Source organism: Drosophila bipectinata, chromosome 2L (assembly GCF_030179905.1).
Source record: "Drosophila bipectinata strain 14024-0381.07 chromosome 2L, DbipHiC1v2, whole genome shotgun sequence".
Classification (NCBI taxonomy): Eukaryota; Metazoa; Arthropoda; class Insecta; order Diptera; family Drosophilidae; genus Drosophila; species Drosophila bipectinata.
In genome coordinates, this window is record NC_091736.1 from 23,535,833 (window position 1) to 23,680,011 (window position 144,179).

Here is a 144,179-nt window from a genome sequence, read left to right on the forward strand (position 1 = left end):
TCTTTGACTGCTCCGAGCCTATTGTGAAGCGGACGAAGAAAGAGCTAGATTGCGATGCGCATTTCGCGCAACATGTTGCTCGGCTGGATTCCGGCGCTTACGCTGTGAGGCTTCCGTTAAAATGCGGTTTTAAGTTGCTGAGAGAGTCTTACCCCCAAGCCGTTCGACGATTTCTTTCCCTCGAAAGGAAGCTCTGTCGCCGTCCTCAATTGAAGGAGCAATATGCTGCCTTCATAAAGGAGTATTTGGAGTTGGGTCACATGTCTCCAGTCCCTGCTGATGCGAGCGTCACTGGTCAATACTTTCTACCACACCATTGTGTTTTAAAGGAGGACAGTGCAACAACCAAGCTCAGGGTTGTCTTTGATGGATCTGTTGTCACCACTTCTGGATATTCATTGAATGACGTGTTATTCCCAGTTATTCAGCCAAAGTTACTGCATATTCTGTTAAGGTTCCGATGCCATCGGGCGGCCATTACTGGAGATATTTGTAAAATGTGTCGTTCCGTCAGGGTTTTTCCTGAGGACAGCTATCTTCAGTGTATTCTTTGGCGGGATTCCACCCAGGATGAGTTACAGGTTTTTAAGCTGGATACTGTCACCTATGGAACGAAGCCTGCTTCATTTTTAGCAGTTCGGACATTCCATCAGTTGGCAGATAATGAGCAATTAATGTTTCCAAAAGGGGCCGAAATTCTGCGTCGCGACTTTTATGTTGGTGATCTACTTTCCGGAGGTGACTCTATAGATGAAGCTATTAGCATAATGCAGCAAACATCCGGGATCCTTGCCAAAAGCCAATTTCCTGTAATTTCAGAGACAAAGATCTTTCTCCAGAAACTGTGCCGTGAGAAGTTGTCCTGGGATGAAAGTCTTCCTCAAGCTCTTTACTGCGACTGGAATATGAGTTGTAGTAGCTTCGTTAGTACCCAGCGCGCCGAATTCGCGCCTAGATGTAGCGCGCCTAGATGGGCGTTAACATCGAAATCCGAGGTGGAGGTCCATGGATTCTGTGACGCCAGCATTGAGCCGTATGGGGCATGCGTCGACTTATGTCGGAAGTAGCCCAGTTGTAGGTCTATGTTGAAAAGTATTTTTGCTGGTGCGATTCTGATGTGGGTCTGTCTTGGATTCGATAAGAACCCTCTTGGTTTAATGTTTTCGTCGCCAATCGAGTTTCGACCATTCAGAGGCTAAATAGAGAAATGGAGTGGCGGTATGTTCCCACTTCTTTGAACCCAGCAGATATCCTGTCGCGTGGTGCCCTTCCCAATGAATTGGTAAAGAACAAGCTGTGGTCTCACGGTCCTCCGTTTCTCATTGGATCCCAAGAGGCGTGGCCAACCGCGGTCCCATCTGAGAGATCGACCCTGGAGTTATGTGCAAGGGTCCTGCTTAATCAGTCTCCGTACGTGAATGTAACAGCGGTTTCTCAGTACGCTAATTCGTTTCCAGCACTGCAGAGGGTATTCGCTTACGTATACAAGTTTTTTAAAGGAATTCGCCACAACGGTGTCACGGCTAGCGTTATAAAATCTGGAACACAACTGTTATTGCGACTAGTGCAGCATGTGCATTTTTGAGAGGACATAAAGGCGCTTCAAAATGGAAAAGAGATAGCGGCATCCTGTGCCCTTGCCTCATCCTCTCACTTCTTGGATAAATTTGGTCTGTTGCGCGTAGACGGTCGGCTAAAAAATTCGTCGTTGAATTTTGATAGTCAGCATCCAATTATACTTCCAAGGCTATAGTTGTTGACTTCCATGAGCCCCAATATTGGTCCAAATATTGGCCAATTGGGGGGAGAAAAACGGTGACGAAGGCAATAAACAAATGCATCCGATGCACCGGACTAAGCCTCGGTTGTTGGAACACATGGCTGATCTCCCGGAGCAAAGAGTCAGCGGCTCCCAGGTCTTTGGAGTCACTTGTGTGCCGGAAGTGCGTAATAAGGCTCCAGTAAAATGTTACGTCAGTGTTTTCATTTGTTTTGCTACCAAAGCCGTCCACCTGGAGCTTGTAAGGGATCTGTCCACAATTTCTTTTCTAAAGGCTTTGAAGCGGCTTATATGCACCCACCGAAGGCCTCAACATATTTGGTCTGACAACGCAACCAACTTTGTCGGAGCCAAAAACGAGCTTAAGGAGCTGCTTCGATTATTTCTAAGCGATGAGCATCAACGGGCACTGCTGGAGTTTTGCTCTATGGAGTCCAGCTGGTTGGACAGCTGGCACCGCGTGTCTTTCCTGCAGCAGTCTTTCTGGTCCCGATGGAAGGAGGAGTACCTAGCGCTCCAAATGGCGTGCCTCCGGTCCTGCCTTGGCCCCGAACGATGTGGTGCTAGTAAAGGACGAGAACCTACCTCCGATGAAATGGCCGCTTGCGAGCATAATAGATTTTATCCCTGGTCGAGATGGAATCTTTCGAGTGGCGGTGATAAAAACCTCATTTGGAGTCACCAAGCGAGCAGTGTGTAAGCTGTGCCTGTTGCCCTTTAAGGATGAAGTTGGAGTAGAAGCCCCAACTGGGGGGAGAATGTCGGGTCAAGCAGCAAGCAACTAGTTTAAATATAATAATTAATTATTAACTGATGTATTGTTCGTCGCAATGCGATTCCCTTTTGGCTGCTCGGCTTTACTAATCCGGCATCTAAAGCCAGCGAGCATCCGCTCAGCCTATCCTGGAAGGTTGGCGTCACTCTCGTTCGTCTTCTTATTGCGCTCGCACCCTAAATTGGATTTCCCATATTGTACATAGATCCCAATTTCATATGCGGCCAAATAAAGGTTTATAACGTTTAACTTAATACAAGTTGATTTTTATTTACAGGCATTGAAAATTATCAATGACCAAACAATTAGAAAATGTCACATCTGCCTTCCTTCCGACAAATCACATTGGAGGAAACAAAAAACATAGATAACAAGAAAGGAAAGCTAACTTCGGGCGGAGCCGAAGTTTATATACCCTTGAAGCTAAAACCGGATATGTATCGCAAGCATCGGATATAGTTGGCCGATCCTTATGGGAATATGAATATATAATCCAATTTATTATAATAAAAAATCTAAAAAAAGTCCCCAACCTCTATCTTCAAACATACCAAAGTTGGTATATCTACCAAAAACCATTTCCGATCGTTCAGTTATATGGCAGCTATAAGATATAGTCGGTCGATCGTTATGAAATTTGGTAGGTCGGATTAACTGACCAAAAATATAATCTGTACCAAGTTCCAGCTTTCTGTCTTCAAAAAAACGAAAGTTGGGTCATTTCCGATCGTTCAGTTATATGGCAGCTATAGGATATAGTCGGCCGATACTTACGCAATTTGGTATGTCGTATTATTTTGCCAAAAATAACGCTCATTTTAACTCTCTAACTTAAAAAACACCAAAGTTATTCCATTTCCGATCAATCAGTTATATGGCAGCTATAGGATATAGTCAGCCGATCCGGGCCGTTCCGACTTATATACTGCGTGCAAAGGAGAGAAGGGTGTGTGCAAAGTTTCAAGTTGATAGCTTTGAAATTGAGAGACTAGTTTGCGTAGAAACAGACAGACGGACAGACAGACAGACGGACATGCTCATATCAACTCAGAAGGTGATCCTGATTAAGAATATATATACTTTATAGGGTCGGATATGTCTCTTTCACTGCGTTGCACACTTTTGACCAAAATTATAATACCCTCTGCAAGGGTATAAAAATATAACGTACAGAAATGCTATCCAGATAGACTTACAAATCAGCTAGTACAAATCCTACCTCAACGATGCTAGTTGTTCCTTCTATGCGTATTCTTTCTGCCGCATCTTTACTTTGTCATAACATTTCGGACTCAATTATTTTTTAGGTTGACCACGACTGCTTTTTTTTACGGCTGAGTCTTTTATTCAGAGGGTCAGAATATCTAATGCTCCTTAAAGCCTATGTCTGACATGGTATTTAGGCGACTTATGTTCCTTGGCGCCTTTTAATAAACCTGTTTGTCAGAACCTGTGACTTTCCAATTTTTTGGGTCAAGTCTGTTCGATACTTTTAATACAAACTTGGAGAAGTAACGAACAGTCAACCTTATGAAGTGGCTTCAAAGCAGCTGGACCATCGGGTGAGAAAAGGGGATTGCACGCAGGTTGCATATCTACTAATTAGTTGCTAGGTTAAACCAATAAAAAAATGGGAAACTTAAAAAAAAAAGTGCGGGTACGCAAAACTCCAATAGGTTATTCTTAAAGCTAGCTTAAATTAGGAAACTATCAATTTACTTCATTTTATCATTGCTTAATCATTTATCTTTTTCTTTTCGCTTCAAATACAAATTACACTTTAAGCTCCTTTATACCGCTCCGTGGTGAAAGGCTATCTGCGGTTAGCGCATTTGGTATTGCTACGTATCTGCGGGATTTTCTATAAGAGACTCGGCCGACTTTATCCACGGGCTAACTTTGCATAATCCCGGTTTGGCGAAGCTCTTATTTCACTTCTGGATCGAAATTTTGCTTTAACTGCTCGCTCTCGGTCTCTAGGTGAGGGCAATCGTTCACTTGGTGGACCCCCTTCGGCTGGTAATCGGACGACGCGGTAGATTAATGACCGGAATATTCCGCGACGAGCTCGTTGAAGCGCTTCCTCTTGCTCGATGCTGGAAAGGTGATTTTCGGGTGGGCTCCAACGGCTTTGTGCGCTTTTCGCGTAAAAATCAGCTTCTTTACTGGATGAACCTTCTTCGACCAGAACTGCAAAGAATATGCTATTTCCACGCGGATTCCTATGTCTAGCTTCCAGCTTCCAATAACCGCAGACTATTGTTTTAAATCTTTGGCGTGGTAAGTATCTATTGCTCTTCCCTGCATGTCCTCTAGCTCGTAGGTGGAATTACCCGTTTTCTTACAAAATGTTTAATGAGATTAGTTTATCTCACTCTATAAAAAAATAACAAATAAGGGTGGCTGCTGAATATTTAAAAATGTCGAAAAAACGAAAACAAAAAAACGATCGGTCCTCTTCAACTTTATAATTCCGATTGTATTTTCTCTAATCTAAAGCCTAACTTATCTATTGCGGAGAAGCGGGGCCAAGGCCTCCATCCGGTTTCAACCCACTGGCAGCCGCGCTAGCTTGTGGACTACTCTCCTAAACTCCACTCCCGGACGTACTCCCGGAACCATCGCTGCCAAAACATTTGCTTGATTGACGAGACTGCTGGTCCGGGGTCCGTGGTGCTGGTGGGGCGATGAGCGGCCCGCCTGTCAACAGGTGCCCGGGAGTAAGCGCCTCGCCGTCGCTTGGGTCCTGACTCAGAGCCCTCAGGGGTCGTGAGTTCAGGACGGCATCGACTTCAACGAGGACGGTCTGCGTTTAGTTTGGTGTTCCCTACCGCTCGTAGGAGTAGGTGCTTGGCAGACTTAATACGCATCCTTTTCTTGGTGCGAATTGCGTGACTGCGTCGACCTCGTCCTCGATTCTTCGACGAAGCTCCGCGAAGTGGCGACTCGCTCTGACGAAGTTCGTCGCGTTGTCGCAGTGCACGATTTGCGGACATCCTCGGCGCCCAACGAACCTTTGAAAAGCCAACAAAAAGGAATCAGTTGAAAGGTCGGAAACTACTTCCAAATGAACTGCCTTGGACGCAAAACAAGCAAAAAAGGCAATGTAGGACTTATAGGGTGGCCTACCACGAATTTTCAATGTCGTATCAATAGGGCCACAAAAATCAATACTACATATGGAGAATGGGCGGAGAGCTCGAATTCTGTCTAAGGGTAAATCACCCATGATTTGAGTCATCAGGCGAGGCTTGCATTTAAAGCAGCGTATGCATGACCATACTGTCTGACTGCAGACTTCCTGCGCATTTACGATCCATATGCGTTGTCGCAAAAGACCACAAGTGCTCGTGGACCCACATGAAAATTCGACTCGTGCAAGTATCGGACGTAGCACTGAACAAATTGAGAGCGTTTTGTCAACAATACTGGAAAATTGGCGTCATACGATATAGGAGCATTAGCTAGTCGCCCCCAACCTGCAACAACCAAAAGGTAAGCCCAGCCTCTGATGATTCGTGTAGAAATGGATTTAGCTTTTGTAGACTAGGGCTAACCCTTAAATTTTTCCGGATCTTTTCTATTTTATCTTGATACTCGTGCTCTTGGACTATTTCGACTATTTTTTTAAAGGCTTCATTGTATTCGACAGGTGAGGGAACAATATCAGAATTCACTACTAATTCTTCGATTTCCTTATAAAGCGGAACATATAAACTCGTGTTAGTGTTCACGAGTCATAAAGTGTTCACTCGCAGCAGTTTTAGGTGAGAGGAATATCCTTCTATACCTTCAAATAAATTTGAGGTAGATACGATTGCGGTAAATCCGACCGCATTCTTTTTCGCTTCCATCTGTAGAAGTTCTGGTGACAGATCAAACCGGGGGCTCGTCGGCCACTTATCTTCCGGTTCCTTTAAAAACGATGGACCTGTAAACTCTTTAATTTCAGCTACTCTATTCGATGCAAACGTTGACAACGACGATGGGTGGGAACGAATCCAATGAAGAGTTACTTCTGAATTCGACCAAAATACACTTCGTTCGATCGGAACTTTTATTAGAGGCTTTATCTTGCGGCAGAGATCTGCGAGAAGGTGAGCGACACATAACTCAAGACGGACTTTGGACTTCCTTTGGACGGACTTCAACAATGAAACTTTAATACCTTATGCAGATTCGCAACGAATATAGAAAAGGCATGAATCTGAATCGGTGACATCGGCTTGGTAAACACGAATCTCAGAATTGAGATGTCCTCTAATTGCGACAAGGCAATTTGTATTTTGTTCCACGCTGTTTCTAAATGCAGTGGAATTGACTCTTCCTAATCTACCTTACTTACCCAAAGTTCCTGCAATAGGATCTTTCCTTTTATAAGTAAAGTCCTATACTAGGGCCAAGGGACCAAGGGGATCAAACAGCTTCGATGTCACCGAAAGGATGTTCCGCTTGGTCGCCCTTTGACCCATGACTGAAGTATCAATTTCAAATTTAGACACATCTTTTTTAGGAACCCAAGTGATTCCTAATGCTTTAGTCAGTTCTGAGTCACAAAGTGTTATTGGCTTAACCGTGCTCTCGGATGCAGTAACTTTAGGCAAGTTTGAAAACAACTTGCTCACTTCAAACCCAGCGTTTCGAAGAACCTGAGTTACTTCAGACTTAATTGTCGAACCTGAGTTACAAACATGTCGTCGACATAAAAGTCGGACCCAATAACTTCGGCAGGTCGGTGAAATGTATTTTTCGCAGATTCACTCAACCTCTTCAAACACCTTGTGGCCAGGAATGGGGCTGTCGCAGTGCCACATGTAACGGTGTTGAGCTTGCACAGTTTCAAGGACTCTAATGGGCCTTTGCTCCACACTATCAACTGGTATCGCCTATCGGCTGCATTTACCATTACTTGGCGATACATTTTTTTTATGTCGGCTAACAGAGCGATTCTTTTCAGCCGGAACTTAAAAAGAATTGAATACAACTCTTCCTGGTTGGAAGGACCAACCATCAACAGATCGTTAAGGCACTTATGTGTTGATGTCTTACAGGACGCATTAAACACGACTCGTAATTTGGACGATGTGTTTTGAAACCGTAAGACACACTGATGGGGTATGACGTAGTGTGGAGTAGCAAGAACATCATTGCTTGTAGGGGACATATGACCTAAGGATTTGTATTCTTCCATAAATTCCACATACATTTTCTTTAAATTTGGATCTCGAGATAAACTTCTCTCGAGCGACAAAAAACGGTGTTTGGCTACCTCGAAAGAGTTTTCCAAAACTCTTGGATCCGATTTAAATGGAAGCCTGACTTCAAATCGATCTAAAGGCAGTACAACTGTATTTTTCTGATAATGTTGCTCACATAGCTCTTGTTCAGGTGACAAAAGCTTTTAAGAAGTTGGTACTTCTTCCAACGACCAGAATTTTTTCATATTGCCATCTATCGACTCGAGTTATTCTTCTTGGCAATTCAGGCTAGAGACAGGCTGTTGAGGAGTTGAGGTATTTGCCTTATATTTTCCCGATACTATACATCCAAGGAGAGTTTTTTGGAGGATGGGATGGTTTGATCCTTGTTTTATTTGACCAACGGACAACAGTTCGAAAAATGACTCAGCTCCAATTAACATATCTATCCGCTGAGGTTTATAGAAATATGGGTCTGCCAGCGGCAAGTTCTTTGGTAGGTCCCAATCTTTTACGTTCACTGACTGGTCAGGGTGATAACCCGAGATAGTTCTCAAAATCCAAAAGTCGAACGGAAACTTATTACCATTAATTGTTGACTTCACCACAGTGTGTATCTTTTTCTTAACCTGGGAATTAGCTTGACCAATTCCAAGCAAGTTGACACACGATTCCTCCCTACGGATCTGTAAGCGTTGAGCAAGTTCTTCAGTAATGAAGTTCATTTGTGACCCAGAGTCAAGTAATGCTCGGGCCAATATGCTCGCCATTTTTAGTTCTAACGCTTACGATCGACGTCGCTAACAAAACCCTTTCTAGAGATGACGAATGCAAAGCATGTGACGTAGAAGGGCCAACAAGATGTAGCGCTGGAGGAGGATGTTCATTTGGTGGTGGTAATACCAAGTTATTTTAGGTCACAGTAAATCGGTGCAGAAGTTTGTGGTGCGATTTGCACAAATTTGACACCTAGTCTTGACCTTTTCGCAGACAATTTAAACATAATGAGGCTGACTTGACAAACTCAAACCGTTTCATTACAGCAAGGCGAGCGCACGAACTACACTGGGCAAGACTGTGGTCTTGTGCGTTGCAATAACTGCAAGCTTGAAAGCTGAATAATTTGCTTACTTGGTTCGCAAAGATGAGACATTCGTTATCGTAAACTCTTTTTCATAATTACTTACGGTGACTTGGAATGCCTTGATAGTTCCTAAGGCTTCACCAGAGAAGCAAAAAATTAAATGGTTAAATTTCTCGATAACAGGAATGTTCACATCCTTGTCTACTAATGTCTCAAAGAGACTCATACAATTTTTAAACTCCGAATAGCTTTCACTGAATTTTGGCAATGCCAAACTGGGAAGTCGAGCTCGAGTTGGGGCTGCAGAAATTGCAGTAGCTGGTGGGGACTCTTCAGCTAAAGTGAAGGCATTTAATAATGACAACACCTTTGCCTTAGTTGTTATCTCTAATTCTTTTAACTCGGCTCCAAATTCATCTTCCTCATCTAATTGCTCGATCTGGTCTTGCAACTCATTTGCCCTAAAAATTGACTTATTTAAGACCTGAGGCCTGCACTCTATCTCGGTCTTCACTAAAGGAACTGACCCAGCTTCCAAACGTTCCTTTTACCGGCGAATGCTTTTTACCCTGACATTTAATCTTCTTCTTAAGTCATCAAGAGTCGTGGATTTTAGTTTCTGTTTATTACTTTCCATTTTCTGATTTTATTTATTTTTTAAAAACAGACAATGTTTAGGTGAGGGGCCGTGGTGCCGCTCACCTGAAGAGCGCATCTGCGCTGAAGAGCGCACCCGCGCTAAAGAGCGCACCCGCGCTGAAGAACGCATCCACACTCGCCCCTCTATGTCGTCTCTTCTCGCTCGTTGGTTGTCGTCGATCTCTTTTTGTACTAGTTTTTAAGTTGGCAATTCGATGTACGCAGCCAATAAAGCTGAACGTGTTTTTTACTTGAACTGAAGTCGCCCCCGACTTTCAACCCCAATTCCGGAGTCTTTTTGCGGAACCAACGCCCCCCTACACATTTTGGTCCTTCGAGCCGGATAATCTGGATATTCAGGATATTTTGGATACTAGGATATCGTCCACCAGCAGTCCAGGCATTGTTCCGCCAAAAGATAAGTACGAAATTTTTTCCGTCTCCGTCTCTGCCGGTCTTCAGCAGTGGTCCGAACATTAATTTTCGTTCACACTGCTGCAAGATTGTTTTTCCCTCCGTGTCAACTCCAAGTCCGAGTTTTCCGACACCACGGCAGCTTGAGACTTTTCTAAGACAAAAAAAATCTACAAAATTTTCCATCCATCTCCGTTGTGTGTGCCTCGCCATATTCCTCGCCATATTCCTCGCCATATTCCTCGCCGTTTTTGGCCTTTCCGTTATCCGTTCGCTCGCCAACGGTCGAGTCATATGTACATGCATACACACATACATTGTGTTTGGTGACATTAATCCGCAAGTGAAAAGTGTGGTGAAAAAAAAATAAAAATAAAATAAAAGGGCATAATTAATATTGGCCAGCCGGTGTGAAGTGGTTCCGGGAATCTCCAAGTTCACCGAACAGTCCGTCGCTGTCGTAATATTGGTTTTTCATCCCCAATTTTTTTACACCACATAACTTTTCCGTTTCCGCAGTTACATATTATCGACGCTCCACTGTGCCAACATATGCCCACATGCCCTTACATATATCCGTACCTGCATGCATGTCCACATATCTCCAAATATTTTCTGCCTCCGATTTCAGGAAATATATAACCGATAAAATTTAACCTATACAGTCCACTTATCGACGTTCCACTGTGCCATCATATGCCCCACATGCCCTTGCCCTACTTGCATGTATGCCCATATATTTCTCAATATTTTCTGCCTCCAATAGCAGGAAATATATAATCAAACAAATTTAAAAAAAAAAAAAATCAATTATAAATTTATTTATTTATATTTATAACTACAAAAATTTATTTAATTCGTATTTTCTGTCCAAGAAAAGGGCCAGGGTTTTTTAATTCACCTTTCCGGCCTCTCAATAATTAAAGTCGAAAATTTAATTATCGAAAAAAAAAAAAATTATAATTAAATAATTTAATTGTCGATCTTCTTTCTGAACCTAGTCGCGGTTTCAATTCCACCGTTCCAGCTTCGGGTTACTTAACCTTGTGAGGAGATTTAGTCTCCCCACACGCGAAGACAGATAGCCGGGGGCAAAGGGGGGGGGGGGGCCGAGCAGGCGGAAAAAGGGGGTCATCCACCGGTCAACAACCCGGGCAGCCCAAGGGAACGTCGCCAGGATCAGTACGGGGGGTTGGGGGGAAAGGTGAAAGCCAGTTACCGTGGGTTCTGGCGAAGGGCTACCCGTGGGAGGACGGAATCTACGTGGAACGTAACGGTGGCGGGTGAAAGGGTAAACGGCGCCACCCGGGGGAAGAAGGAATCGACGTGGAACGTAACGGGTCCTGGGGCAACGTTGGGAAAGTAGTCCAGTGGGGAATCAGCACGATGTGCAGGCGTGCCTTAGAAAGTGTGGCGGGGTGAGCGGCAAGGAGCAGAGGGGGGGGTTGCGACGAAGAGTGCATCGGGCCCTGGAAACCCACCGGTGCACCACGCACCAGCAGCCGAGATCCGTGGCCGGGGGAGACGAGGGGCCACGGACAGCGACCCGCCAACGGGAAAGTGGCGTGATTCTGGAAGCAGGATTAACGGCAGGAGCAGAATCCAGGAGGATTAACGGGCGCTCCAGTCAGTATAAAAGGAGGCCCACTGGAGCGGCTCGAGACGAGTCTTTTTAGGAAGCTTGTAGCGTTGAGTTGGAGGACCGCCTGTGGAGAGTCCGCCATTCAAGTGTTAGAGCGTTTCTAAAAAGGATTCGGGTTTTGTTTGAGTTGAAGGACCGCCTTTGGAGAGTCCGACAGCCAAGCGCAAGGAGAGCGAATAAGAAAATAAGGAAAGGATCCATTGCTGGACCTTCCTCCGGAAACCCAGGGTCGTGTAGTCGAGTTGGTTCATTCCCGAACACGGCAGGTAGCCTTGCAAAGAAGTGAGGAAAGGATAAAGTCTGGCGTATGCCTTACCGACTCCTGAAATCATAACCAACAGGCGTGGTCCTGCGAGACAAGGATAGACCGACTCGAGATCGCACCCCGGTGTACACGAGACGTAAAGGACGAGACACAAGACAGAACCAGGGTGGGGAGACCGAGTTGAGCCACTCCCGAACACGGCAGGTAGCCTTGCAAGGAAGTGAGGAAGGGATAAAGTCTGGCGTATGCCTTACCGACTCCTAAAATCGTAACCAACAGGCGTGGTCCTGCGAAACAAGGAGGCCTACTTGGGATCACACGCCCGGTAACCACGAGACGTACAGAACTAGGGAGACAAGGACCCGTTGTTGGACGGTTTCCTCTACAAGCCCGAGGCGTCAGAGTCGAGTTGAGCCATTCCCGAACACGGCAGGTAGCCTTGCAAGGAAGTGAAGAAAGGATAAGTCTGGCGAACGCCTTACCGACTCCTGGAATCGCAACCAACAGGCGTGGTCCTGCGAAACACGGATCGGCCGACTCAAGAACTCGCGTCCAAGTCACAGACCAAGTGAGAACACCCTGGTCACCAGCCCCGCCACTACCAACTCGGGTCCGCCGGAGCGTATGCACGGTGTCCCGGTGTAGCGGGAGCGCGACAATACGATCAGGCACACGGCGGCTTCCAAACCTGGCCCCGGAGCGTATGCACGGTGTCCCGGTGTAGCGGAGACGTCACACGGCAACTTCCAAACCTGGCGCCGGAGCGTATGCACGGTGTCCCGGTGTAGCGAAGGCGGCAGTCAGCAAACAAACTCCCAAACCTGGCACCGGAGCGTATGCACGGTGTCCCGGTGTAGCGGAGGCGACCGACCGCAGCCAACCGTCAGATCAGTCGTAGTCGACCCAAGGGGGTGTTTTCTCAAGGCCAAAGGGCAGAAGGTAGCGGAATCGCTGGCAGCGCGGCGACAGGAGTACCATCGGCGGCGACGGAAAAGCGGCGGCGTATCCCGGACAACCCGCATAGGACGCCGACGACGGAGCCAACAGGAACGGAAGGAGCAACGAGTAAAAGAGAAAGAAAGCCTTTTGAAACTTCAAGCTATTTGTATTACTTTCTGGGCTTGGGCAATCACGTCGAATCTATAAATTCGGTGGAACGGATCCGCGAAACTCTGTGAGCTAGCCGCGGCAAATTGTGGCGATCGGCAGCAGAAAGACAGTTCGTTACACCTGGCGCCCAAACTTCGTGATTGCATTTAGCCTAGAAAATAACATAGCAGAAAGATGGGAAGAAAGAATTGGATCTACACATTGAGAAAGGAGGAGCTGAGCGAAGTGTGTAGAGAGCTCGGTCTACCAGCAGACGGGACTGTGGAAGCAATGAGATCCTCAGTGGCGAGGTGGGTCGACGAATCCAAGGAAGAGGAGGTACTGGCGCTAACGCACGGCCTAGAGGAAAGGTTTGGACAAAGATCAACCCCCAGGCAGAGAGCAGCCAGCGAAACAGAGAAGTTTATAGAGAGCCTGGCGGTACCAGATCCAAGAATGGCAAGGAGCATAGAGCCGCAGTCAAGGAAGTATGTTCCGGACCCGGTGGATAACGCCAAAGTAGCCAGACAGGTGCGAGACTGGTCGTTTCGTTTCGACGGCACAGGGGACCCGTTAGAGTTCCTGGACCGAGTAACGTGGTCCGCAAAGACATACGGATTAGACATAAACACGATCCCCAAAGCCATGCCAGAACTACTGCAGGGCAGGGCCCAAAGATGGTTCATCATGAACGACGAAGAATGGCCAACATGGGCGAGGTTCAAGGCAAGCTTCGAGAATTTTTTTCTGCCGAAAGGATACTTCGAAAAGTTGGCGGACCAAGTTCGCCAACGGAAGCAGCGTCGCGGAGAGCCTTTCAAAGAGTACATGGTGGACCTTCAGTCACTAATGAAACCATTAGGGAAAACCACGAAAGAAGTAATCGAGAGGCTCGTCGAAAACTGCATGCCAAGGATGAAGATGTTCATAAGGCCATACGCCTGCGCGTCTTTAGAGGAGGTGATGGGCCTAGCAGAGGAGTTTGAGGAATTAGCGCAGGAGGAAGAGGCCTTTAACAGGCAAGTGGCCACAGAACAAAGGTGGAGCCACAGTCAGCCGGCCGTAAACGAGAGGTGGCAGAGAGAAGAACCGCAGCATAGTGAAGCGGCAAGGTACCAGAGGGACCAATGGACCCAGAAAGGGCAACGGGACGAGTTCCACCACCAGGCCGTCCAAAACACACAATGGGCACCAAGGTGGCAAAGAGAGGAACCGCGCCAAGGCCCACCGGAGCGACAGAACAGCACGAACCAAAGTTGGATGCCGAGATGGCAGCCTGAGACCCAGCATAGGTCGGCTCCGCAACAGCCTAATCAGCAGTGGGCAGCAGGGCCAAGGCAGGGTCCGGTCGAGAACCCAGCCCAGGCATGCAACAGATGCGGTGGCATGGGCCATTGGGCCAGCGGGTGCAGGAACCCAAGGCTGCTTTTCTGCAAAATGTGCGGCGCGACAGGAGTTAGAAGCACAGAATGCTGCCAGAGGGCGGGAAATGCGCAGCGGTCCCAGCAACAGGGAGGAGAGCAGGGATCGCACGGTGCTGCCTCTCAAAACTAATAGGAGGACTAGCCGGAGAAGAGCAGCAGTTGACGGCAACCATCGAGGTCGAGGGCACGGAGGTGAAAGCCATGCTGGATACAGGAGCGACGGCGAGTTTTATATCAGAGGACCTAGCAGAGAGCCAGGAAATAGCCGGGAAACGAGTCGCGATAAAGAGGCGGGTAAAGTTAGCCAATGGAAGCCATACAGAAACACGCGCCGCATTACAGGCTCGGATAAGCTTCGGCAACAGGACAAAGACCCTGAACCTGCTGGTGATGCCAGGCATGGAGGACAGTCTGGTGCTGGGATGGGATTTCCTCAGCGAGTTTGGCGCAACGGTGACATGCGCAGGCCACCGCGTTACCATACCCAAAAGGGAGAGATGGGGCGGATGTCTGGAGGATAGACTGTCCGTAGCAGTGTCCGGATGTCCAGAGGTATGGGAAGACGAACGCAATAAGAGATTTATCGAGAGAGAGCTAGAAGCGTTCGCCGGCCAAAGAGGATGCTCGAACATAACTCAGCACAGGATCACCATGAAGGACGACATTCCCATAAAGCAGCGATATTACCCCAAAAACCCGAAAATACAGGGGGAAATAAACGCAAAAGTGGAGGAGCTGTTGGAAAAGGGATGCATTGAGCCCTCGAATAGCGCATACAGCTCACCCATTGTAATGGTGAAGAAAAAGACGGGTCAGTGGAGAATGTGCGTGGACTTCCGGCAAATCAACGCAAAATCAGTAAAAGATGCGTACCCAATGCCACGAATAAATTTCATATTGGAGCAACTAAGGGAGGCCAGATTCTTCAGCAGCCTCGACTTGAAGGACGGGTATTGGCAGATCCCTCTGGAGGAAGGAAGCAGAAAGTACACCGCCTTTACCGTTCCAGGGAAGGGTCTGTACCAATGGAAGGTGATGCCGTTCGGATTGCACTCAGCATCGGCAACATTTCAAAGGGCCCTGGACCAGGTCATAGGGCCGGACATGGCCCCACATGCCTTTGCGTATCAGGACGATATCATCGTGATCGGACGCACCAAGGAAGAACACATGGCGAACCTAAGAGAAGTGTTCAGAAGGTTGAAAGCAGCAAACCTGCGGATAAACACGGAGAAATGCCATTTTTTCAGGCAGGAACTGCTATACTTGGGACATAGAATAACGAGCCAAGGGATCGGCATGGATCCGGGGAAGGTCGCTGCCATTACAGAGCTGCAACCCCCGACAAACGTCAAGGGAGTACGACAGTTCATAGGGATGGCGTCATGGTATCGGCGGTTCGTCCCAGATTTCGCAGGAATCGCGAAGCCCTTGAACGATCTGCTACGAAAGGGGACGAAATGGGAATGGACCCCCAAGCACCAGGAGGCGTTCGAGACCCTAAAAGCACGGCTGGCGGAAGACCCAGTACTGGCGTGTCCAGACTTTGAGAAAAGGTTCGTGCTACAAACGGACGCAAGCGACTACGGCGTCGGAGCGGTCCTGACCCAGGACACCGAGGAGGGCGAACGAGTGATCGCATACGCCAGTCGAACGCTGATTGGAGCTGAAAAAAATTACTCGGCAACGGAGAAGGAGTGCCTAGCCATAGTATGGGCGATCAGGCAAATGAGGCCCTACCTGGAAGGATATTATTATTATGATTATTATTATATGGCCATGACAACCTTTTATCGGGTCTCGGCCTGAAGCGCAATGTGCCTCCACGCGACTCTGTCCTGGGCGCGCCTTCGCCAGTTGGTAACACCAAGTGTGGAAAGGGTTTCCATCACCTGGTCTTGCCATCGCGTTCGGGGTCGTCCTCTCCTTCGTGTCCCAACAATCACCGCATCAAACACCTTACGGGCCAGAGCGTCTTCATCCATACGGGCAACGTGGCCCAGCCAGCGAAGTCTTTGAGATTTCACTCGACTGGCTACGTCAACATCACTGTACAGCTCATACAGCTCGTGGTTGTATCTGATGCGATAAACATCGTCCACGCAGATTGGGCCAAAGATTTTACGAAGAATTTTCCTCTCGAACACTCCAAGAGCAGCTGCATCTGATTGCGTCACTGTCCAGCACTCCGCACCATATAGGAGTACTGGAAGAATGAGCGTCTTGTAGAGTGTGATTTATGTGCGTCGAGAGAGAGCTCTACTATTAAACTGCCTACTGAGCCCAAAGTAACACCTGTTGGCAGTGTTATTCTCCGCTTAATCTCCAGACTGACATCATTTGTGCTTGTTATAGCAGTGCCTAGGTAGATAAACTCCTTGACGGACCCAAAGCTATAGTTTTCTGCAGTCAGCTGAGAATCAAGACGCCGCGATTCTCTGCTAGAGCACACCATAAACTTTGTTTTCTCCATATTCACTGCTAGTCCTATTTTTGCTGATTCCTTTTCAATAGCCCCGAAGGCTCCTGTGACATCACGCTTGGTGCGGCCAATGATATCAATATCATTAGCGTAACCAAGGAGCTGGACACATCTGTTGGTTAATATCGTGCCCGACCGATGTACACCAGCCTTTCTTATAATACTCTCCATTAAAATATTGAAGAGTATACAAGACAGCGAGTCACCTTGTCTGAGGCCACACTTGGTAATAAAGGTTTCGGATTGGCCACTTCCTACCTTGACAGAGCTGATGGTGTTGCTCAATGTCATTCTGCAAAGTCTAGTCAGCTTTGCTGGTATACCAAGCTCAGACATGGCGGCATATAGGCGATCTCGCCGGGGGCTATCAAATGCAGCTTTGTAGTCGACGAAGAGATGGTACGTGTCGATCTGGTTTTCGTAAGACTTCTCCAGGATTTGGCGCAAGGTGAAAATCTGGTCAACAGTGGACTTGCCAGGCCTGAACCCGCACTGATAAGGTCCAATCAGTGCTTCAGCATGGGGTTTCAGTCTTTCACACAATACGCTCGTTAGGACCTTGTATGCAACTGGAAGAAGACTAATTCCGCGGTAGTTGGTGCGCACCGTGGCATCACCCTTCTTCAGGATGGGACAGATCATGCTGAGGTTCCAGTCTTCGGGCATGCTCTCCGTGAGCCATATCTTACTGATTAGTTGGTGCATGCTCCCTACCAACATATCACCAGCTGCCTTAAACAATTCTGCCGGTAGGCCGTCAGCACCTGCAGACTTGTTGTTTTTAAGCCGTTGGATTGCATCCTTGACTTCGATATGACTTGGGATTGGCACTTCAATATCAGTGCCATAGATTGGGGTTCGTGGATCATAGTCTTCAGAGTCTGTGCTTGAACCTGGAAGGATATCAGTTCGACGTAATCACGGACCATATGGCACTGAAATGGCTCAACAACCTCGAGAGCCCGCTTGGAAGAATAGCGAGGTGGGTCTTCGAGTTGCAGCAGTATGACTACGTCATCAGCTACAGGAAGGGTAAGCTGAACGTGGTCGCCGACGCGCTATCTCGCCAGCCGGTGTTGGAGCAGTTAAGAAGAGTCGTGGATCTGGAAGTCCAAGAGTGCGTGTGGATAAACGCGTTAAAGGAGAAAATGAAGGCAAGCCCGCAAAAATTTACCGCCACGTTCCGCATAGAGCAGGAAGCGAGAAAGTGGCGTCATGGAAGTTGTGCGTGCCCACGGAGTCGAGGCAGCAGGTCCTCAAAAAGAACCATGACGCACCGGCGGCAGGACACCTAGGCGTGAGGAAGACGATAGCCAGAGTGGCCGCCAGGTACTTCTGGCCAGGGATTCAAAGAGACATCCGGAAATATGTCAGGAGATGCGAAACTTGCCTAAAATACAAACCATGCCAGATGCAAGCAGCAGGACAAATGCTGACACAGGTCCCGGAAGAGCCATGGGCAACGGTGTGTGCGGACTTCGTGGGTCCATTGCCAAGATCTAAACACGGGAATACAATGGTTTTGGTAATGATGGACCGGTTTTCGAAGTGGACGGAGATAGTGCCACTGCGGAAAGCAACTACCGAGGCACTGCAAAAGGCAATCAGAGAAAGGATTGTCGCTCGGTATGGAGTTCCGAAGGTGATGGTAACGGATAACGGCGTACAATTCACCAGCCGCAGCTTTAAGAAGTTCCTCGGGGAGCTTGGTGTGCGCCACCAGTTCACCGCACCATATTCGCCCCAAGAAAACCCAACAGAAAGGTCGAATAGAACGATCAAAACGATGATCGCCCAGTTCGCTGGGGAGGACCAGAGGACTTGGGACGAGCACTGGCCAGAGCTCATGCTGGCAGTGAACTCGGCAGTGTCAGAGTCGACAGGATATTCGCCTTGCTTTGTAACGCAGGGCAGGGAGCCCAGGATGCCAAGAGCGTTGTTCGACGAAAACGCGTTAGGCACCGGAGTTGGGCAAGGAACGCCCACGGAGAACGCGACGAAGTTGAAGGAAGTCTTCGAAATAGTGCGGAGGAACATGGAGCGGGCGGCCCAGGACCAGGCGAGGCATTACAATTTACGGAGACGGAAGTGGAGCCCAAAAGTCGGCGAAACAGTGTGGGCAAAAGAGCACCATTTATCGAAGGCGGCAGAGGGATTCGCAGCAAAACTAGCGCCGCGGTACGATGGGCCCTACACGGTCGTCAACTTCGTGTCGCCGGTAATTGTCATCATACGGCACGGAAGAACCAACAAAGAGAAGAGGGCACACGTGAGTGAGCTGAAGTGCTAAGACATGGGATCACCGGCGAAGGAGGAATAGAACGGCAACACTAAACCTGCACAAGAGGACTGCACATTGGAAAACGGGACATGTCCAGTAACGGGAGCTTTAACAGGTCCAGTCACGGAACAGTAACGGGGCATATCCAGTAGCGGGAGTTGGATGTGCTATAAAAGGCGGCGGCTGGGAGGAGCACGGTCTATTCAAAAAAATCTAATCAACGAAGCAACATGAGCAACAGGTCAGAAGCAACGATGATCGTCTCGTCTGACGAGAGCGATTTGGAAATAGTCGGCGATCCCACATGGAGCGGAAGAAGGATGAGGACGGAGTGGGCGATCCAACGGGCAGCAGGAGGACGGAAACACATACCGGTCGGTCGCGCCACTGTGGAGGAGCGGCGCCGGAGCGAGGCGCTGGAGCACAGGAGGAGATCGGAGAGGTGCCGCCAGCGGAAGGAGGCGATAGTCACCATCTCGGACATGGCGAGGAAGAGGGCCCAAAGAGCCCAGGAGATGTGCGAGGAGATCGACAGTCGACAGATCGAGTGGAGAGACGTCAGGAGAGATGGACGGGAGAGAGCAATGAGGAGGGCGATGTCAAGTAGGATGCGGCTGCGACGGGCGAGGCGGCTGGTGGAGGCCGCGAAAAGGAGGGAAGCCACGAAGAGGACCCGGCCAGCAATGCGGTGGCCCGCGGTGCCACCAACACCACGCCCACGAACGGAACGACCGGAGGAAAGGGAGGTGGCAACGGCCGCCAGAATGAGGCAGCAGGAGTCAACGTGGCCTGCGGCACCACCTACGCCACGCCCAAGGAAGGAGGACGAGGAGGAGGAGCCGTGGACGAAGGGGCCGTGGGTGTGGCCAACACCACGGAAGCCGGCGCTGGGCCGGCAGCACTCGTGCCCGGAGCAGCGGCCAACGAGGCCGGTGCTGATGAGGTCAGCGTCGGATGGAGGCGACAAGGAGGTCCCAGAAGCAGACTGGCCGCCGGAGCTCTGTGTGAGGGTGGCGGCGGAGGTGGAGAGGAGGCGCGGACGCACCGGAAGGTGGTGTGTCATGGCGCAGGTTGGAGCCGTATGCTTCCGAGTGCGAGGAGGAGCCAACGGCGTGAAGATATTGAGGAAGGTTTAAAAGTAAAAGTCAAGAAAAAATTTATAAATAAAAAAAAAAAAAAAAAACCAATTAATTTAAAAAAAAAAAAAATTAAGCTTAGGGTAAAAATGAGGGGGGTATAGAAAAAAAAAAAAACACAAAAAAAATTTAAAATAGAAAAGAAGAAATATAGATACATATATGTACACAAAAAAAATATAATATAGAAAAAAGAAAAAAAAGGGTTATATATAAAAAATAAAAAGTAAAAAAAAAAAAAAAAAATTAATTAAAATAAAATAAAACTCTAACTGGAAACAAAGATAAAGAAAAAATAATTATATGGAAAGGAAAAAACAAATAAAAAAAAAATATATATAAATAAAAGATTATTAAGAAAAAAATATATATATAAAAAAAAAACATATTTATTTAAAAAGAAAAAAAAAAAAAAAAAAAAAAAACAGAAAAAAAAAACAAAAAAATTATTAAAAAAAAATAATAAAAAAAAAAAGGAAAAAAAATTATTAAAAAATTAAGTAAATTAAAAAAAAAAAAGAAAAAAAAGGGGAAAAAAAACATGGAATAGGGTACATAGGCTAGGGTCCCAGGGGAGCGCACAGTCGTTTTCCGAAGGAGGGGGGAAGTGGATGGGTATCCACACCAAAATAAGAGGGTAACCGAGAATGTAATTTTTTTTTGGGGCCCATGTTCAGCACAGCGCATCAACACCGATGTCCAAACGGCTCTGTCGTTTCCCGAAGAAGGGGGGAAGTGTGAGGAGATTTAGTCTCCCCACACGCGAAGACAGATAGCCGGGGGCAAAGGGGGGGGCCGAGGAGGCGGAAAAAGGGGGTCAACCACCGGTCAACAACCGGTCAACAACCCGGGCAGCCCAAGGGAACGTCGCCAGGATCAGTACGGGGGGTTGGGGGGAAAGGTGAAAGCCAGTTACCGTGGGTTCTGGCGAAGGGCTACCCGTGGGAGGACGGAATCTACGTGGAACGTAACGGTGGCGGGTGAAAGGGTAAACGGCGCCACCCGGGGGAAGAAGGAATCGACGTGGAACGTAACGGGTCCTGGGGCAACGTTGGGAAAGTAGTCCAGTGGGGAATCAGCACGATGTGCAGGCGTGCCTTAGAAAGTGTGGCGGGGTGAGCGGCAAGGAGCAGAGGGGGGGGTTGCGACGACCCACCGGTGCACCACGCACCAGCAGCCGAGATCCGTGGCCGGGGGAGACGAGGGGCCACGGACAGCGACCCGCCAACGGGAAAGTGGCGTGATTCTGGAAGCAGGATTAACGGCAGGAGCAGAATCCAGGAGGATTAACGGGCGCTCCAGTCAGTATAAAAGGAGGCCCACTGGAGCGGCTCGAGACGAGTCTTTTTAGGAAGCTTGTAGCGTTGAGTTGGAGGACCGCCTGTGGAGAGTCCGCCATTCAAGTGTTAGAGCGTTTCTAAAAAGGATTCGGGTTTTGTTTGAGTTGAAGGACCGCCTTTGGAGAGTCCGACAGCCAAGCGCAAGGAGAGCGAATAAGAAAATAAGGAAAGGATCCATTGCTGGACCTTCCTCCGGAAACCCAGGGTCGTGTAGTCGAGTTGGTTCATTCCCGAACACGACAGGTAGCCTTGCAAGGAAGTGAGGAAAGGATAAAGTCTGGCGTATGCCTTACCGACTCCTGAAATCATAACCAACAGGCGTGGTCCTGCGAGACAAGGATAGACCGACTCGAGATCGCACGCCCGGTGTACACGAGACGTAAAGGACGAGACAAGACAGAACCAGGGTGGGGAGACCGAGTTGAGCCACTCCCGAACACGGCAGGTACCCTTGCAAGGAAGTGAGGAAGGGATAAAGTCTGGCGTATGCCTTACCGACTCCTAAAATCGTAACCAACAGGCGTGGTCCTGCGAAACAAGGAGGCCTACTTGGGATCACACGCCCGGTAACCACGAGACGTACAGAACTAGGGAGGCAAGGATCCGTTGATGGACGGTTTCCTCTACAAGCCCGAGGCGTCAGAGTCGAGTTGAGCCATTCCCGAACACGGCAGGTAGCCTTGCAAGGAAGTGAAGAAAGGATAAGTCTGGCGTACGCCTTACCGACTCCTGGAATCGCAACCAACAGGCGTGGTCCTGCGAAACACGGATCGGCCGACTCAAGAACTCGCGTCCAAATCACAGACCAAGTGAGAACACCCTGGTCACCAGCCCCGCCACTACCAACTCGGGTCCGCCGGAGCGTATGCACGGTGTCCCGGTGTAGCGGGAGCGCGACAATACGATCAGGCACACGGCGGCTTCCAAACCTGGCCCCGGAGCGTATGCACGGTGTCCCGGTGTAGCGGAGACGTCACACGGCAACTTCCAAACCTGGCGCCGGAGCGTATGCACGGTGTCCCGGTGTAGCGAAGGCGGCAGTCAGCAAACAAACTCCCAAACCTGGCACCGGAGCGTATGCACGGTGTCCCGGTGTAGCGGAGGCGACCGACCGCAGCCAACCGTCAGATCAGTCGTAGTCGACCCAAGGGGGTGTTTTCTCAAGGCCAAAGGGCAGAAGGTAGCGGAATCGCTGGCAGCGCGGCGACAGGAGTACCATCGGCGACGGAGTAACGGCGGCGACGGAACAGCGGCGGCGTATCCCGGACAACCCGCATAGGACGCCGACGACGGAGCCAACAGGAACGGAAGGAGCAACGAGTAAAAGAGAAAGAAAGCCTTTTGTAGTATAAAGAGGTCTCAAAATAAAGAGTGTGGAAACTTCAAGCTATTTGTATTACTTTCTGGGCTTGGGCAATCACGTCGAATCTATAAATTCGGTGGAACGGATCCGCGAAACTCTGTGAGCTAGCCGCGGCAAATTGTGGCGATCGGCAGCAGAAAGACAGTTCGTTACAACCTCCATTGATTAAAAATTGAAATTTTCAACTCCACCCGTCTGTTTCCATAATAATTAAATCCAACAATTAGGCAAAAATTAATTATTTTTTTTTTCTCTGTGTTCAACCCAAGCCAAGGTCAAGTCCACCTTTCCGGCTCCGCAAATTCGAAAATAGTTAGGAATTGAATATTTACGTACGAGCCATACTGGTCGAAATATACATACACATATAGACAGTCATCAATTATTTTTCCGAACTATCACGAATTTTCCGGGCCTTGTCAATTTTCCGTTCCGTCATTTTCCTAACGCTGCTTCTACTCCGCATCTGGCAACATCCGCCTAGAATCTGAACAAACCTTGGCCCTTCTGGTTTTTTTTGGCTTCCTGAAGTTTCTCCCACATCCGAATTGTGCCGCATCCGACGTTCCTCTCGACATCGGCGCTTCTAATTCCCACTTGGCCTTGCAATCGCAATTCGTCCGCGATCTCACCGGTCTCATCACATTAGTGACCGGCTACCGCTTCGTACGAGGCACCCATTGCGCGCGTCAGTCGACAAGTTCTGACCAACGAATTGGTGTCTGAGAATGCCCACGGGAGACGACAAAAAGCCGCGTCCGATCCCAACCATCCGTTTGGACAGATCTCAATCCGCATCTCCGCGGACGCCTCTGTTGAAGCCTAAGGCGTACAGTGCCATTCCAAGGGCAAAAAGTGACGAATCCGTCAATACAACCCCCGGTCCTTCACAGAGGCAGACTCGTTACGTTGCAAAAATGGCTCAAAGTGCGGTCGACGTGGCGCTAAAAAAGTTCATCGCCACAACGGATCGAATTAGCCAATTTGAGGCTAACATAAATACTCCGGGCGCTAGAGAAACGGAAGGAGGCTCCCAATACATTTGCGAGGTCAGACTCCAAAACTGAAGCCCAAGCTTCGATTCGGGAGCTGAAAAGGGCCCTAGAGTCAGCAGGGTACCCACTTAGGAAATGGACGTCGAATAACAAGGCAATCCTGGCCGACATTCCGATCGACCACCGTCTCCGTGCTGACTTTCTCGACATCGATGCAGAGAGCACGGCCAAGACACTCGGCGTGCGGTGGAATGCGACGACTGATGAATTCTTTTTTGTCCCGCCAGAATTGACTTCCGGCTCGGTTTTCACGAATCGTCAAGTCCTCTCCCAAATTGCCAAATTGTACGATCCAGCAGGTTGGCTCGCTCCTTTCATTGTTCGGGCAAAAATGTTCATGCAAGACATTTGGCTTCTGGATCTAGGGTGGGATGACGCCCTCCCTCAAGATTTCTGTCAGCGATGGGTTGACTTCCTAAAGAATTACTCGTTCCGACCACACCTAAAGGTCGAACACCACGGGTTCTGCGACGCTTCACAGAAGGCGTACGGCGCTGACGCATTGCTGACTGCAAAGACTCGAGTGGCCCCAGTTAAGACGGTGTCGCTCCCTCGACTAGAACTGTGCGGTGCCTTGTTGTTGTCCGAGATGGCCACCGCCATTCTGCCACAAATGCCAGGGGCCGCGTTTGCCCTATACTGTTGGACTGACTCGACTATTGTCCTCGCGTGGCTGCATAAGCCAGCGTGCCAGTGGACAACGTTCGTGGCCAACCGGGTGACCAAGATCACTCAGCTCACCGAAGTGCAGAAATGGGCACATGTCCGCTCCGAGCAGAACCCTGCGGATCTCGCTAGCCGAGGCGTAGCTCTCTGGCAGCGACTGGCCCACTCAAGGCAATGATGCCCCCGTGACTGAACTCGAGAAGCGAGCAGTCAAGGTCCATGTCGCGAAAGTACCCCCCGAAGATCTCCTTGCCTATGTTAATCGCTTCATCCAGCGCGCGCGGAAGATTCGACCCTCGTTTGAAGAGCACCTGACCGCTAATGAGGTTACGTCGGCTGAACGTCTTCTCGTTTCCCTCACTCAGCGCAGACACTTCGTCTCTGAGATGGGCTGCTTAAGCGAAAAGCGTCCAATATCGGCATCCAGTCCGATTCAAAATCTGAACCGTGGGTTCGCAAGGCCTTATGAGAGCCTGTGGCCGGGTCACGTCCTCTGAGCTTCTCCAATATGACGAACGGCACCCTATTATCCTTCCGTACGACTGTCATCTGTCTCGACTCCTGGTTCATTTTACACATCGCATCACGCTGCACGGTGGCAGTCAGATGATGATCGTCTGATCCGGGCCAAATTCTGGATTCCAAGGGTGAGGAATTTGGTCAAGTCCGTCGTCTATTCTTGTAAGGTATGTGTCATACACAAGAAGAAGTTGCAGACGCAACTCATGGGAGAGCTACCCAAGGAACGGACGTCCTTCTCGCGCACATTCACGCACACCCGTGTGGATTATGCCGGTCCCTTCGAGATAAAAAACTATACGGGGAGGGCCTGTCTCATCACAAAGGGTTATGTGTTGGTGTTTGTGTGCTTCTCCACCAAGGCCATCCATTTAGAGTCTACGTCGGACCTTACGACCGAGAAATTTCTGGCGGCTTTCGCACGGTTCGTGTCCCGGAGAGGATGCCCCCGTCAAGTGCAGTCCGACAACGGGAAGACCTTTGTGGGAGCAGCTGCTCTACAATCCCGCGATTTTCTCCAGAGCCTAAAGGGGGCTGTGACCGGTGCCTATAGTCACCAGCAGCTTCTCTGGCATTTCATTCCTCCGGGAGCTCCCCACATGGGGGGCCTTTGGGAAGCAGGGGTCAAGAGCTTCAAGACCTTGTTCTACAAGTCCGCCGCCACGCGAAAATACACCTTTGAGGAGCTGGCTACTCTCCTGGCGAAGATCGAGGCGTGCCTGAATTCGCGGCTACTCGCGCCAATGTCCGAAGACCCTGCTGACCTGCTAGCTCTTACACCCGGGCACTTTCTTGTGGGAGGGCCACTTCTCGCCACGGTCGAGCCCGAGATAAAGGGGGACACCAATTCCATCATCAATCGTTGGCAACACCTCAAGGCGCTCCAGCAGCAATTTCAGCTCCGATGGAAGGAGGAGTACCTCAAGGAGCTCCATAAGAGAAACAAGTGGCGAGCCCCTACGAGGGACCTCCGCGTTGGGGATATGGTCGTCATCAAGGAAGACAACCTTCCGTCCAATGAGTGGCGTTTAGGCAGGGTTGACGCGGTGTATCCCGGCTCTGATGGCCATGTCCGCGTGATCGACATCCGCACCGCGCGAGGGCTCGTAAAGCGGCCCGTTGTTAAGGTCGTGCTTCTTCCGTTGGAAGCGTCCGCCTACCCAAAGTAATCAACATTTCTTCCGCTCCAATGTTCCTGTCCGTTGTGCTGTCCCGTAGCTCTGCCCGTAGTTCCGAACCTTCATTTACACCGATTCTGATCATGTTATTTGTTCCTTCATCATATTTCCGTCAGCCATAGCCAACACGATGTCGCCACGTCCACGCAACACCCACGCATCGCTGGAGAGCAGATGTACTCGAGGTATTCAATCCCACCGTTGCCGAGTCTGCAATGGAATCCACGCCTTAAAGAAGTGTCGGCGCTTCCTACGCCTTAGCGCCGAGAAGCGGCTCCGAGCGGTTCTCGTGAACCGGTATTGCTCGAGCTGCCTGGCCCACGAGCACTCCGACGGATCCTGTCGGCGGGGTGACGGTTGTAAGACGTGTGGTCAGGATCACCACACGCTGCTGCACCTCGTGGAGAAGCCGCGGGCTCGGCGCAAGGCACGCCGAGAGGAGCACCGGTCACGAAGCGCGGGAGTCAGGACACAGAGTGTCTCGTCTGGCGCCCGGCCGTGATCCGCCAACTCCCGGCGCGGTTCGGGTGCTCCTCGGCCTGGGTCCGCCACTTTCCGGCAATCCCAACCCGATCCACGGCCACCGACGTCCCGGCACTCGTCGATACATCCTCAGCCTTCTTCCGCCACTCCACGGTTGCCGACCACCGCTCATCCCCCCACGTCACCCGCACCTAGGCAAAGTTCCGCCTCTCGTCGAGGGCCCCCGCTGGACGCGGTCGCTGCGCCCACCCTCTCGTCGCTGCTGCAACGGAACAGCGTCAACGTGCTGCCGACTGCACTAGTGCGGATCGCCACCGGGACCCGGAGCTTTGACACGGGGGCCCTCATCGACCCATGCACGCCCTCGAGCTGCATCGACGCCTCGCTCGCTGCGTGTTTCCGGCTGCCCACTACCAGCGTGGGGGACGAACAGGTGTGTTTCGCCACCGTGGGGTCAACGACCGATGATAGCGTTCGGCTGGAGGTCATGTTTAAGATCGAGCCTCACGTGCGAGTTCGTACGCCGTCCCGGGAGCTAAGCGAGGCGGTGCGTGCCCACTTCCGAGGCGTGACCCTGGCGGATGAGCGATTCCATCTGCCAGCGACAATCTCCGTCGTCCTGGGCGCAGATATGTACCCACGGATTATCCAACCGGGCTTCCTGAAGATCCAGGACGGACTGCCAGTGGCCCAGAGCACCGTGTTTGGATGGGTAGTGTCCAGAGCCTGCCACCAGCCATAACACCGAGGGAGCTATTGCAACCCGAGCGATTGCAAGGGGGGCGGAATGTTTAGGTGAGGGGCCGTGGTGCCGCTCACCTGAAGAGCGCATCCGCGCTGAAGAGCGCACCCGCGCTAAAGAGCACACCCGCGCTGAAGAACGCATCCACACTCGCCCCTCTATGCCCTCTCTTCTCGCTCGTTGGTTGTCGTCGATCACTTTTTGTACTAGTTTTTAAGTTGGCAATTCGATGTACGCAGACAATAAAGCTGAACGCGTTTTTTACTTGAACTGAAGATGCCCCCGACTTGTTATTTTTCAACCCCCATTCCGGAGTCTTTTTGCGGAACCAACGCCTCCCTGCACAGACAACGATAAAAAATTTAAAAATTTTTTGTTTTTATATTTAAATAAAAATTTTTTTTTTTTATCTAAAAAAAATAGTTGGTTGCCAATGACACCGAAAAAGGTGTATGTGGATATGTATGTATGTTGTTTATAAATTTTACACACAGGCAATTTTTTAATTATTTTAACCAAACTATTCAAATTGTTAGCTATACTAATTTTAAGTACGTATGCGCCAAGAATTGAAAGGAGGGTGCAATATTCCACGACGGTTTCACGACGCGGTGCATTTTTTTTAAATTTAAATTGCATTTTACGGACGCGTCGCGAGCAGCTCTTTGAGTTTTTGTATTTTTGGTCTTTGATGTGTGTTAAAACACAGTGTCACTGTCTCTTTATGGTCAATTTAAAAAAACTAGAGTCCACCCGGGGGCGCCAAAATTTTTAATGAGACTAGTTTATCTCACACTATAAAAAAAACAAATAAGGGTGGCTGCTGAATGATTAAATGTGGCGAAAATTATAATTCCGATTATATTTTTCACTAATCTTAAGCCTAACTTATCTATTGCGGCGAAGCGGGGCGAATTCGCACAACAGCGCATATGAGCTTTCGCTCCCGCTCCGCCCTTAGCTATCTTAGACTAGATTTAGAGAACAACTTCAAATAATTTCAAATCTAATCAAATGTATTAACACTCGCCTTAACGTATCTTGGGCCAAGCTTGGCATTGTAACCCGCCGCGAAATTGCTTTGCTTGAAATTTTTACGGAAAATCTCTCGTCCGTCTCAATACGTCACCTCTCTGGACCGTGCATTGTATCGTCTTTCATTCTTCTCTGTCTGCTTTGCTAATGCCTTCTGCGCCTGGGCCCGTACCAAATCCAACGAATCCTCCCGGGATAACCGAACCCCTCTGTCCTCCATATGCCCTAGTTCCCTCATGAGCTTGTACGATCCCCCCGATACCCCGAATGGACTGAGGTTCTCAACCACAGCAGATCTCACTGAGGTGTTCCTCCCAATTCCTTTGGTCTTCTCTCACGTAGGATCTATCCTATCAGATGCATTAGCCTGCGGCGAATAGACCGCCGTAAAAATCTGCGTCACCCGATTCTCCCAAATTAGGCTTCTAAACGCTTTGCCCTTGAATTGTATCCCATTGTCCGAGAACACCGTCTCCGGAACTCCAAATGGATGGAGTTCACTACTACTTCACTACTACATCGGCCGATTGCCTTTTTACCGCCTTGAGGAAAACGAATTTAGTGTAGTGGTCAAGTGCGATAAATATCCCGATGTTACCACTCTTGGATCTCGGATACGGCCCTAAAAAGTACACATAAATTCTCTGGAAGAATCTCTGCGTCTCTGCTGGCCTTCTCATCGCGGGTCTCGTTATTTGGTTGGGTACCTTGCACGCTTAGCAAACCTCACAGTTGCCTACGTAGTCCTTCACATAACATAATCGTTTATGGATCCCTTCATGGATCCCTCATGCTGTGGTACTATCGTGGGCTTTCTTCATCACCTCCGGAATCATCTTCATCTTCTCCTTCACCCATAACTTCCCCGCGAAACTGTCGCCTAGCCCTACTCCCTGGTCTTGTTTCGCCCGCCGGAAAATCTTCCTTCCGATCTAGGTCGATCGGATCCTCCTTCGAAATCCCTTCCGGTCGATCTGTGGTAGTGGATAAGCATCGCCTTGGGTGAAGCTATTCACTTTACTACAGTCCAAACATAATTGGACTTCGCCTGGCTTCTGCACCAGCACCACCGGCGACGACCAAGCACTTTGTGATTCTTCGATCATCCCCTAGCCTTATCATCCTCTCGCCCTCTCCGTAGAGCAGTTTCTCTACTGCTGGAGACACCGGATCTGTTTCACCACTTTCCTCTCCCCGACGTCGATACTATGGGTAATCAAATTAGTCTTGCCCGAACCTAACTGGATGGAAAGATGGAAATAGCTGTATCAGCGCCTGTTAACTCGTTTGCTGGGTTTCGGACAACTCCTGTCTAATCGAAATTTCGTCGACCCGGAACTCCGAGAGCAAAAGTTCGAAACTCTTCCAAAAATCAATACCTAGATACACATCTTGGCTTAAAATGGGCCAGGTTAAATGTATGAGTCTTACTTAGGCCTTTGAACTCCACATCTGTCGTCAGCTGTCCCACAACCTGTTGTCGTTGACCATCCGCCGTGCTCACCTTTGTTCCTTTCCTCTTGAAGTCTGCGTTTATGAACCTTTCTGACCCCTGACCCCTGCCCCTGTGTCAAGCAGACTCAGGACTACTTCTCCTAGCAATCTAACTTCTGCAATTGCAGAAGTTTGCTTCTATTTTCCTTAACGAATCCCAATACTTCCTTAACCTGTTAGTGTTTCTAGACCTAATCATATCGTCTACCTTAGCCTTACTATGCTCTCCTTCGCGATGCTCGGTGTCGCTCTCTTCCTTCTCTTCTACGTGTCCTTGTTTGAGCCTAATGGAATGCGCTGGGTTGGACGGTCCGGTGCATTCGCTTTCCCGTTTTTTTGGACAAGATGGCTTATACACATTAGGTGACCCGCATCCAACACAGACGACCTTGCGCTTTCCTGCGCAGTCGTTAAACCTGTGACCCTCCTTCTTGCAATTCCAGCAGATGAGAGCCACAGCCTCCACTAAGTCTGCTTCTTCGTCCGTGAAATCTTGGGCCTCTTCCCATTCCAGATCACTGCCTAATTCCGCTACAGCTTTGCCGGACGCATAGCCCCTATGCGAGCCTTTGTCTTCTCGTCTCTGGGTTTCCCCATATGCCTTATTTATCCAACCTGGCTTTGACGTGCTGCTATCTCGACGCACTTCCTCTAAAAATCGTTCACGAAGCCTGCAAACTTCTCGTAAGTGGCCTATCGAACGTATTGATACATTCAGCAACTCGTGGCAGATCTCGGACCTGAGATTTCTTCTAACCATTTCTACTAGGGCGGCTTCTCTCAAGGGAATACTCAACCCATCCATCAGTTGCTCTACCGCCTCGTAAATTTTTTTTTTTTTTTTGCATTAGCAGGATAACGTTTATTTAAAACTGTCCTTTAGGGACAACAATTAAATGTTATCACATAAACTTCACTTATAGATAAATTTTAAATATTAATATGGTAGAAATAAATTAGAGTAGTAAGGGGAGGTCCAGCGGGTGTGTGCTTTTTAGTCTTCTGGGCTGCTCGTTGTTGTCCAGCAGGGAGCTGGCCAACAGGTTCGGGTGATTATGAAGCCTCTGCATGTAACGTGCGCTGCTTCTTTGTATCTAGTCCTTGACCCAAGGGATATTGAGAACCTTGTGGATGGTGCGATTGGCATGATAGACGTGGGCCCCAGTGTCGATTTGAAGGGCTCTATTTTCGAAAGCTTGTATAGTTCGGACATTCGTCTTGCTCGCAGTGCCCCAGAGCTGTATGCCGTACGTCCAGATTGGGCGTATTATGGACTTGTAAATGAGGAGTTTAGTGGAAGTTCTCAGCTTCGATCTCCTACCCATAAGCCAGTAGAAGGATCGAAGTCTTCGATTAGCCTGTTTCCTCTTCTTAATCAGATGGGGCTTCCAGGTGAGCCTCCTGTCTAGGGTGATTCCAAGGTACTTGGGATTGTCTTCCTGTGGGATTGGAGAGCCGTTAAGGTTAACTGGAGGGCAGTTGCCTTTGCAGAGAGAAAATGTGGTGGCAGTGGACTTCTCATTATTGACGGCAATGTTCCATCGCTTTTGCCAGTCGCCGAGCAAGTCAAGCTGCAATTGCATCGTTTCGGCTGCCCCCATGGCGCTATCGGCGGTGGTAAGGAAGGCGGTGTCGTCTGCATAGGTTGCTGCGAGCAGGTCAGGCCTCTGAAGAACAGGGCGGTCGGCCGTGTAAGCATTGTACATCAACGGGCCAAGAACGCTGCCTTGGGGTACACCAGCGTGAGCTTCTCTTATACCGGAGATGGCCTCGCCACATCTAACAGCAAATTTACGGTCTTCCAAGAACGACTTTAGGAACTGGAAGTATGGTCGGGGTAGGCCAGTCTTTAATTTATTTAGAAGACCGGGATGCCAGACTCGGTCGAACGCCTGCTTCACGTCCAGCATGACGGCCATGCAGTACTTCCTGGTTTCAAACGCGTCCAGGATGCACTGCACTACCCGATGGCACTGCTCTGGCGTACCGTGTCGCCGCCTGAAGCCAAACTGGTGGTCAGGGATCAGTCCAGCCTCGTCAAATACTGGCAGTGCTCTGCTTAAAAACACTCGTTCAAGTATTTTGGAGAGCATTGGTAACAAACTTATTGGTCGGTAGGACGAAAGGTTTGCTTCGGGTTTCCCGGGCTTAGGTATCATAGTTACCTGGGCACGTTTCCATGTGGACGGAAAGTACCCTATCTCCAAGCATCTATTATAGATCCTCGTAATTAGCTGTATGCTTGGAGGTGGTAACATTTTTAATGCAATTGCATTGATACCATCATCGCCCGGGGCCTTGTTGTTGCTCATGATGGTTATGAGCTCAGCTGTTTCCTCCTCAGTCACTGGTGGTATTGGATCGGCGTCCCTGGAAGGCTCGGCTAGCAGACGGGCAGTTTCAGCAGCATCCTCCGGTGAGCAGCGATCGAAAGGCGTAAAGACACCTTCGAGGTGTTCGGCGAAAGCGTTGGCCCTGTACATCTCCGATCTGCACCAGCTGCCGTCGGTTCTTTGTACAGGTGGGATGCTTTTCAGCGGCTGTCTGATAGATTTGGTGACTCGCCATAAGTAATGTTGAGAATCGCCTGGCTCAAGTTGTTCGACGAACCCGTCAAAGGCCTGCTTTCTTACTCTTGCCAGCGTTTCTGTCAGACATTTGGTCGCTCTATTGAAGGCGGTTTTGTCCAAAAGATTCCTCGAGAGTATCCACACTCTTCGGAGTTGTCGTTTTTCAAGTTTGATTTCTTCGACTTCTGGGCTCCAAAAATGGATGTCCCTGTCAGTGGCTCTTGGGCGGTTGGAGGGCCTTGGTGCTGCTTCAGAAGCTGCCGCCTGAATATGGGCTGTTAACTCTTCTACAATGGTGTCGGTGTCAAACGGGGAGTCAAATGTCGGGCTGGGGTCGGTAACGTTGTTCAGGTAAGATTGGTACTTGTGAACGTCTGTTGTCTTGTAGATCAGCTTTTTGCGGGCTGACCTGAGCAAGGCTGGGTGAAAAGTGACACGGCAAAGGCTCTGTGGTCCGAGAAGAGGTCTTCTACTTCTCTCGCCTGAATTCCGGCAGAATCCAGTCCTCCGGAGATGGCGAAGTCTAGGACATCTGGGATTTTGTGAGGATCCGTAGGCCAGTATGTGGGTGCACCGGTCGCGTGACAGCTCAAGTTTCGGGACTGAATCTGCCTGTATAGGGCCGAGCCCTTTGGGTTCGTAATCCTGGAGCCCCACCAGGGGTGTTTAGCATTAAAGTCCCCTCCGATTATGAACTTGGGGCCGAGGCAATCCAGTAGCAAGCCGAATTCCTGTTCGTGGATGTTGTGCCTGGGGGGGCAATATGCTGCAGCGATTGTTATGTCACCGTTGGTAGTGGAGATTTTAATTTGGGCACATTGCACCCAGTCTTGGCACATGGCTGGAAGTGCCTCATACTTGATGCAGCTGCGAATAAGGATGGCCGCGCCCCCGCGACCTCTACCGTTCGGGTGGTTAGCTGCAATGAGGTCGTATCCTCTAATAGTGATATGAGGAGAACGTCTGCTTGGTGGGTCTTGCAATATAGCTCGACCTCTGGCCTTCTTTTTACCAGGCCGTTAGCATTCCATATGGTTATATCTAATCGCGTATGCATAAGAATTTGCAAACGGTGGCCATAATTTGGGCTATTTCTTGATGATGGAGAAGGTCTTGACCTTCTCCATCATGCGCTCAAACATAGATTCCATCCTAGCCACTAAGGCTTCCATTGGATTACTTGGAAGACTGGGATCAGGATTGGGGTTGGAGTCAAACTGTGGTGCTCCGTTTTTGGCTGCGCTAGCATAGCTGATGTTAGGGTTAATTTTGCTAAATTGAGGTTGCTGGCTTCTTGGGGCAGTCTGCTCTTTGCCTTTTTGTAGGCTGGACAGCCCTTGTAAGAGGCCGCGTGTGGTCCGTCGCAGTGGAGGCAAACGACTGGTTCACTGGCGATTTTGGTGCATTCGGACGATTGGTGCCTATCTCCACACTTTACGCATCTATACTCCAGATGGCAATACCGTTTCGTGTGACCGAAGCACAGTGGAGGATTGGAGGCCTTTAACGACGATCCGATAAGCGCGCAGAGTTGAGTAAGTATCCTTGTCTGGAGTCATGACGCGAATTGTGTTGTTAGTGCTTGCCTTGTGGGTCACTTTAACATCCCCGCCTAAGAGGCGGGAAATGTCTTTGGAGAGGCCCTTGATGCTGGATTCGTCCGGGATAAAAATTGGCGGCGGTTTGATGATGAATCAAAAATATGAATCAAAATCCTCTCTTTCGCGTTGTTTTCGGTCTCTTATTGCTTCGCGTATGTCCTCATCCGTTCTATTGTCCCTGAAATGATTTCTAAGCGCATCGCACAACTTGCCCCATCTCATCCCTCTTTTAAACTTATGGAAACGCCAGTAAAATTCTCCCGCTTTACCGTCGAATAGGAAGCTCGATAGATGAAATTATCGACAGTCATCCCCTCCGGATGTCCGCTAACCCGAAACTTCCAATTGTTTATAATGTGGCCCACCTTATCTGGTCTGTTATCCCGTTCCTAAAACTGTAACTTTGATCTGAAATCGCCCCTTCATTATCGCAAATCCCACTGGGTTGTTCGTGGACTCCATCTCTCACTTCTTCATCCCTTTTTGGATGCTCCCTTTGATGGAATAGTCTGTCCACCAGTGCCGACAGCTGTTCCAGTAATGTCGCCTGCATGGCGCTCACTGATTGAAACACAATTGAATGCAGCTCCGATTTGCTTCCTAAAGATTCTGCCTGAGAGCCTGCTTGGCTAGTCCCGCAGGGTGAGTCTGGCCGGCGAATCTGCTGGCTCGTACTCGCAGCGGTCGTGTCACTTGCCGTTTGGACTTTCTCAAAGCACACAACCTTGCACGTCGGGCATGACGACTTCGACCTGGCATGTGTTGTTATGCATGTCTTATGGAACTTGTGCCCGCACTTAGTCCTCGCTCTGCCAGTTGCCATTTCTTTGTTACATATCATGCAGATGGGCATTGGTGTCATTGGTGTCGCTGCCCCCTTCTCTGCCTCTGCCGGATTCATCCTTTCCTATTTTACTTTCTAAATCTGAAGATACACTAACAAATGCTCTCTCTTCGACTTCCACTACTCTGATTACTATTAATATATTAATATTATATTCATCCTGTACACCATGTACACAGCCGACATGCCTGTCGCTGAAGAGGAGGGCCTTCTAGTTGCTACATATGCCGACGACACGGCATTTTTGGCCTCTTCAATCTTGCCAGAGGAGGCTTCTGCACGACTCCAACGCCAGCTGGACATTCTCGACCCGTGGCTTTGAAGGTGGAACATCGCCGTCAACCATGAGAAGTCAGGCCAAACGACGTTTACAATGAGGAGAGGCGACTGTCCTGGAGTCAGTCTCGGAGGCACCCCAATTCCAGCCAGCCCTACACCCAAATATCTGGGTATGACCCTGGGTAGAAGGCTCACCTGGAAAACTCACTTGCTGCGCAAACGGACGCAAATCCGGATCAAGCTACGTCAGCTCTACGTCGGCTCATTGGAAGGAGGTCCAGGCTGAAGCAAAGGGTCAATCTTCTTATATATAAAGCCATTGTAAAGCCGGTCTGGACCTATGGTATCCAGCTATGGGGAACGGCGTGTCTAAGCAGCCAAAATATCATCCAGATCGCCCAAACAAAGCTTTAAGAGCTATAACCGGAGCTCACCTGTACCACGATAACGCAACAATTTACGCCCAACTGGGAGTCCCATTCGTGAAAGCAGAAGTTCAGCGATTCGCCAACAGATACGTGGAGAGACTGGATCGACATCCCAACCCTGAGGCCATCAACCTGTTAGACAACAGCTACACCACTAGGAGGCTGAAACGGACTCACCCACTGGACCTTTGCCACTCGAACGAATGGGACTGAGCTGCATTTCTAGATTTATCCACGCCCACTAAAGGGTTCACCATAAAATTTCAATTGAAACGTCAAGGCTTAAACAAAAATTAAAGTTAAAAGTAGTTCGTAGGACCAGCAAAAATCATATTTGTACATTATAACATATTACTCAATATTCCACTAAGCTAAGGTATCATTAAAAAATTTAATTATTGTTCATAATTCCGGACAGATTTTAAATGTAACTTTTGAATGATTGATAATAAAAAAAAAAAAAAAAAAAAAATAAAATAAAAACAAGAAAGGAAAGCTAACTTCGGGCGGAGCCGAAGTTTATATACCCTTGCAGTTAAAACCGGATATATATCGCAAATATCGGATATAGTTGGCAGATCCTTATGATTACATCATAATAAAACCAATTTACTAAAATACAAAATCTAAAATAAGTCCCAAACTTCTATCTTCAAAAATACGAAAGTTGATATTTCTACCAAGTACCATTTCCGATCGTTCAGTTATATGGCAGCTATAGGATATAGTCGACCGATCCTTATGAAATTTGGTAGGTCGGATCAACTGGCCAATAATAGAATCTGTATTAAGTTTCAGCTTTCTATCTTCAAAAACACAAAAGTTAGGTCATTTCCGATCGTTCAGTTATATGGCAGCTATAAGATATAGTCGGCCGATCCTTATGAAATTTGGCATGTCACAATGATTTGCCAAAAATAGCTCTCATGTCAAATTTGAACTCTCTAACTCTAAAAACACCAAAGTTATACCATTTCCGATCAATCAGTTATATGGCAGCTATAGGATATAGTCGGCCGATCCGGGCCGTTCCGACTTATATACTGCGTGCAAAGAAAAGAAGGGTGTGTGCAAAGTTTCAAGACGATAGCTTCAAAACTGAGAGACTAGTTCGCGTAGAAACGGACAGACAGACAGACAGACAGACGGACAGACGGACAGACGGACAGACGGACAGACGGACAGACGGACATGCTCATATCAACTCAGGAGGTGATCCTGATCAAGAATATATATACTTTATAGGGTCGGAGATGTCTCCTTCACTGCGTTGCACACTTTTGGACAAAATTATAATACCCTCTGCAAGGGTATAAAAACTATTAAAAAACACTACTATGAAACTGCTATTCCCAGGCACCGCGAGTCAACAACTATATGTCTTAAGTCGTGGTCATTCGTAGCTCCTACGACTGAATTCCAAGTGTCCATCTTCTCTACTAGGAGTCGACGGGTTCTAACTGCCAATCTACAGGCGTGGTCAGACATCAGTTTGCTGACTGATCCTGCTCTCCAAGCGACTGTAGCGCCAGTTTTCCCGTCCCTAGCGGCAAGGCGGCAGCGAATTAAGCGAGGCGAATTATTTTTTTAATACTTCGTTATAAAATTCATGTTTATTAGGTTAAACTTTACTTAAATGTCTACGATATCCCCATCCCTACTTCCCCTTACTTTCGCTAACAATTCAGTTTTCCCTCTTGACTTATATATCTATTAATTAGTTGCTAGGTTAAAACCTTAAAAAAATGAGAAAATTAAACAAAAGTTCGGGTACGCTAAACTTCAATGGTGTAGTTCTTAAAGCTAGCTTAAATTAGGAAATTATCAATTTACTTCATTTCATCATTGCTTAATCATTTATCTTTTTCTTTTCGCTGACCTAACCTAACACACTCACCGCCACTGCGACCTGCCTCACTTTGGCGGCGACCCTTTGGCGTGTCTGCAACAAGCTGCCGCTTTGGCCTCGCTGTTGTCCCCTGTTGCCAAATTCTGGTGATCTCCGAGTGGGCTCAATTTTCAACTTGCTTGTGCGCTTTTCGCGTAAAAATCTGCTTCTTTACAGGATGAACCTTCTTGGACCGCGCCAGAAATGAAAAGAAAATTCCATTTCTACGCGGATTCCTACGTCTAGCTTCCAGCTTCCAATAACCGCTTTAACCCGATCCCCGGGGCTGCCATCGACGCCGATCTAACGCCGACGTTACAAAGTCGTATCCATGCATGCAGAAGGTTGAATTAAACTATAGATCTGCGAGTTTATTGAAACAATATCTTTAGTCTAAGCTAACTGTCGCGTCTTTTTTGTGCGCACTGCGTTTTTATAAAAATGATTCCTGTAAACCGGTACACACAAGATTCAATTTTAAGAAACTTTTTACTCAATACAACAAAATTTTTACAGCTTCGCGTTTGATGTGATATAATTGATATATATTCTTCAGTGCACTATGGGGAAATTCAAATTTTTTTTATTTAATATTAAAACTAAATCAATGGAAATGTTTCATTGCGTTTTTCTTTCATTGTATTGATTGACGCCCTTAGGAGCTATTTTAAAAAAGTGGTCGGGGTGGTTAAAAGAAACATACGGCGCTATCGATACTATCGATTTTTTTTTTGCAAGATAAGAAATTAACGAATTATACCACTAGTTCATTTATAAATTAGCGAAATAGTTACTTGGTGTTGGCGCTGTATAACAAAGATGGCAACGCTTTCGTTTATGAATTAGAAATTTACTTTTGTGTATGTGTAGGTGTGCATGCAGAAAACCACAAGGCGAATGATTCGGATCAAGAAGAGAGCAACAAAAAATGGAAAAAATCGAAATTCTGGAAATTTTTTATATATTAAAAAATAACAAAAATATTTTTTTATATTTAACAATATTAAATATTAAGACAACAAAAAAAAAACAATAAATTGATAATAATAAAATAAAAAATGGATACTATCTATGTTTTTTCTTCAAAAACATCGAAAACATCGATAGTGGCAAACATCATCATCATTCACCGCATTTAAGCTAAACCTCCCAAATTGTATAAGTAACATATGTATATATATTTTTTTTTAAATAAATTGAATATTTCTACGTCCTTTTCCGCCCCTAAAAATGCAAAAACACTTCAAATTGTTAACAATTTTTAATTTTGCCGCGATTGGATAAAAAACACTAAAGTTATTTTCTGGAGTTTTTACGGGCGCTAACAGAGGCGACTGTTGGACAGAGAAATCCAATACTCACTATTTTTTTATTTAATATTTAATAAACTAATAATAACCTTAAATTAACTTTTTCAATCAACTCAACTCACTTAACAAAACGTAAAAGTAATGTAAAGTAAAGTTATAAGTAAAAATCAACTAATTTTTCCGTACACATCATTCCGATTATTTTGAGTCTTCAGTTCAAAATTTCTTGCTTAATTCAACTAACCGAACGAAACACAGTGTTGAGTGAAAATCAACTCATTTTGCCGTACACATCATTCTGATAAAAAAAACAAGAAGGAAAAGCTTACTTCGGGCGGAGCCGAAGTTGATATACCCTTGCAGTTAAAACCGGATTAATATCGCAAACATCGGATATAAATGGTCGATCCTTAAAAGAATATCATAATATCTAAAAAAAAATCCCAAGCTTCTATCTTCAGAAATATCAAAGTTGGTATATCTACCAAAAACCATTTCCGATCGTTCAATTATACGGCAGCTATAGGATAATATATTCGGCCGGTCCTTATGAATATTGTTAGGTTGGATCAACTGACCAAAAATAGACCAAATGTACTAAATTCCAACTTTCTATCTTCAAAAACACGAAAGTTGGGTCATTTCCGATCGTTCAGTTATATGCCAGCTATAGGATATAGTCGGCCGATCCTTATGAAATTTGGCATGTCGTGAACTCTCTAACTCTAAAAACACCATACCAGTTATACCAAAACACCAAGTTATACCATTTTCGCTCAATCAGTTATATGGCAGCTATAGGATAGTCGGCCGATCCCTGCCGTTTCGATTATATACTGCGTGCAAAGGAAAGAAAGGTGTGTGCAAAGTTTCAACTGAGGGACTAGTTTGCGTAGAAACATACAGACGGACATGCTCATCTCAACTCAGGAGGTGATCCTGTTCAAGAATATATATTTATAGGGTCGGAGATGTCTCCTTCCCCTTTCTACCACTGCTCGCCAGAAGAGGCAGCCGAAACGGAACAACTCTTGGCAGAGCCCGCACGAGGCGACGACAGAATACCACCTGTGACGGAAGAGGAGACAGCCGCCCAGATTTTAGTGTTGAGCAACAACAAGGCCCCGGGCGATGATGGAATAAAGTCAGCCGCATTAAGACTGCTGCCACCTCCAAGCATCAAGAAATTGGGTACTTTCCGACCAACTGGAAACATGCTCTGGTAACCAAAATACCCAAGCCCGGAAAACCCGAAGCAGATCTTGCCTCTTATCGTCCGATTAGTCTCCTATCGATACTCTCCAAAATACTCGAAAGAGTGTTTTTTAGAGCATTGCCAGTACTGGACGAGGCTCGTCTGATCCCCAATCACCAGTTTGGCTTCAGGCGGTCCGACGGAACCCCGGAACAATGCCACAGAGTGGTGCAGTATACCCTGGACGCCTTCGAAACCAAGAAGTACTGTCTGGCTGTAATGCTGGATGTCAAACAAGCCTTCGACCGGGTCTTAAATTGAAAACTAACCTGCCCAGACCTTACTACCTCTTTCTGGAGTCGTTCCTGAAGGACCGCAAATTTGCGGTCAGATGCGGAAAGGCCACTTCCGGACTCAGGAAGGTCCGTGCCGGAGTCCCCCAAGGAAGCGTGCTGGGCCCTTTATTATACAATGTCTACACGGCCGATCTCCCAGTTTTGCGGAGCCCCAACATAATGGCAGCGACCTATGCGAAGATACCGCCTTCCTGACCGCTGCTGACAACGCTACAGAAACAGTAGCTGTCAAGCAGGAGCAACTAGATCTTCTCGGCGATTGGCAGAAAAGGTGGAATATTCAAGTGAATAATGATAAATCCACCGCCACCATATTTTCTCTCCGTCGGGGAAATTGCCCACCGGTGGTCAACCTCAACAGCCCCCCACAGGGCCGTCGAGAGCCATGACGGGCCCCGGGGCATGGATTCCTCACGGGCCCTTTTTCGTTTTCGTCTCTCATTTAAATTACACTGAAGCGTTGCACATTACAGGCTAGTTGGATGATAAAGATAAAAATGACATTTTGAGACGGTTACTAATCAAATCACCTGGCTGGTTCCGATATTTATAGTCCGTTTATTTACATATCAGAACGTATTTGGTACATTTTGGTTGAACTTTGGTTGAATATCTCCTTTGATAGATTGATTCAATATAAACGACTAAAAAAACCTTACGAGCTTTCTGTTCAGCGCCCATCGAAATGATTGCATTGAAATCGAGATTACGGGCAAGTCCTGATTCGAGTGCTAGTGTGCCAAGGTTCGTTAGATGTTTTTGACTCATGTTCGCTATATAAATGACGTTTGTCAATTAGTTTTGTTAATATAAAATGACTTGTTAGTGAGATCAACCAATATCATTTTCAATATTTATTCACTCTAATTAAACATTCAAATTTTTCTTTCTCAATTTTGGCCATCTAAATTTTGAAAAAAAAGTTAGACCCCGCTGCCGGGTCCCTGTCCATTGCGGGCTCCGGGACAATTACCCAGGTGATGTATCGAATGTCCTTAAAGGACATAATCAAGGATTCCTCAATTATTCAATTTATTTAGTTATATTTCTAGTGTGGGTCAACAGGGGTAAATTGGGAATCAATGTCCAATACTATCGAGACCACCGCATTGAAGTAAAGACGCTTGGCGTCTTTGAAAGGTATTTGAAAGGTACTGCGCCACAGATCATAAAAATGTAAGCGGTTTTTTAATAGTCCACTCGGTTCAGAAGTTATTCGCATTCAATTTTTATTTTCAATTCTTATAATAAAAATTGAATCGTAACACTTATTTTCCATTTTTTTTATAAAAATTGAATCATAATTTTAATTTTTATTTTTTTTATAAAAATTGAAAAATAATTCTTATTCTTAATTATTATTATAAAAATTGAAAATAAGAGATATATTTTAATTTTTGTCATAAAAATCAACAAATAATTTTTATTTTAAAAATTATAACAATTACGGTCCCTGATTCGGACTATCCAGACATTTGAAAATAGAGCGCTCCGTATCGCCACTGGGGCCCACGTCTACCACGAACACCACACAGAAACAGACAGACCTGCTCACTTCAACTGAGGAGGTGATCCTGATCAAAAATTTATATACCTTATAGGGGGGGACATCTCTGACCCTATAAAGTATATAAATATAATAAAGTATATAAATTATAATATAAGTCCTTTATGGGAAAAATAACCACAATAAATGTATAAAATCGGAGATTTTAAATTTGGAGGAGTATTCCAAAGACATGGTTACTGCCAGAAGCCATTTTGTTAATTTAAGGCTTAATAATGTAATTATTTGTATACATACATTTAAAAAATAATATTCACTTAAAACAATGATGGTCAACGCAATTGCACGGCCTAGATTAATAAATATACATTAAAATTTCATAATTTTTTAAAGGAATCAATCAACTTTATGCGATTTTTGACATTTAAATCCGATCCGATAAATATCACAATATATAAATTTCCATTTAACTGCAAGGGTAGAAGATGATAGGCTGCGCCCGAAGCTAGCTATTCTTTCTTGCTTAAATAAAATAATTTTCTGATCCCCTTCTGGTTCATGGTGCGTCCAGATAATATTACCTTAATAATATAATATTACCTTATTATTTAATAGTATTTAGTGTTTATGTGGCTTATTATAAGTTTTTTTTTAAATCTGCATCGTTTTATAATTAATAAGACATTGTAATAAAAATATTTAAAAAATACTTGCCGGAAAGCGCACCTTTTATATCAAAAATATTTAATATTTTTATTTGTACAAATATAATGAAAAAAAAAAACTATTATTATTTATTGGTTTATGGGAAAACCCATTAACCCAAGAACCCATCATTGTTATTACCCATTATTAGTATAATTAATTTATTAGCTTTTCTGAAGCTAAATTTACAATCAAATTTTAACATATATAATAATTATACACGAGAAATTTGTGTCATATATTTTGTACTTTATTTCTTGTGTCAAGAATACCTTCGATTTTGATGATTATTTTGTGCAATTTGGATTAACTAAAATTTTTTTCTAGTCCCAATAAATGTGTCTCCAAAAATTAGTTTACTCATAATTGTAGTATGCAAAAGTATTTATCCGCTTGAAGGGATCCAAAAACGGTTCCAATTGACGTGGGCTACATTGCAGGACATCTTAGCCAGAAATACCTTTGCCCACGCTAACGCTTCCTCTAATGTGTGGTGCTGATCTTCTTTTACGGTGTGTTGAATTCTCGCTTGAAAGATTCTTTGAAAGGAAATAGCTGGTATGTAGTATTTAATCTAGAATGTAAAGATTTGCTTTGGGTCTACTGCACCAATGGCTAGGCGCGACGACGAATCTCATGATGCGAGCCATAGCGCTGATTACGCAGTTGCACGCGAAAGCGCCGATTATTCTCCGAGCCTCTCTCTTCCATTAATCGACTAAGGTGCGGGGCAGCAGTCGCTTGTGTTTGTCCTTGACCTTGGACTGCGGCTAAAGCGGCAAGCCCAGGAGCAAGTCCGGGAGCCGTATTGGCAGCTGCGGCAACAGCCACAGCAGGTACAGGTGGACCCAATGGAAGCGGCATTACTTGCTGGTGCTGCACCGGTTGCTGATGCTCCTCTGTTTCTTCATCATCATTGGGACTTTCGTAGTCATCCATGGCGGCGTTGTTAGTCTCTACAAGCGTGTTTGATGGGTTACCATGTCCGACGTCTTCTCGAGCCATGGCCGTTGCCATAAGTCTCTGTCGCCGCTCCTCCATAAGACGATCACGTTCTTTATGTATATAATCCCGTTTGTTCGGTAGACCTGCAACGTTATTTGCGGACAGGGCAGATCGAACGATGTTCATATCGGTAGCTTCCATCCATTCATCTGTCTCCGCTACGTAACATTCAGTGTGCGAAATAGTGGAGACGCCATTAAAGCCTCCGATAGCAAAAATCATATCATCAATAATCTCCAGGCCGAAATTGCTGCGCGAGTGATTCATTTCTCTAATAAAGTGCCATGTCTGTGACTCTGGGTCAAAACGCTCACCAGTGGACAGCCGTGCTGTACCATTGAAACCTCCAATAACATATAATTGACCACGAAATGAGACGCAACTGACACCAGACCGGCGATGGTTCATGTTTGCTATGCGCATCCAAGCATTGGTGATCGGATCGTAGTACTCAGCGCTGTCTAGGCACTCTTGTCCATTGAATCCGCCAGTTGCATAGATACGACCGTTCAAAGTGCATGCGCTTGCATCGGAGCGTTGCATGTTCATCGGTGGTATTATGGACCACTGGTTTGTAGTTGGGTTGTACCGCTCGACAGTATTGAGACGATTGTGGCCATCATACCCACCAATTGCATATATCATACCATTCAGCTCTGTCACGCTAACGTAACAACGGCGGCAGTGCATCGGCGCGATTTCGCTCCACTTCTTCTTTACTGCGTCAAAGACACGGCATGTGTTAAAATATTCTACGCCATCATAACCTCCAATCGAATATATTTTAAAGCCCAAAACGGCAGTTCCATGGTAGGCACGTGGTCCCGCAGGGTCTTCTGCATTAATGTTTACCCAGCGGTCAGCTCGTGTATCATAAGTTTCAATACATCCTTTTGATGTTCCGCCGCTCCAGCCGCCTATCGCAAAAATTACCTCGTGGGGTAGCCGAGGCATTGCCAGTGGTGGTGTGGTAAGCTTGGGTTGAAAGGGTAGATTGAAAGGCACATATAAATTGGTGCTGCTGAAGAAAGAAAAAGCTATTACCATTACCTCATCAGCCTGTGGGTTTAGAAAGTCCAGATCATACATGAATTTAAAAGTGTCTACTATAAGAGGCTTAGCGGCTTCACACTGGATAACGTACGGGTGTTCCTTCACTTCCTCCATGAAGCACTACAGGGGGTAAATTTAAAATAGTTAATGCTTTTAAGTTAAAAATTACAATGTTTTTACAAACAGGTATATTTGCGGTTTTATTGAGTTTTACTAAGGGGTTATATACAGTTGTGATAGATGAAAAAATCAATTTTTTTTTTATTTCATATTCTTTAAGTATATACTGTTGAGAATACTATTCATAACGATCGGAGCATTAGAACCGAAGTTGTAGCTATTTATAGCGCACTACCTTCACATAAAACTTCAACAAATGTGAAACTTTAAACGCGATTATCTCAGAATCTTGATTTTTCGAAATTACCTTTGCGGTGGACACGATTACTAAAAATCCGATCAACACCAAATTTTGACCACTTATTTATTATGATTATTATTATTATATTTATTATTATTAGCTAGTCCGTGAACGAGGGATTTTCAATTTTTTTGAAAACTCCTTTTTTAAAGCATAAAAATCGAAAACCGTCGCCATTTTTTTTTCATCAAAATTTTTAAAAATCTCTCGTTCACGGACTAGACAATACAATATACTAACTAAATTTTTTTGAATTTTGGGTTTCGGATGAACCGTTTTCGGGATATCATATCCACCGCAAGACACCTTCGAAAAAAGACGATCCGGGAATTCGGCTATAACATTTTTATTATGTTATATTTTTTAATAAAAAAATATAACTAAGAACCCAGAAACATGTACTAAACAACGTCGGTAAAACATTTTTCATAAATATTTTCTATAGTGTCAAAAAAAATCGATAAAATTCCATTTTTTTGCGCGGTACAACTGTATATAACCCCTTAAAAACACACAAAAAAATGATTTTTTTGTTCAGAATTATAATTATTTAAAAAAAACCAATATATATATATGTCTTATGATACCCGGTAATCATCAATTCAATCCACACTTTAATAAAATTGAATCCAATCCAAAATTGAATTTTATAAATGGAAAACAAGTCGTAAGAAATAAGAATCTATCATCCTCACACAACATTGAATATAGTAGCAGGAAACAACAAAGCTTTCTGAAAAATTGGATAGCGTGTAGCGTACTAACCGGGAAGACGGTTTTTCCAATGTCTCAAAAATGTTTAGAGATTATTGAGAGTTTATCCAGGTATATAAAAGAGATTAAAGTAAGTGCTAGTAAAAATATGACCTTTAATTATAATGAGCTGGGATTCTGATTAGAAATCGCATCAAGCACTGCACAGTGGTTCCGTCAGAGGCCAAAAATCAAAAAATTGGATGACATATTTTTTAAGCAAAATGTATCAAAATTGTCTCTTAAAAGTCCAAACTCTCTTTGGCATACCGGATTTTACTAGAAGTCTAACGGTACTTTCTAAAAATAGATTTGCAATCGTGAACACGTGTTCATTTTGGCAACGCAGCTGCGCTTTGGAAGTTATTTCTCTCTTTCAATTCGCCCTTTAAAGTGATCAGACGTACGCTGCAGTGCTCCGATTTGAATAATTTAACATGAATTATGAAATTGGGCAATTTCCGTTTTTTCAGTTGTATAGCAGCTATAGGATATAGTCGGCTGATCCTTATGAAATTTAGCATGTTGTATTACTTTGCCAAAAATAGCATTCGTACCAAATCAGAATTCTCTAGCTTTAAAAACACCCAAGTTATAGCATTTTCGATCAATCAGTTATATGGCAGCTATATGATATAGTTGCCCGATCTGGCTGATTTTAACATATTATTTTAGAATACGAATATAAATATTTTGTGCCAAGTTTCCAGTCCCTACCTCAACTAGAAGTATTTTTGGCCGTTCTCTTCATACAAGCCGGACCACTGTGCACTGCTTCCACAATAGCTTCGCCACTAACTTCATGCAAGCTACATCAATAGATGTGCAAATGGATTTCCGATCTTTAAAGCTTGCCGCCGTATACTGTCCTCCTCGGTTTACAATATCAGAATCCCAATTCATGGAATATTTGAACTCTCTGAGCGAACAATTTATAGCAGCAGGAGACTTCAATGCCAAGCATACGCACTGGGGATATCGACTTGTGACTCCTAAGGGAAGGCAGTTGTACAATGCAATAATAAAATCAAGCAACAAGCTAGACTGTGTGTCACCTGGGACACCTACATATTGGCCAACAGATCCTAGAAAACTGCCAGACTTGATAGATTTTGCAGTCACAAAAAACATTCCTCGCGACCTGATAAGTGCCAACTCCTTATCAGATCTATCATCTGATCACTCGCCTGTACTTCTTCATCTAAATCTATATCCAGTTGCGGTAGATAAACCATTCAGACTAACAACGAATAAAACCAATTGGCTTAAATACCAAAAATATATAAGTTCGCACATTGAATTGAATCCACGTTTGAATGACGAAGCTGATATCAACTTATCCACAAACACTATTGAATCCGTCTTGGTCGCAGCAGCTCGCGTATCAACTCCACAAACGCAAGAAACATCGTACAATAATAGATACACGAACGTTGAAATAGAGCAGCTCGTTCTAGCAAAGCGACGCTCACGGCGAGAATGCCAATCCAACAGATCACCATCCGCAAAACAAAGGTTAAAAGACGCTACACAGAGGCTCTCAGCTGCACTTCGTCATGAAGAAGAAAGGTCCCAAAAACATTACATAGAACAGTTATCCCCAATGAGCTCCAAGTTCCCACTTTGGAGAGCACACTCATCGCTCTGCGCACCAATCGAATCTGCAATGCCAATAAGGACATCCACAGGCAACTGGGCTCGAAGCGACGAAGAAGGAGCCGTCAGATTTGCAGAGCATCTTCAAAATGTATTTCAGCCCAACACATCATCAAACGGGATCTCACTGCCAGCAACATCAGATATCGACACATCAACGTATGAACCTATTGTATTTAGGCCCCATGAGTTACTCAAAATCATAAACGAACAACTCAACCCAAAAATCTCCAGGATGCGACCTAATATCACCAAAAATGATTATTGAACTTCCTTTCTGTGCTGTTCGAGCTATTTGCCAGCTCTTCAATGCAATAACGACACGGACACTTTCCAGAGAGATGGAAAATGATACCAAAACCTGGCAAAGACCGCACAATCGCTTCATCATATAGACCAATTAGTTTACTAACGTGTCTATCAAAACTCTTTGAAAAATGCTTCTTGGCACACATTACCCCATATCTCAGAACACACAACAAAATCCCGATTCATCAATTTGGCTTTCGAGAAAAACACGGAACCATTGAGCAAGTCAACCGCATAACCTCAGAAATCCGAAATACATTCGAACAAAGGGAGTACTGCACTGCGATATTTCTGGACGTATCACAAGCTTTCGACAGAGTATGGTTAGAAGGTCTAATGCACAAAATTATAGAAATGCTCCCAACCAACACTCACAAACTTCTGAAGTCATACCTATGCAACAGGAAATTCAGTATGTAAGATGTAATTAAGCCATGTCCGATGACTACATCATTAGAGCCGGAATTCCTCAAGGCAGCGTGCTTGGACCAACACTCTACCTTATCTACACTGCGGACATCCCAGCGAGCAGGAATCTAACCACATCCACTTTTGCAGATGATACAGCGATTCTAAGCCGCTCGAGATGCCCCAAGCAAGCAACGGCGCAACTTGCTATACACCTGGTGGCAGTGGAGAAACGGCTATCCGACTGGCGAATCAAAGTTAACGAACAAAAATGCAAACACGTAACGTTCACTCTTAACAGGCAAGACTGCCCTCCACTTATTCTAAACAACACCGATAGCAATGTAGTAACATATCTTGGCGTACACCTCGATAGACGGCTGCCACATTGAAGCCAAAAGAACGCATTTAAAACTCAAAGCCAAAAGCCTCCACTGGCTTATCAATAGCCGCTCGCCCCTTAGCTTAGACTACAAGGTACTCCTATATAACACCGTCTTGTAACCAATCTGGATGTACGGCTCCCAGTTGTGGGGGAATGCCAGTAACAGCAGTGTGGATATAATGCAACGAACTCAATCAAAAATTCTCAGAACCATCACCGGGGCCCCGTGGTACGTTCGGAATGAAAACATTCACAGGGACCTAGCACAAATCAAAACAAAGTACTACAACAGGCTATCAGTACATCCAAATCATCTCGCGATTGCCCTCACGCGAGTTTCCAGCAGTTCTCGTCTTCGCCGTAACGACCTCCCAATCCAGCGCTAATTAATTTGACCACGTAGTCTCTATTCAGTTCAAAACAAACTGTTAGATATTGTATTATTTTAAGATTTGCAACCTTATTGTTAGACTCATAAAGAGAAGATCCAATAAAACAAACAAACAAAGCTTAAAAAAAAAAGGATCAGGAAAAAAAAGAAGACCAACTACCACAAGGATCGAATCCTTTCACGATTAGGCATGACTGATCGTTTCGAATCAGCAAAAAATGTAAGAATTAAGTTTTTCTAGTTGAAAGGAGTCGAAATAAGCACTCGAACCGTTCGAAGGAACATTGAGGAGGCAGGACTTCATGGCCGGCAAACACCGAAAGACCCAGTCTTGACCGCAAAAATGCTCCAGAAAAGGCTACGTCATTTTTTGTAACGACACCAAATAATCCATTTGTCTTACAATTTTATGAGCTAGGTGCGCCCCAAACGCGACAAACGCTTCAAAAATAATTGCTTACGGCGAAAGGTCAGGCAAGGAGCATGCCGAATGGTTCAGGGATGCTTTTCTTACTATGGCGTTGGTAATCTGACATTAATTGATGGAACTGGGAATACTGAAAAGTTCCAAGTTGTTCTGAGTCACTTATTTTGGTTGTTTGCCTACATTTTTGTTAATTCTATCGAATATTGATGTATACGTTTTATTTCTAAATAAAACCCAATAACATTTAAAAGAACACGTTTTGAATTACATTTATATTAATTTTATCGATTTGAAACAAATTTACTTCATAAAGTAAACGCTGTCTGAAAAATATCTAAAAAAGTAGTATTTTCTGCCTGTCCGGATTTCATTGTCCGCTACTGTATATACAGTGCAAGTTAAATTGTTTGTAGTTCGGTGAATTAAAAAAATGAAAATTTTATTTTTTAATTTCACAACTTGGTGTTAAACCTTTATTTATTAAACGCAAAATTACAAGACACTTTTGGTTTTTTCTTAAATACTTTTGTCAACCGTTCGCGGTCTCGGTCAAAATAGGACTGCCTTCTTAATTCTAAATCTGATCCAAAGAACCTCGGCCATCAGTTGTGTTTAGATTAGAGGCTTAAGATGAAACTGTCGCATCTTATTGTGAAATTCGATTAAGCTGATCGATGCAATTTGGTGGGTACTTGAAACGCAAAAGGCGTAATTGATTGGGCTTCGGAGTGAAGCTGATGTTTACTTTTGATTTTGATTTGTTTATGGGGAACCGAGATCGCGCCTCAGAGCCAAAGACAAAGCCGAAGGCAAATGCAGAGTTTGAAAATATTGTTTATAAAATTCATAAGTGGAAAGCCATAAGTGGCCTGGATTTATGGGTTGGATAATTGAGCCAAAGATCAAGCCAAAGGCAAATGCAGAGATTGAAAATATTGTTTATAAAAGCCATATGTGGCCTGTATTTAGGGGTTGGATAACTCTCCCCCTTCTAAAATGGATCGTCCCGATTCAATATGAAACTCGTTTAAATGATCTCTTAATTCTGTTAAAAAAATTTCTTGGTTAATACATTTTTCTGGTTCAGGCCGATGTTTTTTGGTTACAAATAATATAGCATTTTTGTATTTTATAATAAGTGAAAGAATCAAAAATATAATGATTAAAATTAATAATATAAAGGTAAGTGATATTTTAGTATTCTTAATTTTAACGAATGGGTTTAAAATGTTTATATTATCTAAAGAAAGATCAGAGTTATTTGATAATATGTAATCGGATATTTCATAATTTTTAAAGTGGTTCGTAGTTACGTATTCAAGAATTTTATTTTGCAAATTGGTATATGAGATATTATTAATTTTTATACCCTTGCAAAGGGTATTATAATTTTGTCCAAAAGTGTGCAACGCAGTGAAGGAGACATCTCCGACCCTATAAAGTATATATATTCTTGATCAGGATCACCTCCTGAGTTGATATGAGCATGTCCGTCTGTCCGTCTGTCCGTCGGTCCGTCTGTCCGTCTGTCTGTCTGTTTCTACGCGAACTAGTCTCCCAGTTTTAAAGCTATCGTCTTGAAACTTTGCACACACCCTTCTTTCCTTTGCACGCAGTATATAAGTCGGAACGGCCCGGATCGGCCGACTATATCCTATAGCTGCCATATAACTGATTGATCGGAAATGGTATAACTTTGGTGTTTTTAAAGTTAGAGAGTTCAAATTTGACATGAGAGTTACTTTTGGCAAAATAATACGACATGCCAAATTTCATAAGGATCGGCCGACTATATCCCATAGCTGCCATATAACTGAACGATCGGAAATAACCCAACTTTCGTGTTTTTGAAGATAGAAATCTTAAACTTCGTACAAATACTACTTTTGGTCAGATAATCAGACCTACCAAATTTCATAAGGATCGGCCGACTATATCCTATAGCTGCCATACAACTGACCGATCGGAATTGACCCAACTTTTGTGTTTTTGAATATAGAAAGCTGGAACTTGGTACAGATTATATTTTTGGTCAGTTAATCCGACCTACCAAATTTTATAACGACCGGCTTATCTTATAGCTGCCATGTAATTGAACGATCGGAAATGGTTTTTGGTAGAAATACCAACTCTGGTATTTTGGAAATAGAAATTTGGGGTTTTTTTTAGATTCTATATAATAATAACTTGAGTTATATTATCATATTCTCATAAGGATCGGCCAACTATATACGATGTTTGCGATATATATCCGGTTTTACCTGCAAGGGTATATTAACTTCGGCTCCGCCCGAAGTTAGCTTTCCTTTCTTGTTTTAGTTGTACCATTAAATGTTATTAAAAACGAACCGTTTAAATGGGAGTTGTTAACAATATTGTTCCCATTTATAAGGATGGCACCATCTTGTATGATGTCTATTTTTTTATTTTTTTCTCTTATTTTTTTACAGGTTGATTTCTCACCATTTAATAATCGGGTAAAACACGTTTTTTGGTTACTTAGAGTGCAATAATTATTAAAAAGTTCGTTCTTAAAATTAGACATTTCGTAAAAAATATTTTCGCATTTTGCGACTTGATCGCTTAATACTAGTTTTCCATCGATTTGGGAAATCGCTCTAGCGTGATATATTTCACATCTGTTTTTTATTATTGGGTATTTTATATAAATTATTAAAAGTTCTTTATGCAATGCGATTTTAAAAGAAGAGATGTCCATTAAATCAGCTATAATTACTGGTTTTTGTTCATGTTTTAATATTTCCAAGATGTCATCATTGTTTAAAATTTTGGTATTAAAAACGTCTATTTTTGCTAGAGTGATTGTGTCAATTAAATTTTGCAGATCAAATGTTAATAATCGCAAGCGATGTTTTCGAAGTGGTAGATCTTGATCAATAAATACTTTTTTAAAATCATCGGAAAGAGATTCTATTTCTTTGAATAACCGGGAATTGATAATTGACTGCTTATTATTGTTTTCAATTAATTCATTAATTTTATTCTGAGCTGTAATAAAATCATCATGGTCCGGAGTTCCAGCTAACCATTTCCACACGGTGCCTAACTCATTTATCCCTCTTTTTGATCTAGTTGATACTAATTGCGATAAAATTAGTTCGATTACTTTTATGTCATATTTAATTTCCCATTGTGACCTTTTATTAGTATCCCTTTTAATATTATCTGATTCCAAATTTATTATTTCTTTATAAAAGCTTAAGTTAGTTACATGGAATAAATCTGCGTATGAATCGTACGTCAATACGTCTTTATTGTCCTTAAATAGAAGATATTCGCGACTTGTATAGTCAATTATTTCTGATTTTGTTAATAAAATAAGGTGTAGTATGAGCACCTGATAAAACATTTTCTGGGAAAGGAAAGAAAAAAGGATAATATATAAATACTTAGAATTTTATATTATCTTTGTGAATAATTCTATTTCTATTGTTGATTATTATTTTGTTGGGTAAATTTTCCTTAACTATTTGTTTTTTATATCTGGTTTTAAGTTTATTTCTTTCCCCGTATTTCTTTTCATAGACTACCTGTCCTACATGATATTCTTTTTCTTTTCTGTTTTCATTATGTGTTTCCAACATTTTCTCTTGAGTATTTTTCAAAAGTTCAGGAATGTTATCGTGTTCTTTTTTATTATATAGTACGTCAAAAGGTTTTTGGTTCGTTGTAGAATGAATGCTCTGATTATATTCTTGAGCGGCTCTTATTATTATTTCGGAAAAGTCAGTTAAATTAAATTCTTCTTTAATGCATCGAGCTAATTCTGTTAATGTAGAATGTGCCCTTTCAACCTGTCCGTTTGACGTGCTGTGCCTCGGGACTGCGTAATGTAAAGTTAAATTGCACCTTTGTGCGAAAGATTTAAATTGGGCCGAGGTAAAGGTCGGTTCATTATCGGCCATTATTACTTTTGCTTGTGGAAAATGCTGAAGAAGTTCCATTACTTTATTTTCGATATTTAATTTATTTTGGATTTCTTTTACTACTAGAAATTTTGAGTAAGCGTCAATACAAGTTATGAAAGTAAGACCTTGCGCGTAATATATATCAATGTGTAAATTTTCTCCTTCTTTACTTGGAATTGGGGCTTCCCCAATTGGAATTCTTATTGGGTGCCTGTTATATTTATTTTCGTTACAAATCACGCAATTTTTAATATACTCTTTTAATTTTTTAAAACAGTTTGGCCAATAATATAATTTACTGATCTGTTTGTAATTCTCTTCTAGCCCCCTATGAGCACGGCTGTGCGTTTCTTCTATTATTATAGATTTATCTTCCTCGTTTTCCACGTCTTGTAGAAAGATTCTTGTAAAAAGGAATGTTCTTGTGAAATTATTTTTTAAAGGTAATTGAATTTTAAATAAGTCCTCTAAGGTACAATGAATTCCTACCGTAATGTTAGGTGGAAGATACTCTCTTAATATAGTTATTAAATTTTCTGGTGTGTCATATTCAATTAAATGTCGTGTCCTGTCAAAAATTTTCAGTGACTCATGTATTGTATACCTCCCCGTTGTTAATAACAGTTGTTGTTTAAATTGATTTAACGGTTTACGGGTCTCTTGTATTACATTTTCAAAACTACTTTCAGCTGAATGCTGTGTGTTCTGATCTGAGTCTGACTGGTCTGTTTGTTCTATATCGCTGTCTGTAATATTATTTATCTGAATTCGAGATAATGCGTCTGCAACTACATTTGTTGTACCGGGCTTAAATGTTATTTTCGGTGTAGAACTTTGTATGAAAGAATACCATCCTTTCATATCTACATTGGGATTTTTATCCGAAATTGTGTAAGATAAAGTTTGATGGTCGGTTTGAATTTCAATTCCAATTACTCCGTATAAGTAATTTCTTAGATTTTTAAGAGCCCACACTATCGCTAAAAGTTCCTTCTTATTAGTCGCATAAGCTTGTTCTGTTTTAGACAAGGTTTTTGAAATAAAAGTAATTGGTTTTCCTTCTTGAGATAAAACTGCACCAATTGCGACGTCTGAAGCGTCGGTGGTCAAGGTAAATTTTTTATTATAGTCCGGTTGAACTAGTTCTACCTGAGCAATGAGATTTTCTTTTAGCTCGTTAAAAGCTTTAATTGCTGGTTCATCCAGCTGAATCAATATTTTTGTTGACATTCTTTTCGAGATTTTGCCATTATGACCTCCAAGATATTTTGTTAGAGGTTTGGCTATGTAGGCGTAGTTCGAAACAAATTTTCTATAATAGCCCGTAAAACCTAGGAAACTTCTTAGTTCCCGAATATTTTCTGGAAGCGGATATTTTCTAATGGTTTCAATTTTCTCTGGGTCTGTCTTGATGACGTTATAGGATACCATGTATCCTAGAAAACGGGTTTCGCGTTTGAAAAACTTAGATTTTTCTAAAGAGATTTTCATGTTTGCCCTCAATAATATATTTATAATTTTGTTTAAATCTGTATAGTGTTGTTCGATTGAGTTTGAGAATATTATGATGTCGTCCATATAGACATGACACGTTTTCCCTATTTGTTCCCTTAGAATATCGTCCATTGCTCTCTGAAAGATTCTTGGTGCATTTGTTAATCCGAATGGCATTCTTAAAAATTCGTATTTTCCATTATTTATTGAAAAGGCTGTTTTTTCGACATCAGATTCTTTCATTAGTAACTGATGAAATCCTGACTCTAAATCTATTGTTGAAAAATATCTTGCTTTTCCCAAATTTGATAGAATTACTGATGGGTCTTGCATTGGGTACCTGTCAGGTATAGTACTTTCATTCAATTTTTTGTAATCAATGACGAGTCTTAATTTACGGCTTCCGTCTTGATTCTCTCCTTTCTTTGGGACTACCAGAAGTGGTGAATTGTAAGGGCTTCTGCTAGGCCTTATTATTTTTTCTGATAACATTCTTTTGATTTCGCTATTCACGAAATCGTTGACAGTTAGAGCATACGGATATTGCTTCCCGTATATTGGCCTATCATGGATTAGATTTATTTCCCCCTTTATGTCTGTTCTAAAAGGAATTTGCATATTTATCTTTGAATGCTCCTTTTCAATATAGTGAACTATCTTTTCCCTCAGTCCGCCTAATTGGTCGGTACCTATATTATTTATTTGATTTTTGACGGTATTTACTTCGTCGGCACTCTCAGGATTTTTAATTCCCGAGATATTTTTATTTTTATTGACGGATATTTCCACGTCGGCGTTCTCAGGATTTTTAATTCCCAAGATATTTTTATTTTTATTGACGGATATTTCTACGTCGGCGTTCTCAGGATTTTTTGTTCCCAAGACATTTGTATTTTTGTTGACGGATATTTCTACGTCGGCGTTCTCGGGATTTTTAACTCCCAAGCTTTTCTCACTATTTTCAACAAATAATGAATCTGGGTTTTTGCTACCATTATCATCAAAATACTTTTTTATAATAAATTCTTTTAACGGAAGAATATTATTTTCTTCAATTAAACGTATTTCGTTTTTCTCCTCATTATCATAATATTTTAACTTCTCCTGTTTCCCATTATATTCCAAGATTCCCTTATCTATATTTATTATAGCTCCAATTTTTCTTAATAGATTGAATCCAATTAGAATATCAGATTCTAAACCTTCGATTTCATAAAATAATTGTTTTGTTTCAAATATATTTATAATATGGTAATACCTAATAATTGAGTAGCCATGAACTGTTGTTACCTTTTTGTATATTGGTAGCTCGTTTTTATTTTCAAAAATTCCCCTTTTTATGTAACAAGCAGTGGCTCCTGTATCTATTAAAACTTTTAGCTGCTTCTTGGTTTTTCGATCTATCCTATTTAAATAAGGCATTCCTCTGTAGGGGTCTGGTCTAAATAATGGTCTTCATTAATATTATTTAATCTGGTTACTTTATTAGCTGGCTGACTTTCTGTTCCATCTGATTCCCTTTTTTGAGCTTGAGTTTGCTCTCTATTTTGATTTGTGTTATACAAATTTGAACGATTTTTATTTTGATGATAATTATTATTATATCTACCTTGATTATCGTTTGCCTGCCAATTATTATATCTTCCCTGGTTATTATTTGGCTGCCAATTTTGGCTCGGCTGCCGATTGTTATTAGATTTATTCTGGAGTTGAATCGGTGGATCAACATCCATTGGCTCGATAGCTTGTTGCTTATGATTATTATTTTGATTATTATTTTGCCAAAAATTTCCCTTTTGTGGCCAATTGTAATTTTGGTTATGATTAAAATTATTTCCCATTTTAGTGGTATTATTATTTTGCCGTATTTGATCAAATCGTAAGTTGTTTCCCCGATATTTACTTTCATTTTTAAATCCATTAAACCTATTTGCGAATTGAGCACGGAAGTTGTTTGATTCTAATTCTTGGGCCTTTGCCAAAGCATTGGGCAAATCTGGTGGATTTAATGAGAAAAGAGTTTCTGAAATAGATCCATTAAGTCCGGATATAAATACTCGTAGAGCATTTCCCCTTATTGAATTGTTTGTTTCTTTGGTAATTACACTGTCCTTTCCGTATTATGGTTTTGTTTATTAGTAAGGTCATTTTTTTATTGACTTCGTTATAGTACTCAGTAATTGTCATTCGTCCTTGCCTGAGGATACTTAGTTCTGACTTGAGAACATGTATTGGTCGTTTGTCACTATATATAAAGTCCAATCGGGATAAGATTGCTTTAAAGTTTAAAACTGTGCCATGATTGGTAAGAGCATCATGGGCAGCTCCCATAATTTTATTTCGTAAAATTGTTAGGGCGATAAAATATTGTTCACTTTCAATTTTATAGAGACTCATTGCAGTTTCTGCAGCTTCCCTCCAACCTACATATTGTGTTGCTTCCCCTGTGAAATTTGGTAAGGATTTTACCACTTCAAGTGTTGTATCGCATTTTATAGCTGGGTCAATTGTTTGTACTTTATAATCTTCCACAGTGTTTGCATCTGTGGCAAGCCTTCCTTCTAAATATTCTACTTTCCTGCTAACTTCATTCAATTGAGCGTTTATTAATCTGTTTATCAATTCTACTGTTAAACTGCCGGCTGTGGCTACACTACCTGCAGAAAAATTTGATGCTGAACCTCCGGTTGCCATTGTTAGATTTAATTCACAAAAGCTATTTATCAAATCTTCCAGAATTATTCTTTATATTGTTTTTTAAATCGCGAATCTTACTTTTTGCAATATATAAATCTTATATTATTTTTCTCGAATTTACAAGTCTTAAATTTTAGTCTTTAATTTTTATACCCTTGCAAAGGGTATTATAATTTTGTCCAAAAGTGTGCAACGCAGTGAAGGAGACATCTCCGACCCTATAAAGTATATATATTCTTGATCAGGATCACCTCCTGAGTTGATATGAGCATGTCCGTCTGTCCGTCTGTCCGTCGGTCCGTCTGTCCGTCTGTCTGTCTGTTTCTACGCGAACTAGTCTCCCAGTTTTAAAGCTATCGTCTTGAAACTTTGCACACACCCTTCTTTCCTTTGCACGCAGTATATAAGTCGGAACGGCCGGGATCGGCCGACTATATCCTATAGCTGCCATATAACTGATTGATCGGAAATGGTATAACTTTGGTGTTTTTAAAGTTAGAGAGTTCAAATTTGACATGAGAGTTACTTTTGGCAAAATAATACGACATGCCAAATTTCATAAGGATCGGCCGACTATATCCCATAGCTGCCATATAACTGAACGATCGGAAATAACCCAACTTTCGTGTTTTTGAAGATAGAAATCTTAAACTTCGTACAAATACTACTTTTGGTCAGATAATCAGACCTACCAAATTTCATAAGGATCGGCCGACTATATCCTATAGCTGCCATACAACTGACCGATCGGAATTGACCCAACTTTTGTGTTTTTGAATATAGAAAGCTGGAACTTGGTACAGATTATATTTTTGGTCAGTTAATCCGACCTACCAAATTTTATAACGACCGGCTTATCTTATAGCTGCCATGTAATTGAACGATCGGAAATGGTTTTTGGTAGAAATACCAACTCTGGTATTTTGGAAATAGAAATTTGGGGTTTTTTTTAGATTCTATATAATAATAACTTGAGTTATATTATCATATTCTCATAAGGATCGGCCAACTATATACGATGTTTGCGATATATATCCGGTTTTACCTGCAAGGGTATATTAACTTCGGCTCCGCCCGAAGTTAGCTTTCCTTTCTTGTTTTATTTTAAATTAATTCCTCACGATATTGTCCCGTTGGGGTCTTCCTTCTGTGTGGTTGGTGGTTAATAGAGAATGTCCTGTCTTCCTTCCTTGGGTTTTTTTGTTGGAGCGAGTTGTCGTTTTTATTTGAGAATGTCCTGCCTTCCTTTCCTGGTTTTTCTTGTTGGAGTTGTCGTTTTATTTGTTTTTGTTGTTCTTGTTTGTTTTTTTTTTTTTTTTGTGCGTTGATTTTTTTTTTAGTTTTTGGGTTCTTGTAATTGTTTGGTTTAAAATTTCGGTCCACCTTTGTTTTAATTCACTCTTTATGGATTATTTCATTAATTAATTTCCATTTACTTTATTGTTAACGATCACTGTCACTTGGTAGTGTCGTTTGGTGGATGTTTTAATTTTTCCACTAAAAATGTTCAGTTGTTGACCGCGCGAGTTCCGTTTATGTTTAACTTATTTTTCATTAAACTATTTTTTGGAGCTTTATGTGACGCGGCCCCTTGAGTTGGGCGCCAGTTAAATTGTTTGTAGTTCGGTGAATTAAAAAAATGAAAATTTTATTTTTTAATTTCACAACTTGGTGTTAAACCTTTATTTATTAAACGCAAAATTACAAGACACTTTTGGTTTTTTCTTAAATACTTTTGTCAACCGTTCGCGGTCTCGGTCAAAATAGGACTGCCTTCTTAATTCTAAATCTGATCCAAAGAACCTCGGCCATCAGTTGTGTTTAGATTAGAGGCTTAAGATGAAACTGTCGCATCTTATTGTGAAATTCGATTAAGCTGATCGATGCAATTTGGTGGGTACTTGAAACGCAAAAGGCGTAATTGATTGGGCTTCGGAGGGAAGCTGATGCTTACTTTTGATTTTGATTTGTTTATGGGGAACCGAGATCGCGCCTCAGAGCCAAAGACAAAGCCGAAGGCAAATGCAGAGTTTGAAAATATTGTTTATAAAATTCATAAGTGGAAAGCCATAAGTGGCCTGGATTTATGGGTTGGATAATTGAGCCAAAGATCAAGCCAAAGGCAAATGCAGAGATTGAAAATATTGTTTATAAAAGCCATATGTGGCCTGTATTTAGGGGTTGGATAACTTGTACACTGCAGTGTAACTGGCGCCCTACGAAAAATCTAAATAAGTTAAATAATTTAACTGTAAATTATTGTCTGCACAGATAAAGGCCAAAACACAAAGTAAACAATATCTGCGGTTTTCTTTAAAAAAAAAATATAAATGTATATAAATATATATAAAATATATACAAAAATATATAAATAATTATAAAATATATAAAAAGTAAAATAGTTCGAGCTAAATTTATAATAACTAATATAAAACCAAAGAAAGTACATAGATGGGACATCAGGGCCTAAAACGGTCATTTTTTTGCGTCGAGCTTGTTGGTGAGGGGGGAACGCACATGCATACGATTCTATTTTTACGGCACGACGGCGCAAAAAGGTTTTGGCTTCCAAATTTCAATTTCAATTTCTCGTTTCTGTTTTCAATGCGCCGATGCGGTAGTTACAACAAATAGTAAAACAAATAGTATTTTTAATCGCCGCAGATCGAGACAGGACGGTAGCGTAATGCATAGAGTAGTTACTCTATGTGTAATTTTTCTGTGTTCAAATCCTCGTAAGGACTTTCAACTTTTTCTTTCTTTTATAATTAAAATTTTGTCATTTTGTCATCCGACACGTCCGTCACTTATTTTTACAATAATTGTAATAGAATGCAGTTAAAAATAATAACAATAACGTAAAAAGTAAAAGTAAAAAAAAAAAAATAAAAAAAAATAAAAGTAAATATGTATAAAAAGAATCAAAACTAAAACTTTATCAAAATTGGAAAAACCGCCCGCTAATGTAATCGATCCCAGGACCCCTTGAATAAGGACCGCGCACTATACATCTAGGCTACCCTCGAAGTTGATTTTATGATACTTAAAATTGATGTTAAAGGAGGCGCTAGAAACTATACCAAAAAAGGAGCTGACGAGTAAGGATAGTAGAAGATATTTCTGATCTCTTTACACTTACATTGGTTCGATTACAACGTTTCAAACTTTCATCGTTCCAAAGATGTTACGATCTAAAAATAGAATTCTCTCTCTCCCTCTCTCATCTGCCAGCCGTTTGTCGTTTTATAAATTTAGGAAAACATATTGTCGGGTCAGGCAGCAGCTCACCGGTGTAATTTTAATGTTTAAATATGTTAGCGTAATGTTTGGTAATGTTTATTTATTAGGCTTAAGTTTAAACAAAAGCTAGTTGATCGCAAGCCGACTCTCTCTCGGCCGCTCGGACTCTCTCTCGGCCGCTCAACGGACTTTCTTTAGAGAGTTTTAGCTCGAGGTGACTTGTCGGGCCGCCCTCTCTGTGTATATTACTTTCGTCCCTGCATGCACCATAAGCTGGTCTAGCTGCGGATCAACCAGTTTCATCTGCATGCAGAAATAAACATCATTTATAACGTTCATACTAAATTCAAATTCGTCTTTTTATCTTTAATACAAATAGATTTAAAATTTAAAAAAAATGGATGTCCCGAGCCTGGTTTGAACTCGTTTTACTTTGCACACCAGCCAAGCACTCTACCACTCGGCTATTCCTCATTCGTTGTCGCGCGAAAAATTTCTCAAACTTAACTTGTCGCGCAACTTAACTTGTCGCGCTCGTTCCAGCGGGTTCCACTGCTGGAACCCGCCATAGAAAATTTTTCTTTGTATGTGATGTCCCATCTATGTACTTTATAATCTTTGATAAAACCTAACACTTTAACTTTAATTAACTCAACCTTGATTACAATAAATCTAAACGTCGCGACGAGATACGGCTTTTAGGCTTCCACAAAGAAACAACGCGTACTTCTCTTTTAAAGCAACCGAAAATAATGCAAGCTCTGATTAACGGGATCAATTATCCTCAACTTTATCGAATTCTTAAACGTAGAGAGCGAGAGAATGCCTTCTTGCTCTCCCTCGCTCATCGAACTATCACCGCAATTTCTTTAACAACTTCAACCGTACAACAACAACTACCGCAACTTTATCAACAGCTCGTTGAACGACTTAATCAGCTAGCAGCGCAAATATTAATAAGCCTGCCGCTGCACTGCCCGAAAAACAACAAAAACCATGAATATATTAAGACGGCATGGACTGGTATGGATCGCTACATCCAAATCAAAGGTTGGCAAGGTTAACTTCCACATAACACCACTTGTGTAGGGTAACATTCAGCAAACAAAAGTTTAAATAAGTTTAAAGTTTAAATAATTACAGAGTATTATCGAAATATCTTCCCAAGATTAAAAAGATCTTTTACACTTACAAGCTAAAAAGCAGGAAGGGCCTGCAATTCTTACCTAAGGGCATTGAGTCCGACGTAACGCCTGCAGAGATGACAAAGGTGCTACAAGAGAAGGTATTTAGCGCTAAGACAGTCTTCAATACCCTTAACAGGGATAGAAAGCCCCAGCCACTCTTTAAGGTTGAGCTCGAAGTGCAATCTATACACAATCTTCAGTTCCTGCTGCACCCCAGAATTACATTTGAGGAACCGCACAAACGCAATGGCCCCGTATAATGTACGAGCTGCCAATAATATGGCCATACAAGACCATACTGTAGGCTGCGGTTATACTGTAAACTTTGTGGAGAGCTTCATGACTCCGCCCACTGCCCAGTGGCCGAAAATGACTGCAACTCGAAAAAGTGCGGCAACTGCAGTTGCAATCACACTGCTGTCTATTGATGGCCTCTGGATCTAACCCTGGGGTCTTCTTCTCGACTGAAAAAAAATGTGACATATGCAAGCGCTTTGAAGTCAAGACTGGCCACCCCTGCCTCAAATAGTTCATTTCTGCTATCAGGATACCAAGAACCGAACACGGCTCAGCAGATAAGCTAAGATAAGCTTAAGACATGACTCAAGTCAATTTACTAAAGAAGAAGCTTATGTCTACCTCTGCTTTAACATGAGCCAATTGAGTTTTGCCCAAACGGAATCGTTAACATCGTCAAAAATCAACTGAATCTGAAAAATTCATATGAGAGATTCCATAACATTTTAAGCTCCCGTTTTCACGATCACCCATCTTTTCAATGCCATCACAAAACTTGGCCACCTTCCACTGAGATGGAAAAAATCAATTATAATAATGATAGCAAAGCCGGGAAAAGATCACACAATTCCCACGTCGTTAAGACCTATAATCCTACCTTCATGCTTATCAAAACTTGTTAAAAAAAAATGTGTTATTAACATGTATCTTAGAAGGAATTTAATCACATCAATTTGGGTTTCGTGAAAAGCACGGAACAATTTAGCAGGTCAACCGGATAATATCAGAAATTTGGAACGCGTTCGAAAAACGAGCATACTTTACTGCCATATTAGCAGAGAAAAACAATGGGAGTAGAGCATTCACGGAGCGAAAAAAACGTAGTTTTTAACTTCATTTTTCGTTAATTCGAAACATTCAATTGTCCCTAAAATAGTGGCAATTTTAACTTATTTATTTATTTAAAATTATTTTTAAGAAAGCAACAGTTCTTAAAAAAATGAAAAACTACGCTTCCCATTTTATATTTTCTATGGAGAAAACTAGTTCTACCCCAATTCTGGGAGAATTTGTCTCAGTGGAAAAATATATTTTTTAAGTTTTGGTTGTCAAATAAGGCCAAATGGGAGCAAATGAGAGAGGTTCTAAAAAAAACTTTGAGAATGCTCACACTGTCAGTGGCCGGCAGCGCTGCGGCGAAATTTCCTACCCTATGCATGCGTGCTATGGAAAATGAGAGTTTGCCCCCCACAGCTTTAAATATATTTTTTGGTTAATGTGTGCCACGGAAATATCCGTCCTCTTCAACAAATTCTCCTTGGTTTACAAGGTGCCTCACGAACTTAAAAAATACCAAAAACAGGCTCTTACTTAAATATAAAAAGACCTGCAGCACTATATATTTTGCAAGATATCTATTAGCTCTGTCAAATTTTACCGTGCTGAATGTTATATTCGCCGCTGCCGGATTCAATTTACTCAGGACCCGAAACGGTTTCTGTCGGGTCAAGCAGCAGCACGGCGTTTAATGTTTATGTTTAAATAACGTTTAGCTCGGCAATGTCTAGGTCGGGCCGCCCTCTCCACTTTCGAGAGCTTTAGCTCGAGGTGACTTGTCGGGCCGCCCTCTCTCTGTATTTACTTGAGTCCCTGCATGCACCATAGCTGGTCTATCTGCGGATCATCCGGCTTGATCTGCATGCAGAAATAAACATTTATAACGTTCAATTTAAATACAAAATCGTCTTTTATTTACGGCATTGAAAACGCTCAATGACCAAACAGTTTCCATTGAGAACATTTTTTCTCAGAAATAGGGTTTTATTATGTAATTAATGAATTATGTAAATCTTTGTTTTTATAATTGATTGCACTGATGTTGTTTGGGGCGTAACCTTTTATACCAGTGGTCGGCACGGCCCTATCCCGCGGGCATAGGAAATTTCTCCGCCCGAGCTCGAAACGTCATGCTCACAGCCTACTTTCTGCTATTCATTCTGTAGTAAATCAGGGAAGCTGTGCTCCGAATTGGTTTGTATCCGTGCTAAAGGGAGTTCTTAAGTTGTCTAAGGACTTGAAGAAAATGGCTCCACCAGGCAATATTTCGCTGGAGTAGGGACACAGGGAGTAGGGATAGCTACATTAGCTGCCTCTTTTGTTACTTTTATTATTTTGGCGGAGAACAAGTTGAAGTCATTGGTTGTGTCGAAGTAAAAGCTAATTTTGCTAAACAGAAGCTAAACAGTTCCCAATCCCTAAATCTTTAATGTATGTAGTTTTAGGATAGTGATCACCACCGCATAACTTTAACTGACCACTTCCAAAAAGGGAATGACAATGCGGAGGTTAATGTAAGATCAATGAAGGGGTGGATTTATGGGTGGAGTGATGTGTATTTGAGCCATTGTTTAAGATAGTTAACATTGATTTGTTTATGGCTTCTTCAATTTGATATCCTTTAGGGTTATGTGAGGGTTGTGACGAACACGGTGAAGTGGATACCGATTGGTAGCATACTCTGCCTACGGGACTGGCCTTGCTCAGTGAATACTCAGGGGGTTGGTTAGAGTCCAGGTTACTTCCTAATCAAGATCACCGCCACACAATAAAATTTTGGGAAAGTGGGAAAGGATTAGGAGGGGTACAGTCATTTCGGGTGGACATATATATGAGACAAACAGCATTTGTTATTGAAGAACTGAGGTGGGATGATTCTTCTGATTGGCCCGCCCTTCCTGTAAAGACTTACTAGTTATTTCTGCCTCTACCCATATAAAGCGAAATCGTTTAGTTCAGGTGCCCATAAAAAAAATATAACTCACTTCATTTAACTGTTCTTCAGTTCACAATACATTACTTAATTACTCTAATTTTATCTTTCTAAAATCTTTCTTCTTTCTTCTCACAATCTACTTAACCTAAATCTTTACTCCCACTGGTTTTCTTTAATCCTAAGCAATTGAAATTAATTTGTCTTAATCACTAGATATTTAATAAAGTTTAAATAAAAAGAAAAGTATAATGGGGTAGATTTAGAAAGAATGTTTTGGAATCTTACATCGAGCTAGTTTAATAGTTTGTATAGATGAATCTTTAATACGCTTTCTTTTATTACGGTATAGTTAGGCAATCAAAACTATATGGGTACTCAAAAAACTAATCCCTTGATGTCTGCAGGCCTGAAGACTGGAGCGCTGTATAGCTTGATGAATGGGGATAAATTCAAAATAAAATTATCGGGTCTCGCTAACCATGATGCCAACAAACGAATTATGCTCTATAGAAAAAGGGTATGAGTACAGATCTGATTGAACCAAAATTATTTAAGTTAGGTTAGGTTGAGGCGGTGATGCGGGGCCAGTCATTGACACCCCCATTTACTTGAGCCCTTGGGGCTCCTTGTGATACCGCACAGGCAAGAGGTCCTACAAGCGGACCTCCCCCTTCTATCTACTAATGTTCCTAAGATTATGCTATCTTTCCTGCGGCAGCTCGAGGTCCCATCCTGATGTACGAATGAAGCCTACGAGTCTGCGTGGAGCGATCTCCGCAAGTTCTGTTAGGTCCGTGAATGCTGCTGCACCCAAGAATTTGAGTCGGCTGCGCCCCAGCGCAGGGCAATGACACAGGAAGTGTGCGACTATCTCTTCCTATTCTACATCCCCACAGCCCCTGTAGTAATGATAATGTGCCACCGCTAATCTAGCCGCGTTTGCTCCTATTAACCAATGTCCCGTGATGGCCTTTACTGCCAGACTGCAGTCCTGCCTATTGAGGGCGATAAGCATCATTGATCTCTTCCTTGAGCGGATAGGCCATATCATACGTGAGTTTCTGCAGTTTTGGAGATTTACCCATTTCCTCAGTGCTGCGCGGTCAAAGTGATCCCTGCATTTTAGCCTACACGAAGCTAAGGGGATGCCTACTGGTTCCTTTTCCGGGAGGAGATGATTCGTAGTACCTGCCCTTGCTAGTTCGTCAGCGGCGCAATTTCCCTCGTGGTCCCCATGTCCGGGCACCCATATGAGGTGGATGTCAATACTGTTCTGCCATCTTGCTAAGATATCTGCGACAGTCATTCACTGTCCTGGAGTGTGATGAAAATCCGTCAAGGGCTATGAGTGCCGCTTGATTGTCTGAGAAGATACAAATTGTGTCTTGATTGCCAGTAAGTGCTGAGGATCTAAGTGCTTCCCCGATAGCTATTACTTCTGCTTGGAACACACTACAGGAGTCGGGGAGTCTGAACGACTCATTTAGACACAGCCGGTCGCAGTGGAAAGCGCCTCCCACCTGGTCATTCAATTTTGAACCGTCTGTGTAAATATGAAGGAAACCGTCTGTTCCCGGGATTTGTGTGGCCCATTCCTCCCTTTTTGGAATGGATACCTTATATTTTAAGGTGGGATGATCAACAGGTATGCAGTAGTCTGTAGCCCTCAATGGCGTGCAGTGATGTAGGTCCAACTCTGTATGTCCATAGTCGGTCCTTTTCCATATGCCCGTCTGGCGTAGCCTAATTGCGGATAGCGTGGCTATATTGGCCCCCACTATCTCAACAGGTAATAGGTCGAGTATGAAGTCTAGGGCGTCTGTCGGTGTGGTATAGGGTTGTTGGTTTTTAAAAAAATATCGTATTGATGATATTTGCAGTGAAAAAAATATCAATCGATAATATTAAGAAATATCACATAAAAAAATCGATATATCGAGTATTTTTGATATTTTTTATGGTCAGCTAAAATTGAAAAAAGGTTATTTGTAAATTTAAAAAAGGTTTTAATATGTGTTTTCATCCGCCATGAACTGCAAATAAGAGCTATTTTTTATTTAAAAAGTGAATTTAAAAAACAACAAATATTTATACCCACTCTCAAGCAACTTTTATTTACGTTATTTGAAATAAAAAAAAACAAAATTATTAAGGACATTGTATTCAAATTTAATTATAAAAAAACTTAATATAAAAAAAAAAGTTTTTTAAAACTTAATTAATTTATGGAATATGTACTAAATAATGCTAATTACCTAATTATCTTATTAAATGCTCCTAATTACTCTTAATTACAAAACAAATCTTTCTTCAATGGTTTAAAAAAAACTCTTTCGGTTATATGCTGGTCTGTCATTCGACTACGGGAGTCACAGACAATACATTTAATGGCAGAAGCCAACCGTTCAGATGGAACCGTACTTCCAGGCGTAATAAGATAACTTAATGCCAATTTCTGGCTTAAGAGTGACCAAACATAAAATATCGGAAATACCAACTCAAAAATATTATTATCGACTATTTTTGCCAAAAAAATATTCCGATAATAATATTTTTTTAAGAGAAAATATATCGATATATTGATATTTTGATATATTTCCGACATCCCTAGTGTGGTACGTAGGCTGCTTGTAATTCCAACCTTTGGCGTTTTCCTAAGTTTCTCTCTGCATGTGGAGTTTGTGAGAGCAGGCTACCCGACCACCACCAGTCATAAGATCCATCCTTTTCTACGGGGTAAAAGGATTTCTAGACTCTCTATGTCTAGAAAAGCAATGAGTGCGTATTTCTTCTCACTATGTGCCTTTTTGACGAACGTGGTGATCTCGTGGAGTGCCGTCTCCGTGGATCGGCCCTTCCTGGCACACGCCGCCGTTAGCGTGACCACCATGGCAACCAGGTCTTCCCATCTGTCAAAGTCCCTTTGTTGGAGGTTTCTCTAAGGATCTTTCTAGTTTTTTTTAATCGACTAACAGTACGCAGCTGAACTTAAGAGCGCACCCGCGCTGAAGAGCTCATCCGCGCTGAAGAGCGAATCCGCGCTCGCCCCTTTATGCACTCTCGCTCTCTCGTCGGCCGTCATCGATCGTCCGTTTTATTGGACTAGTTAAGTTAATCTTCTGTTAGCAGCGAAATAAAGCTGAACGCGTTTCTTTGAATTTACCCGTAAGACGCCCCCGACTTTATATTTCATCTTTATTTTTTCCGGAATCTTTTGCGACAGCAACGCTCCCCTCCAACATTTTGGTCCTTCGAGCCGGATATTTCCTGGATTTTCTTCTGCCAGCAGTTTTCGGCATTGTTTCGCCAAAAGATAAGTACATTTTTCCGTCTTCTTCTCTCTACTGGTCTTCAGCAGTGGTCCGAACATTAAATTTCGTTCACATTGCTGCAAGATTGTTTTTCCCTCCGTGTCAACTCCAAGTCCGAGTTTTCCGACACAACGGCAGTTTGAGATTTTCTACTCTCCTTCGTCTTCGAATTCTGCAAATTTTTCCATCCGTCTCCGTTATTCCGTGCCCATATTCCTCGCCGTTTTCGGCCTCTCCGTTATCCTTTCGCTTGCCAACGGTCGAGGCATATGTGCATCCACATACATACATACACACATACAACTTCTTTTGGTGTAATTAATCCGCGAAAAATTCGCAAGTGAACAGTGAAATTGTGTGGTGACAAAAAGAAGTCATAATTAATATTGGCCAGCCGGTTTGAACTAGTTCCGGAATTTCCAAGTAATATTGCTTTTTAATATATTTGTATTAAATCGTAATATTATATCGTAATATTTGTTTTTTATCTTCGCCAATCAGTGTCACTTTTTACACCACATAACTTTTTTGTTCCCCCAATTATACAGTCCACTTATCAACGCTCCACTGTGCCAACATATGCCACACATGCCCTTACATATATCCGTACTTGCATGGATGTCCATATATTTCCAAATATTTACTATCCTCCAACACTTCAGAAAATATATAGCCGATAAAATTAAAAAAAAAATTTTAATTTTCTAAAACCAACAATTATAAAACGCCATTACACTACAAATCCGTGATTGTGTCGCTTAAATTCGCGATCTAGCTGTGTTGTGTTTACAGGGTGTCGACGGTATAACCGGCTGCGTACCAACTAACTTCAAACAAAAAAAAAATAAATTAATTATAAATTTATATATTTATAATTATAACCACCACAATTTATTTAATTAATATTTCCGTTCGAGCGAAGGGCCAGTTTTGTTTTAAGTCACCTTTCCGGCTACTCAACAATTAAAATTATTAAAAAAATTAATAATCGAAAATTATTAATAATTTAGTTATCAAAATTACCTTCTGTCCAAATAGAGCCGCGGTTTCAATTCCCCCTTTCCGGCTTCGGGATAATTAAATCCAATTAATTAAAGATTAAGCTTTCAATTCCACCTTTCCGGCTTCGGGATAAATAAATCCAATTCATTAAAGCTTAAGGTTTCAACTCCACCCTTCCATAATAATTAAATCCGACAATTAGTCAATAATTAATTATTATTATTATTAATTATTTATTTTATTTTTTTCGTGTTAAATCCAAGCCAAGTCCACCTTTCCGGCTCCGCAAATTCGAAAATAGTTAAGAATTCAATATCTACGTACGAGCCACACTTGTCGAAATATACATAAATAGACCGTCATCAATTTTTTCCGAACGAGCATGAATTTTCCGGTACTTGTCAATTTTCCGTCCCTCTAACGCCGCTTCTACTCCGCATCAGGCAATATCCGCCTAGAATCTCAACAAACCTCTTCCCCTTTGGTTTTTTTTGGGTTCCTGAAGTTTTCTTCTACATTCGAATTGTGCCGCATACGACGTTCCTTTCGACATCGGCGCTACTAATTACCACTTGTGCCTTGTAATCGCATTTCATCCGCGATCTCACCGTTCTCATCACATTGGTGTGACCGGCCACCGCTTCGTACGAGGCACCTACTGCGCAAGTTAGTCGACAAGCGCTGACCAGCGAATTGGATTCTGAGAATGCCCACGGGAGACGACAAAAAGCCGCGTCCGATCCCAACCATCCGTTTGGACAGATCTCAATCCGCATCTCCGCGGACGCCTCTGTTGAAGCCTAAGGCGACTAGTGCCATTCCAAGGGCAAAGAGTGACGAATCCGTCGATACAATCCCCGGTCCTTCACAGAGGCAGACTCGTTCCGTTGCAAAAATGGCTCAAAGTGCGGTCGACGTGGCGTTGAAAAAGTTCACCGCCACAACGGATCGAATTAGCCAATTTGAGGCTAACATAAATACTCCAGGTGCCCCAGAAACGGAAATAGGCTCCCAATACATGTGCGAAGTCCATCGGGACCAAATTCGGGCACTGTGAGAGAAGGTGGAAAAGACCTATGAGAGCTGCTCCGATTTGCTAGCCGTGTCAGACGGCAATGCGGCCACCTCGAAAGTGCTGGAATCGAAGTACTGCCCAGCGAGGTGTATTGCCCAGCTTCGGGAGAAAATAGCGTCCCAATCCACTCAGGCTTCCGTCAATGTACACAAGCCCGCGTCTACAGGCTGCCGGTTACCTCCGGTGGATACCGAGGTCTTCGCGGGTGATTATCTTCGGTGGCCCACCTTCAGAGACTTGTTTACGGACATTTACATAATTAAATCGCGGCTCACCCCAGTAGAGAAGTTGTTCCACTTACTGCGCAAAACAAGTGGTGTTTGCGCCATTGTTTCTTAGGCTCCGCTTACCCATGAGGGGTTTATCGCCGCGTGGCTATTTCTCAAGAGTCCGGGGCTGAAGGAGCTGCAAGCCACCATTCAGAGTTGTCTGACAGCCCTAGAAATGTCCTCCATTAATGTTGAGGCTTGGGACTGTCTCCTGGTATTTATGATTTCGTCAAAGCTCCCCAAAGTCACACTTTCTATGTGGGAGCAATCCGTACATAATAAGGCCGAGATTCCAACATGGAAGGAATTAGATAACTTCCTGACAGAGCGCCATCGCACTCTGGAGGCCATCGACGACGTCAGGCTTAGTGGCTCCGTGCAATTTCCGCCAAGGTCGGGACTTCCTACTGCCCCTGCTCGGAGGCTCACTTCATACGAGACTCGAGTGGTTCCGGGCCAAATGGGCTGCGATCTCTGTTCGAGGGAGGACCACCCCATTCGCTTATGTCCGCGTTTCCTAGAAATGGATGTAAATGGGCGCTCTGACTACATAAAGAGGAAGCAGTTATGTTTAAACTGTTTTGCCCGAGGGCACCAGCTGCGAGACTGCACGAGCGCCTATACCTGCTTCCTGCTACCTGCCAACACCACACCCTTCTGCATCGCGGCAATCCGTTCGCCACCGCTTCAAGTCCGCCTACCGCTCCAATTCCGCTTACGCCAGCAAACGGCTCAGAGAATCAGACGGATGTGCAGGTGTGTTTCGCTTCCGGGTCAGGAGCCGTCCTACTGGGCACGGCCCTTATCAACGTGTGCCATTTGGAGTGCACCGTCTAGGCACGAGCACTGATAGACTCAGGCTTCGAAGCGACTTTCATAACGGAACGACTGTTTAACCTTGTCAAGTTTCCGTTCAAGACGATTCACGCACAAGTTTCCGGCCTTAATCAGACCATTTCCGCGCAGTCTACTAAATTATGCCATTTCTCCATTCGGTCGCCATCTAGACCCGGGCTACAATTAGAGACTACGGCTTACGATCTTCCGCAGTTGGCAGGAAATCTGCCATTATATTCGATTTCGCGAGATCGTCTCAAGGGGCTGCCCGACATCCACCTGCGGACCCCAACTTCTTTGAGAGCTACCAAGTCGATGTGTTATTAGGAGCTGACATTCTTTCGTCCATTCTCCTCGGTAATTCCAAGGCTAACATCTGCAGGTCGCTTCTCTGTCAGGAGACCATTTTCGGATGGGTGCTGACAGGCCCATTATCTCCAGCCAACCCCCGCAGCGTGTCTGTTTTTTCCGCACGAGTTGCCCGCAGCCTCGGTGACTCACTGGATCAGGGAGAGGTGCCCACACGGATCAGTTCGGAATCGGATTCAGGTTGCGAGCACAATTCTGTCTCGACTCCTTCTTTAATTTACGCATCGCATCACGCTGCACGGTGGCAATCAGCTGATGATCCGTCTGATCCGGGCCAAATTCTGGATTCCAAGGTCATATTCAGCACGATGTCGCCACGCCCACGCAACGCCCAGTCACTGAAGAGCAGATGTACTCGAGGTACACAATCATACCGATGCCGAGTCTGCAATGGGATTCATCCATTGAAGAAGTGTCGGCGCTTCCTACGCCTTAGTGCCGAGAACCGGCTCCGAGCGGTTCTCGTGAACCGGTATTGCTCGAGCTGCCTGGCCCACGAGCACTCAGACGAATCCTGTCGGCGTGGGGACGGCTGTAAGACATGTGGTCAGGACCACCACACGCTGCTGCACCTCGTGGAGAAGCCGCGGGCTCGGCGCAAGGCACGTCAAAAGGAGCACCGGTCACGGAGCGCGGGACACAGTACACGGAGTGTGTCAGCTGGCGCTCGGCCGTCGTCCGCCAACTCCCGGCGCGGTTCGGGTGCTTCTCGGCCTTCGTCCGCCACTTTCCGGCACTCACAAGCCGATCCACCATCGACTTCCCGGCGCTCGTCGGCAACTCCTCGGCATTCTTCCGCCACTGGCCGACAGTCGTCAAGCGCTCCACGGCTTTCGTCCGCCACTCATCGAGTGCAGTCCACTGCTCGTCCGCCCGCGTGTTCCGCGCCTAGGCAATTTTCCGCCTCTCTTTAAGGGCCCCCGCAGGACGCGGCCGCTGCGCCCACCCTATCAGCCGTAACGACGAGGGATCTGTTGCAACCCGAGTGATTGCAAGGGGGGCGGGATGTTTATGTGACAGGCCGTTAGGCCGCCGCTCTGAAGAGCGAATCCGCGCTCGCCCCTTTATGCACTCTCGTTCTCTCGTCGACTGTCATCGATCGTCCGTTTTATTGGACTAGTTAAGTTAATCTTCTGTAAGCAGCGATTCATTTTATTTCATCTTCATTTTTCCCGGAATCTTTTGCGGCAGATACGCCCCCCTCCAACACTCTGTATCGATATTCCGAGAAAGAGAGTTTCTCCAGGACTACCCATCTAACAATCTTGTCAACCAAGGAGTCAGAGTAAAGAGTAATGTCAAGTACTTCCCTTCTGTTCTTGACAATGAAGGTGGGTTACCCACCAGAAGATTAGAACCTAGGATAAAATCGAAGATTGACTCACCACTCTCGTTCGTGTCAGTGCTTCCCCACTGATAATGATGGGCGTTGGCATCGCAACCTATGATCAGGTCGATCTTGTGCTTCTTGCTGTTTTCCACCAGCTGTTTGAGTAGCGGGAGCGGGGGGAGGGCCTCCTGGTCGTGGCCCATATACGCCAAACACACCCTTAGAGGACCCTTTGGGCTCTCTATGGCTGCGGCTACGTGGTCTTCGTTACTGACATTGAGTAGCAAAAGGAGGTTTAGGTTCTTTTTTGCGAGGATGCAGGCTCGACAGGCAATTACCTTGACGCTATCCTGATACCTGCGTCTTCACATTCTGGTGGGGATCCTCCGCTCTGTAACATCTCCTCCATGAAGCACCCATGCAACTCGTTAACCACTCGTCGCCAAAGGTCCTTGGGGATGAGCCCATCTTTGGAACCCTTGTCCAGGACTCCAATAAGGTTTCTTCCCTTCGTCACTTCGGCGAACGAGCGTTTTGACGGCTGCGGCTGGGCCTTCCTCTTGTTGGCTTGAGGGGCTCCTCCCTCTGTGGATCTCTGCTTTTTCGCCCTTTGCGCGATCTTCTTGACAGTAGCCGACCCAGCAAGTTGCTTCGGCTCTAGCCTCACACCCGCCTTTTCCGCTTTGAAGTCGGGCAGGACCTCCCTTGTCCACTTAATAATCTTGGGCTGGTCCGGGTTGGCTTCGGCCGATGGGTCCGCCCTCATTAGAATGAAGGCAGCTCTCCTCCTATCTTTATAAGAGCCCTTCCGCTGCGTCGAGCGAGACGCTCCCAGACCAGGGTTCGCCTTAGGGGCCCCGCCGGTTGGTATAGAGGTTGACCCTGGTGCTAGCCCATGACTTTGGAAGAAGATACCTTGGCATCCTCCTCAGCACCAGCGCGTCCCGCCTCCAGATGTTGCCCCTCTGTGGGGGGTTTTTCCATCTCGGCCACTCCTTGCATTTTGATGGCCTTGGAGTTTGACGGGTCACTGACCCCATTTCCGGACTTTTTTTAGGGAGTTCCGTTTTCCGCTTTGGTTTTTGTTTTGTAAGATAGAATTAATTTTTGGGCCCACGAGTTGGCGGGAAGGGATTCGTCCATTATGACATAGCCCGCTTGTCACGATAAGCCTGGTTAAAACTGGGAGGTCGGCCGGTCCACCAGAGTTCGCATATTAACGCCCGGGACACGCATCCTTCGGCATATGCTGCTCCACCTTGGATTGGGGTGATTTAAGGAAGGGAGTGCTCTTCTCCCCGCCCGACTACAATTTGCTAGCATCCAGGGCAGAGACATGACCTCACCGGCACCTGTTTCCAGCCGCCCTCACGTGGAGAGTATAGTCGCACTACCAGCGGTGTACATAGTTACGGCACGCAATTGCTTGCGTGTAGGTCCCTCTGTTGTAAGACATGAATTCCTCCAACAAACTTTAAAAGAAATAGTAAGCCCCATGAATATATTTACAACAATCCAATTTCTTAAATCCATTAACCTCTATAATAACATTTTAATTTAATCTAACTGTACATACATAACTAGATTAGGTACACATATATACATTTATATTTAAGTCAAATGTCATAAATAACAACATAAATTTTAAGCAGAAGGCCTTTGTAGCTATTGCTTAATACAAACCAAAAAATTACCCGCACTTTATAATTGCTGGTAATTTCTTTATAATAATAATAATAAAAATGATTTAATAATGTACGCATTGTTGATCGCAAGCCGACTCCTTTTCGGCCGCTCGGCTTCAAAGAATTCGACATCTCAAGCCAGCGAGCATCCGCTCAGCCTATTAGCTAAGGCGGGCGCATTCTCGTTCTTTATCTCTTTGCGCTCACACCCTAAATTGCATTTCCTTCGTATAGTCCCAGTCCCTTCGTATAGTACAAAAGCAAAATCCCGTTTTACATGAATCCTCAGAGGCTGGGCTTCCCTTTTGCGGGTCGGGGGGCAACTAGCTTATGCTTCTCTATTCTAAGATGCTAAGTTTTCAGTATTGTTGAAAACGCGTTCTCAAGTTGTTCAGAGCTACGTCCGATATTTGCACGAGTCGAATTTTCATGTGGGTTCTCGAGCACTTGTATGTCTTTAGCGACAGTGCATATAAATCGTAAATGAGCAGGAGGTCTGCAGTCAGATAATGCGGTCATGCATTCGCTGCTTTAAATGCGAGCCTCGTCTGATGACTCAAATAATGGGAGATTTACCCTTAGACAGAATTCGTGCTCTCCGCCCATGAGGCAGGTGTGAAGTATCCAAGCAGCTACTTCCACGAGCGGTAGGGAACGCAAAACTCATCGCGGAGGAGCTGCCGACAGTCCTCGTTGAGTCGAGGCCGTCATAAACGCACGGCCCCTGGATGCTCAGGACCCAAGCTCCCGGACTCCCGGGCATCTGTTGACAGGCTCATCGGACAACGGACCAGCAGTCTGTTGGGTCCAATAGGGTCTATCAATAGGGCCTATTGGTCGAAGCGTGATATAGTTTTGGGTCTCATAAGAATGAAGGCCTCTTATCTTTATAAGGACCCTTCCGCTGCGTCAAGTGAGATGCTCCTGGACCAGGGTTCGCCTTAGGGGCCCCGCCGGTTGGTTTAGAGCAGTGGTGGGCAACACTAACACATGTTTAAAATTTGATTGTGTGCGTAGCAGAGAAAAACAATGAGAGCAGAGAATTCACTGAGCGAAAAAAAAACGTTTTTTTTTATTTCATTTTTCGTTAATTCAAAAGTTTGAATGGGCACTAAAATTGAGTATTTTATTTTAAAAACAGCTTTGCTAGCAACATTTCTTAAACAAGAAATTTATTTCTCCATGAAGAAAACTTTTTCCAACCCAATTTCTGAGAAAATTTTCCTACCCTATACTCGCGTGCTATGTAAAATGGGAGTTTGCCCACCACTGGTTTAGAGGTTGACCCAGAGGTCTTCCTCTTCACGCCGTTCGGTAGCCCTATGGCTAGCCCCGCTATGGAAGAAGATGCCTTGACACCCTCCTCCGCACCGACGCGTCTCGCCTCCAGATGTTGCCGCTCTGTGGGGGGCTTCTCCATCTCAGCAACTCCTTGGCTTTTGAGGGCTTTGGAGTTTGACGGGTCACTGATCCCATTTCCGGACTTTTTAAGGAGTTCCGTTCTTCGCTTTGGTTTTTATCCTGGTTAACCATGTTTCAGACACTAGACAAATGTCAATATTTTCTTTATTTAAAAAGTGGTCCAAATCATTTAGTTTATTTCGAATGCCCCTAGCATTCCACGCTACGATTGATAGATCCATTAACATTAAGACATGAATTTGAATGCTAGAGAAGTAATTACCTCCAGTTGATCGGTTTTACATTTACAGATTCTAATCTGCTTAATTAATTCAAAGGTGAGATTCTAAATTGAGATTCTTCTAAAGAAAGTAGCTCATCGCTTTGTCGGTGTTGGCTATTAGGCCAGCACGGATTTACTGGTGGAGGAGTACGCTTAGACAACTTTGGAAAAGCAACTGGGCAATGCAGAGAAGGAGATTTAACTGGGTTACTTCTATGTAGTCTAGAATAGCCCTTCGCTCTTAGCTGAATGTAATTCTCTCGAGAAGGACACTCGAGCGAGGACGATTTGTGATTTCCATGACAGTTGGCACACTTAACGAATGAGTTTTCGTTGCAGTCAGCAGTTTTATGATTTCCTGCGCAGACAGCACAGTACGCCTTAACAACACATTGATTTGATCCATGCACGAACATTTGGCAGTTGTAGCACTGGGTTATCTTGTTGCTCCTACGCCTTTGGTAATCCCACTTGACGCGAACATAGTCGATGACGGAATGAGTTTTCTTCAGCTCGCTAAGAGTTATGGACTTGTTGGCGAAATAAACTACGAAGAAGGTAAAGGTGGTATCGTTTGGCCGTTTCCTACGAGCAAACTCGACATCTGTGCATTGGAGACCCATGCTAACTAGTTTCTGTTTGACGTGCTCTGGTTGGTCAGTATCAAGACCCATAAGAATAGCTTTATACGGCTTTTCATTTTTAATTGCATAGAAAAATGATTCATATTTGCCTTTCATAAAATTGCAGGCTTTTATGTAGTCACTCATCGCTTCCCAGTGAAGTTTGGCTCCAAGTGAAATTTTTTTGATTGAGTAGTCTTCTATAAATAAGTTTTTGCAAATGATTTGAATTTGCTCTATGGAGCATTTAAGCACCGTTATTGGAGGTACATAATTATTTGATTTTTCAACAATGTGTTCTGTACCATTGTCTTCGTTATCATCATCTTTATCTTTAATAGTTTGGAGCGGCGAGCAATAGTTGCTGTTGTTGGGAAGTTGCCCAGCTACTTGCATTTTTTTCTTCGGTCGCGGTGACATAGCAGCGCCGGCTTCTCTTATCGATCTCTTTATAATGGTTCGGTTTAGACTAATGTGCGAAAAAGAAAAAAGTGTCACTGACGCGCATGCGATCGTACGTGCGTACAGTTGGAGGCTACACACCAATATTTTAATATTAGAGAATGCCATTTAATAAAGTATATATTCGAAATATAATTATGAGCCGCATAACATGAACCATACAAAATGGCTGAACATTAAAAATCGACACTTATTTAAACCTGAGATTTACAATATTTATTTAAGATGTAAGGACAAATTTCGCGTATGTATACCATACACATACATACTATGGTATGATACTATGGTAGAGTGGCATCTTTATACCCTGGCAGAGGGTATTATAATTTTGTTCAAAAGTGTGCAACGCAGTGAAGGGGACATGTCCGACCCTATAAAGTATATATATTCTTGATCAGGATCACCTCCTGAGTTGATATGAGCATGTCCGTCTGTCCGTCAGTCTGTCCGTCAGTCTGTCTGTCTGTCTGTTTCTACGCGAACTAGTCTCTCAGTTTTAAAGCTATCGACTGACTTGAAACTTTGCACCCACCCTTCTTTTCTTTGCACGCACTATATAAGTCGAAACGGCCTAGATCGGCCTATTATATCCTATAGCTGCCATATAACTGATTGATCGGAAATGGTATAACTTTGGTGTTTTTAGAGTTAGAGAGTTAATTTTACACGAGAGCTATTTTTGGCAAAATATTGCGACATGCCAAATTGCATAAGGATCGGCCGACTATATCTTATAGCTGCCATATAACAGAACGATCGGAAATGATATTTGGTAGAATTACCAAGTTTGGTATTTTTGAAGATAGAAGCTTGGGGCATTTTTTTTTTAGATATTTTATTGTTATTAATTGGTTTTAATATGATATTCTCATAAGGATCGGCCAACTATATCCGATGTTTATCGGCTCCTCTCGAAGTTAGCTTTCCTTTCTTAGACTCAAATCCAAAGAATTATATATATAAAAAAATAATCTTTTTACAACTTTCTGTTGCATAAATGTAACGTATAAAGATTTTTGAACACGTAACTATCCGGTGTTTACTTGCTTGAGAATCGAATTTTTTGAGAGGCGGAGGTATATTTGGAGGCGAATTAATAATAACCTTTTGTGAAAATGGGGTTTAATCCGTTCCCTGATTAGGATCCGTTCCAAAGAGGAAAAGAGTTTTTCTACGTTTTCTGTGTTGGTTGGTTTTCCTCAACCTCCTCTAGTAAGGAAAATCTGTTGCTACTGGATCTGCATGGTTCTTCGTCGAAGAAAACAACTATCCACTAGTTTTTGGTTTTTATATTAAGCTTGTTTATTGCTTTTATAAGTTTGTGGTTCAGTGCCTTTTCGCTTATATTGGGTTATTCCTAATTTTGGTTTGTTTAACTGCAATTTATTGCTGCAATTTACTTTTTTTCCCACTGCTCTGATATCCTTTGCTATCCTCTTACTATCTTATTCAATTTATCCTTGGAGTTTTCATGTCTTCCTAAGCGATGGAATGAATCATTTAGCTGAAAAGCACTTGCTTATAGCACCACGGTATTGCTAATAGACATCTGCATTAGTGTCAAAAACACACATATAAATGTGCAATTTTCAAAATGAGTTGATTGAATTTGAAAGCAAAGCCAACCCGGTGTGAGAGATTTGGTTTTTTTACGCTTACTCCTTTGCACAATAACTTACAACTCATTTAAATTCATATGCGAAAACATTATTTTGCTTATATTTTCCGAATTAGTTGCTATTTGACAACGCTTTTCTGTAATTAAATTTCTGGCGTTTGAAAATGTATTTATTTCTGTGTCATTGTTCTCGATATGGCAGGTTTTCTTTAGTTTATTTAAATTTGGAAAAATTAAATGTATCGTTGGAAGTTTAGAAACTTAAAGTTTTTTGGACACGTTTTTAAAAAAACTTCTAGCAATCATACAATTCCAACTAAGTGATATATATTTATATTTTCAACTGAGGTCTGATTTTTTTCTGTTAAAATTGCTGTTAGCTCTATCCAAATATTTTCAATGGACTTAAGCAAAAAGTAGACGGTATTCCACCGAGTTGGACAAAAGCTCTTTAAAGAGGCCGTCAGGCAACGGGTGCACCAGCAATTGCGTGCCATAACTGTGTACACCTCTGTAAAAACGAGTGTGCAAGCACTTGCAACTGCAACAGCCGAAAGCGAGGATAACGTCGGGGTCACAAAATATTAGCTGCTAAACGATTTTGACAGCCCCGAATCTATATATTAATAGGTATATATAAAAAAAAATTCCTGATCGTTAGTCTCGCTAAAACTTGAGAACAGCTGAACAGATTTATCCTATCTTAGTCTTGAAATCTTCGCGGAGGTCAAGGGACGGTTTAAAGTGAGCCGCGAATGCAACATAATCAGAATAGTACTGATTTTGCTTAATTTTAGATAACTTCAGTTATTATTTTGTTAATATTTATCACCTACTGAGACACTGCTACCACTACCAGTGATGATCATTAATTTTTGAAAATTTTTTTTATGGGCAATTCAGATGCGGAAGTATACAGGGTGTATACAGAGGAATAAATAACCCGGACAAACATTTTTAATCATAACTTTCTAAGGAACTGTATTTGAGAAAAAATGCAGATACACAACTATTAAATAGGTATTGTGTTAACATATATTCAGCCAGTTTCGAAGTGGCTTCCTTGGTCTGTGAAGCAGAGCCCTAAACGTTTCTGGAAATTTAGCGCAATGGGCCGCACGTCTTCTTCCGATAATCGATCCCATTCTCAGAGCAATGATTGCTTCAGCGCCTCCAAACTTATGTGGCGTTTAGCACATGCCCTGGACTCCAAAATAGACCACACACTGTAGTCCATAGGATTAAGATCAGGCGAGTAAGGTGGCCATTCACTGAATGTGATAAAGTCAGGAAAATTGGCTTTGCACCAGTCCTGAGTCAATTTGGCTATATGGGCTGGCGCTGAATCCTGTTGAAACGTCCACTCCGTATCACCGAAGTGCTGCTGGGCCCAAGGAAGCATAACCGTTTCCAAAATGTCCCGGCGGTACACTTCCTGATTGATTTTGACCCCTTGATCGATGAAAACAAGGGGTGTTTTGCCGGTGGCGCATATTCCTCCCCAAACCATTAAAGACTGCTCGCATTGACGGCGCTCGATTATTTCAGAGGTACCTGGAGCTTCAGCCGACCAGCTTCCATCATTTTGGTGATTGTGCGCCTGTTGGATGGTGAATATCTTCTCGTCCGTGAAGCGGCCCGACGCTTTAGCTGACGGCATCTTTGGAGTTTCACGCGCTTATTGTCATCCGTAGGAAGATGCACTTTTTGGAGCTTGTACGGCTTGGGATTAAGTTCATTTTTGCAATCAACCGAACACTTTCTCAATTCACTTCGATTTCACGGGCTATTTTTCTGAGACTCTGAAACTTTCCGAGGCTCTGCAATTCCGAGTGATCCGCTTTTTCACGATCTGGCGAATTCTGGAAGTGTTAGCGGTGCATGGTCTGCCTCTTCCGAGACGGTCACCTTCATGGCCAAGCTCATGAAATCGCGGGATAGAGTCAGAGAATATTGTTTTGGTAGCCAAACAAACAATGTTGCATTGGAGATTTCCTTGTTGAAACAGTTTTAAAATTGCACAACGATTGATAGACATCCCGAAACAAATATCAAATTGATGGGAATCACAAAAATGTAAATATATTTGTTTTAGAAAAGTACAAGCTATCGAAAGCATTTATTTAAGGGCTGGAAAAGGGAAACACTATATATGTATGTAGGTGGCTTGCAGACGTGCCAATCATGTCATGTACTCTTGATGTAGTGATAGATTTAATGGAGAACGACGAGATGCTTGAAGTGGAGAAGCTTTGTGTGTTGTATTTTGACGAAGTGAAGGTAACTGCTGGCTTCGAATATGACAGTTCGGCTGATGTAGTATATCAGCCAAGTAATCACGTTCAATTGGCCATGGTTCGTGGGTTAAAAAAGTCTTGAAAACAGCTAGTGTTTTTTGATTTTCACACCCAAATGACCGTTGACATTATAAATAACATTATAGCTATACAAAAGGGGTTTTCCGTATGTAGTAGTCATCGTCTCTGATATGGGCCCTGGAAATCAAAAGTTATGGCGACAGCTCGGCATATCGAAAAGCAAGTATTAATACAAGTACAAAAAAACATTTGGAACGAATCGAAAAAATCGTTTTTTTTAAGCAAAACCCTGGTTTAGCCACCCAGCCAATGCCAACCTAAACATATACGTGTTTGCGGATACACCCCACCTAAGAAAATTTGCTCGTAACCATTACATCTGTGTTGCTCATCCCATTGCTCATTTGTTTTTGCAAATGCTCATGCATACGGAAATGCTCATGCATTGTGTGCGACTGCTCACGCCATAAGGTTTCGTTGCTCACGCCATTAGCTTCGTTGGTCCCAGCATAAGCAAAAAGGAATTACAACAAGAAAGAAAAGCTAACTTCGGGCGGAGCCGAAGTTGACATACCCTTGCAGTTAAAACCGGATATATTTTGCAAACATCGGATATAGTTGGCCAATCCTTATGAGAATATCATAATAAAACCAATGAACTACAATAAAATATCTAAAAAAAATCCCAAGCTTCTATCTTCAAAAATACCAAAGTTGGTATATCTATCAAAAACCATTTCCGATCGTTCAGTTACATGGCAGCTGTAAGATATAGTCTGCAGATCCTTATGAAATTTGGTAGGTCGGATCAACTGACCAAAAAAAGAATCTGTACTTAGTTCCATCTTCTATCACACGAAATCTATCATTCAAACATACGAAAGTTGGGTCATTTCCGATCGTTCGAAATTTGGCATGTCGTATTATTTTGCCAAAAATAGCTCTCGTGTAAAATTTGAACGCTCTAACTCTAAAAACACCAAAATGATTTCATTTCCGATTAAACAATTATATGGCAGCAATAAGATATAGTCGGCCGTTCCGACTTATATGCTGCGTGCAAAGGAAAGAAGGGTGTGTGCAAAGTTACAAGTCGATAGCTTTTAAACTGATAATCCTGATCAAGATTATCACATTATCCTTCACTGCGTTGCACACTTTTGACCAAAATTATAATACCCTCTGCAAGGTGTAAAAATATGAGGATATTGCATGGGAGCAAACAGCTCTACCCCAGCGCTAACTACAACAACAGATTCGCATCGACTCAACCCCTAAAATTGACTTCGGATCAATCCAAACTTCTAGCAACCTAGCAATTTGAACTTCCAAAATTAATGACCAACTTAAATACAATAGACTAGTAGTAATAAATTAAGCAATAAGAACTAAGAATTAAGCATTAAAATTTCCAAACTTAGTATGAGAACAAATGACATAATTAGGACAATAGAAAAAAATAATTTAAAGAAGAATTAACAGCGGTAATATATAAATGTATAATTAGAGTTTTAAAAGGAGTGGATAAATCAATCATATAATCAGAAATAGAAGTAAGTTAAATTGAGGTAATATAAAAAGGAAATAATTTTCATAAATATTAAGCAACTGTTAAAATTCGACAAAATAAAAATAGCCTCAACATGATTACCCAATAAACATACAATTTTTATAAAATCAACTTAATAAATTAATGAAGATAAAATCATTAAAGAAAAATGGAAACATAAATCTTGTAAAATTCGAAAATTCTAGTCATGTGTAACAAAAATCGGAATGCCCCAAAAAATAAAAGCGAATAACATAGCGATAGATAACAATTGTAATAAATAAATTAGAGCTTCGCTCTAATTTCCTTTCTTTCCTTTTTCAATTTAACTAAACTTTTTTTTGAATACGATAAATAATACATTTAACCCTCAAAAGCGCAAGCTGGACTGCACGGGCCCGGCTAAATGATAAGTTTTATGTGCTTGCCGGGCTTGACCATAGAAATTATATGACAAATAAAATGAATATAAAATCAATGGTTTTTAAAAAATTCAAACCAAAGCCGGCCATTTCGGCATTCGATGTAATTGCACACAAATTTTTTTCATTTGTATTTGAATGGATTTATTAAATTGACATGAAAAGAAGATTCGTTGCATAAATATTTTTTATGATTGTGTTTGATCGTGTGCCTTACAATCTTGCAGAACTTGCTTGTACCATTTTGTGGACGTTTCTCATTCAAGCCCTGAATATTATCAAAGTCAGACAAGAATGGATGAAAGATCTTTTGAAAATGTATTTGGGCACAGAGAGAACTGGTGCAGCTAGACAAACGAACATTGGCAAGACTTCTAGGTTCCAACGAAATTTTGTGATCCTTATTTTCAGTTACAGGTAGAATTATCACAATGGATAACTACTTTATTAGTGACAAAGTAGCGAAAAATCTCGAATAGACTGACGTGTGTAATGACCGTAAGGAAAAAAGGTAGCATGTAGAACAAAAACAAAAATCTCTCCTACCCAACCAAAATGGGCATATAGGAAAGCTTTTTCCTCGGGTTCCAAAAAATAACATCTTTTGCCATCTGTCATCTTTTTTCATACTTCGCAATATAACTGGGACAAGCTAAACCACTAGGTTCCAAATCTTTTGTTTTATTGATTTATCGAATTAAGTTGTAAGAAAAAAAATAAATATACCAACATATTTTTATACGTGATTTTTAAAATAAAATTCACACGATAATTTTTATGTTTGATTTTTCAAATAAAAACCATGAATGATTTGTATATTTGAATTTTTCTATAAAAAAACCAAGAATCGTTTTTATGTTTGATTTTTTCAATAAAAAATCTCTGAATTTTACAGTCCCTGGATTCTATGTTTATGTTTTGTTTCTATGTTTATTCTATGTTTATGTCCCTGGATTCTTATGTTTATAAAAAATATTTTACAATCAATTTTTTTTTATAAAATTTAAGTTTTTTTTTTGGTATTTTGAGTTTCTGGGGCTATTTTTTATGAAATAAATATTAAGTGTTTACATTTCAATCAAAATAAAATTATAAAAAATTTTTTTTTTTGTTTTTGCTTGTGTTATGAATTACTTGAAACAATATATTATTAATTAAAAAAGGTTGCAATTTAAGAATTATCGGAAAGCATTTCCGAAATGATAGCCAAAAAACCAATATACAATTGTTATTTATCATTACTCAATCAATACAAATTAAAACTGAAGTGGTATAAGTTTTAATTTAAAAATTTGCAAACCAAATTAAAAACATTTAAGGACCCACCTTGGGAGTCATCAGACCCAGACGAACGCCCGTCATTAGGTGTGCGACATGTTGGGTTCGATTCATTGGATCCCGATCTATCCACTTCACGCAAAGCTTCCATACATAATCCTCCTCCCTTGTATTAAGCTCATCGTCGCTAATTATACTGTAGAAGTCTTTCACATTCATGTCCAGAATATCTTTATTTCTAGCAGCCACTTCTGTAAAATACCGAAGTGTATAGTTACGTGCCTTGTGGTGAAGGTCTTCCAAGAAGCGAAACCTGCAGTAAAAACACGTTTTATTAAAATCAAATTCGTAGTGCGCGACTAATAAGCAAAACTAATTAGACGAAATCCGATTATAGCTTAAATACTACTTTCCTCGCGAATCCCATAATGCTAACACAATTCTCCGGTGTTAGGGTGTGGCTGAGATAGTCCTTGCATTGTTTAACCAAACCCACCATACCCACATAGTCGGCGCAAATGAGGAGCTCATGTACATTTTCATCACAAATAATAGTCTTGCGCAGATAAGCGTACTGAATAACACAATTCATTATTGAGGCGCTGATACCGGGTATATGAATGATGCGATTTTCTTGAGTGTCAACTACAGTAGCTTCGCATCCGTGATTGCCGGTGTTGAACCCCGTAAACTGTGCGCTGGCGAAAAAAAGAGAGTGGGGGCCCTGCAGTGGCGGTGGCAAAGGCTTGGTCTGTACTCACCGAAAATACGAGCTGCAAGAGCACATTATAGCGCGATGTACGTTAAAGGCTTGCTCCCCCACCGTAATTTGGGCATCGCATAGCAGATTAGACTCGCGGAGCTCATTCAGAGTGTTTAGGGCCTGGTCGCTCACTGTGGGAGTGAGAGACTTGGCTGATGCTTTTAAAATAGGGTTGAGAGTTTCATCGCCTGGAGATCCGTTTCCATTTATATCAACATCCATAGTGTTTTCCGTGGCCAAGGGCAACGCATGTAGCAGACCCTGATTCACGTCAGGCAAGGGGTTCCCGTTTTGGTTGCGATTCATTGCGAGCCAGCGGTGGCACCTCTATTGGGTCTAGGGGTACTGGTCCTTGTCTTTTCCAATTACAGAAAAAAATATAGATATTAGTAATTTAAAGGTGGATTTCGTTTGACTATGCACACCTAGTGAAACGCGTCTTGATATTTTGTATAACTGAGGGAGAGAAAAGTCTCCGTATTCAACTGTAGGAGTAGCAATAATGCTCGATAATTAATAAACAATAACAAGACAGATTCCGAAACAAAAAAAAATAGGGCTACTAAGACAAATAAAGTATGGCTTGAGACAATAAATACAGTGCGTGCTAGATATTACGTTTAATTACAATTTTTTTCAATTATTAAAAAAAGCAAAAAAATTAATGAACCTTATGATTTGCATCACGCATAAAGAATACTTATATACTCTAATAAGTGTCTGCCTCGCTATCACCCGCTACTAGAAGCGCAGGCGAATTTTATGAAATTTCAAATTTTTTCCACACCCACTCTCGCCTCCAAAAATGTAATATTTTTGTAGCGCTAGTACAGAAAGTTATTTTAAAACATAAAAATAATGCTAACTTCTGGCGGATCCGAAGTTGTTATACCCTTGCAGCTAAAACCGGATATATATCGCAAGCATTGCATGTAGTTGGCCGAGAATATCATAATAAAACCAATTTATTACAATAAAAAATCTAAAAAAGCGGTCCAAAGCATCAATATTCAAAAATACCAAAGTTGGTATTTGGTACAAATTTCCAATCGTATTCGGCCGATCGTTATGAAATTTGGTAGTTTGGATCAAATGACCAAAAGTAGAATCTGTACAAAGTTCAAACTTTCTATCTTCAAAAACACGAAAAAAATCTCAACTCTCTAACTCTAAAAACACCAATACCATTTCCGATCAATTCAGGAGGTGACCCTGATCCTGAGATGTCTCCTTCACTGCGTTGCACAATTTTGGACAAAATTATAATACCCTCCGCAAGAGTATAAAAAGTTTTGATGCATACTATTTCTATAGCTAATTTTTGGAAGTGATATAGAGATACGAGGGTAGGCTGATAAAAAGTCGGCCTTACAAAAAAAATACTTTTTTTTTTAATTTTGCTTTTTTCTTCTCAACATAATCTCCTTTTAGACTTATGCACTTGGACCACCGATCCTCCAGTTTCCCAATACCTTCCATAAATTAGGATTTGTCCAGGTTCTCAAAATAGGCGTTATTTTCACTGAAATTTCGTACACCCAAGCCATTTTTTAAAGTTTGGAAATAAATAATAGTCACAGGATGCTTAATCTGTATAATAGGGTGGATGGGGTAAAATTTTGTAGTGCAATTACCGGTGTTGATAAAACCGCAAGAAACTTTCACAGTAATCATTTGATAGAAAACACTAATCGAATAAAATGTTTACGAATTAAAAAAAAAAGGCTGACTTTTTATTAGCCCACCCTCGTAATAGATATTATAAGAGATAGAATTATCTGATTTGTAATTTGAATGGTATCCTCGTAAATAAAATTTGTATACAATTTGTATACATTTTTCCACAAAATGTTTCCTACGTCAAAAAACTGAAACGTTGTAGTAGCACCGGTTCAAAAAAGTGTTTTGGAAAATTTTTATACCAAACTATTCCAATGGACAATCTACACCTACAAAATCTGAATAAAATCCATTTTTAGAGGAGCTATAGACTTTTTATTCTGCTTCCTTACCCAATTGCTACAGTTGTAGCAACCGAGCACAAAAAAATTTGGAAATTGTTAAATTTAAGGGTTTAAATTAATTGTTAATTTTAAATTTTAAATTATGAGTTTACTTTTGTTGGTTCTTTTTTGGAACATATAATATATGTTATGTATATCAAAATATTTAAAAACTAGAAAGGAAAGCTAACTTCGGGCGGAGCCGAAGTTATATATAGTTTATATACCCTTGCAGTTAAAACCAGATATATATCGCAAACATCGGATATAGTTGGCCGATCCTTATGGGAATATGATAATATAACCCAATTTATTATAATACAAAATCTAAAAAAAATGGTTATATGGCAGCTATAGGATATAGTCGGCCGATCCTTACGAAATTTGGCATGTCGCATTATTTTGCCAAAAAAAGCTCTCTCGTAAAATTTGAACTCTCTAACTCTAAAAACACAAAAGTTATACCATTTCCGATCAATCAGTTATATGGTAGCTATAGGATATAGTCGGCCGATCCGGGCCGTTCCGACTTATATACTGCGTGCAAAGGAAAGAAGGGTGTGTACCAAGTTTCAAGTCGATAGCTTTAAAACTGAGAGACTAGTTTGCGCAGAAACAGACAGACGGACAGACAGACGGACCTTATATCAACTCAGGAGGTGATCCTGATCAAGAAAATATATTTATAGGGTCAGAGATGTCTCCTTCACTGCGTTGCACACTTTTGACCAAAATTATAATACCCTCTGCAAGGGTATAAAAACGGGTTTTCGCGACTTTTTTGTTCATAAAAATTCCTTAACGCGTAATTTTAAGCTGATCAGTGGTCATCGATCATAAAGTAATAATTTTTTTAAAGTTGAATAAAATGAATTATGTATTTCACAATCAACATACTTACCATTGGCGTCATTGGAGCTTCCATTACGTTCTTCTTTGCTGTATTACGCTTTTTGTTGCGGTTGATGTTGAATTATACGATGTTAATAAATATGAATTATCTTTATCCCTACCAACAATCTGAATGGTTTGATATCTATAGACTTTGATATCAAATTCAAGGTAAGGCCCCGCCCAAACTTAAATTTACTTTTATATGGAACAGTTTATTATCACAATCAGGAAAATAAAATATAAGCTCTAAAAACTAAAAACTAAAAAACTCTACAAAATTTAGTTTAAGCAAAAAAAAAAAATGCCTCATCTTCGTTTGAAACGTTTTCCAGCCGGACCTGGGTACCAAACTGGTGCATGTCTGTAGGACATTTCAACCACCAAACCCATACCTATGTAGTCAAATACGAGACAGCTGCCATGAAATTTTTATGTACATACATTGCCATGGTAGTTACACTAAGGAAATTGGCAAGCACGGAAACAGAAACAAGGTTGTCTGTGCCTATCATGTTGCATTGGTTTTTGTCGGGCTGTGTCGGGTAAGGCAGAAGACACATTTTACATAAATTTATTTTATGTTCATAAGTACCCATCTTAGCCTTAGTTGGTCGCAAGCCGACTCTTTCTTGGCCTCTCGACCTCAACGGGCCTATCTTTAAAGAGCTTAAGAGCCGCAATGTCAAGGTCGGACGACACTCCCTGTACTTATGTCCCTGCAGTCACACCATAAACTGGTCTATTTTCGGATAGTCCAGATTCATCTGCACTCCGTATAAATATTCTTAAAACGTTAAATTAAAAAATTATATTTTTATTGGCGGAGTGGAATTAAATTGTCATTGAAAAATCTAAATCACCAAACAAAGGTCATCTCAACGAGATTAACAAATTTTATACACAGAATACCGTGAATACCCAGAAAATAAATATATCACCGTTCGTGGTCGTCCTCTCCTTCGTGTCCCAACAATCACCGCATTAAACACCTTACGAGCCGGAGCGTCTTCATCCATACGGGCAACGTGGCCCAGCCAGCGAAGTCTTTGAGATTTAACTCGACTGGCTACGTCAACATCACCGTACAGCTCATACAGCTCGTGGTTGTATCTGATGCGATAAACATCGTCCACGCAGATTGGACCAAAGATTTTGCGAAGAATTTTTCTCTCGAACACTCTAAGAGCAGCTGCATCTGACTGTCCAGCACTCCGCACCATATAGGAGTACTGGAAGAATGAGCGTCTCGTAGACTGTGGTTTTTGTGCGTCGAGAGAGGCTACTCTACTATTGAACTGCCCACTGAGCCCAAAGTAACACCCGTTGGCAAGTGTTATTCTCCGCTTAATCTCCAGACTCACATCATTTGTGCTTGTTATAGCAGTTCCTAGGTAGATAAACTCCTTGACGGACCCAAAGCTATAGTTTTCTGCAGTCAGCTGAGAATCAAGACGCCGCAATTCTCTGCTAGAGCACACCATAAACTTTGTTTTCTCCATATTCACTGCTAGTCCTATTTTTGCTGATTCCTTTTCAATAGCCCCGAAGGCTGCTGTGACATCACGCTTGGTGCGGCCAATGATATCAATATCATCAGCGTAACCAAGGAGCTGGACACCTCTGTTGGTTAATATCGTGCCCGTCCGATGTACACCAGCCTTTCTTATAATACTCTCCATTAAAATATTGAAGAGTATACAAGACAGCGAGTCACCTTGACTGAGGCCACACTTGGTAGTAAAGGTTTCGGATTGGCCACTTCCTACCTTGACAGAGCTGATGGTGTTGCTCAATGTCATTCGATAAAGTCTAGTCAGCTTTGCTGGTATACCAAGCTCAGACATGGCGGCATATAGGCGATGTCGCCGGGAGCTATCAAAAGCGGCTTTGTAGTCGACGAAGAGATGGTACGTGTCGATCTGGTTTTCGTAAGACTTCTCCAGGATTTGGCGCAAGATGAAAATCTGGTCAACAGTGGACTTGCCAGGCCTGAACCCGCACTGATAAGGTCCAATCAGTGCTTCAGCATGGGGTTTCAGTCTTTCACACAATACGCTCGTTAGGTCCTTGTATGCAACTGGAGGAAGACTAATTCCGCGGTAGTTGGTGCGCACCGTGGCATCACCCTTCTTCAGGATGGGACAGATCATGCTGAGGTTCCGATCTTCGGGCAGGCTCTCCGTGAGCCATATCTTACTGATTAGTTGGTGCATGCTCCCTACGTGGAGTACTCCACCATAAAAGCTACAAGGATCCAAGGCGCACTCTTAAGGATGCTGCCAAGCGTGGGAGGCCCAAAGGAAAGCAGGAGACGCCTTTTAGCCAGTGTCGTCACGTCGGTCTTGCTGTACGCAGCGCCAACGCAGGCTACGTCAGTCAGAAGACTACAGGGACTTAAGAAAAAGCTAAGGGCATCGTACCGACTAGCGGCCCTACGAGTCATATCCGGCTTTAGAACCATATCCGAGAACCATATCCGAGAACCATATCCGAGCCATAGCCCTCGTTCTAGCCGGAATAATTCCAATTGATATTCTGGCTAATGAAGCGGAGGAAATCTACGCATCCAATCGGCAACGGGGAAGGAATTCATCCCGAGAGGCCATCAGGAGGTCAGCCCGACAAGCGGCATTATCCTCATGGCAGGAGAGGTGGGATTCTACGACCAAAGGAAGATGGACGCACAGGCTAATCCCAAGCATACAGGAGTGGATCGGAAGAACCAACGGTCAGGTTAGTTACCAGCTTACCCAGTTTCTTACAGGTCACGAGGGGTACAGAAAATACCTCCATAGATTCGGACACGACGAAAGTCCAGTATGCCCCAACTGCCCAGGAGCAGACGAGGACCCGGAGCACATTTTATACAATTGTAGGAGATATCGTGCCATCGTCAGATCGCTACCAGATCCGGAGCAGCTTGTGGAATTCATGTGCAGCTCACAGGAGCAATCGGACTGGGTAAGCCAGTTGATAGCTTATACACAGGGCGACTTATGAAGACTCGAAAATGAACGTCGCTTAAGGGAGAATGCCTAGACTAGGCAACCCTTTCCCGCGAAGTAATACTTAGCAGTGGTACCGCGGGGTCTGTGGAGTGTGCGGGGTGTCTTTAGTACGTAGGCGCCGGCTAGACATGCCGGTGAATCGTGCATGCTATTGGTACGGGCCAATAGTATCTATGATAGATTTTCACCTCAATGGCGCAATCCAAAAAAAATGCTCCCTACCAACATATTACCAGCTGCCTTTAACAATTCTGCCGGCAGGCCGTCAGCACCTGCTGACATGTTGATTTAAAGCCGTTGGATTGCATCCTTGACTTTGATATGACTTGGGATTGGCACTTCAATATCAGTGCCATAGATTGGGGTTCGTCGATCATAGTCTTCAGAGTCTGTGCTTGAGCCCGATAACAGACTCGAGAAGTGATCCCTCTATAACCTCAGCACGACCTCTGCTTCTGTGACAAGATTTCCATCCCTGCACGCCACTGCACCAGTCTTAAGTCCTTGGGTCAGACGCTTGACCCTCTGGTAGAAGTTACGTGCTTCATTTCTGCGTCTGCTGCTCTCTGTGTTCTCACACTCTCGCCTTTCCTGCTCTTTCTTCTTGCGTCTTCTCGACCTGTATACATCCACAATAGCTCGTGTCGCCCCAGCCTGCAGTGTTTTTCTGTAGGCGGCGTCCTTTGCAGCTTTGCGTCATGTTACTCCTGATCGTACCATGGATTCTTGTTAAAGGACGCTGAAATCCAAGCACTTCTTCTGCCGAAGCTCGCAGGGAGTGAGATATGAGCGCCCACATATCGCTTATGTCTTCAAGTATTGAAGGTGCTCGGCTTAATAGCCCCGAGACGTGAGTGGAGAATGCATTCTTCGCCTGTTGTGATTGCAGCTTTCCAATGTCCAGTTTTCTTAACGCACTTCGACGTGCAATCTTCGCCACACATAGCCGTGTGCGAATCTTAGCTGCAACAAGGTAATGGTCGGAGTCGATGTTGGGACCCCGACAGGATCGCACGTCGAGTATATTAGATGCGTGTCTTGCATCGATCACAACATGATCGATCTGATTTCTGGTCAGTCGATCGGGAGAGAGCCAGGATGCTTTATGGATGTCCAAATGACGGAATCCAGTACTACGAACTACCATATTATGCGCAGCTGGAAAGCCTATTAATTTGAGACCATTGATCGAGGTGGTCTCATGTAGACTAAATCGCCCGACGGTGGCACCAAAGATGTCTTCTCGTCCTACCTTGGCATTAAAATGCCGAGGAGAATTTTAATGTCATGGGAAGGACAGCGGCCATAAGCCTGGTCGAGCTCCGTATAGAAAGCGTCCTTGGTGGCATCATCCTTTTCCTCCGTTGGGGCATGTGCGCATGTGTTAAAGAATTTGGCAGTAATTCGGATCGTTGAAATTCTCTCGTTTGTTGGCCGAAAGTGAGAGACTCGGCGCCGCATGGTTTTTTAAAAAACTTGAAGCTTCTAAACGCCCAACGATACATTTAATTTTTCCAAATTTAAATAAGCTAAAGAAAACCTGCCATATCGAGAACAATGACACAGAAATAAATACATTTTCAAACGCCAGAAATTTAATTACAGAAAAGCGTTGTCAAATAGCAACTAATTCGGAAAATATAAGCAAAATAATGTTTTCGCATATGAATTTAAATGAGTTGTAAGTTATTGTGCAAAGGAGTAAGCGTAAGAGAGCCAAATCTCTCACACCTGGTTGGCTTTGCTTTCAAATTCAATCAACTCATTTTGAAAATTGCACATTTAAATGTGTGTTTTTGACACTCATGCAGATGTCTATTAGCAATACAGTGGTGCTATAAGCAAGTGCTTTTCAGCTAAATGATTCATTCCATCGCTTAGGAAGACATGAAAACTCCAAGGATAAATTGAATAAGATAGTAAGAGGATAGCAAAGAATATCAGAGCAGTGGGAAAAAAAAATAAATTGCAGCAATAAATTGCAGTTAAACAAACCAAAATAAGGAATAACCCAATATAAGCGACAAACCCTCCAACAAAGTATGATGGAGCTTATGTCATTCATGAAAACGAGCAGCTGTATCACCATGTTCAAAACCAGAACATGGTGATACAGCTGCTCGTAGCACAACACTCTAAATAATCTATGCAGGCGCAACGAATATCAATGTGGAACGCCAATTGTGTCTCACGGCATAAACTAGAATTGTCACAATTCTTGATCGAAAACCATATTGACGTTATGCTACTGGTGGAAACGCATCTTACAAGCAAATACAACTTTCATATAAGAGGCTACACAATCTACCGCACAGATCATCCAGATGGGAAAGCCCACGGCGGAACTGGAGTTCTAATCAGAGAACGCATTAAACACCATTTTCACAAAAGGTTTGCAACAAACTTCTTGCAGGCCACATCGATACAAATTCAGTCATGCAACGGAATCCTTTCAATCGCTGCCGTTTACTGCCCTCCTCGTTTCTCAATCTCGGAAGGACAATTTATGGACTTCTACAATTTACTTGGGGATCGATTTATAGCCGCAGGAGACTACAACCCCAAACATACGCACTGGGGATACCGTCTAGTGACTCCCAAAGGAAGACAATTGTACAATGCAATTATAAATGTGCTTCTAACGCTGTGCTCGCCTGTGCTTCTAACGCTTTTTCAAAGCCCAGAAATAACCGAACACCCCTTCAGCCTGACGACGCCAAAAACGAACTGGCTTAAATACAAAAAGTACGTGAGTGCCCACATAGAACTCGCCCCGGAGTTTAACATGGAATCGGACATCGACTACACTACGAGCGCCCTGGAAGAAGTACTCGTTGCGGCAGCTAAAATCTCTACTCCTCATAGGAAAGATGTAGCCCGAAACAAACACTTCAAATCTAATCAGCAAATCGAACAGCTCGTTCGAGAAAAGAGGCGCACGCGTCGTGATTGGCAAAACAGCAGATCACCAGCTTCAAAACAACGCCTTAAGGGAGCAACCCGATCTCTCGACCAGGCTCTTCACCAACAGAAAGAAAATGCACAGCTGAGGTACATCCAGAATCTCTCGCTAACAAGCACAAAGTACCCCCTGTGGAGGGCCCACCCAAATCTTAGTGCCCCAATCCAAAACGACCACCCCGATAAGAAACTCTTCGGGATGCTGGGCTCGCAGCGACGAAGACCGAGCTGAAACATTCGCCACACATCTCCAAAGTGTCTTCCAGCCAAACCCAGCCTCAAATTCATTCCTCCTGCCAGAAATTCAGCCAAAATCCTCCCCTTAGCCAGCCGCACCTTCATTCCGGCCGAACGAAATCGAAAAAGTCATAAGAGGGCTAAAACCAAAAAAGGCTCCCGGTGGTGACCTATTGACCCCAAAGATGCTGATCGAACTGCAAACTATTTAATGGAATCATTAATCTTGGCTATTTCCCAAGAAAGTGGAAGAAATCCATCATTATAATAATACCGAAGCCTGGAAAAGACCACACGATTCCGTCATCATACAGACCGTCATCATTTTGTTTGTCAAAATTGTTTGAAAAATGCTTGTTAACACGCATAATATCACATATGAAAGCTTGCAATATTATCCCGGCACACCAATTTGGCTTCCGAAGAAACCACGGAACCATCGAACAAGAGAACAGATTAACATCCGAAATACGCTCAGCCTTCGAACAGCTGCAGCGCCATTTTCCTCGACGTATCTCAAGCTTTCGACCGAGTTTGGCTCATCGGACTCATGCACAAAATTAAAACGTATTTGCCAACATACACCCACAAGCTACTGGAATCATACCTCTACAATAGGGTATTCTCAGTGAGATGCAACGCAGCTACTTCGGGCGACTACACCATCGAAGCTGGAGTTCCACAAGGAAGCGCACTCGGCCCGTGTCTATATGTTTTGTATACTGCGGATATTCCTACGAGCGCACAACTAACAACCTCAACGTTCGCCGACGATACCGCTATCCTTAGTCGCTCCAGATGCCCAACGCAGGCAACAACCCAACTGGCTAATCATCTCACAATAGTGGAAAGGTGGCTGTCCGACTGGCGCATTAAAATAAACGAACAAAAGTGTAAACATGTAAAGTTTGCTCTTAATAGACAAACATGCCCTCCGCTTTCTCTAACCGGTATGCCGATCCCTCATGCCAACGAAGTAACGTACCTTGGCATCCACCTTGATAGACGACTTACCTGGCGTAAGCACATCGAGTGCAGTTCTACAGCCAATCTGGACATATTATGGCTTTGTAAAGATAAAAAGAATTGAGGTTATATGAATCGGAATAAAAGTTGTTTGAAAAAAGGATGCCCATTTGATTGATGAAACAAGGATCCTGAGTTAAGAAACCTAACTTGGTTCGAACGAATCCTTGGAACAAAAACGAATCCCTAGCACCTTCAATTGAGTTAAAATTTTTTTTTTTTTTTTTTTTTTTTTTTTTTTTTTTGTAATAGCAGGGTAATGTTTATTTAAAACTGTCCATTAGGGACAACCATTAAATTTTATCACGTTAACTTCACGTATAGATATTTTTAAATATTAATATGGTAGAAAAAAAAATTAGAGTAGTAAGGGGAGGTCTAGCGGGTGTGTCCTTTTAAGTCTTCTGGGTTGCTCGCTGCTGTCCAGCAGGGAGCTGGCCAACCGGTTCGGGTGATTATGAAGCCTCTGCATGTAACGTGCGCTGCTTCTTTGTATCTCGTCCTTGACCCAAGGGAAATTGAGAACCTCGTGGATGGTGCGATTGTCATGATAGACGTGGGCCCCAGTGGCGATTCGAAGGGCTCTATTTTCGAAAGCTTGCATAGTTCGGACATTCGTCTTGCTCGCAGTGCCGCAGAGCTGTATGCCGTACGTCCAGATAGGGCGTATTATTGCCTTGTAAATGAGGAGTTTAGTGGAAGTTCTCAGCTTCGATCTCCTACCCATAAGCCAGTAGAAGGATCGAAGTCTTTGATTAGCCTGTTTCCTCTTCTTAATCAGATGGGGCTTCCAGGTGAGCCTCCTGTCTAGGGTGAATCCTAGGTACCTGGGATTGTCTACCTGTGGGATTGGAGAGCCGTTAAGGTTAACTGGAGGGCAGTTGCCTTTGCAGAGAGAAAATGTGGAGGCAGTGGACTTCTCATTATTGACGGCAATGTTCCATCGCTTTTGCCAGTCGCTGAGCAAGTCAAGCTGCAATTGCATCGTATCGGCTGCCCCCAGTGCGCTATCGGCGGTGGTAAGGAAGGCGGTGTCGTCTGCATAGGTTGCTGCGAGCAGGTCAGGCCTCTGAAGAACAGGGAGGTCGGCCGTGTAAGCATTGTACATCAACGGGCCAAGAACGCTGCCTTGGGGTACACCAGCGTGAGCTTTTCTAATACCGGAGATGGCCTCGCCACATCTAACAGCAAATTTACGGTCTTCCAAGAACGACTTTAGGAACTGGAAGTATGGTCGGGGTAGGCCAGTCTTTAATTTATATAGAAGACAGGGATGCCAGACTCGGTCAAACGCCTGCTTCACGTCCAGCATGACGGCCATGCAGTACTTCTTGGTTTCAAAAGCGTCCAGGGTGCACTGCACTACCCGATGGCACTGCTCTGGCGTACCGTGTCGCCGCCTGAAGCCAAACTGGTGGTCAGGGATCAGTCCAGCCTCGTCAAATACTGGCAGTGCTCTGCTTAAAAACACTCGTTCAAGTATTTTGGAGAGCGTTGGTAACAAACTTATTGGTCGGTAGGACGAAAGGTTTTCTTCGGGTTTCCCGGGCTTAGGTATCATAGTTACCTGGGCACGTTTCCATGTGGACGGGAAGTACCCTATCTCCAAGCATCTATTATAGATCCTCGTAATTAGCTGAATGCTTGGAGGTGGTAACATTTTTAATGCAATTGCATTGATACCATCATCGCCCGGGGCCTTGTTGTTGCTCGTGATGGTTATAAGCTCAGCTGTTTCCTCCTCAGTCACTGGTGGTATTGGATCGGCGTCCCTAGGAGGCTCGGCTAGCAGACGGGCAGTTTCAGCAGCATCCTCCGGTGAGCAGCGATCGAAAGGCGTAAAGACACCTTCGAGGTGTTCGGCGAAAGCGTTGGCCCTGTCCATCTCCGATCTGCACCAGCTGCCGTCGGTTCTTTGTACAGGTGGGATCCTTTTCAGCGGCTGTCTGATAGATTTGGTGACTCGCCATAAGTTATGTTGAGGGTCGCCTGGCTCAAGTTGTTCGACGAACCCGTCAAAGGCCTGCTTCCTTAGTCTTGCCAGAGTTTCTGTCAGACATTTGGTCGCTCTATTGAAGGCGGTTTTGTCCAAAGGATTCCTTGAGAGCATCCACACTCTTCGGAGTCGTCGCTTTTCAAGTTTGAGTTCTTCGACTTCTGGGCTCCAAAAATGGATGTCCCTGTCAGTGGCTCTTGGGCGGTTGGAGGGCCTTGGTGCTGCTTCAAAAGCTGCCGCCTGAATATGGGCTGTTAACTCTTCTACAATGGTGTCGGTGTCAAACGGGGAGTCAAGTGTCGGGCTGGGGTCGGTAACGTTGTTCAGGTAGGATTGGTACTTGTCAACGTCTGTTGTCTTGTAGATCAGCTTTTTGCGGGCTGACCTGAGCAAGGCTGGGGTGAAAAGTGACACGGCAAAGGCGCTGTGGTCCGAGAAGAGGTCTTCTACTTCTCTCGCTTGAATTCCGGCAGAATCCAGTCCTCCGGAGATGGCGAAGTCTAGCACATCAGGGATTTTGTGGGGATCCGTAGGCCAGTATGTGGGTGCACCGGTTGCGTGACAGCTCAAGATTCGGGACTGAATCTGCCTGTATAGGGCCGAGCCCTTTGGGTTCGTAATCCTGGAGCCCCACCAGGGGTGTTTAGCATTAAAGTCCCCTCCGATTATGAACTTGGGGCCGATGCAATCCAGTAGCAAGCCGAATTCCTGTTCGTGGATGTTGTGCCTGGGGGGGCAATATGCTGCGGCGATTGTTATGTCACCGTTGGTAGTGGAGATTTTAATTTGGGCACATTGCACCCAGTCTTCGCACATGGCTGGAAGTGCCTCATACTTGATGCAGCTGCGAATAAGGATGGCCGCGCCCCCGCGACCTCTACCGTTCGGGTGGTTAGCGGCAATGAGGTCGTATCCTCTAATAGTCAAGTATGATCTGTTGGTAAAATGCGTTTCTGATATGAGGAGAACGTCTGCTTGGAGGGTCTTGCAATATAGCTCGACCTCTGGCCTTCTTTTTACCAGGCCGTTAGCATTCCATATGGTTATATTTAATTGCGTATGCATAAGGATTTGCAAACGGTGGCCATCATTTGGGCTATTTGGCTCAAGACCTTCTCCATCATGCGCTCAAACATAGATTCCATCCTAGCCGTTAGGGCGTCCATTGGATTACTTGAAAGACTGGGATCGGGATTGGGGTTGGAGTCAAACTGTGGTGCTCCGTTTTTGACTGCGCTAGCATAGCTGATGTTAGGGTTAATTTTGCTGAATTGAGGTTGCTGGCGTCTTGGGGCAGTCTGCTTGGGGGCGAACGTGCTCTTTGCCTTTTTGTAGGCTGGACAGCCCTTGTAAGAGGCCGCGTGTGATCCGTCGCAGTGCAGGCAGACTGCTGGTTCACTGGCAATTTTGGTGCATTCGGACGATGGGTGCCTATCTCCACACTTTACGCATCTGTACTCCAGATGGCAGTACCGTTTCGTGTGACCGAAGCCCTGGCAGCGATGGCATTGGGGCACATCGTCGAATTTTTTTGGTGGCTCAACCGTAACCACCGTGCTGCATAGCCGCTTGACTTGAAAGGCCTCCTTGTTGTTTTTGGCTGGCTCGAGGTTAATAAAGAAAATGTTTAGTGGCTTCTTTGTACCTTTTTGCATAGGATTGTGTATATCCTTGACTTTGTGTCCATGGCTGCTGAAACCCACCTTAATATCCTCCGGGTCGGTGGAGAAGTGGAGGCCTTTAACGACGATCCGATAAGCGCGCTCGCCTCGGGGCTGGAATGTGTGGTATCGATGGTTATTTTCGCTCAGGAACTTGTTCAGAGTTGAGTAAGTATCCTTGTCTGGAGTCATGACGCGAATTGTGTTGTTAGTGCTTGCTTTGTAGGTCACTTCAACATCCCCGCCTAAGAGGTGGGAAATGTCTTTGGAAAGGCCCTTGATGCTGGATACGTCCGGGATAAAAATTGGGGGCGGTTTGATGATTTTCGCAGTTTTTACCGCAGATTGCTTGGTCTTCTTATCATCTTTTTTCTTCATAACGTCAACCTCTATGTCGCTGACACGATCTTCATCGTCTAAATCAGATAGAATTGCATAATAATTTTTTTCAATATTAGCTTTAAGTGCAGCTCTGGCTGCTTCGGTGGTGGTAGGTTCGTCTTCCATAATGGGTTTTTTAGCAGACTTCCGCTTCATTTCTCCATGCTCGGAGTCGCTGGAATCGACATCTTGAAAATTAGAATAGGCTTTCTTTTTCGAAGGCGGCTTGATTTTGATGGAACTGGGAGGGTTTTGCCAGCCCATTAAGTTGGTTTTGCCCGAGAATGGCCGCAAGATTAAGTAAATAAGAGTGGTTTTATATTTAAAAATGACAGAAATTTCCAACCGATTTGCAAAAGGGCACTAAAATCCGTTTTTCGATACGAGCTTGGTTTAACCTTAAGCCATCCTTATTATTAACACAGATGGTGGAGAGATTATAAGATTCAGAAATCTACCATGAGTGGTATGTAAGGGGTTAAGTAAGAGTAGTGCAATTTCCGTTATTCAGTTGTCATTATGATAAGACGGCACGAAGGGATCCAGGAAATGAAGGAAAATGGAAATCTCTTATGATTAGGATTAAATCAGAGTCATTGACTATCGAAAAAACAGACTTTATGGCCTTAACGTTGTAAAAATATAGGATATCTTAAACCGTAGAATGGTTTCGAATGTAGGAACAGATCAGGAAAATATGAGGAAAAAATTTATTTTCATAAAAATATGAAAACTATAATTCTTAGATTGAAGATATATCAATCTGGCGAGAGCCATCAAAGAAACATGTCCGGATACGGAGAAAACCGAGAAAACAAAATCGTGAGAGCGCGAAAGAGCGAGATTAAAAGATCGCAGAGAAAGACGTGATGTCACAGGGCACACAAATTATTTTCAGCCAGATTTTCCGGCGTGGAAACCGTCGTAGCATGCAGAAGCTTTTTAATGTGCTCCGGGAAAAAGTATGCATTAATATCATAAAAGTGCAGTGACTGGTTTAATAAATCTACATTAACACGAAAACATGCTTTCTGTGATGAACTCGCGAATGTTCATACTGATTACTTAATTGATTAATATAAGACCTAACACTTAAAACTCTAATGAACTCAGCCTCGATTACAATGAGTCTAAACGAAGTTCGCACACTAAGTCCTCGTGAGCAAGAAGAGAGACGGCTTTCACTAGAAAGAAACATGGCGTAATTCATTTTTAAAGCAACCGAAAATAATGCAATCTCTGATTAAGCAAAGTCAATTACCCTCAACTTAATCAAGTTCTTAAACGAAGAGAACGAGAGAGTGCGTTCTTGCTCGCCCTCGCTACCATCGAACTAGCACCGCAATTTTATTAACAACGTCAACCGTAACACAAACAACTACCGCAACTGTATCGACAGCGCGTTTAACCACATAATCAACCAGCAGCGCAAATATTAATACGCCTGCCGCTGCGCTGCCTGAAAAAGAGAACAAAAACAATGAATATATTTAGACGGCATGGACTGGTATGGATCGCTACATCCAAATCGAAAGGAAGCTGAGCCCCCTAAATTCTCAACGCAAAATAACCCGTGGCAATGCAAGCCTAGCCGCAATAGAAACGCCCCTGAACTCAAACAGATTTAAATTCTTGGCAGACGCCTATCAGGGTTGAGACGGCTGAATCTACTGAAGCCAAAGCCTCCGCCTATTTATATCCGTCAAAAAATTCCAATGTTCTTGTCAACAAAATTATTGAACTGATTGGCAAGATTAACTTCCACATAGCACCACTTGTATAGGGTAACATTCAAGAAACAAAAGTTTAAATGAAGTCTGAAGATAATTAGTATTAGAGTATTATCGAAACATCTTACCAAGATTAAAAATAACTTTTACACTTACAAGCTCAAATGCAGCAAGGGCATGCCCTTACCTAGTCTTACCTAAGGGCATTGAGTCCGACGTAACGCCTGCAGAGATAACAAAGGTGCTACAAGAGAAGGCTATTTATAGTTAGCGCTAAGACAGTCTTCAATATCCTTAACAGGGATAGAAAGCCCCAGCCACTCTTTAAGGTTGACTTTGAACCAGAAAAGAAGGCCCTAAAAAAATACGAAGTGCAACTTATGCACAATCTTCAGTTCCTGCTGCACCACAGAATTACAGTTAAGGAACCGCACAAACGCAACAACCCCGTATAATGTACGAGCTGCCAATAATATGGCCATACAAGGCCATACTGTAAGCTTCGGTTATACTGTAAACTTTGTGGAGAGCTTCATGACTCCGCACACTGCCCAGTGGGCAAAAATGACTGCAACTCGAAAAAGTGCGGCCACTGAGGTGGTGATCATACTGCTATCTATAGAGGTTGTCCAGTTTATAGGGAGCTGGAAAGTCGCATACACCAGAGGAGAATTACTGCACGCACCCAAAATAAAAAATTGATGGCCTCTGGATCTAACCCTGGGGTCTTCTTCTCGACTGAAAAAAAATGTGACATATGCAAGCGCTTTGAAATCAGGACTGGACACCCCTGCCTCAAATAGTTCATTTCTGCTATCAGGATACCAAAAACCGAACACGGCTCAGCAGCATCAAGCATCAATGGCCAACTGCTAAGAAAAGCTTAAGACATGACTCAAGTCAATTTACTAAAGAAGAAGCTTATGTCCACCTCTGCTTCAACATGAGCCAATTGAGTTTTGCCCAAACGAAACCGTTAACATCGTCAAAAATCAACTGAATCTGAAATATTCATATGAGAGATTCCATAACTCCCAAAATCAGTCGGGGCTTCCCGACCACACAATCCCAACCACACAAAAGACCACACACAGTCGTTTAGATCCATAATCCTACTTTCATGCTTATCTAATCTTGTTAAAAAATGCGTTATAAACATGTATCTAAAAATACAGGAAGGAATTTAGTCACATCAATTTGGGTTTCGTGAAGCACGGAATAATTGAGCAGGTCAAACGGATAATATCAGACATTTGGAAAAACGAGTGTACTGTACTGCCATATTTGTAGATGTCTCCAAAGCAGTGGGAAGCAAACTCTCATTTTTTGTAGCACGCGTACATGGGCTTGGAAATTCTGCTGCAGCAAAATTAACTGTGCCAATTGCTCTTGAGACCGTTCGGCCACTTATCGACAATGCCCTAAGTATATAGAACAAAAGGGAATACTAAATATAAAAACAGTAAAAAAATGCACAAAATACAAGACAACACTGTCTGGTTATTACTGCTTTCTACTTTTCAGTAGACAAAACAGCACATCATCGTAAAGAAAACGAAAACCAAAATTTTAATGACAATATGAATAACACCAACTACCAAGTAACCCTAAATAGCTCCCGCTCCCTTCTCCAATTCCCCAAACCCCTATCCCCACAAGCCCTTATCAGCCAAAGCAATCAGCTTTACCAGATCAAATTAATTGTTTATCAAAATTATTAACTTAATTTTAAATTAATTTAACTTTCAAAAATAAAAAATAAAAAAAATTGGTGGTTGCTAAATATTAAACGATAAATAGGAACATTGCCTTTTCAACGTTTAAATTCGATCTTTGGGGCACGGCCAGCAAGACTAATATTCGGACTATCCACACATTTATAAATAGAGCCCTCCGTATCGCCTCTGGGGCCCACGTCTACGACGACAACCAGACAATCCACGACGTGCTTGGCTTCCCATGGGTGATGGAGGAGATACAGAGAAGCAGCAGCAAGCACATCCAGAGGCTTCACAACCACCCTAACGAGTTGGCAACCACTCTCATCGACAACCGCGAACAGATGCGGAGGCTGCGAAAAACACACCCGCTGGACCTTACTCGGAATAACTCTTTGGCATTCATATTCTTATTCCTCGTATTCCACCTCTAAATTTAAGTTACACATAAGCCAAGTTTTCTGTCACAATATTTAATGGTTGTGCCTGTTTGACAGTTTTAAATAAATTCTCCCCTGTCATAGTAAAAAAAAGGCGATGTGGAGCGAATAAAATAACAATTAAAATTAAAAAAAACTTCAAAAGATAATAAAAACGGCGTACCCGTTGACATACACTGACGATCCAAACTGTAACACGAGTTCAATGCTTCAACTTCAAAGGTCTGTTAATTTATTTTCTAGTACACGCATTTTGAAGAAATAAGTCTGGTGTTGTAGGTTATATAATTTAATACAATTAAGAAGCCATTTGATATCCGTTAAAGAAAATGACGCGCAAAACTTAAGGGGTTACGCCACCCTGACCGCGTGGAAACAGGACGGTTTTTCAGGAATTTCTTGTGACTAAACTAGTTGAGATAGGATTTTTCCACTTTTATTTCTATTCAATACAACTAATGAGCTTTATAAATTCTAAAAAAAAACTTGTTTTCAACGCAAAATGGCGGAGATATGAACATCGGCGATCATCGGTTTTTCCGGAGTGCTCCTTGATGGTAAAGCTTTCCGGAAGCTCCTTGCTCCTTCCTTTAAAAAAAGTCAAATGTTAAAGTCCACATCCCCTTGGACTTTTACAGCTCTTATATGCGATGCGAAAAATTTGAAATTTTTTGAAAATTTCAGGGTGGCGTAACCCCTTAAAAAAAAAGTCAAATGTTAAAGTCCACATCCCCTTGGACTTTTACAGCTCTTATATGCGATTGGCCATTCTTTGGCCATTGGCCATTCTATACTGTTGTACCACTTCCGGGGGAATACCCATTCCATATGTCCTGTGTCCGTTCCCACAACTCCTTCATTCCCCTTGGAGGAACTGCATATTTCGCTAGCTCGGATTTCACAGGACTATACATGTTTTCTATTGGATTCATGTCGGGAGATTAAGGTGGTCACTTTATATATTAAAATTTCTGTTTTGAAATTCAATTTGTCACCAATAGGACGTGTGAAAAAAGGGCAGAAAGACCCATATTTCCAATAAACTTTGGAAGATTTTCTTGTAAAACTAGATATTTCTCCTTTCGCATTATTCCATCGATTAACACTAAGCGACCCACTCCATTTGAAAAAATGCATATTAAGTCGATAAAATAAGTCGATAACAAATGAAGTACTGCAACCTCTTTCACTGGCATTTTAAGGTGCGCTATAAATGTTCTTTTGCATTTAAAGATCTGAAGAGAAAAAACGCAATTTATAGGAGTGCACCTTAAAGTAAAACCCAGGAAAATCATAAACCCCAAAGTAAGGTGACAACGCAGTCGAATCAGTGGCGCAACCGCAACACAGCAACTGCACGTGGTTGGGAAAACCTACAGATAGAACTCGGAAGGGTAGAGCCAGGGAAAGCCACCGGCGAGCGAAAAGTACCTCGGCGACCCAGAAGTCAAGCGAAGTACAACCACGCGGTCAAGTGCGAACATATGTACCTCGATCAGCCCTAAACGTGCACGGAACCGGAGCGGGCTAAAACCGCGTTTGGCAAGAAGTTCCTGCAGCTTCCGGGACGTGTGCGTGATTGGGGCAGAATAGGATCAGGAGAAGTGTCGAAACCTTGCTTAATGAGAACCTAAAAGGGAATCTCATGTCTATATAACCTCACTACCTTAGGCCGAACCCTATGTCTACATAAGCTCGCATTGGACATGTGCAACCAGACTCTCGTCCATAATGACAGTATTCAAGGCTCAATATCGCCCACAAAGATGGAAAGATCGTATCGAAGCAGCACCAGAAGTAGCGTGGAGCATTAATTTGAAAAGAATACTTATATTTTTTTATTTTTGCTTAAATAATTTTTGTTGAATCAGACCTGTACTCATACCCTTTTTCTGTAGAGCATAATTCGTTTGTTGGCATCATGGTTAGCTAGACCCGATAATTTTACTTTGAATTTATTCCCATTCATCAAGCCATACAGCGCTCCAGTCTTCAAGCCTGCAGACGTCGAGGGATTGGTTTTTTGAGTACCCATATAGTTTTGATTGCCTAACTATACCGCAATAAAAGAAAGCTTTAATACGCTTTCATCTATACAAACTATTAAACTAGCTCGATGTAAGATTCCAAAACATTCTTTCTAAATCTACCCCATTTTACTTTTAGTCTTTGTATTTAAGCTTTATTAAATATCTATTGATTAAGAAAAATTAATTTCAATTGCTTAGGATTACAGAAAACCAGTGGGAGTAAAGATTTAGGTTAAGTAGATTGTGAGAAGAAAGAAGAAAGATTTTAGAAAGATAAAATTAGAGTAATTAAGTAATGTATTGTGAACTGAAGAACAGTTAAATGAAGTGAGTTATATTTTTTTTATGGGCACCTGAACTAAACGATTTCGCTTTATATGGGTAGAGGCAGAAATAACTAGTAAGTCTTTACAGGAAGGGCGGGCCAATCAGAAGAATCATCCCACCTCAGTTCTTCAATAACAAATGCTGTTTGTCTCATATATATGTCCACCCGAAATGACTGTACCCCTCCTAATCCTTTCCCACTTTCCCAAAATTTTATTGTGTGGCGGTGATCTTGATTAGGAAGTAACCTGGACTCTAACCAACCCCCTGAGTATTCACTGAGCAAGGCCAGTCCCGTAGGCAGAGTATGCTACCAATCGGTATCCACTTCACCGTGTTCGTCACAACCCTCACATAACCCTAAAGGATATCAAATTGAAGAAGCCATAAACAAATCAATGTTAACTATCTTAAACAATGGCTCAAATACACATCACTCCACCCATAAATCCACCCCTTCATTGATCTTACATTAACCTCCGCATTGTCATTCCCTTTTTGGAAGTGGTCAGTTAAAGTTATGCGGTGGTGATCACTATCCTAAAACTACATACATTAAAGATTTAGGGATTGGGAACTGTTTAGCTTCTGTTTAGCAAAATTAGCTTTTACTTCGACACAACCAATGACTTCAACTTGTTCTCCGCCAAAATAATAAAAGTAACAAAAGAGGCAGCTAATGTAGCTATCCCTACTCCCTGTGTCCCTACTCCAGCGAAATATTGCCTGGTGGAGCCATTTTCTTCAAGTCCTTAGACAACTTAAGAACTCCCTTTAGCACGGATACAAACCAATTCGGAGCACAGCTTCCCTGATTTACTACAGAATGAATAGCAGAAAGTAGGCTGTGAGCATGACGTTTCGAGCTCGGGCGGAGAAATTTCCTATGCCCGCGGGATAGGGCCGTGCCGACCACTGGTATAAAAGGTTACGCCCCAAACAACATCAGTGCAATCAATTATAAAAACAAAGATTTACATAATTCATTAATTACATAATAAAACCCTATTTCTGAGAAAAAATGTTCTCAATGGAAACTGTTTGGTCATTGAGCGTTTTCAATGCCGTAAATAAAAGACGATTTTGTATTTAAATTGAACGTTATAAATGTTTATTTCTGCATGCAGATCAAGCCGGATGATCCGCAGATAGACCAGCTATGGTGCATGCAGGGACTCAAGTAAATACAGAGAGAGGGCGGCCCGACAAGTCACCTCGAGCTAAAGCTCTCGAAAGTGGAGAGGGCGGCCCGACCTAGACATTGCCGAGCTAAACGTTATTTAAACATAAACATTAAACGCCGTGCTGCTGCTTGACCCGACAGAAACCGTTTCGGGTCCTGAGTAAATTGAATCCGGCAGCGGCGAATATAACATTCAGCACGGTAAAATTTGACAGAGCTATATATTCCATATAGTTTTGATTGCCTAACTATACCGCAATAAAAGAAAGCTTTAATACGCTTTCATCTATACAAACTATTAAACTAGCTCGATGTAAGATTCCAAAACATTCTTTCTAAATCTACCCCATTTTACTTTTAGTCTTTGTATTTAAGCTTTATTAAATATCTATTGATTAAGAAAAATTAATTTCAATTGCTTAGGATTACAGAAAACCAGTGGGAGTAAAGATTTAGGTTAAGTAGATTGTGAGAAGAAAGAAGAAAGATTTTAGAAAGATAAAATTAGAGTAATTAAGTAATGTATTGTGAACTGAAGAACAGTTAAATGAAGTGAGTTATATTTTTTTTATGGGCACCTGAACTAAACGATTTCGCTTTATATGGGTAGAGGCAGAAATAACTAGTAAGTCTTTACAGGAAGGGCGGGCCAATCAGAAGAATCATCCCACCTCAGTTCTTCAATAACAAATGCTGTTTGTCTCATATATATGTCCACCCGAAATGACTGTACCCCTCCTAATCCTTTCCCACTTTCCCAAAATTTTATTGTGTGGCGGTGATCTTGATTAGGAAGTAACCTGGACTCTAACCAACCCCCTGAGTATTCACTGAGCAAGGCCAGTCCCGTAGGCAGAGTATGCTACCAATCGGTATCCACTTCACCGTGTTCGTCACAACCCTCACATAACCCTAAAGGATATCAAATTGAAGAAGCCATAAACAAATCAATGTTAACTATCTTAAACAATGGCTCAAATACAAATGGCTCCACCCATAAATCCACCCCTTCATTGATCTTACATTAACCTCCGCATTGTCATTCCCTTTTTGGAAGTGGTCAGTTAAAGTTATGCGGTGGTGATCACTATCCTAAAACTACATACATTAAAGATTTAGGGATTGGGAACTGTTTAGCTTCTGTTTAGCAAAATTAGCTTTTACTTCGACACAACCAATGACTTCAACTTGTTCTCCGCCAAAATAATAAAAGTAACAAAAGAGGCAGCTAATGTAGCTATCCCTACTCCCTGTGTCCCTACTCCAGCGAAATATTGCCTGGTGGAGCCATTTTCTTCAAGTCCTTAGACAACTTAAGAACTCCCTTTAGCACGGATACAAACCAATTCGGAGCACAGCTTCCCTGATTTACTACAGAATGAATAGCAGAAAGTAGGCTGTGAGCATGACGTTTCGAGCTCGGGCGGAGAAATTTCCTATGCCCGCGGGATAGGGCCGTGCCGACCACTGGTATAAAAGGTTACGCCCCAAACAACATCAGTGCAATCAATTATAAAAACAAAGATTTACATAATTCATTAATTACATAATAAAACCCTATTTCTGAGAAAAAATGTTCTCAATGGAAACTGTTTGGTCATTGAGCGTTTTCAATGCCGTAAATAAAAGACGATTTTGTATTTAAATTGAACGTTATAAATGTTTATTTCTGCATGCAGATCAAGCCGCATGATCCGCAGATAGACCAGCTATGGTGCATGCAGGGACTCAAGTAAATACAGAGAGAGGGCGGCCCGACAAGTCACCTCGAGCTAAAGCTCTCGAAAGTGGAGAGGGCGGCCCGACCTAGACATTGCCGAGCTAAACGTTATTTAAACATAAACATTAAACGCCGTGCTGCTGCTTGACCCGACAGAAACCGTTTCGGGTCCTGAGTAAATTGAATCCGGCAGCGGCGAATATAACATTCAGCACGGTAAAATTTGACAGAGCTAATAGATATCTTGCAAAATATATACTGCTGCAGGTCTTTTTATATTTAAGTAAGAGCCTGTTTTTGGTATTTTTTAAGTTCAAAGTTCATTTTATAAGTTTTTTAAGTTAAGTTCATCACTCTCAAATTTTTCAAATAATATATTTTCACTGAGACAAATTCTCTCAGAATTTGGGTTAGAACTAGTTTTCACATAGAAAATATAAAGTTTTACATTTGTAGTAAAAGAGTAGTTTACATTTGTTTAAGAACTGTTTCAAGCAAAGCGCTTTTTAAAATAATATAAACTATATTTACATTTGTTGTAGTTTACATTTTGTTTACGTGAGGGGCCGTTGTGCCGCAACTTTAAGAGCGCACCCGCGCTGAAGAGCGCAACAGCACTGAAGAGCGCACCCGCGCTGAAGAGCGCATCCGCGCTCGCCCCTCTTTGCGCTCTCGCTCTCGCTCCTTCGTCGGCCGTCGTCGATCGTATTTTTTCTATTACTTTTGCCTTGTTTTCTTTCTAAGTTAAGTTTTTAATTCGATGTACGCAGCCAATAAAGCTGAACGCGCTTCTTTTGTAAATTACTGAAGACGCCCCCGACTTTTCATTTCATCCCCAATTCTGGAGTCTTTTGCGGAATCAACGCCCCCCTACAAACACATTTGTTTAAGATCTGTTGCAAGCAAAGCGTTTTTTAAAATAATATAAACTATTTTAGTGCCCATTCCAACATTTGAATTAACGAAAAATAAAATAAAAAACTACGTTTTTTTCGCTCCGTAAATGCTCTGCTCTCATTGTTTTTCTCTGCTACGCATACACTCAAATTTAAACATGAGTGCGTTATGCCCCTACTGCTCTTCCGCATTTGATAGCAAGACCATACAAGGCTCCCCTACAACTTGTCAAAAAATTTTCTGTGAGTTGCATCATTGCTATAACTGCCAACATTGTATGTCCTCTACACAACTTGGCCCCTACAACTTGTCAAAAAATTTTCTGTGAGTTGCAACATTGCTATAACTGCCAACATTGTATGTCCTTTGTCCGCTTTCCGCTCGGAAAGCTAGCAACATCTACGTTTGCTTATGTTACATATTTTCTTTGACGCAAGGAACTGCGCAACTAGCACTTTACCTGGTTGATGTTGAAAAATGGCTATTAGATTGGCGAATTAAAGTAAACGAACAAAAATGCAAGCCGTTACGTTCACATACAAAGCTGCAATACCGCCGCTTTCGTTAAACAACACTACACCCGCAAGGAACCGAAATGACATATCTAGGTGTACACTTCAAAAGAAGATCTCCTACTTTGGGAAAGATTTCGGGCAGCTAATGGAGACGAAAAAATAGGTCGATCCATCAGCCCATGAGGGTCGCCATAGAGAGCTCTCTACGAGCGACTGGCCGCCCAGACGGACGAACAGGGACGCAGGAAAGCGCCTAAATCCCAACAGGCTTCACAAACCTCGCCCTTATTTCGACCGGTAGTGCAACCCAGAAGGATGGGAACAGGAAGAGATCCCCCCTACTACAAGAGTAGCAAGAAGAAGTCTTCATGTCAGGATATCAGGACCAATCGTGGGACCGCTAACCCAAACGAATAACGAATTCGAAACGAAACGAACCCAAACGCTTACGAATGGAAGCTAGTAGGCCCCAAAAAATAAGCAGCATAAATAAATCAATATGGATGTCTGACTCCGGACTGGACCTGGCAGCATACAAAACGGGGGCGGTTCTCTTCACGAGTATAGACTACTTCCATCCGAAGATACCAGGGGCTTAGGAAGAAGCTAGGGGCATCAACAACGGGGAAGAAACTCATCCCGGGAGGCTATTAAGAAGTCATGCCCGACAAGAGGCATTATCCACATGGCAGGAGTGGAGGGACTCAACGACCACAGGCAGATGGACGCACAGGTTAATCCCTAACATCCAGTATTGGATCAACTTATCTAGTTCTTTCAGGCCACGGGGAGTACAGGGAAAACTTCCAAGGATTGGGACATGATGAAAGTCCCCCAACTGCCCAGGAGCAGACGAGGACCCAGAGCACATCCTCTAAAACTGTAGAAGGTATCGTGCCAGGGTCGGATCATTACCAGCTCCAGAGTAGCTTATAAATTTTATATTTAGCTCGGAGGAGCAATGGGACTGGGTAGGCCAGGTGATAGCTTATACAAAGAATGACTTAAGAAGACTTGAAAATTAACGTCGTTTAAAAGAGAATTCCTAGATTAGGCAGCCCTTTCCCGCGAATTAATACTTTGCAGTGGTTACGCGGGTCTGTGGTGTTAGGGTGATGTCTTTAGTACGTAAGCGCCGGCTAGACATGCTGGTATATCGTGCATGCTATTGGTACGGGCCAATAGTACCTAGGATAGATTTTAACCTTAATGGCGCAATCCAAAAAAAAACGCCTCGACAGAAGACCAAGCAGTCTTAATCGGCTTATCTTTGTCTTGAATATAAATTCCTGCTGTATAACTCGGTACTTCAACTTATACGCTATCGAAGATCTTGACAACAATCGCGGTGGCAACGTGGTACGTTCGCAACGAATACCTACATCGCGACTTAAATACTCAAAGAAATACTCGGATTCAAAGGCGTTCACAGTGCGACAAAAAAAAAAATTGGAGAAACTTTTGAAGAGACCTTGTGGGTTTTCGGGACTTCTCCTCCAATACTTTTTTTGTTTCTGTTTTATTGGTTCTCAATCGGTTCTCAAAGTCTTCAATGCAGTTATAAGAGAAATCCGTTTTAGTGGATCTCCCAAGCAAGAAACTGTGCTTGTTTGAGGATATAAAACGAGTCCAAATAGTAAATTTATAGGTAACTTTCCGTTCCGTGAACAGTAGTTGAACAGGAGCAGAAAAGGAAACGAGACTCTTCTTAGGAGAGAATATGGAGATACCATCCAAGTAGGTGTGTGATTCGGTAAGATTTCATGTGGCTTTAACTAGGTCACAGTCCAAAATGACCATATTACTCACATTGAGAAAATGCCCAATGCTAAGGCACACCCACGTTAGCAGTAACTTCTGCACTGCACTCAGTAAAAACAAGGGGCGACATGAGCGAATTCCGTAAACATCCGAGCGCCAGGAAAGCTAGATGTAGATTGGTTTTCCTGATTTTACAGAGGTATCCAGTTAACGCTGCAGGATAAGATCGAAATCTTTTAAAAATTTTGGAATAGCTTGGGCTAGATGACAGGCTCGGCAATTAAAACATTATTTAACGAGAATCCCGTGGTTTCAGCCGCGGAACCGTCAAACACCACCCTAAGCTTGGTGGTTGCGCTATCCTCTTTCAACACGCAATTATGAGGAATCAAGCCTTGCAATTCCCGGTGACGTTGTTCAACAGCGTACTAGATGACTGTTGGATACTTTCCGAAACTTTGGAAATTGGCAAATATACATATGATCCCAAAACCAGGAAAGTCGCCAGCTGACGTGGACTCATTAGTCCATTAGTCTTTTACCATCTCTAGAAAAAATCATGGAAAGGCCGATTCTGAACAGGCTACTTACTCTAGAGATTGTGACCAATGCGATTCCGGGATTCCAGCTTTCGTTTCAACATGAAACCTATGAGCAATTGCACAGAGTTGTCAACTTTGCTTTAGAAGCCTTTGAGAAGAAGGAGTAAGTAGTTGCTGCCTTCCTAGACATGCAGCAGGCTTTTGACAGAGTGTGGCACTCTGGGCTCCTGTATAACGCCAAAAGTCTTCTTACGCCACAGCTGTTCCAGCTCGTGAAAAGCTTCCTGGAAGAACGCACATTCAACGTTTCTGCTGATGGATACGAGTCGTTCACCAAACCGATCTCTGCTGGTGTTTCCCAAAGTAGCGTCCTCGGCCCTACAATAATTCCAATCACTGAAGGGAATGAGCAAGACGTGTTAATTGCAACCTACGCTGATGACACTGCTGTCCTGACCAAAGCCAGTAGTATCTTAGCAGCCACATTTTCTTTGCAGGAGTATCTGGAACATTCGTGTAAACGCAGACAAAAGTGCCTCCAATTGCCAAAGTACCTGCCCTGGGGTCAACCTCAACAATAGTACAATCAGAGCCCTTCCTGCATACAAGGTGTCACTTTGGACACAAAATTCACATTGGCAGGCACATTACCTGTATCCAAAACTCGTTCAGGACTAAAGTAGCTCGGATATCCTGGCTCCTCACACCACGCAACAAGCTTGCACTTGGATGTAAGGTGCAAATATACAAGTCCATATTAGAGCCAAGTCATTTCTACACACTCCCGGTTTATGGTATCGCTGCAAAAACCAACCTAAACAAAATTCGGGTTTTGCAAGCGAAAACCCTTCGAAGGATAAATGGAGCTCAGTGGTTAATTCGGAGATTCGCTATATCGGTTTATTATAAGATTCGCTATATCCGCTGGATCCGCTATAAGGTGCCTCCAGAACTTAAAAAAAGACTACAAATAGGCTTTTACTTAAATATTAAAAAACATGCAGTAGTATAGATTTCTCAAGATATTTGGTAGCTCAGTTAAATTTTACGCTGAATGTTATATAACATAACGCTGAATGTTATATGAATTATATAGGCCGCTGCCGGATTCCGTTTACTCATGATCCGAAGCAGTTTTATAACTTTGTAAGCTTCAAGCGTAAACATTTATTTTTTAATCAACACACTCTCCACCTAAATGACAGATCAACCTTAGGCATGTATCATTAAATCAGAAAATTTTATTTTCTATAAATCTTTCACCGTGAATGGCTTATTATCAGATCTTCTAAGAGTCAAATCCGTTTATTCACCAGGCCCCAATAGAATACCGGGCTGTGTGCTAATATGCTGTGCCAGGACTCTGTAAAACCTCTACATTAACTTTTCAACTTATCTTTGGAAACCTTGATTTTTCCCCCTAAGTGGATGAAATCTTTCATAACTCCTTTTCATAACTTCAAACCTTTCATGCTGCCAACTACATAGGCATCTCTTAATTGTCAACAATTCCAAAGTTATTTGAAAAGTTAATTATTTAAAAAAAAATAAAATATAACATGCCAAACTGACAAAAATTTGTTGCGGAGAATCCATGCTGTTAAAGTTTAAACTTTAAAGGTTATTTAAATTGTGGGTGAAAGAGATGAGTATCGGGAATAATATTGTAGAGAAGCTATAGCCGTCTGTTCTTATTTATAAACGTACATTCCCGCTGAGTCCATGCTACATCTGGAGTCTCTCAAAGAAGTCATTTGTCCCATTACTGTTTACTCTTTTTATTAATGGCAAGTCATTGCTTTAACGAACTCGCTAGTAATTATGTACGCAGACGATATTTATTTTTGTCTTCATTTCAAATACACATCTGCCCAATGCAAACGACCGCACTTAGTTGTCTTAACTAAATACAAATCATCTTCCTTCGTATCATATCTGACACTTACTAATAAACGTACCCTTACTTACTTACCTGACACTTACCCTTTAACAACTCGTAAAACATTGCTGTGTGCCGCTTTCCCACACAAAATTATTAATGGTGACGTTGATAGCCAGCATTTACTAACACTCTAACATTTTTACGTAATAGAAGGAAAGGAGACTTTAGACCTCTATTCCTTAGCCGTTGTAGTTCTTCTTATGCACAACACGATTCTTTTAGAGATCTTATGTTCGAACTACTATCTAAAAACATCTAAAAACATCTATTTTAAATTTCTTACGGGGGGGCCGCAATTTTTCCTTATTAAATATTTAATTTTTCTATCAATTTAATAACTCGGTTCTATTCTCCCCATCTGTACTTAATGCGGCAGCGCACCTCGATCCGTTGGGCCTCCAACTATTATTTTTTTGTGATGAATGCTAGCCGGTCTAATAGGTGAACAGCCATTCCCTGGATTATAAAAGATATTATAATGCCAGTATCGAAAATTTACAAGGTGAACGGTGTCAATATTATTGATCCTTCAAAGGAAGATATAAACGACTTCAAAGCCAGTGTTGTTTCAAAATCGACAGCAACACCAAAGTTTTATAAATGCCGCCAATTCCTTTCGCACAAATTAAAAAATTTAAGGCAGAAGCAGACCGACTCGTCCAAGCAGGAATTTGGAAACCTGTGAAGTGAAGGGCATCCCCAACTGTTCTTGTATCTACTTATGCCAGGTGAAGCAATTCGAATTTTTTGTGACTTTTTCTTTTAAGCAAGCAGTCAATCCACTCATCGTCATCGATCAGTACCCAGTAGTGGCACAATTCTACATTATATGTCATGGTAAACAGTTCAGTAAAATAGATGGATTATAACTGATAGATTATTGGATTATGGATTATTCTGATAACCAATCTCCAAAGGCGTTGCATTCTGCTTACAGTCTTCCATGACATAATCTCGTAACAGCCCGTCGATATACTGCTTATGGCCAATTTCCACACTGCCCGGTTCTCCATTCCGCTCGATTTCCATGCCTAAAAAATAATTCAGCTCTCCGCCATCTACTGTCGACAAGGTCTTCTTTTCTGGAACAAGCAATCATTAGATTGTCGACATATACAACAATTAAGTTAAATTTTTCGCCGTGGTTCTGGGTATAAATGCATGGCTCACTGGGACATTGTACAAAACCAATACGCTGAAGAGTATTTTCTCTGGTTCCATTCACGCCCACTCTTCTTCAGACCGTATAAAGACTTGTGCAACCTCAACACCCTTTTTGGATACGCTGTGTCCACGAACCCTTCCGGTTGCCGCATGTACACTACATCTTGTAGGTCGCTATTGAGATACGCAGCTGAGACGTCCATTTGATGCATAAACATTTTGTTCTCGACAGCCAGTGCAATCACCAATCGAATGGAAGACTACCGAGCCACTGGGGAAAATGTTTCTGTGTAGTTTATGCCGTACTCCTGTCCACAACCTTTTGCGACTAAGCGAGCCTTGATCCGTTCCACGTTGCCCTACTGGTTTCCTTTAACCGCAAACACCCATTTGCATCCAATAGTTCTCCCGCCAGGAGGAAGATTTACAAGACTCCATGTCTTGGTGGACTGTAGTTGAGAATACTCCTTCTGCATCGCAACCTTCCATTCTTCAGCCTGTGTCGAGCTCAAAGCCTCCTTGACTCCACTCGGTACTTCGACGTCGGCAACTCCAATAGCGTTAAGCATATTGTACTCCTTACGTGGTCGTCCTGGCCTTCCAGTACAAATTATCTTAGGCCTACCTGGGCCTCGCTGAGCTCTGTCGACGCTATAAAAACTTCACCATCTTTGGCTTCCGACTGTTCGTCCCTTGCATGATCTCCGTCATTTCCATCGTGACCGCCTTTTTTCTCCTCACCAAAAATGCTTCCGTCATCTGCCAATTCTACGGTCGATATATCCTCGCTTTTTGCTATATCGTGCTCAAGAAACACCACATCTCTGGCTTCCTTGATAGTTTGCGTATCAGGATTTTAGAGTCTATACGCTTTGGCAGGTTTTGAATACCCAACCAGGATATGCTCTATTCCATTCTGAGAATTTTATTTTTCTTGTCTTGTTTAGCACAATTGCCTTTGTACCAAACACCTTAAGATGGGATACGCTGGGCTTCTTACCAAAACCATGCTTCGTATGGAGTCATGTCTGGCAATGTAGATGTTTCTGATCGGTTTCTCATCGCAATACCTCGCAGTCATTATCGCTTCCCCTACAGGTACTCGTTCGCATTACCGTGAACCATCATGCTCCTTGCCATTTCTACTAGCGTCCGATTGGCACGCTCAGCAACACCGGCAACGCTCAGCACGCTTAAATTGTTTTAAGCTTATACACCGATGCATTACGCGTCTTGTCGTCTATGAATGTAGCAAAATAATGCGCTCCACCTTTGGAAACTGTACTCATAGGACCGCCCAAATCCGTATGGATCAGTCTCAACACTTTGCTCGAACGATTTTCCGCCACTTTTGGAAATTATTTATTACTTGATTTGTTTTCGCGTTTGCAGCAACAGCCTTTTTGTTCTTATTTCCGAAAATAAAGAAGTCATTCTGTTTGTTCGCTTTTAATATCGTTTCGCCGTTCTTATTCTTGACACTCGCACTACTTTTCGAAAAACTTATTTCGAACCCGTTATTTGTTGCTCTCAACACCGAAATAAAATTAAACTGAACGTTTTTTACAAACAACACATCAACCAATTCAATAATGTTTCCTTGCCAAACTGTTTTACTGTTCCAATGCCTTCAATCTCAATGTAATTTTTTCCAACCAGCATTATTTTTTCCTTATGCTCACGAATTGAAACAAATAACGATTTGTATGCACATAAATGGGCTGTTGCCCCACTGTCAATACACCAAATATTTTTTTTTAGTCCACTTTGGCTCGCTGCGGCAGCGAAAACCGAGAACGACTTCTTGTTCTCTTCGCGTTTTCTCTCACTATTGGTATCCTTTTCTGATCTTGCGTTTTTCTGTTTTGAGTAGAAACATGCCGAACTTGCCTAAACATGTCCGTAACGTCCGCAGTTCCAACAGTTCCACATTTTTCATGTCTTTCTTATGCTTGGGCTTTTCCTTTTCGGCACGCGACGAGTACATTTTCTGTTCCGCTTTATTTTCCATTTTATCTCCCACTTTTCGTCGTTCTCCCTCTTCCAGGAACCTAATTTTTAAAGAAATCAAGGAAGGCAAAGAATCACGCGTCTCCATAGCAATTACGAAATTTTCGTACGAATCAGATAGGCTGGACAACAAAATTATTACAATCATTTCTTCTGGGACTGATTGATCGATCTCTTGTAATTTCTCGATGACGTCATTGAAATAACTCAAATGCACTGTGACACTGTCTGACTCTGACATCTTCATATACAGCAACTGTTTAAAGAACTGTATTTTACGCGCTGGTCCCCTAGGCATGTGATCACTTGCCAACTTGAACACTTGCTGGGACGGCTTTATACACAACAAAATACACGAGGGCCTTGTTATCAAAGTTTGCTTGCTCTGCAACCGTTCCACTTTCGTTTTTAATTTCACGACCACACACACACAATTGACCAAAGTTCTGAGTGTACCAGCAGGATTTTCATTTGCACTTCCCACGAACTATAATTATCACTATCAAGTTTTTCTATTGAGTATTGCAAACTCATCTTGTTCATCTTTTTTTTTTTTAAGCACCACCGAATCTCTAATTATCGTATAATCTTTTCGAATATTACGCAGTAGTTTTCTTGCTGGTCTGGGCCATTAACCTTTTTAACCCTTAACCTTAACCTTTTTAAGGAATGATCTTTTTTCAGGAACTTTGGTAAAATGAGCTAAATTTGGATGGGTCAATTCCACAGCACTTAGAAACAGCGTGGAACAAAATACAGATTGCCCTGTCGCAATAAAGGGCATCTCAATTCCGAGATTCGTGTTTACCGAGCCGATGTCACCGATTCAGATTCATGCCTTTTCTGATGCATTGATGAGAGCCTATGGAGCCTGCGTCTATATTCGTTGCGAATCTGCAGAAGGTATTAAAGTTTCATTGTTGACGGCAAAGTCTAAAGTAGCACCGCTCAAGACAAAGACGCTCCCCCGCGTCTCAAACTTAAAATCCCGTCCCCGACTTAATCAAAGTTCTAGTTTTGGTTTTACAAGTGTATTTTGGTCGGATTCAGAAGTTACTCTTCATTGGACTCGTTCCCATCGTCGTTGTAAACGTTCGTTTCGAATAGCGTTGTGCCAACTAAATAGAACCCGGTAGATACAGCGTCCATAGGTGGAGATGTAAAGGAAACTGTAGAATCGATCTGGTTTACAGGTCCATCTTTTCTAAAGGAACCGGAGGATAAGTGGCCGATGAGTCCCCGGTTCGTTTTTTTTTTACAAGAACTTCTACAGACAGAAGCGAAAAAGAATGCGGTCGGATTAACCGCAATCGTATCTTTCTGGCATTTATTGGAAGTGATAGAAGGATATTCCTCTTACATAAAACTGCTGCGAGTGTTCGTTTATATGTTCCGCTTTAAAAGGAAATCGAAGAAATTAGTAGTGAATTCGGATATGAGAAAAATGAATTAATTTTTTCATTAATGAAGACAGAAGTTTTATTTTAAATCGACTTAGGAGCAACCGCATCCGTAAGAAACTCAAGTACATAGGGGCTCCTGAATAAACCACTATTACGCTAGTGCTCACGCTGTTACACGCATTTGGTTGGACACAAATATCATTGCTTGGGGCGCTGCATACCATTGCGAAAAGTAAAATAGAAAGAGAAATTATTTTAATAGTGGCAAAAGTGGAAAACTCGAGCAATCTCTTCGGTATAGATTTATTAAAAGCTTTCGATCTTATAATAATGCCAGTGTCGAACATTTACGGGGTGCACAGTGTCACTGTTACGGTCCTACAAAACATTAATAAAAACTTTTTTGAGCCCGCAATGGGAGAGATAGAGACTTCAAATCCAGTGTTATTTCAATCAACAGCAACACCAAAGTTTTATGAAAGCAGCCAAATCCCTCGCGCACAAAGTGAAAAATTTAAGGCAGAAGCAGACCGACTATTCCCAGCAGGAATTCCAAGAGGTTCAAGCATCCTCAACTGTTCTCGCACCTAAGCCATATAGAGCAATTTAAATCTGGTTAGATATTCTGGATCTACGCTGAGGGCGGTTGCTCCCCGTAAAGCCATATTTGTCTCTCGCCTTATGCCGGATGCTACTGTTAATGATGACTCCAGAGTCACCTGTTAAACCATCTTAAGGTAGCTCCTAATGAAATAGCTGTTTTTAAGTTAAACTTTAAATATAAGCGTTCTATATCTTCTTTTAAAATAGCCAGACGGATTCCTACCTCGAAAAAGCACTTGATCCTGTAGCCTGGCCTGAGCACAGTATCATTCATGAATTCTTAGCAAAAGACGCTTAGAATTCTGGCCCTGCAGAAAATGCTTTAAAGAACTGCATAACAAAGTATTTTTCTGTTGCTATCAAAACGTTCGAAGTATTCTGGGTAAATTGGGACAATTTTTACAGAGTGTTTCTTTTGATTTTGATGCTATCGCATGCTAAATTGATTCTATGATGCTAAGCTTACTGAAACTTGGCTTAATTTCCCTGTCTCTGAAATTTTTGTTCCCAACTTCAATGTGTTGCGATTTGATTGTCCATCTTTTGCAGGCGGCTGTCATAATAGGTAAGTACCCTGCTGAACTTATTCCTGAGAAAAACAATTCCCTGCTTTCCAGTTGTCATAACGACTTTATCGATGGCTTAACTGATTTTGCCCTATTCCAACTTAACCCAATTCATAACACTCATGGCAGATTTCTGGACCTTATATTTTCCAATGTGTCATTCTCTGTGACAGTCATTCGGTCCTCGCCGCTATCGTTTCCCGAAAACTTTCACCATCCTACACTATTAGCATCGGTGTTAATTGATAAGCCTTATAATGATGCTGTCTGTAATGTTCTATCTCGTATCAAATCCTTTAAAAAGACAGATTCATTTGGCTGGAATTGATTGGTATTTGTTGTCATCCATAAACACAATTAAAGTAGATACGGTTTCGGAATAAATTCATTGAATAAATTCAATTCGAGCTTCTTCTATTCTTTCGTCAATATGAAACGTAAATAAAATTTTTTTCCTCCTTCCCTATCATATACAAATATTTCACAGTCATTTGAGCTAGGTATTGCCAATCTCTTTGCGTCATTTTTTCAAACAACTTATTTGCGTCATTATTTGGCCGATTCATATAACCTTTATTCTTCTTATCCCTATAAATTACCACACACAAACAACATTTATTTGTCAAAATTTTGATTTCAGGATGTGTTCAAAGCTCTCTCAACAATAGATATCTCCTGATAATGTCTCTTACTGTGTTTTAGGGCATTGCTAAGATATCCTTTGCTATCCTCTTACTAACCTATTCAATTTATCCTTGGAGCTTGCATGTCTTCACAAGCGTTGGAATGAATCAATATTGTACTGCTCAATATTTCATTAAGTTAAGGTCGTATTATAAAATTTAATTATTGTCCATAACTCCGGACAGATTTTAAATATAACTATTGATTGATTGATAATAAAAAAAAAAAAAAAAATTCCTGTAGGTCTATTCTTCATTATTTTTCCGATATCTATTGTGCTGCCCACGTCATAAGACAGACTAAGAGCGGCTTTAAAGATTTGATCACTACTTTTCGCAAATTCATTGACCAACTCTGCGCGCTTGACTCTCAGTTATAGCGGCCTTCAGCTGCTAAATGAGTGACCAAAGAGTAAGAAACCCACTGTCCACCCTAACAGGGTGGAACACAGTCCAGACCACCGGTATCTTTCGTAGCTGCGACAGGTTTTCGTACCTGCTACACCAAAACTCTTACAGGTGATTTCTCCATAGAATCATATATTTCTATCTTGGCTTGCCCCTGATACTACAGAGATTGGTATCACGGATTACATCAAGCCAAAACACAAACCGATATTAAGGTGGAGGACATAACTTGACGCACGTCTTCTTTCAAGATTCGTGTCCCCGCGGTGATGTTCAAGACGATTTGACCCTGGTATCTATCAGAAGCTTTCATGCGTGGCAAATAAGATTCGCTGCTTTCGTAAAGCTGATTCTGGTCTTCGATATTCTGGACTCTGTACCGATGTAGATGTACCTTAGAAAAATTTTACCATATTTTAAATGAATTTTTTGACTCATGTGTCTCATGGAAATATCCTCCCGCTTCAAAAAATCCTGCTTGGCTTACAAGGTGCCTCACGAACGTAAAAATACAAAAAACAGGCTTTTACTAAAATATAAAAAACCTGCAGTAGTATAGATTTTTCAAGATATCTACTACACCGGTCAACTTTTACCGTGCATGATGCTGAATGTTATTGGAATTATATAGGTACGCCGCTGCCGGATTCAATTTACGCGAGATCCAAAGCAGTTTTATAACTTTGTGAACTTTAAACGTAAACATGTATCTTTACCTGCTCTGCTTACGTTTAAAAATTCATCTGCGACCTTTGATCAGGCCATTGCCGATCTAATCGCAAAAATTTTTTTCCAAAAACTTACTCTCCGCCTAAAATGACAGATCTGCCTTAGGAATACAACATTCAATCAGCAAATCGTATTTTCTATTCGTTTTTCACCGAGAATGGCTTATTATCTGATCTTCTTAAAGTCAAACCCATTTTGTCGCCAGGCCCCGATATAGTACCAGACTGTGTGCTAAAATACTTTGCCAGGACTCTGTGAAAACCTCTACATAGACTTTTCAACTTATCTTTGGAAATCTCGATTTTTCCCCCTAAGTGGATGGAATCTTTCATAAGTCCATAACTTTCATGCTGCCAACTACATAGGCATCTCTAAATTGTCAACAATTCCAACGTTATTTGAATAATTTATCGCTTATTTTACAACACCTTATTTACGAATTTTTGATGTCTTTTATTACAGTCTCATAAGCGAGATGGTGATAGTTTTCGTGGATGCTTCTAACTATGAGGTTGGTTATCCGGCATCCTGGAGCTAGTATGATGGCGTCCTCAGCTATGTCAACTGTGTTCAATTTGCCTCTAGTTTGTAGTACTCCATCGTTGTCCAAGTAGGCGTTCAATCCAGCCAACCTGCTTCCCTTGAGGAGCGCCGGTCCCGCGGATAACGTTTTTAGTTCTTCTGCGAAGACGATGGCTTGAGATTGCTTGTATAGCAGCATCTTTGCCTTGCTTACATGAGCCATTGTCGTAGTTGATTGTTGTGTTCTTGTTGAGTTCTATTTCAGACTGACTTTATTAGATACGAAGCTTACAGAGTTACCAGATTCTTAAAGTACTATATAGGTGTATAAGTGTATAGAATGGAGGAATACAAACAGATGTGAAATTGACAATATATAACACATCTCCTCCCTTAATTAAGAACGAATTGGATTTTTACGTTTTCGGAAATCCTTGGGCTTAAAACGATCTACTTCATGGTGAACACGACTACTTTGTCGAACTGGTATGCCGAATGAAAGTCGTGCCCATGATACAATTATATAATTGTATCATGGTCGTGCCAGTTGTTTTTGCCTTGGTTGTTGGTTCGATGACGTGGAGCTCTCGGGTGGCTCAGGTTCAGAATGACGTTGCTGAACGGTTGACGGAGTTACTGGTTCATCTTCTTGTTGTTGTTAAGGTTGATCTTGTTGTTGTAGTGGATGATTTGAAGAGGGCGAAATATCCGGGATCCAAAAGAACTCTGGAGGTTTTTCGATGGAGCTGCTTGCTGAGAACTTCGGTTTTAGCTGGTTGAAATGGCACTTGATATAACCATTTGTGGTGCGAACCAAGAAAACCATTTTTCCAATTGGACGGTCAATAGAGCCTTCAATTCACTTTTCTCCCCTTGCATAATTAGGAGCGTAGACAATTTGATTTGGGACGTACTGGGTAACTGATAGCTTGGCTTCGACAGGCTGCTCGAAAAGTTGGCTTAGTACGGTACGGACTGGACGACCATGGATTAACTCGGCGGGAGATTTTCCGTAGGAATTTGGAGTGAACCTGTAGGAAGCAAGGTATTTAGTAACTGCTGCTCGGACTGGTATACCGTCTTTGAGGTTTTTCTTGACAGAGAATTTAAACGTCTGAACGAAACGCTCTGCTAATCCATTGGATGCTGGGTGGAACGGTGCTGTGGCAATGTGTTTTATTCCATGACGTTTGCAGAATCCCTCAAAGGCGTTTGTAGCGATTGTAGTGGACGACATTTGAACTACAAATGGGAACTGCGAGTAAGCGTCTATAGACGCCACAATCTAAGAATTTATTCAATAAATGCATTAAATAAAACAAAATTAATGTATAAAAAATATTAACAATTTGTCTTCACAATTCTGCTTAAGAATGGGCAATTCCTCCTAAGCTAAGTGTAGCTACACTTGTATCGTCCTAGAAAAATAAACTTTTGCGCCACTCAAAAGTAACCAAGTAACCACCAAACATGTTGTCTCACTAGCTGCTTCATTCGAACAATGCCCCAATGTTCTTCGTGTAACTGATTCAGGATACGCGCTTGAAAAGTTACTGGGATTACTACACGACTGGCATCTGTGTGTAGGCAAAGCAATTTTTTGTTGATTGTGAGGGCAAATTTTTCATTAAAGTATGGTTATAATGCTTCCTCGTCCTGCTGAAGTTTTTCTGGTCATCCTACAGTAACATACCGTAAGACTTGTTTGAGAAGTTTGTCCTTTTCGATGTGGTTCCGAATGATCTCAGGATTGATCGGTGGTGACAGTTCCATTTCGATGTGGCAGGCTTCTACTTCTCTGTCGAAATCCGGATCCATTCCCACGGGAAGGCGCGATAGGGCATCTGCGTTGCCATGAGCAGATGTAGAGCGATACTGTATCTCATAAATATAGGCCATGAGAATGATGGCCCAGCGCTGTAGCCTGTTTGACGTCATTAAAGGCCGATGCTTGCCTGGATTGAAAATAGTTACTAGTGGCTTGTGATCCGTTATAAGGGTAAACTTTCGGCCGTACAAATATTGGTGAAAACGTTTTAATCCGAATATTAAAGAAAGTCCCTCTTTTTCGATTTGGCTGTACTTAACCTGATGCTTGTCAAGCGTTTTGGATGCGAAAACAATAGGTCTCTCCTTGCCATCAAGTTGGATATGCGAAAGGACTACACCAATACCAAAAGATGATGCATCCGTGATAATATGGGACTTCAGGGCTGTAAAAGCTTGTTGTTGTTGCGGCCCGAAAAGGTATGCTACATTTTTTCTACGAAGTTGGTTTAAAAGAGCGGCCAACTGAGAATAGTTCGGTATAAAATTGCAATAGTAATTAACTTTACCCATGAATGCTTCTAATTGCTGCAGATAAGAAAGCGGACGCAACAGTTTAACAGCCTCCAAGCCTGAGCTGTCTGGAAGAATCCCTTGAGCGCTGATTCTTCGTCCTAAGTACTTAATTTCGTCCTTGAAAAAAAAGCATTTCTTCTTTTTGCATCTAATACCGTTCTCACGAAGAATACTGAGAACTTGGTCGATTCGCTTTAGATGTGGCTCGCTTGTAGGTGCTGAGATAATGATGTCATCTAAGTAGTTTCCACATCCTTCTACTCCTTTTAAGTTGTTCCAAATACCTTTGGAAGATCGCTGGAGCACTGGCAATCCCGTAGGGAAGGCGCTGGTATTGAAATAGGCCAAGGGGTGTGTTGACGACCATGATAGATTTTGAATCCTCATCCAGTTCCATTTGATGATAGGCATCCTTTAAATCGATTTTGCTGAACTGCTTGCCGTGACGTATTATATGAAACAGAGACTCTTTTTGTCGGTAACGGGTACTGTTCAACATCGATCTGCGCGTGACTGCTTGCTTAAAATCGCCACATATGCGAATAGCGCCACCTGGTTTAGGAGCAAGCACAATTGGTGATGCCCAATTACTGAATTTGATCGGCTTCCAAATTCTGGCTTGTGTAAGTCTGTCTGCCTCAGTTCTGAATTTGTCCATCTGTGCGAATGGAATTTGACGACTCTTGAAAAACTTTGGTGTTGCTGACGGCTTTAAAAAGACACTTGCTTTGAAGTCTTTTATGACACCCATGGCTGGTTCGAACACTTCGTGGTACTTGTTGCAAAGGTCTCGTAATTCGTCTTCGTGCACCTCTTGAACGTTTGATACTTGCATGATATCAAAGACGAAAATTTTGAATAAATCCATACCAAATAGATTGTTTGACGTCTCAATGTTCGCAACGATAATGACTACTTGCTTCTCTTTTTCACCGCACTTTGCAATTCTGTGCAACTCCCCAAGCAATGGTATTGGTGTATGACCAAACGCATGTAGTACTCGGGAACAATTGCGTAATTTTGGCTTATTCAACAGCGCGTATGTAGTGGCGTTGATCACGGACGCTGTGGCTCCGGAATCCATTTGAAATGATATAACTTTGCCGTGTATTTCAAGATCTATATGAATCTTTTTCTGCTGACGCTTGACTTGACCTGTAACAATGTTTACAGCTTCAATCTTTTCGATTTCGTTTGCTTCGGATTTGCGACTTTTTTTGCATTTGCCATTTACTTTTGTCTTGCTTCGGAATGCATACAACAGCTATATGTCCTTTTCTACCGCACTTGTGACATACGGCATCGCGAAACGTGCATTTCTCTCTGGCATGATTGTGTCCACAACCAGAGCATGATTTTAGCGAACTTTTGTTTGATTTGGCATCACTTTCACCACCACCAAGAAACGGTTTCTTTGTATAGGTGTGAACTGCGTTTATTGGGTCTTGCTTTGATACTGTTTCTTTGAGGGCTGCCACGGTTTTCGGTTTGTTGTCTCATAGGTTTCTGCAACTATAAGCACATCTTCAAGAGTTGGCTGGGACTTCTGAAGAGCAGATGCATGGACGGCATCGTATGGTGTATGTACTATGATCTGATCTCGAATCATTTCATTTACATAGTTAGAAGAACAACCGTTGGCATTACAGACGAATTGGCATTACCTAGCGATCCCGCGCAAGTCGGCTACCCACTCTCTGTGTGTTTGTGAATGCTTCATCTCCCTTTTAAAAAACTCATAGCGAGCAGCAACAACGTGTCGTTTTGTTGTGAAATGTTCTGTTAGCTTGTCTGTGAGTTCCTTGTATGTATACGTGTTCAAATTGTTGCTCCCGAACAGATTTTTCAATAGTTCGAATATGTTTATGCCACACCACGAATGAAAATAAGCCTTTTGCTTTATTTCTGCACTAACCGAATACGCGTTAAAATGCTGGGTTAACTGTTCAAGGTAAGACTCCCAGTTTTGATTGTCTTTGTCGAATTTTTGGAATGGGGGACACGCAGATAGAAGCCCTGGAGAAGCGTTTCTACCCATCAGTGCTTGCATCCAATTTTGTTGCTATTCCATAATTTCTCTTGTAAATGCTTGCTGTTGAGCAAGTATCGATTGGATCAAATCCTCAACTGCCGGCATCTTGATGAAAATCAACGACTACTCGACACGATTTATGCGATTTTACTGTTTTTATCTTTCGACTAAAAACTTCACTTATCCTTGTCGAAAAAAAACTTCACTTTAAAAACTTTTTTCCTCGTCGCCAATATGTTGTGTTCTTGTTGAGTTCTATTTCAGACTGACTTTATTATATGCGAAGCTTACAGAGTTACCAGATTCTTAAAATACTATATAGGTGTATAAGTGTATAGAATGGAGGAATACAAACAGAAGTGAAATTGACAATATATAACATTGATGGCATGTCTTGTCCGGCACATTTCGCTCGCAGCCGATCAATGAACAGGAGTACCAGCGCCACTGCTCTGTATAACCGTCGTCAATTTGAGAAATCGTGCGCGTTAAACATAACCACTGATTTTGTATGTGTCAACATCACATGCTTCCGAATCTCTGAGGTATCTCCAGCTTTAAAGGAATCCACCGTCATTGCTCGACCTGTGTTGTTTCCAGAATTTTTGCGACTCTGTGCATCACGAACTGATGAAAGTCGCAAGGGTCCAGAGTAAGCCACTGCAACACTGTCTTGGAGTCCGACCAGTATGTGGCGGTGTCAATTCGTAGGTTGCGTGTGCTCATCACCTTGTAGGCTATGCGTGCTCCCATAACTGCTGCCTGCAGCTCCAAACGCGGAAAATAAAGTGGTTTTAAAGGTGCCACCTTAGATTTCGCTATTACTAAAGATACGACCGTTCTGTCATCCGTTGCCACGCGCAAGTAGCAGACTGCAGAATACGCTTGCTCGCTGGCGACGACAAATGTATGGAGCCCAATTTGACATGGCTCCAATGTGGCTGGGGGAAAAGCATCTAGGGACCTCGAAAGTCCTTATTTCTTGCAAAATGGTTTTCCATTGGCGCCATTCTTCTAGCATTCTTTCAGGTAGCTCCTGATCCCATTCAATTTTTTGACGCCATATGCACTGGAGGAGTATTTTTAGTCCAATCGTCTGGCATGATGAAAATCCCAATGGGTCTCATGGTGTCTCCTTGTAAAGCCATTAATTCCACAGTTCCCGGTTCGGCATCTGTTCCGGTGTACCTTGAGGCAGCAGAAACAGGCTTTAACCACTATGATTACCTGCCACCTGTGCTCCGCGTCAAGGTTCAATAATACCTGACATTGTGCTGGGTTGTGACTCGTGTCGCCGCAAGCTACGCACCTCTGTTGATCTTGCTGCTGAGCTGCTTCAGTATGGATCGCGTTCGATCGTGTTTGTCCGCATGCTGGTCCAGGCTCATCTGCCTCTCCCTTGTCCGGGTGGCGACTGTTGTGGGAATTAACTACGCCCGTTTTGTAAAACAATGGCGACACCACTAATGATGCTGCTTGTGTTGGTTGGGAAGCTTATCTATTAACGCCTCCAATTTGTCTTTGGGTAGTGCCAGTCTTCGCACCTTTTCCACCATTTTTTCTAGGATGTGCTTTGGTCTGCCGAAGAACATGTTCAAAGTGCTGATGACTTCTGGGACTAGGTTAGGAAGTAGGAGTTTATCTCTAATCAAGTCACGAGCTTTCCCTTTTAGCGACTTTTACAGACGTAGCATATTTTCCACATTTGATATCCCGCTGCTGTTGTTCTGTGTTCAAATGTGCTGATAAATAATGGCCAGTCCTCAGGATCCCCGCTGAATGTTGGAAGGTCCTTGGGTATAGCTTGCGGGCCGCTATTTGAGTATTTGTAGGTGAATCTGTGGCTCGGAACATCCCAGCTACCGCTACGTGAGCGGGGTTCATGTGCATGACAATTTTGTACTTTTCTTCTATGAACCTTGCCTATGACTGTCTTTTCTCCTCAAGCATATTTAACAAGAGTTGGTTCTTGTTCATGTCCGGATGGCCTTCCCGAACATTCATGTTCTCTCTGTTGCCGGCAGTTAAATTCTAACTTTTCATTTTTTCAAATATAGACTTATGTCTATGACGGCGGTAACAGGAACGCTTTTTATTTTTTAAAATTCTAGGCCCGACAATGAATTAAGGATCAACTTTAACACCATACTAAATATAATTAAAGTATCGACGGCTAGCGCTTTGCCGTGCGGTTAAGCGGTAGCCATTGCGTCTTCACGTGTTTGAGGCTGTACTGGTGATCTTTGCATATTGCTGTACGGTGCTATGTGGCTGCAACCCGCAAGACAGTAATCGCAGCTCCAATCCTTGCTCTCAATGTCGTCTTCTACGACGGCACACTCGAAATGGTACCACCTTCCGCAAACGTCACACTGTACCCAATTTTCTGACGCTGTGTTGTTTTAGTTCTCGCAAATTCTGCACACTTCAATGTTCATGCTTCGCGTCGTCCGACGTACGAGCAATATGACGTGTGCTTTTCTTCTTCTTGACTGCGTGCTTACGCAGTTCTGGTTTTCCCGAAAATTGGCGTGCTCAACTCAACCTAGCCTTGGCTGCTAGGGACGCGACGCCTTCACCTTCGTTATTTCAGAAATTTGTCGCCTCCAGTCGGTCTAGCTGTTGTCTGCAAGCGACGCGACGCCGTTTCTCTGCCTTAATTCGCAGGTAACGAAGTTTTGGAGGAAGTTTTTTAGAAATGTTCGGATCGGGGCGAAGTTGTTGCACGATTATTTAAGCAAACATGGATTTGGTTGTTTTTTCTTTTATTTAACTTAAATCAATGGCGCGCGCTAAAAAACTTCGTCGTTTACCCTCGCCTCGTTAGCTTCACCTAGCGATCGCAGACGCCTCGTTCATCCGCCATTTTACATTTATCCATAAGCTTAATTTTCAAAACTAATTCTAAACATAATTCAACACAAATTCTAACGTTTTCATTTTTTCAAATATAGACTTAAATCTATGATGGCGGTAACAGGAACGCTTCTTATTTTTAAAAATTCTAGGCCCGACAATGAATTAAGGATCAACTTTAACACCATACTAAATATAATTAAAGTCAACATCTATGCGATCCCTTATTCACCCCACCACACTTGTTCAAACGTCGAGAGCTGTGATGCTCTGCAAAATAGAGTACGGCCTCCCCATTTAAGGGTGGTATGCAGTGGGCTGAGTCAGGTTTGCCTAAAATAAAAAAACGCGAGTTGCGCAAACGACAATAATCATGTGCACAACAAACTCAATCCTTCTGAAGGCCTATGAGCATAAAAAAATTTTAAGTGCAGTCTACAATTCGAAGATGCATACAGTTTTTAATGTTCTTATATATTTTTTCACTATACACATATATTTAAAACTAGAAGAATGATCAAAAGGCGAATATGGCAAAGACTCGGCAATGGCAGCGGGCGAAGCTGTCGAAGCTACTTGGCGAGAGAGAGTATACCCGCAATATCGATACTCGCGTAAGTTATCGAGTTTGGTCGTGCCAACGAGAACTGATAAGGGTTGCCACAGTACCCCCCTCCTAGAGTTCCAGTTGAGAAATATACTTTGCTGGGAATCTGATTCATCGTCCTGATCTTGACACTTGCTCGGTTGTCTGGGCAGTTGGCGCTGTCGTCTGCACCTGTGTCGGAGGCGTTTCGTCTTTGAAGATGTAAGCTGGTTAAAGTCGATCGATGGAAGCCTTGCTGTCCTTTTTGTGGCCTTTTAGCGAAAAATATTTGTCGTGTTTTGTTACCACTTTAAAAGGACCTTCGTGTTTTGCTGCCAACGGGGTTTTCACTCAATCCACTCTGTTTGTAGGGGGGCGTGGTTGCCGCAAAAGATTCCAGGAGTAGAAATGTTGAATAAAAAAGTTGGGGGCGTCTTCCAGTGGATATAACGCGGTCGGCTTTATTGGGCTGCTTACATCGAATACTGAACTTAGCAAGAAAACAGGCCACGGTAATAGACGTGGGTACAATGGTTTAGATCCAGGTGCACAAATTCTTGCGGTGTATGATGTTGCACTGGCTCGGCAGTTTAGACATGATTTTTTGAAGAGCCTCGGTGAACTCGGACTCGGTGTGTTTTTGTGTGCTCGGTGCAAAAAATCCACCTGGCACACGTAGTGTAGTGCCATAAACCATTTGAGCTGGGCTCAGCCCAATGTCGCTTTTGATTGTTGCACGTAGGCCTAGTAGGATTAAATGCAGGGAACTGCTCCAGTTAATTGGATCGGCGCATTTTAAAGCAGCTTTTACGTACGAGTATGAGTTACAATAGTATGAGTTACTCATTAGCGTCTAAATTTTAAACGCGTTTTTCTCAGAACGACATTTTTGGGTGCGGCGCAGGTGATTCACAAAATTCTATGGTACCGATCTAGCTGAAATTTGGATATGTTTTTTAAATTTTTTTTTTGTGAGTTCGCCATTTTGTTGTTTGTTGATGAAAACATTTCATTCTAGTACGGGACAGAGCCATAAGCTTACAAAACAATAATCTATTCTAATTTTTTATTTCGGATGACTCTACCAGTCGAAATCACCTGCGCCAGGGACCTACCACTTTTTTGATATGCATACTTTGGCATTCTATAAAGTGTATTAAACTACACAAGAATAAATTAAACAAAATATTTTCAAACACTTTATGATGCTTATAAAAACATATTTGAAAATTAACACAATCGCATTATGCTCACCATCGCATGCTCACCACCAATATACCCCCCTGATATAAAGTGTTGAAAAGACCTTTTGAATTGATTTCCCGGCCGACCACTGATCTAGATCTACTTCCACTAGTGATGCGTTTTGGTTTTAATTCAAATGAAAAATGTAGTATTTATGCTTCACTATATTCAAGATGCTGCCCGAAAATTTCATAAAGGTGTAAGCACATTTTTCGAATGACACACAAAACCCAACTATCTTTTCTCCATTTTCGTCGTTGATTTTTGTAAAAACTTTCAGACATTGCTACGCCCTCTGGATCTGGTTTTATGGATATTCAGATTTTAGCAGTAATACGCTTAAAAAAATGTGCAGTAATACACTAACTAAATGATAAAATATAGAGTATAGTTATACGAATTGTAGTCATTGGGAGTTGAACCTTCAAGCCTCTATCTATGCCTCTGAGCTATCAACACCCTTTTATAAGATTCATTTGTCAATGATGTATGTTTTTAGCAACATAAGTTTCATATCAGGAACCGCATTTCAAAAAATTTGTTAACAGAATGCTTCTTGATGAAAATAATGGATTTCAAATGAAAAATTAATATATTTTGTAAGCAGAATGTTTTATATGCCCCAGGAGCAGAGAGATGGCAGAGATCCCCATATAATTATATTTGTAATTTTAATATTTTCTCAACAAAGTGTTTCCGTCAAAAAAGTGTCATAAACTAATTTAAGAAAGATAAAAAAACATAAGAACGTACAAAAAGAAAATAATAAAAATACTTAAAAAACTATGTGCATCATTCCTAAAGTTACGAAAAAACACATTAACACTTTTATTCACCTTTGGATCAACAACTTGTGCCTCATGCATTATTATAAAAATATAATTAACGCGTTTCGCTCATCTAAAGGAAAAAAACGAATGCATAGAGTTTGTTTGAAACCATTAGAGACATTAGGCTGCATTCGGCATTCAAAAGATTATGTTTGCTTCCCAACCTAACTCACTTGCACTCATTCTATTCCATTCGGATTTATTCCTTGGCTGAGGTAATAACAATATATCCATGCAAACCTCGAATTCACAGTCATTTTTGTTTGCTATTGGAATGGCTTTCTTTGGCAGTCAATAACCTTAAATTGGCTCCATCAATTGAAATTTCTTAAACGAAATATTCAAGATTGATCTATTCAATAGATTCTGTTGTAAATACTTTTCACTTAAATTTTTTACTACCGTTCACATTCCTATTCTAATTAAAAAAAAATAGTTTTTGGGCCAAAAAGTTTGTATAGTGGAAAAATTTTAGTCCAGGTTAGTTATTCATCGCCTAGTGGTTTCCTAATAAGACGCTCTATACTACTCCCCCTCCGATGACAAACACTTCCTCCAGATTGGCTTGAAATAACCGTTGTAAACAGATCCGGCTAGATACACCAGAGAGGATAACTATTCGTCCTATTTATTTTTTTGCGCGCGCCATTCATTGCATTTGTACAGCCTTCCACCCTTCCTTTCAGCCTGGGAGGGACGTTGGCCGCATCGCTGGGATAGATCCAAGAGTGCACATAAGTATAGAAGATTACGAGGAAGAGTGTTGCTTAGATAAGGCGTTATGAATAGAAGTTTTTAAGTTTGAAAAGTTTAAATATGTCGCACTACAATGGCTTAGGAGTAGAGGACAAAAGTTTCTAGTCATTCATCGAGGAACATTAAATTTTAAAGCAAATGTAAAGGCAAGGTCTCTAAAAATCGTATAATAAAAAGCAAGGGTCTGTTCCAGCATAGAACGCGATTTTAGATACAAATTCTAATTCCTTATTATTGGGGCTCCTATTAACAGGGTCCAAGATGCCTTCCTTGAGGAGCACCAGATGTATCTCGAACTAAGCGTGAGTAAAACCTGAGGAAAAACACTAAACATACTTAAAAGAATCAAGGGTTTAACAGAATCAAATGATTTACTAAAGTCAGTGTAAATGAAATTTTTTTGAAAGACACTCTTGAAGACATCCATAAAAAATTCTGGTAACACCAAAAAGTTGGTGGTAGTGTAAGTGGAGCCCTATGAAACCATGCTGGCAGGGAGAAATTATTGAGCTTCCTTTGTAGACATTCTACAAAAGATGTCTGGCTTCGACCTTTATGCCACAAAGTTTCAGAATTTTGCCATTAGCTAACATTCCTGCATGTATCATAAAGCTTAGAGGCCCAGACGACCGAGGGGCGCTCGAGAAACGATTTATTAGTATTTATTAAGCTATTTGGTATTTATTAAGCTAAGAGGAGTTAGTAAGGAACTTTAAAATACTTGATTTTAAATTTGAAGGACAGGAAAGATATGTAACAGAGTAGAGACCATTGTAGTTAGAACATAAGACCCTAAGAGGGTCGTGGTGTATGTTAAGAGGAGCCCCAAATAATTAGGTCTTACTCCAATGAGTTCCGTTTTAAAAACTGTTTTTATTTTGTACAATTCTCTTACAAGAAAGATACATAAAAATCTTAAGTCTATTTAAATCTACTTACGCTGACATACTATGCGACTCTTTCTTAAGTGCGATAAGCGGACCACTCATGCATTTGTTTCAGGGCTGCAGGGGATCGGTTTTAACCCATGCTGTTTATCTCGTATTTCCATGGAATTTGTATCTAAAATTGTGTTCACTGCTTGAACAGTGTGAATATGTCAAATTACAATGGCTAAGGAATAGAGGACTAAAGTTTCTAGTTCTATTGGGAATATTGAAATTAAAGCGTGTTAGTGAATGCTGGCCACCTACATTTCCATTGATTAGGTTAAGTAAAAAAAAGTACACCCAGCGTACATCAACTAATTTTCCTACAATTAGTTAAGCTTGGTAAGTTCATTGGTAAGAGTCTGCTACTATAAGATGGAAGATGAAGATTTAAGAAATTCTTTTGTACGGTTTCTATGCGGTCTTGATGAACTTCATATTGGGGACTCCAGACACATGAACCGTACTCCAATATCGGACGAACCAAAGAAATGAACAAGCATTCAGTAATGTAGTTCTTTTGACCACCTTTTAAAAAAACCAACGACACTTTAGCCTTATAAACCATTGTGGAAATAAGGTCGGAAAAATTAAGTCTAAAAGACACCGAGATTATTAGCCTGTTGATAATAAGGGCCAGGGTGATAATAAGACATAAACTATAGCTATGTCAACTTATTCCTTTAATAACAAATTTAGTTGTTTGAAAAATTTGTCTATTATATCGGCAATGGCTTGATCAGAGGTCGCAGATGAATTTTTTTTAAACGTAAGCAGAGCAGGAAAAGATATATGTTTACGTTTAAAGTTTACAAAGTTATAAAACTGCATCGGATCTTGCGTAAATTAAATCCAGCAGCGGCGTATATTACTCCAATAACATTCAGCGTCATGCACGGTAAAAGTTGACCGGGGTAGTAGATATCTTGAAAAATCTATACTACTGCGGGTTTTTTATATTTTAGTAAAAGCCTCTTTTTTGTGTTCTTTAAGTTCGTGAGGCACCTTGTAAACCAAGCAGGATTTCTTGAAGCGGGAGGATATTTCCATGAGACACATGAGTCAAAAATGCATTGAAAATATGGTACAATTTTTCTAAGGTAGCATTCACATCGGTGCAGTCCAGAATATCGAAAACCAGAATCAGCTTTACGAAAGCAGCGAATCTTATTTGCCACGCATGGAAGCTTCTGATCCAGAAATGGTTTCGATTGAAGCATGGGATGATATGGATCCTCTGGGGTCAAATCGTCTTGCACATCAGCGCGGGGACACGAATCTTGAAAGGAAACGTGTGCCAAGTTATGTCCTCTACCTTAATATCGGTTTTTGTTTTGGCTTTGATGTAATCCACCAATCTCTGTAGTATCAGGGCTTGCCGAGAAACAAATATATGATTCGATGGAGAAATTACCTGTAAGAGTTTTGGTGTAGCAGGTACGAAAACCTGTCGGAGCTACGAAAGGTTCTGAAACCGGTGGTCTCGACTGTGTTCCACCCTGTTGGGTGAATCTTATTTGGGTTTCGTTTAATTACATCCGTGGTATTGATGTGATAATAAGAAGTTCAGATATCTAGCGGCTGCATAATTGTCGGCTGAGGAGGCTGAAATGTATCGGGTCACAAAATTATTTAGAAGCTGAAGGCCGCTAAAACTGAGAGTCAAGCGCGAAGAGTTGCCACAAAGTTTCAGAAAGCTAGCATTCCTGCCTGTATCATAAAGCGATATGTATCATGACCAAACAATGAAGACCAAACAATTAAGCAAATTATTAATTCGATTTCTATTTAATCGATTTGTGTCTATACGGTCGAAAATATCCGTTTTATAAAACCAGGGTTTCTTGGTGATGAAAGGTGTTGGAGGGGGAGTGTTACGGTGTTACGCGTTCAGCTTTATTCGCTGCTTATAAGAGATTGACAAAACTTAACTTAGAAAAGAACGGACGATCGACGACGGCCGACGAAAGAGCGAGAGTGCATAGAGGGGCGAGCGCGGATGCGCTCTTTAGTGCGGATGAGCTCTTCAGCGCGGGTGCGCTCTTCAGCGCTCTTAAGTTCAGCTGAGCGGCGTCCCAACGGCCCCTCACATAATCAAAAGGCCTAAAGTTTGAATACCCTTTATTACGTTCCAAAGAGAATACGTTATAGTCTCTTCCCCAATGATATTGAATATAATGAAATATATAGTTGATCGCATCATTCAATGTCCGTCTAACATATTTGAAGGAGCCGTGTATAGACGCGTTCTTTGCGATTGCTCTATCAGCAATTTCGTTTTCTTAAATATTTGCATGGCTGGGTATGTGGTGAAAGCATTTTGAACAATTGGTGAACAATTTTTTATTTTGGAGAATATTTCAATATAGGACAATTTGCGAGGGAAAGTAAAAATAGGATTGATGGGAGCAATATGGTTAAAAATGTTTACATATTTTGTATAGATTCTAAATGTATAGAAATGTTTCTCATGTGAAAATTTGCGTGGCAATTGATAATATTTAAGGCTGCTTTAGACAAGTTAACGAATGAGGAACAGGCGTACTCAAACCTAGATCTTATAAAAGCTTTATAAAAAATAAGGGATTTACTTGGATGAACTCAGAAGTGACAACCACTAAGCAGTTGTAGAAACATATTTGCTTGATCTAATTTTGAAATAATTTTGTTACCGTGTGGTACAGACGAGTTGTTAGAACTTATGATTCTACCCAAATAGTTCACACTGTTTACATTATTTAAGGTGATGCTATTACACTGTACGTTATAAGAGGTCTTCTTCTAAGGTTTGAGTGTATAGTGGCTGATTTATTTGCATTAAATGTAAGATTGATTAAATTACACATTTCCATAAAGAGATTCACTTTCTTCTCTATTTTAGATTCAGCCAACGAAAAAACCTTGACAAAGCTGTATAAAAAAAAATCGTCCGCGTACTGATTATGAAGCTCAAGAGTGTAAAGATTAAATAGAATTTGGCTAAGATAGCTTCCCTGACTATCCCCTTTGTCGACTGTAACTGTTTAATGAGATTAGTTTATCTCACACCACAATACAAAAATAACAAATAAGGGTGGCTGCTGAATATTTGAAAGTGTTATAATTCCTCAACGTTATAATTCCGATTATATTTTTCTCTAATCTTAAGCCTAACTTATCTATTGCGGCGAAGCGGGGCGAATTCGCATAAGAGCGAATATGAGCTTTCGCTCCCGCTCCTCTCTAAGCTATTTTAGTGTAATTTTAGAGACTAACACCTACAAAATACAATTAAAATCAAAACAACTTTGATAAATTTCAAATCAAACCCAACAGACCCCGTTGAAGGCCTCCATCCGGCTTCAATCCACTGCCAGCCGCGCCAGCTTTAGACTGCTCTCCTAAACTCCGCTCCAGAACTAGTGCTGACGGCGGCGACCCTGACCCTTCCGTCCAAGACGTACTCCCGGGACCATGGCTGCCAAAACATTTGCTTGATTGACGAGACAAGCCGCCATCGCCGCAAGCACGTTAGACGCTTCTGGTCCGGGGTACGCGGTGCTGGTGGGGCGATGAGCGGCCCGCCTGTCAACAGGTGCCCGGGAGTAAGCGCCTCGCCGTCGCTTGGGTCCTGACTCAGAGCCCCTAGTGGTCGTGAGTTCCTCGACTCCAACGAGGACGGACTGCAGCTCGGACTGAACAAATTAAGAGCGTTTTGTCAACAATACTGAAAGCTTGGCATCGTACGATATAGGAGCATTAGCTAGTCGCCCCTTAACCCGCAACAACGAAAAGGTAAGCCTAGCCTCTGATAATTCATGTAGAAAGAGATTTTGGCTTTGTAGACAAGGGCTAACACTTAAATTTTTTGCGGATCTTTTCTATTTCATCTTGATACTCGTGCTCTTGGACTATTTCGACTATTTTTTTAAAGGCTTCATTATATTCGACAGGTGAGGGAACAATATCAGAATTCACTACTAATTCTTCGATTTCTTTATAAAGCGGAACATATAAACGAACACTCGCAGCAGTTTTAGATGAGAGGAATATCCTTCTATAACTTCAAATAAGTCTGAGGTAGATACGATTGCGGTAAATCCGACCGCATTCTTTTTCGCTTCCATCTGTATAAGTTCTGGTGACAAATCCAACCGGGGGCTCCTCGGCCACTTATCTTCCGGTTCCTTTAAAAACGATGGACCTATATCACTATCACTGGACACTATATCTGCCGGGTTCTGTTTAGTTGGTACATGCCGTCACGTGCTATCATCTGACCACTCTTGAATTTCAGCTACTCTATTCGATACGACCGTTGACAACGACGATGGATGGAAACGAATCCAATGAAGAGTAACTTCTGAATCCGACCAAAATACACTTCGTTCGATCGGAACTTTTATTAGAGGCTTTATCCTGCGGCAGAGATCTGCGAGAAGGTGAGCGACACATAACTTAGGACGGACTTTGGACTTTGCAGATTCGCAACGAATATAGACGCAGGATCCATAGGCTCTCATCAATGCATCAGAAAAGGCATGAATCTGAATCGGTGACATCGGCTCGGTAAACACGAATCTCGGAATTGAGATGTCCTCTAATTGCGACAAGGCAATTTTTTTTTTGTTCCACGCTGTTTCTAAATGCAGTGGAATTGACTCATCCCAATCTAGCTTATTTAGCCAAAGTTCCTGCAATAGGATCTTTCCTTTTATAAGTAAAGCCCTATACTAGGGGCAAGGGGCCAAGGGGATCAAACAGCTTCGATGTCACCGAAAGGATGTTCCGCTTGGTCGCCCTTTGACCCATGCTTAAAGCATTAATTTCAAATTTGAATACATCTTTTTTAGGAACCCAAGTGATTCCTAATGCTTTAGTCAGTTCTGAGTCCGAAAGTGTTATTGGCTTAACCGTGCCCTCGGATGCAGTAACTTTAGGCAAGTTTGAAAACAACTTGCTCACTTCAAACCCAGCGTTTTGAAGAACCTGAGTTACTTCAGACTTAATTGTCGAACCTGAGTTACAAACATGTCGTCGACATAAAAGTCGGACCCAATAACTTCGGCAGCTCGAGGAAATGTATTTTTCACAGATTCACTCAACCTCTTCAAACACCTTATGGCCAGGAATGGGGCTGGCGCAGTGCCATATGTAAAGGTGTTGAGCTTGCACAGTTTCAAGGACTCTGATGGGTTTTTTTTCCAGACTATCAACTGGTATCGCCTATCGGCTTCATTTACCATTACTTGGCGATACATTTTTTTTATGTCGGCTATCAGAGCGAATCTGTTCAGCCGAAAACAAAGAAGAATTGAATACAACTCTTCCTGAATGGTAGGACCAACCATCAACAGATCGTTAAGGCACTTATGTGTAGGTGTCTTACAAGACGCATCAAACACGACTCATAATTTGGACGATGTGCATTGAAACCGTAAGACACACTGATGGGGTATGACGTAGTGTGGAGTAGCAAGAATATCATTGCTTGTAGGGGACATATGACCTAAGGATTTGTATTCTTCCATAAATTCCACATACATTTTCTTTAAATTTGGATCTCGAGATAAACTTCTCTCGAGCGACAAAAAACGGTGTTTGGCTACCTCGAAAGAGTTTTCCAAAACTCTTGGATCCGATTTAAATGGAAGCCTGACTTCAAATCGATCTAAAGGCAGTACAACTGTATTTTTCTGATAATGTTGCTCACATAGCTCTTGTTCAGGTGACAAAAGCTTTTAAGAAGTTGGTACTTCTTCCAACGACCAGAATTTTTTCATATTGCCATCTATCGACTCGAGTTATTCTTCTTGGCAATTCAGGCTAGAGACAGGCTGTTGAGGAGTTGAGGTATTTGCCTTATATTTTCCCGATACTATACATCCAAGGAGAGTTTTTTGGAGGATGGGATGGTTTGATCCTTGTTTTATTTGACCAACGGACAACAGTTCGAAAAATGACTGAAAAATGATGAATGAAAAATGAAAAATGAAAAATGACCATTAATTGTTGACTTCACCACAGTGTGTATCTTTTTCTTAACCTGGGAATTAGCTTGACCAATTCCAAGCAAGTTGACACACGATTCCTCCCTACGGATCTGTAAGCGTTGAGCAAGTTCTTCAGTAATGAAGTTCATTTGTGACCCAGAGTCAAGTAATGCTCGGGCCAATATGCTCGCCATTTTTAGTTCTAACGCTTACGATCGACGTCGCTAACAAAACCCTTTCTAGAGATGACGAATGCAAAGCATGTGACGTAGAAGGGCCAACAAGATGTAGCGCTGGAGGAGGATGTTCATTTGGTGGTGGTAATACCAAGTTATTTTAGGTCACAGTAAATCGGTGCAGAAGTTTGTGGTGCGATTTGCACAAATTTGACACCTAGTCTTGACCTTTTCGCAGACAATTTAAACATAATGAGGCTGACTTGACAAACTCAAACCGTTTCATTACAGCAAGGCGAGCGCACGAACTACACTGGGCAAGACTGTGGTCTTGTGCGTTGCAATAACTGCAAGCTTGAAAGCTGAATAATTTGCTTACTTGGTTCGCAAAGATGAGACATTCGTTATCGTAAACTCTTTTTCATAATTACTTACGGTGACTTGGAATGCCTTGATAGTTCCTAAGGCTTCACCAGAGAAGCAAAAAATTAAATGGTTAAATTTCTCGATAACAGGAATGTTCACATCCTTGTCTACTAATGTCTCAAAGAGACTCATACAATTTTTAAACTCCGAATAGCTTTCACTGAATTTTGGCAATGCCAAACTGGGAAGTCGAGCTCGAGTTGGGGCTGCAGAAATTGCAGTAGCTGGTGGGGACTCTTCAGCTAAAGTGAAGGCATTTAATAATGACAACACCTTTGCCTTAGTTGTTATCTCTAATTCTTTTAACTCGGCTCCAAATTCATCTTCCTCATCTAATTGCTCGATCTGGTCTTGCAACTCATTTGCCCTAAAAATTGACTTATTTAAGACCTGAGGCCTGCACTCTATCTCGGTCTTCACTAAAGGAACTGACCCAGCTTCCAAACGTTCCTTTTACCGGCGAATGCTTTTTACCCTGACATTTAATCTTCTTCTTAAGTCATCAAGAGTCGTGGATTTTAGTATTGTTTATTACTTTCCATTTTAAAATTTATTTTTTTTTTTAATAAACAGACAACGATAAAAAATTTAAAAATTTTCGATACTCGGAATGGGCTGAATTTTACTCGATCTTCTCTACAATCGTCGGCAGCAATCCTCGTATTAGTAAGGTGGAAAAGTTGCAAGGTTGCGATCTTGCCTCCGGAAGTCCGCTTTCGAAGCAGTTCGTTCTTTGGAAGTCTCCGACGAGAACTATGATGTTGCGCTGAATTTATTGGAGAAACGATTTAATAACCGTCGCTTAATATTTCAGGCACACGTGAACGAGATTCTGGGCCTCAGTCTGTTGGAAAGTGGCTCAATAGCAGCTCTTCGAGGTCTTATGGACAAATTCAATGCCCATATGCGAGCCTTACAAAAATTTGGGTACTTCAGTTCAGATCGCCAGCTGCATTATCGTCCAAGTTCTGCTTCAAAGGTTGGACCCAGCTACCCAGGCCAAGTGGGAGGAGAGTCAAAACTCCTCAGGTTCAGACGCCATCCCTACTTGGGAGTCGATGGCCGAATTTTTGGAGCAGCGGTGTAGGACGCTGGAGGCTATGGACGTGGCCATGGCTGCATACACCCCGGGCGCTCATATGGGAAGGCGTCAAAGTGCAAATAATAGTAGATCATCCTTTATTGTTACTAATTCGCTTCCCTCTACCTGCGCTCTATGCGGTAGATGGTCCCATATAATGTCTGCATGCCCCCGATTTCTATCAATGCCCCCTGAGATTCGCCTTGGTGAGGCCAGGCGACTCGGTCTTTGTCGAAAGTGTCTGCAAACGGGCCATCACATGCGTGAGTGCCTCGCTGCTAGCTGTCGCAGTTGTGGAAGGAGGCATCACAGCCTGCTGCATTTCCTGGAGCCGCCGGCATCTAGCGGCCAGCCTTTGGTTGGTCCTCCCACGTCAGCCATAGCCGAGGTCGCCGAGCCTGTAGCCTCTTCGCCGTCCACTGCTAATGCACTAGTTGCTCAAGGTCACAGCGGCGATATATCGTTGCTTGCTACAGCGAACATTTTTGTTCGTAGTCGCGCTGGATCCCTTGTTCCATGCCGAGCTCTGTTGGATTCTGGATCTCAGGTGCACGTGATCACTTCCCGGCTGGCAAGTCAGCTGCAGCTCCGGAGGTACAAATCATTCATGGCGGTGTCTGGTATTGGAGATACCGGCTTTGCGACAGATGGATTCTCTGTTGATGTTCTCCTACGTTCCCACTGTTCCGAGTACTTGTCCCTGGTTAACGCCGTCATCGCCGCCAATATCACGGATGTCTCCAGTTGGAATATTCCTGGCAATCTTTCTTTGGCTGATCCTGAATTTTTCCGCCCACAGCGCGTCGACCTTCTTATCGGAGCCAGTCTGTTTTATGAGCTGCTGTGTGTTGGGCAAAGTAAGCTCTCAGCCGGCCTGCCATTGCTGCAGAAAACTTGATGTATAACGAGATTAGTTTATCTCACACTTCGAATAACAAAACAAAAAGGTGGCTGCTTAATATTTAAAAATGGGCGAAAACGAAAACGAAAGAAATGATCTTGCCTCTTCCACGTTATAAATTCGATTATATTTTTCTCTAATCTTAAGCCTAACTTATCTATTGCGGCGAAGCGGGGCGAATTCGCACAAGAGCGAATTCAGATAAATTTACAGATTAAAAACTAACAAATACAATTCAGCTATAACTATAATTCAAAATTTTCGACTTCAATAAAATACAAATTTTCGACTTCAATAAATACAAATCAATTTACACCGGCCCCGTTGAAGGCCTCCATCAGGCTTCAACTAACTGGCAGCCGCGCCAGCTTGTGGACCGCTCCCCTACATTCCGCTCCAGAGCTAGTTCGGACGACGGCGACCCTGACCCTTCCGTCCGCGCCGGCGTGTGTTGCTCCTACTCGTCCCGTGAACCACTGTTGTGGCGGCTGGTGATCCTTTGCGATCAGGATCAGCTCGCCCGTCCGGATGTCGTCCTCCTTGTTCTGCCACTTCGACCGCGCCTGTAGGCCCAAGACGTACTCCCGGGACCATCGCTGCCAAAACATTTGCTTGATTGACGAGACAAGCCGCCATCGCCGCAAGCACGTTAGACCCTGCTGGTCCGGGGTCCGCGGTGCTGGTAGGGCGATGAGCGGCCCGCCTGTCACCAGGTGCCCGGGAGTAAGCGCCTCGCCGTCGCTTGGGTCCTGACTCAGAGCCCCCAGGGGTCGTGAGTTCAGGACGGCCTCGACTCCAACGAGGACGGTCTGCAGCTCCTCCGCGGTCAGTCTGGCGTTCCCTACCGCTCGTAGGAGTAGTTGTTTTGCAGACTTCAAACCTGCCTCCCATAGTCCGCCCATGTGCGGAGCCCGCGGCGGTATGAACGCAAATACGCATCCGCTTTTTGATGCGTATTGAGTGACCGCGTCGACCTCGTCCTCGATTCTCCGACGAAGGTCTGCGAAGTGGCGACTCGCTCCGACGAAGTTCGTCGCGTTATCGCAGTGCACGATCTGCGGACATCCTCGGCGCCCAACGAACCTTTGAAAAGCCACCAAAAAGGAATCAGTTGAAAGGTCGGAAACTACTTCTAAATGAACTGCCTTGGACGCAAAACAAACAAATAAGGCAATGTAGGACTTATAGGGTGGCCTACCACGAATTTTCAATGTCGTATCAATAGGGCCACAAAAATCAACACCACATATGGAGAATGG

The 144,179-nt window shown here is 42.6% G+C and overlaps 2 protein-coding genes across 3 annotated transcripts; one reads left to right on the forward strand and one right to left on the reverse strand.

Moving 5' to 3' along the window:
• Positions 1-19,377: 19,377 nt before the first annotated feature.
• LOC138925872 (uncharacterized) lies at positions 19,378-22,119 on the forward strand. Its single transcript, XM_070277462.1, has 3 exons — positions 19,378-19,590; positions 19,681-20,143; positions 22,070-22,119. The coding sequence occupies exons 1-3, from the start codon at positions 19,378-19,380 to the stop codon at positions 22,117-22,119; spliced, it is 726 nt and encodes a 241-aa protein (XP_070133563.1).
• A 20,876-nt stretch (positions 22,120-42,995) lies between these two features.
• On the reverse strand, positions 42,996-86,312 carry klhl10 (kelch-like protein 10). 2 transcript variants are annotated; one of them, XM_070277210.1, is made up of 6 exons: positions 86,153-86,312; positions 85,726-86,083; positions 85,377-85,662; positions 85,013-85,276; positions 44,823-44,945; positions 42,996-44,747 (listed from the first exon to the last, which is right to left on the reverse strand). In XM_070277210.1, the coding sequence occupies exons 2-6, from the start codon at positions 86,031-86,033 to the stop codon at positions 43,383-43,385; spliced, it is 2,346 nt and encodes a 781-aa protein (XP_070133311.1). In that variant the 5' UTR covers positions 86,034-86,083; positions 86,153-86,312; the 3' UTR covers positions 42,996-43,382. The 2 variants fall into 2 exon arrangements, with proteins under 2 accessions (XP_070133311.1, XP_070133312.1); XM_070277211.1 differs by lacking the exon at positions 86,153-86,312 and having other exon boundaries at positions 85,377-85,655; positions 85,726-85,867.
• Positions 86,313-144,179: the final 57,867 nt, after the last annotated feature.

Coding starts and splice junctions, on each gene's coding strand:
- LOC138925872 (XM_070277462.1), top strand. CDS start 19,378: ATGGAGCGGAAGAAGGATGAGGACGGAGTGGGCGATCCAACGGGCAGC. Junction 19,591..19,680: donor GCCCAAAGAGCCCAGGAGAT/GTGCGAGGAGAT, acceptor GATGTCAAGTAG/GATGCGGCTGCGACGGGCGA. Junction 20,144..22,069: donor GGTGGTGTGTCATGGCGCAG/GTTGGAGCCGTA, acceptor CGTAACCAACAG/GCGTGGTCCTGCGAAACAAG.
- klhl10 (XM_070277210.1), bottom strand. CDS start 86,033: ATGAATCGCAACCAAAACGGGAACCCCTTGCCTGACGTGAATCAGGGT. Junction 85,663..85,725: donor TCTTGCAGCTCGTATTTTCG/GTGAGTACAGAC, acceptor TTTTTTCGCCAG/CGCACAGTTTACGGGGTTCA. Junction 44,946..85,012: donor TGGGTCTGATGACTCCCAAG/GTGGGTCCTTAA, acceptor TACCCCCTGTAG/TGCTTCATGGAGGAAGTGAA.